The sequence below is a fragment of the Motacilla alba genome, chromosome 4A (genome assembly GCF_015832195.1).
Source record: "Motacilla alba alba isolate MOTALB_02 chromosome 4A, Motacilla_alba_V1.0_pri, whole genome shotgun sequence".
In the NCBI taxonomy this organism is placed as follows: Eukaryota; Metazoa; Chordata; class Aves; order Passeriformes; family Motacillidae; genus Motacilla; species Motacilla alba.
Window position 1 is genome coordinate 17808872 of NC_052045.1, and position 133265 is coordinate 17942136.

Below are 133265 nucleotides of genomic sequence, written 5' to 3' on the forward strand. Positions count from 1 at the left end.
TCTTCAAGAATGGCAACGTGCTCTACAGCATTAGGTAGAACCTTTCCCTCTGGTGCTGTGCCTGCATGGGGAGGCAAAGCTTTCCTCTTGCCTTCCGTGTGGCGACTTTTCCCCACCGGCTGCCCCAGCTCCAACAACTCCCTCCTTTCCTCTGCCTCCTCCAGGCTGACACTGATCCTGTCCTGCCCCATGGACCTCAAGAACTTCCCCATGGACATCCAGACGTGCACCATGCAGCTGGAGAGTTGTGAGTACCTTGGGGGGTTCAAGCTGCCCTTCATTTCCCTCTTCCCATCCCATCCCCTCTCATTCCATGCCATCCCAAAACCTGGCAGCTCACATTTTCTAAGGGACATAAGCAGGAAAAAGCAGTTGTTCAGGGGGGGTTGAATGGGGTACATGTCCCTGTCCCATGGCTCCCTCCAGTTGGCTACACCATGAACGACCTCATCTTCGAGTGGCTGGAGGAGCAGGAGGCCGTGCAGGTGGCAGAGGGCTTGACACTCCCACAGTTCATCCTCAGGGATGAGAAGGACCTGGGCTATTGCACCAAGTACTACAACACAGGTGAGCACCCCAGGGACCTGCTGCCACCGCTCCCATGGCCCAGGGGTCCCTCTCGCCCACTGGGGCCATCTTTCCCTGCAGGCAAGTTCACCTGCATCGAGGTGAAGTTCCACCTGGAGAGGCAGATGGGTTACTACCTGATCCAGATGTACATACCCAGCCTACTCATCGTCATCCTCTCCTGGGTCTCCTTCTGGATCAACATGGATGCGGCGCCAGCCCGGGTGGGCTTGGGCATCACCACAGTGCTCACCATGACCACGCAGAGCGCCGGCTCCCGCGCCTCCCTGCCCAAGGTCAGTGCTGGCTGCCTGCTGGGCTGGTCCACCGCGCCCCTTTCCCCAGGGGCAGGGGCAGCCTGTCCCTGGGAATGGCTTGGCTTTGCAGCCTCGGCAGCTGGGACACCGCACGTGCTGAGGGGGAACGCTGGCTGCTGCGGCCAGCGCGCCCAGGCTGAGGGGGCTCCCAGCTTCTTGGCGGCGGGATGAAGCTGGCTGCGGGGGGGACGAGCAAGGTGGGGGTCAGTGGGTCCCTGAGCCCCCTGTCACCCCGGCAGGTGTCCTACGTGAAGGCCATTGACATCTGGATGGCCGTGTGCCTGCTCTTCGTCTTCGCCGCCTTGCTGGAGTACGCAGCCGTCAACTTTGTCTCCCGCCAGCACAAGGAGCTGATGCGCCTGCGCCGCCGCCAGCGACGGCAGAGGATGGTGAGTCCCCCCCTCTCCTGACATCTGCTCGTCCTCAGCCCCTGAGGGGACACCCCGGGGCAGGGACAGTTTCTCAGCAGCCCCCAGGGCAGGGCTGTGTTCCATAGCTGCAGATGGCTCCTCCGACACCCCGGGGACCCACGTGCACTACAGCACAGTGCTCAGCACCCATGGGTGCTTTAGACCCTGCTTAGGGTGCTGTCCTTCTCCTGCTGGGACATCCTCAGGCTCTGCTTCCTCTAAAAATGCAGAAAAATAAACAGTGAGGATGGGGGAAACCAGCCTTTCCCCTTATGTGCATCCCCCAACCTGGGCTCTTTGGCGGTGACAGGGACGCACCGCTGCGTCAAGGAGGGACCTGGTGGCACCCAGAGACAGATCTGGGCTGCAGATGGGAGCGCAGCAGGATCCCCCACTCACGGAAATAGTACTCCCCTCTGTCAGCCCAACACAGGCATCAGGCCTGCAAGAAGCTTGGGGTCAGCATGTGGCTGCCCCACTCTCATTTTAAACAGTCTGTGAGGCACCAGATCTCCACAGAAGACATGAATACACACAAACACAAACACACAAACACAAACACAAACACACACCACACAGGCTCACAGCATCCCATGCAACCAAATCCCTTCGGCATGTGCTGAAGACAGATCCCAGTGCCAGGGCACACTGGAGGGGCTTTTTCCCCCAACACACGGAGCCCCCATCTCCCCACCATCCCCATCCTGGCACCCAGAGCCACTGCCCCGGGGCCGGGGAAGAGCCCTGGGTCACCCGCTGTCCTGTTTCTGTTTGGTGCACACTGCTGGATGCCACAAGGGCCTGAGCAGCGGCACGGCCAGCCTGGAGTCCCTGCGGCAGCTGAGCAGCCGGCACAGCAGCGAGCACACCTACGCGACGCTCTCGCAGCTCTCCAGCTCCCGGGTAAAGCACGACCCTGCGGCAGCCCCCCGTGCTTCCCCAGCCAGCCTCACCCTCCCCTCCCCAAAAGGAGCCCCCCGGAGCCAGCCCTGGGGGCTGCAAGGGCCTGCGGAAGGAGCAGGCCAGCGATTCGCACGGAATATGTGCCCGTAGGATGTGGCTGCCAATGCCTGGGCTCAGAAGTGTTGAGAGAGGGACGGGAATGGAAAAGATTTCCCTGCGGACACCCCCACTCCATGCCTTGGGTTCCCCTTTTGTAAAGCAGCACAGGCACAGTCCCCTTTGCTGGGGGTGAGTGATGCTGAGGCTGACTGATGGCTGCTCCTGGGCTACCCAGCTCCCCAGCCATGGCCACACCTCTGGCAGGGTGGGGGCTCTGCCGCCCTGCAGGCAGGTTCCTGGCACTCCCAGCAGCCTGCAGTCACTCCTGCACAGGCAGCTGCTCAGGGCACATGAGCACTTTGCAGCTTGAGGCATAGGGAGCAGTGTGGGGCAGGGCAAGCTCCCAGGATGTTGGGGAGATGCAGGGGATCAACCACAGCTCCAGGGAGGAGATCAGGCCTGGTCACCCTCACCTCCTCTACACCATCACCAGCCTTTGGATGCCAGGAGAGGCATCTTTGCACCCTGCCTTTCACAGATGACTCCTGGAGATCAACACCCACCAGCCAGGGCAGGGAGGGGAGGCTCTGTCCAGCCCAAGGACCGTGTGCTGGCTTAGAACAGACCAAAGTGCAGCTGCCCGGAGGCGGAGGCTGCAGAGCACCCCGGGGTGCTGCTCAGTCAGAGATGGGAGCAGAGCCCGCTACACACAGCTCCTGTGCCTGAGAAAGCAAAGCCGGGGTTTCACAGCCTGAGGGCAAATCCCTCCCAGAGATCGCTCAAATCCAGGCTCGGGAACAGGCTGGGCCTGCAGGCTCCCGGGCTGGGGGAGCAGCTGCTGGTCCCCAGAGCACACAGAGCACCAGGTCCCCCCGTCCAGAGGGGCTGCGGGCACTCAGCCTGAGGCAGGGAAATAAAACTGTACTGCAAATAACGACTAACCTCAGCAATCTGAGCCACGGCTGCTCTTCCCACTGTAAAATCTTGCTTAGCCTGTGGATTGCTGAGTTAAATAAAGATGCCAGGGTACAAACTCTCTGCATGAGAGCCCCCTTGCCAGCTGAGTGCCTGCAGGGGCTGACCTCAGCAAGCAGCCCCTGTCTTCTGGAGGGCCGTGCCGGCCAGAGATGGTGTTTGGGATCCCAAACAGCACCCGACACAAAGTGAGGCACTGACCTGCAGCAGGCCTTGGAAGAAAGGACCCACCACAGCCAGATACAGCATCAGCAAAGGCAGAGGGGAGCTGAGCTGAGCCACAGAGACCAAATGAGTCCAGGGGCTCAGCAAAAAGCCAGATGTGCAGCCTGTGCTTGCACATGCCCATCCCTCATCAAATCTCTGCACTCATAACCCTCGCCAAGGCTAAAACAAGGCAAGTGGCTAAGAGTGCACAGCTGTTGATGGGGAGGAGGGCAGGCACTGCTGGCCAGCCCGAGGCACCCAATCAGTGCCCTGAACAATGGCAGTGGGCTGCGGCCAGAGACTCCCAGGCAGTTTTGCAGCCTTGATCATGAACATGCAACTCCATGGGCACGTTGCCCCCTGTGCTGCCAGCAAGGGGAGAGAGAGGGTGAGCAAGGGCAGACAGACCAGCAAGGAGTCCAGCTCTGTCAGCCTCCCTCCTCTGCTGCCCCAGGCAATCTCTGCCAAGCAGCCATGGGGAGAAATGAGAGCTTGGGTTCTTGGAGGGACTGGGGTGCCCTGGTGGTAGCCAGGTTCCTACATCCCTGCTCTGCTCTGCCCCAGCAAGCTGCCTGTCCCCTCCTATCCACCATCACAGTCACACTTCCACCCCACAGCAAACACAGCACACTCACAGCAGCGCCTGCACACCTCAGCTCCCTGCACCAAGTGCACCCTGCGCCCCTATGTGCCCCCTTCCGCCTGTTCACATCCCATCCCTCTGGCTGCCAGAGTCAGGCTGGAGCTGGGAGGAAGCTGGGGGGCTGTGTCGGGCTGCCAGGGTCGGGTTGCCTTTGGATGCACCCTGCAACACGCTGGATGAGAAGGCAGGGGCTCGGCGCTCACCCCTGCCCTGTGCGCAGCCGGCACTGCCAGCCCCGCGCTCCTGCCTGCACAGCCGGGGCTCTCTGAGAGCGCCCAGCCTGGCACGGGCACTCAGCACCCAGCACCCAGCACCCAGCACCCAGCACCAAGGGCGTGCAGGACGTGCAGCCTCACCCTGCAGCACCAGGGTGCCCTGCCTGACGGCCTTTCCCTTCCCAGGAGGAAGAGCTCAGCCGCGAGAGCCGCTTCTACCTGCGAGGCTACGGGCTGGGCCAGTGCCTGCAGGCCAAGGAGGGGGCTGGGGAGGGCCCCGGCGTGTACAGCCCCCCGGCAGCCCCCGCCGCGCTGCGGGAAGGGGACAGCCTCCGCAGGCGCTACCTCGACCGCGCCAAGCGCATCGACACCGTCTCCCGAGCCGTCTTCCCCTTCACCTTCCTGGTCTTCAATATCTTCTACTGGGTGGTTTACAAAGTGCTGCGCTCAGAGGACATCCACTTGGTGCCCTGAGGCTGGAAAAGTACGACTGCCTCTTGGTGTCACCCCCGCAGTGTGCCCAGATGCCACAAGCTCAGCCAGAACTACATTTCCCTCTGTCCCGGAGCGGTGGCACAGCTGGGCTGGGCCTCAGAGCCTGGACGTGTGGCAGCCCCCGTGCCCCACTGGATTCCGTGGCACAAAGTGGGGGGATCAACAATCACAGGTCCCCATGGTCAGCTGGAGAGAGGGACCCCTCCTGCTTCCCGCATGGTGTCACCCCAGGTACCCCGGGATGCTGTGCTGTCAGGGCACAGGGAAACGGCTACTCCCCAGGAATGCTGTGCTGCTGGGGGAAGCCCTGGGTATCCAGGGACACAGGAGAGCCCTGGGTACTTTGGCACAGCCAGTGGCCAGAAAACATCACCTTCCAGAAAAACATCCTCTCCCTCTCCACACCTACCATGTTAGGCTGCTGCTTCTCCAGCCTGCATCACTGAGCTGTGGGCCCCGAGCAGCCAGGGATTAGGCTGCAGTCTTCTCCTCTGGCCTGGAGCTTGGCTGCAGGAAAGGGCAGGCAGCACCCCTGCCTGCACCTGGACTGTACAGGATGCTGGCTATGGCCCCACAGCCCCCTGCCCAGCAATGGACAGGGCCCCTGCAGCCCCAGCCAGCTCCAAAGCACAGCAAAGCAGCACGCTGGGGATGCTGCCCGCCCTGCAGAGCTCAGAACTGCCTGTGATGCCCAGGGCTGCAGGCAGGATTGTGGCAGGGACAATGGGCAGGAGGCTGTGTTTGCTCCAAGGAAAGGCCAGCCCTGAGGCAGGCAGCAGGCAAGCTCAGTCCTGCTGAAGGGCCCCAGATGGCCACTGCAGTTGCAGATAGGAGTCACTTGGCACTGAGGAGATGGCACTGCATTATCAGCAGGGTACGGCCCACAGCCCATCTTCCAAGAGAGATCTTTTGGGATGAAAGCAGTGGGGAAAGCTTGGCCAATCCTTTTGGAGGAGCAGAATGAGTGATGGCATCCCCAGACTGCTGCATTCCCACAGCACCATGGTGCCAGAAGAAAGATGGAGGTGAAAATTGTCCCATTCCTCAGCCCAGCATGCAGGTGCAGCATCCCCTGGGTAGGTTCATCCCTAATACTCCTCCACTGGAGAGGAGAGCAACTGGAACCCCAACATGACAAGCTAAGTAAGTCTTCCAGCCCTCCAGACCTGGATACCTCCATGCTTTGCAGGAAATAAAAGCAGCAGGTGATGCTTAAATCCTCCAGAGAGGAGTGTGGTGATGCTCTCCTTTCCCTCTACCCACAGTCAGCCTGGAGGAGGTTGCGGCCCAGCAGGCCCCACAGCCATGGGTGCAGAGAGGGCCCAGTCTTCAAGGCTGAGTACGATGGAAATAGGATTCACCCCTTTCCTTGAGGGCTGTGGTGGCCCCATGGCACAGTGAGTGCTCCGGTGACCCACCTGCCATGGTGGAACGGACACTGCAGGGCAGGGGGACACCGGCAGGAGGCCAGCACTGCCTTCTGAAACCAGACCCAGGCAGAAACCCCTGCCATGATCCCTGGCCTCACTCCTCAGGCACCACTCATGCCCCTCTTCCTCGCAGGACTGACAGGCAGCATCATCCTCTGAGCCCCCTGAGCCCCACAGAGCGCTCAGCCACATGCACCCATTCCACAGGTGGGGCAAGCAGAGAACTGGCCCCAGGCCACCCCATGAGGGGACTGAGGGACCCACAAGGACAGGCTGAGCCAGCTCCATCCCATTGCCAGCACTGTGCATGTCTCCCCTGCCATGGGGTTCCCCATGGGGCCCCACCGTGTGTCCAGACCACAGGAGGCCCCATTTGGAGGCACCCTGGCTCCCCCAGCACCCGAGGCAGCGCCAAACAGGGAGGTACCGGTGTCTGAGCAGCACCCACAGGCACTGGGCAGCCACGCCAACCTCCTGCAGCGGTGGGTTTTTAAACAGCATCGATCTTCCTACGCAAATAAAGCTTTCTGGGATTTTCGGTGGTGTGTGCTGGGGATTTGTCTCTGCCAAGAACACTGCAGCCAGCTCCCACTCACAGCGTGGGGAGGGGACAAGGGCACAACTGCCCTGTGGGGACAGGAGCCCTGGCCCACCATTATACCCATACAGATATCACATACAGATATCATTACCTCTCCACGGTGATTTTTCTGACACAACTGATGACTGTCACATTTAACTCCCACGTGGGAGATGCCAGGAGGGCTGGCAGGAGCCCCCTGCAAGCCCTCAGCCCCAAACCTCATCACTTTCTGTCCCCACCCAGCTCTGTGGGATGCTCCCCACAGCCACCCCAGCGCTTTTCACCCAGCCAGGCTTGGCCAGGGGACAGGACCCACGATGAGGCGGGGGTGGGCCCGGAGGGGTTCCAGCTCTGCGGTGGAGCTCAGACACCCGAGCATGTGCAGCATCCCGAGGGCAAACCTCCCTGCGTGGCCCCTCAGCCCCTTCACTCCGGCTCGCTGGGCAGGAGCCAAGCTTACAGAGCTGCCAGCTGTCCTGGGGGGCTTACGCCAGCCCTGCAGTGCCACCCGGGGCCGGGGCTTTTGTCCCCAGCTGGTGCAGGGGTGGGCAGAGCCCGCAGCTGAGGGCTGAGCGCCCGAGCAAACATCAATCTCCCTCTGTGCTCCCGGCCAAGTTTCACAGACCAGCTCTGTTGGTACCTCGCAGCCCCATCGCCCGCCCGGCCCCACCGAGGGCCTTCTGAGGCAGGGAGGAGAGAAAGCAAGCTGCACCCACGCCGGGCTGGGGCTGGGGTTGTTCTTTAGATGGGACAAATGAAGCTTCCCCAGGGTCTTGCTGCTGTCCCCACCCCAAACTGAGAGAGGACGCAGCCAAGGGGAGAGCTGTGAGGTATTTTACACCAGTACGGTGTCCCCAGTTCCTTCACTCCCTGCTCTGGAGTCAGGACATCACGTCTGGGCACTCAGTGTCTGTTTGGAGACAAACACTGCAGTCAGCCCTGAGCCATTCAGCTCCAGGAACCAGCACATTACAGAAAAAAAAAGAAAAATGTAAAAACCCAGCACATCCCTCCCGAGCCAAAGCCCCCAGGTCCCAGGCACTGCTCGCAGCAAGGCAGAGAGCTCATTTCTGGCATCACACTTGAAAAGGCATAAGGGTAGCACCGCCCCATGGCTCTGCAGGTACTTGTGGTTCAGGTGTCCCTGGGGGCAGTTTCAGAGTCGGGAGCAGCACTCGGGCCCTGCTCTTGGTGCTCCCAGCAGCCCAGTTTGAGCTGGGACTCGCTGGGACACCCTCACAGCTGCAGGGCTGCCGCTGCCCACCAGCACAAAGCTCCAATGGGTCCCTCATATCTTGGGGAGGGGGGTTCTGAGCCCCATGTCCTCTCACAGCATGGCGAGGGACCAGCCCAGGTGGCTCAGGCCCTCAGCAAAGCCCACAGTCTTTGGACAGAATCAGCTTTTTATTTCCTGTTTAGGGCTGTGCATTGGTGGGTGCATCCCAGTCACCACAGACAGCAGCTGTGGGCACAGGACCAACTGCCATGGCCAAGTTAATTGATGGTTTAAAAGGAAGTTAATGAAGTTAACACCAGGTTAATGGAACTCCCAGACAGTAAAATGAGCATCATCAGCACTGGCAGCTTCCCAGCTCCTGCTTGCAGCATGCCCACGGCCAGGAGCCCACACAGGTTGGGGACAACACGGCCCCTTGCCAGCCCCAAGGGCTCCTTGTGGAGCCCGTGTGGGGCCAAGAAAATGTGCCTTTGGCTGGGCACTGCAGTGACATGCCAGCCTGGCCCCTGTCCCACCAACCCCAGAGGGCCTGACCCTGCTGGCACTGAGCTCTGCTGCTGTCCCTGGCAGCATCAGGGTGTCAAACCTTCCCTTCTTCCCCCTCTCCCTCATCAGGGCCTCTCCCCACATCCACAGCCTGGAGCTCCTGTGGGGCAACTCCAAGTGCCAGAGGTTCAGCACAGCATCCTGTGCACACAAAGCAGTGCCTGCAGGACAGCTCGTCCCACACTGATCCCAGCCCCAAGGCCAGGGCAGTGCAATGCCACAGGAACAGGTGACAGCTCTTCTGGGGCTCCGAGCAACCTCTGCACACGGCCTGAGCAAAGAATTCTTTTAAAGCAAACAGCAAGCTCCAAAAGTCAGCCAAGCAGTCCTGAGCAGGCCAGGGCTGCCCCTTTACAAGTGGGAAAATGGACACAAGAGGAAAGCACTAGGAGCTGGACTGGCATTGTGCCCTGCTGGGATTGGCCATGCCACGGGAACAGGGCCCTAACAGGACCTCCATGGGGACAGGAGCCTGCTGGCACAGGTGCAAGGTGCTCCGGCAGCATGGCTGTGCCAGCACCCAGCCCTCAGCACAGCCCTGCAAGAGCTGTCCCCAACAGAGGAGTCCCAGGGCATCCCCTGCCACTCAAGCTGTGGCATCGCCTGTCACCTCCACCTGCTCTGAGAGGCCGCACCACGGCCCTGCCAAACCACCACAGCCACATCCACCCCCCAGCATGGCTCGGGGATCAGCCTGCCCCACTCTGGGGACACCAGCCAGTACGTGCAGCCCACACAGCTCCCCAGAGCTCCCCATCCCGAGGGGTGCGGGGGTGCCAGGTGCTCCTGGGGACAGGCAGGACACCTGGGAAGCAACAGTGAGGGAGTGCTGGAGCACAGAGACCAGCAGGGATCGGCCCTGCAGCACTCCGATGCTCTGGCAATCGGGGATAACTGCCCAGCTCTGGAGTATCGTTTACCACAAGAGAAAACAAAGCCATGAGGTTTTGCAGCCTCCAGAGTGTCTTGTTTTGCCCAGCTTTGAGAGATCTCTGCGCTCCAGCTCCCCAAGGGACAGGGGGAGGACCCCAGCACTGAAACAAGGAGTGATTATCAGCCCCCGGGCTCTGAGGAGCTTTTGTTCCCCGGCTGTGCCAGAGCAGGGATGGGAGGACACCTAGCGAGATGCCTCGATGGCACCCAGAGCCCTGGGCCGTGATGGCCACGGCCCTGCTGTGCTTCCATCCTGCCCTCCTCCTGCCGTGGTGGGGCCCACAACCAGAGCTCCAGGGGGGCTGTAGGGCTGCTCCAGCCCTGGGGAGAGGCGCAGGGGAGAACTGGCTCCTCACATCCCATTTCCCACTGCTGCCGGGGCGGCAGGAGCATCCGCGTCTCCTTGACAGGCCACACGTGCTGCCAAGGCTGCTCACGGCTGTGTTACTCCTGCAAAAACAGGCATTAAAGCCAGGGCTCAGCTCAGAGATGCTGGCTGGCACACAGGCCCTTTACAGCTCTCCAGGTCCTGCTGACACCAGCACTGCTCCTTTCCAGAGGTTCTCATCTCAACTGCCAGTCAGATGTAACTGGTGCAAATGGGGTGGTGCCCAGTGACCATGACTTATTCTTGTGGCTGAACTTGTGGAAGAGAGACCAAAATCCTTGAGTGCAGAGATCTGGATGGGCCCAAGCATCCCAAGCAGAGACAGCCTGGATCCAACACCACAGAGTCCACACAAGCAGGCAGAGATGCAGCAAACAGCCTGGCCATAATCCACACTCTGGATCAGGCTGGATCTGATCAAAGAGCACAGGGAGAGGCGCTCGAGAGGAGGGCTCATGCAGGAGCTTCTCACAGAGTTTTTGAGGCAGAGCTGAAAGCCCAGGCCAAAACCGAGTCCTGAGGCCATGGGGTGCAATCCTCTCTTCCCCAGGATCCTGTGCTGACACAGGAAACACACAGACAGACCCACACTCTGAATTCATAGCAGCCCCAGCCCCTCGAGCAGCCCCAGCACTGCTGAGCATGACAGAATAATTGAGGTCGGAAAAGATCTCTGAGACTGAGTCTAACCCATGACCAATCACCACCGTGCCAACCAGACATGGCACTGATTGTCATGTCCAGTCCTTGAACACCTCCAGGGACCCTGACTCCACTTTGCTGGGCAGCCCATTCACCCTTTCTGTGAAGAAATTACTCCTGATGTGCGACCTGAACCTCCCCTGGCACAGCCTGAGGTCCTGTCCCTGTCCCCGGGAGCAGAGCCTGACCCCACCCGGCTCCAGCCTCTGCCAGGGAGAGCGATAAGGACACTCCTGAGCCTCCTTGTCTCCAGGCTGAGCCCCCACACCCCCCTCAGCCTCTCCTCATGGGATCTGTGCTCCAGACCCTTCCCCAGCTTTATTCCTTCAGCAGCTCCTGTCCTTCCTGAGCGGAGGGGCCAGAGCTGGACACGGGTGTGGCCTCAGCAGTGCCCAGCACAGGGGGACAGTGCCCCGGTTCTGCTGGCCACTCTGTACTCCTGTACTCTGTACTCCTGCTGTACTGGCCAGGTGCCACCGGTCTCTCGGGCAGCTGGGCACGCTGCACACGGACGGTGCCGCCCCGGGCGCGGCTCCCCCGGCAGCTCCCGGCAGCGCCGGCACGGCCCGGCCGCCATGGGCCCGCCGTCTCGGTCACGTGACACCGCCCACGTGACCCGCCCCAGGGGGCGGGCCGATGCGCGCCTCGCCGCTCGGGATTGGCGGGGGGGCGGACGATGCCGCGCGGCGATTGGTTCCACGGTCAGCCCTGCCCGCCGTCTCCCCGAGGATTGGGCACGCGGGGTGTCAATCGGCGGCAGTCCCGCGGCGCGGCGCGGCGATGGCGGCCGCACGGTGGGTGCTGCGCTGGGTCGCGGCGGCGGCGGCCGCGGTGGCGGCGGCGCTGGCGCTGGACAACGGCCTGGCGCGGACACCGCCCATGGGCTGGCTGCACTGGGAGCGCTTCCTCTGCGGCACCGACTGCGCCGCCGAGCCGCGCCGCTGCGTCAGGTACCGCCGCGGGGCACGGGGAGCCCGGGGCAGCGCGGTCGCGGACAGCCGGCCCGCTGCTCCGGCCCCCGCTGCTCCTTCCCCGCGTGCCCCCTGCCCGCGCAGCCCCGCGGCTGTGCCGGTGCGAGACAGCAGACGTTCTCCGCTTTCTTTCCCGGTCGTGCGCCCTGGCCGTGCCCAGCGAGCAGCTGTTCGTGGAGATGGCTGACAGGATGGCTGCCGAGGGCTGGAGGGACGCCGGCTACGAGTTCATCTGCATCGACGACTGCTGGATGGCCCCGACGCGGGACGAGCGGGGCAGGCTGCAGGCGGACCCCAAACGGTTCCCCGGTGGGATCCGCAAGCTGGCCGATTACGTGAGTGCCACCGCGGCACGGTGGTGACCCAGCCTGGGAGCGGGGAGCTGGGTGGGCATCACCGCTGAGATAAGGCCCTGCCGGCCACAGTGGGGTTTGGCTTCCCTTGCTGCCCCAAATCCTCTTCCTCCTGCCTTGTGGCCGCCCCATCCCAGGGTCTGTTTGTGTCTGCACGCACAGGTCCACTCCAAGGGTCTGAAGCTGGGAATCTACAGCGATGTTGGGAGCAAGACGTGTGCTGGCTTCCCTGGCAGCTACAACCACTATGACCTGGATGCCCAGACATTTGCTTCCTGGGGTGTGGACCTGCTCAAGTTCGATGGCTGCAACTCTGACTCACTGGAGCTGCTGGCAGAAGGTAAGCATGGGCTCAAGGCAGCTATTCCCATGGGTGGGAATGTTCTGCAGGCAGCAGCAATTCTAGGCCCAGCATCAAGCTCCAGGGACTCGCTTTTCCCTGAGCATACTCATTTAAGGGACTTGCTTACAAAAGCAAATCCGAGGCTCTGTTTAAAGGCCAAGGTGTTGAATGTTGCTGTGTTAAGTGTTTTTACCTGCTCAGTCTCCTGGAGCTGTCCTTCAAGCACAGCTCAGAAAAGGAGCTCTCAGCCCAGAGCCTGGATGGGGCTGAGCACAGACACATCAGCTGTGTGCTCTGGGGGTGGCTGTGCTCCCTCAGCTGTTAACTCAGCACAGGCTTTGCCCTTCTGCAGGGCCTGTACCGGAGAGCCCAGAGCATTTCACACACTTAACCCTTAATCCCTTTGGTGGGGCCTTGTCAGCATGAATCAGCCTGAAGCTAGAACAGTTTGTGCCAGCCATGAAAGGAGCAGTTAGGAGGGCTTTTAACAGATGAAAATGAACGGAATTATGGCATAAAAATCCTACTGGGGTTTTCCTCTTAAAGCACACCAGTGTAAATACCACTTCAGAAGTGATTTGCACAAAGGCTGGCGAGCCAGCAGCTGAAAGCTCAGCAGCTCCCAGTGCTGAGGGGACTTGGCTACAGCCTCTTTTGAAGCACAGGCAACTCCCAGTGCCACAGAGTAGATTTATGGGAAGAACACTTTAACTTAGAGAGCTTTTTTCTCTTGACTGGGCTCTCTGGCTGCTGGCACAGTCAGCACCACCACGTTTGGCAGCAGGAGTCCTGCAGAAAGTCCTGTCTCTGCTTGGCAGGGAGAACCTGCCCAAGTGACAATGCCATCGAAGCCAGATGGTGGGGCATATGCCAACTGCCACAGACAGGAGCACAGCTCAGCACCCTGAGTGACAGCTGAGCTGAGAGCTCCTGCTGGATCATATGTGTAACCCAGATACAATCCAGCTGTACTGAAGCAGTTCCAGAGGAGAGAGCAGACTTTTCATTCCCTCTCTGCCAATTGGAAGGGACTTAACTGGGCTGTTTGGGGACAAGGACAGGAAAAACTAGAGCTTTTGCATTCCTGCCCAGTCCATATGGCGCAAGTGCCTCATTAGAACCTACTCCTACATCACCCAGCAAAGCTGCACTGCCTGATAGATACTGACTTGTGTTTCCTGGGTATTTAGAGGAAAAATGCCATACAGGAAAGCTTTTAATCTCTTCCCCTGGCTGTATGTTCAAAGGGATCAGCAGTCTTGGAGCGACAGCCTGCCCAAGCAAAGCTCTTGTCCTTGGGAGCAGGTGACCAGCTGCAGACTTTAAATTCCCCTGTTCTCCCTGTGGTGTCTCAACCACAAAAATGTGTTCAATCTTAATTTTGCAAGAGTTGAACTGAAACCTGAACCTGTGACATTGGCTTAGTTCTGCTGTGTGACCGAGGAGGTTGTGTAGCCTCTGTCTGTGCTCTTCCTTTAGGATACAAGCGCATGTCTCTGGCCCTGAACAAGACTGGAAGGAGCATTGTGTACTCCTGTGAGTGGCCTTTCTACTTGAGGCCTGTGCAGCAGGTAAGAAGTGCCTCCCAAGGTTTATCCGGGGGCTCAAGTGGGAAGAAGAGAAAAACATGTAAGATTGCTAAACAGCATCCTGAGAAACTTGCTGCTCTCTGTTCCTGCAGAGAACAAGGCTGTAAAATGGAAGAAAAAACCTTTTCTTCCAGAGCCCTGAAGCATTCCTAAACCATTGCTCTGCTGAAATAGATTCAGTAGGATTCTGCAGCATGAAGGCACAGCCCAGATGGAGCGTGCCAAGGAAACCACAGCATCCATCTGCTTCCTCTCTCCAAGGAGCCAAGCAACAAACCATTGGCAATGCAGACACACAGCCCAGCAGATAGCTCAGTGTAATTCCTCCTGGACACAGAGTGCTGCAGGCTCAGCCTTACAGACAGCTCTGGGCACCACGAGAGAGGCTTTGTGACATCCTCCACATTGTTCAGTGACAGATTTCTGCCAGCCAGGGTCTGTGACTGACACGTTGCCCTCCACCCACAGCTGGAATTAAATGCATTACTCACTAAAGGGTGTAAACCCAAGAAATAGCAATAATTACTGGGATATTACAGTTTAATCCCACTGGCCTTGTCAGACCTTCAGTAAAATTGTGAAAGAATTTTTTACCAGAGCTGGTGGTCACAACTGTTCTCCCAAGGGGAGCAATAGTGTTGTCTAGAACATGTCAGAGTGGAGTTACTGGCACAAAGCATTCAAGGGAATCAACATGCACTACATCATCCACATCGCTGGTGATGGAAGGGGTTACCCTGGCTCTCCCCCAAGCTACATTTGGTCCAGTCTAGCCTTGTTGACACTCCTGTTGTACAGCCATGTGCTCTGTCTAATCACACTCATTGTTCTGGCAGCCCAATTACACAGAGATCAAACAGTACTGCAATCACTGGAGGAACTTCTATGATGTCTATGACTCCTGGAGCAGCATCAGGAGTATCTTAGACTGGACAGCACTTCACCAGGACACCATTGTGAAGATAGCTGGGCCAGGGGGCTGGAATGATCCTGACATGGCAAGTACAGCAACACCCACCCCACTTGAAGCATCAGCAAAAAAACACCTTTCCTCAGCTGCGGGCTGAGAATGAGAAGGGAGAGAACTGGGAGAGAAACACTGGGGGGAAGGGCTCCGATGGGACCCTAGGATCAGGATCTTGGTGAGAAGGTCTGGGGTATAAAGGGAAAGAGAACTGCAGCTATGGATAGTACCAAGGAAGCACCATCTTTGTGTCATGCAGCCTCCGCAAGCAGTACCAGCTCAGAACACAGGTGTGGCATTGGGGGACAGTCTCCAAAGTGCTGATGTCCCACCAGAGTGAAAACCCCTGGGTGCCAGCACTGCACGAATCTGAATCCAAAAGCATTCTTAAACACTAGCTAGCCACTTAAGCTTTTTTCACTTCCACCAGGGACTCATCCTAAACTGCCACACAATCATGCCTTGCATTTCCCAACTGGCTGGTCCTGCTCCTGGCCCTCAGCCTATCTAGCCAGGCTCCAAAGAGAGGTCCCACCCTGTGATTTCCTGCTACTGGTGGCCCAGTTTGTCCTCAGCAGTTAGTGTTACCAGGCACTTTTTGTTTGTTTGTCATAGCTGGTGATTGGAAACTTTGGGCTGAGCTGGGACCAGTCGGTGACTCAGATGGCCATGTGGGCCATCATGGCCGCTCCCCTGTTCATGTCCAACGACCTGCGGCACATCAGTCCCGAGGCCAAGTGGCTGCTCCAGAACAGAGAGGTGATCGCCATCAACCAGGACCCACTGGGCAAGCAGGGATACCAGCTTTCCAAGGTACAGCAGGAGAGGGGGATTCAGAGTGGGGCACGGGAGGGATGGAGGGGTGCTCAGGGTTTGGGAGCAGGAGCCCATTTGTTCCTGAAGCCTGCTGAACAGACAGGCATGAAGAGCGCCACTTCAGCCTCCCGCAGCCTAAGCCCTGGGTCTGTTTTCTCCTTGGCAGGACAAGAACTTTCAGCTGTGGGAGCGGCCCCTGTCCGGCCGAGCCTACGCTGTAGCTGTGCTGAACCAGCAGGAGATTGGAGGACCCCAGAAGTTCACCTTCCCCCTCACCTTCCTGGGCAATGGGCTGGCCTGCAACCCAGCCTGCTCCATCCGACAGGTGCTGCCAGCCAGCAGGGACTGTGGTGTGTACAGCTGGATGTCCTCCCTGAGCGTGGAGGTGAACCCCACAGGCACTGTGCTGCTCAAAGTGCTGCCGCTATAGGCAGCACAAAGACCATCTTCTCCTAAGCCTTAGGCTCTGTCTGAACTTGTGGCAGGAAATTAATCTCCTTCTCCCAAGCAGGTGCCTTTCCTCTCAGGCATTCATTATCTGAACCTTCAGCGGAATGTGACAAATTGCCATCTCTCCATCATCAAGAGGTGACAGAGAAAGGGTGAACAGCAGAGCAGAGACCCTTTCCCTGGCATCTCACCCAGCTCCTCCTCCAAGGGGATGGAAGGCCTACAGCAGGGCAGCAGCTCCTGTTTACACCCACTGCCACTACCAAGCAAGGAAAGGCAAGGGATGCACAGGCAGCATCTTACAGCTGTCCTTGAGCATTTTAGGGACAATAAGGAAACATACCTTGGCCACCTTGCTCTCTTTTCCAGACGAGGGCGCACAGTCCAAGAAAAGCTGCTCCCACCCCCACTAATGAAACCAAACACTTCACTCAGAGCATGGACATGCACTTCCATCTTCTGACAACTCAGGGACTGACATGAACCGTTGCACTTCTTAGCAACTTTCTTGACAGCTGCTATCAGGCCTTAGGACTCAAGTTTTTGAGGGTTTCCCCTCATTCCAGGAATCTCTCACCAGTGGCCGTCACTTCCCTTTAGATGACAACTCCCTCTCCACCCTTCATACGGCCACTGGAGTGCCCTTTCTCCATGAATCCTGCCTCCCAGAAATCCCTGAGTGCTCGCTTCCCACTGCTGGCAGCAGCCTATAGGTGAATAACATGGGCTCTCCAAGACAGGAGATGGATAAGCACTTGAGCAACCACCATGTGCAAGTATATTGTCTTCTGACTACAATACAATCAGGACTTCTTGATTTGTTCTTCTGTGATTAAGCACTTTGATTAAAATCCCTTTAAAAGGCTATGCTTTTTCTTACTTGCAGTGTACAAGAGTACAGCATGGTATCTGAAATTAAGTCATGGTTTAGAAAACAGGCCAGTTTGTTCCAGTCATGTAAGTTTTTGTGAAATTTGTCACCAGAAACAGCACTCAGTGAAACTGATGTAATACAATCATACAGTCCACCCCACAGGCCAAAGCCACCACTGCCTACACAAATCTGAAAAGGCCATCACATCAGCCAATATTTAAGAAGCAAAAACACAGATTCCCTTACAGTTCAGTAACTGAGTGCTCTCAATCATGATGAAGATGTGAAGAGGGCATCTCTCCATCCTCCAGCTCCATTTCCACTACAGAAGTTGCCCGTAAGCATGAACTCTGCATTGCATTGCCAGCACCTGTTAACAGCAGACTTCCTACTCCGCAAATGTTCCTCTCTAGGGGGAAGCTGTCCTGGAGGCTGTCCCCACAATCTACCACACTCTTCACTGCTGTGCTTGGCCTTCCTCCTTCCAGGAAAATGCTGAGAGGAGCTAACAGCAGCTGGCCCAGGGGAAGGCAGCTGAGGCCTTCCATGTGCCAGGAGCAACCACCAGGGCATGGAGCTGTCCCTCACTCTCTGAGCTGCCACACCTAATGGCACCTGCCTAATTACCTAATTAGGGACCTGCCTAATGGGGCAGCTATCAAACCCACTGGCTGCTCCAAGGCCTTTGCTCCTCAGGGCAGTACAGCTGTTTGTAAAAAGGGGCCTACAGCCAGGTGCAGGGGCTGTTCAGGGGAGTGCACAAACAGAAGTCACTGGCACCCATTACCTCTTGGCAACAATAAAGAGATCCCAGCTACTGGCAGGGTTTTTACAAAAGCCAGGTCAAAAACTGGTCTGTTAAATGGTCCTGCAAGCAACACATCCCTGCTGAGCTGATGTACTCACAGCTCCCACCCCAAGAGAAAACACTTTAGGAAAAGCAAGGGATTGATCTAATTACTTTAATATGGTCCGTAGCGATGAGGACGATGCTCAGAACTGGATCACCTGGCCCTGTAAGAAGCAAGAGACAAGAGTGAGTTTATTCACCACTGAGTATTGCCCCCCCTTCTCAGCCACTCACAGAATACAAACTCACCTTTCTCTTCTTGTCTCCTCCCAGCTCAAAGTGCTTGCACCTCTTAATTGCCAGCATCCTCTTGGACCTGCAGTTGGGCTCCACACACTCCAGCCTCAGCACAATCTTCTTGGTGGTCTTGGCCTGGGAGGAGGAGGAGGGCGTTTCAATGAACCACACATCCCCAAGCAGACACACTCTCAGGGAGAACTTGCTCCCTGCACTCCCAACATTCAGTTTGTTCCCAAAGCACTGAGAGAGACTACAAACACAGTTAGGCTCCCTCTACTGAAAAGAAGGCAGTACTTTAAGGATCAGTATGGGAGCGAAGTGGATTGCTATCTTCACATAAAGGGCACTGGCAAAAGCATTCACTGAGGCAGGGCTGGTTCCTGCAGGGATCAGCCATGCTGGAGAAATCTGTTCCACTGAACAGCAAGAAACTCACACTTTTACAGTGTGGGAGCAGAGACCACCAGTGCTCAGGAGAAATCCAGAAGAAAAATGGGCAAAAGAAACACCTGGAAGCAACACCGCTGGAAAATTCTCCCTGGAAGGAGCAGTGACACAACAGGCTCAGTGCAGACCTGCAGCTACTCAGAAGTTGGATGGAACCTGAAAGACTGTAGAGGGAAGAATCCAAAGCTGGGAGGCTGCTGTAGCAGCTGGACAGGGCTGTAACCACCAGCTAAAAACCTCAGCGAAGCATCCATACAATGCTGACTGGGAAAAAACAGAAATGAGAACTGCAATGTACAGGTAGAGAGTGCCAGCAATGCAGCTGCTTGGTGTACCCTGCTTGCAGAAGCATTTTCTGTGAGGTCTCCCCACTTCCTGGCACAAAGTCAACTTGAAAACCTGCTGCCTCATTTTTCCTTCTTGCTGGAAGACTTCCTGTACACCTCCAGCAGGACACCAGTGCTTCCCAGCAACAAGCCAAGCAGCTCCATGGGCATAACTAAGTAATTCAGACAGTAACAAATCCACCCACTGGGGTTTGCTTCCCTGCTGTAAATACCACACCAAGCAAGCAGACAGCTCCTTTCCCCTTGCCAAGCCTTTCCCCTTGGGCAAGCAGTGAAGGAAACGTTCTCTTCACTGTAAATATCCCTCCCAGAAAGACCCCACTCCCCTGCAGCACCAAAGCTGCTCTGCAAACACAGCCCAAGTCACCCTACAAAAGAGGAGCACCTCCATGAGACAGCACAGCAAGGAGATGAGGCACGTACTTGATGGGAGCTTGCAAGGGAGACGGAGAAGAACTTTTTACAAGAGCCCAGAGTGACAGGGCGGTGGGCAACGGCTTCACACTGACAGAGATTTAGACCAGAGAGCAGGAAGAAATTCTTCCCTGTGAGGTGGGGTGGCCCTGGCACAGGTTTCCCAGAGAAACTGTGGCTGCCCCATCCCTGGCAGTGTCCCAGGCCAGGCTGGATGGGCCTTGGAACAGCCTGGGATAGTGGAAGGTGTCCCTGCCCATGGCAGGGGGCTGGAGCAAGACAGTCCTTTCCAACCCAAGGCATTCTGTGATGAGGAGGGGACACCTGCACTGCCAGCACAGCACTGCCCTAACACAGCCAGAGCAGAGCACTGAGGAACCCTCCCTCAGCTGGGCATGGGCTGCCAAGGAAGTTCCTGTTCCTGAGGAGCAAACCCACTCACCTTTTTACGGAAGATGGGCTTTGTCTGGCCCCCGTATCCGCTCTGCTTCCGATCGTAGCGCCTTTTTCCTGCGGGAAGAACGGCTCTGGTCAGGCAACAACCGAGGAGTTGCTCCAAGCACAACTGGCACAGCCTAAATCCCAGCACAGCTCAGCCTGGCCCTGCACAGCCCAGCAGAACCAGTGCCACGGCTCTTGTGCTGTCCCCAAAAGGGGAATCTTCCCCTCACTGGGCACCCAACAGACACAAGGTCAAGGCTCTTGATTTATTCGGAGTTCTGTGCAAAGGGTGATTCATGATAAATCCTCAAAGCCAGCACACAAAGGGCCAAAAACTTTTATGCAGTCCTGTTCAGGTGGTATTTGCATAATTAATCCACATCACTACTGGCAGAGCTACCACTGGATTCACCTTCTTTCACCTGGACTTGAAGGCCCAGCACATTTTAAACCCACAGCAGGGCTCTCCCTCGGGCTGGCCAGCCTGGGCTCCAGTTGTGCTTTCACAGCCAGCCAGATTCACCCAGAGCACATTCCCTAATTACCTAAACACTTCTACACGACAACCATCCGAAACTGCTTTGGGCTAACACGTCCTTAGTCTCTCTCCCTTTGTGATATTTTTTCTAGTTCCCTTTACTCTACAGCACATCCTTTTAGGCCAAGCTGTCCTCCCCAGCCGTACAAATGTTCCCAATCTACACCACCCGTGCAGGGCACACGACACCCGTACCGCACGCAGCTGCCCTGGGCCGCGGCCCGGAGCGAGCCCGTGCTCACCCTGCGCGTAGAGCGAGTCCTTCCCCTTCTTGTACTGCGTGACCTTGTGCGGCTGGTGCTTCCCGCACTTCTTGCAGTAGGTCCGGCGGGTTTTCGGCACGTTCACCTGGAGGAGAAGGAGAGGAGCCGGTCACGGCCGCTGCGCATACGCCACATCCCGCTTCGAAGGCCCCGCTCCCGCCCTTCCCTCGGGCCCTGCGCTGCCATCCGGGGATGGGGAAGCCCCGCGCCAGCCTGGCCTCCCAGCACGCACCCATGGCAGCGGAGGGAGCCCGGGCGCGGCGCAGCCGCGGGGCGGATGCCGGCGGATGGAGCCCGGCCCAGCCCCAGCACTCACCATGTTGGCGGCGGCGGCCCGGAGAGGAGGCGCTGACCGGAAGCGGAAGGGAATGTGAGCCGGCGGCCATAGAGAGGAGCGCGCAGGGGCGCGCAGGGCACGGCGCCCCTGGCGGCGGGAGGACAGCAGCCGTGGCAGGGAGGGTGGGTCCGGGACCGGGGGGTGAGGGGTGCGCGCCTGGGGTCTGCAGGTGACATCCCGGTGTTTGGAAGACAAACTAAGTGTCAATAGAATTCATTGTTAAGGTGTAGGGCGTGACATGTTTCAGCGATCTCAGACCGGGGTGGAAGTTAACGAGGCTTGGGAAGAAGGATTTACCACTGATAGCGGGCACAGAGAATGCAGAATTTAGGAGCACAAGAACGACTGGCAGAACTCTCAAGACAAGGATGTAAGTGGCAAAGCTAACTCAACAGCTGTGCTGAATCAGCTCTGAGTGGATAAGAGAGATTCCATATCACAACACCAACTCACGGGCCACCGAGCCAAGAAACCCACTGACCTGAACGAAGGAGAAGACTGAACATATGGCCTAATTAACAAAGGAATTGAGGAAATAATTTAAAACTACAAGATAGAGTACTAATGAATGATGTAATATGTAGCCAATGAAGATTAATGTTTTCATTTTCTAAAATGTATAAACAGGGAAAAATTTTGATAGTCGCTCTGCTGGCTTTGTGAATTTGCCACCAAAACGTCTTTCCACACAGAACTCTAAATAAAAATACCTCGGTTCTGTGTGGGGATCAGCCCCATGGGGTGAAAAAACCATTCTGGGACAACATAGGGGTGGTCAGCCAGCTCATTCATGGGTGGTCATCTGGCACCGCCCGGAGCCCGGGCAGGCTCCGGCCCCGGCCGCTGGCCTGGCGACCCCACGGCAATGGCCCCGCTGTCTGCAGGAGGAAACACAAATGCTGCCTTTGAGTCACAAAACGAAAAAAGGGGAACCGAAAGGGTGGGGTTGGCCGGCCCCGTCCTTCCTCCCTGCGCACCCTGCCGTCTCTCCTCGTCCCTGCCGCCACAGCCAGCCCAAGCGCCGGGGTGGGCGCGGCGGGGCCCGGCTGGCCGGAGCGGCGGCGGGACGGTCGGTGAGTGAGGAGCCCCGGGAGCCACGGCCGGGGCAGCGCTGCCTCGGGGCTCCTGGGCACCGATGGGGCCCTGCTGATGTGGCTGTGGGACAGCCGGGTGGCGGGAGGCTCCATGTGGCCCGTGCTGGCGGCCTCACACCTCTGCCGGGCTCCGTGAGGGCGGGAGAGCCGCGCTGGGCGCAGGACACACGGTGGGTGAGCCGAGCCGGGAGGGCTCTGCCGGGGCCCACAGGCTGAGCAGTTCCAAGCAGGTGGCGTGTGACCCTGTCACCTGGCCGTGGGGCTGCGGGGTGCAGTGGACAGGGAGGCGGAGGGGGTGCCAGGGGCTGCAGGCTGTGCCGGAGCAGGGAATCACGGCGGTGCGAGGGTGCCAGGGCTGCCAAGAGCAGGGTTGGGGTTCTGCCAGTGTCTTTGGCCATTCCTCCCCTGTGCTCTTCGCAGTGGGCGCTGCTGGGGTGCAGCTCTGGGTTTGCTCAGGAGTCTCTGCCGTGCAGGAGGTTTCCCCTCTGTCCCTCCCATCATTTTTGACACCCTCGGGGCTCAACCTGAAACATGAGAGCTGTGAAGTTTGTCACTCTGTCACCCTTCCCTCTTGTCCCAGGCATGCCAGGTCCCTGCCAGCCCCACATCAGAGCTTGTCTGTGGAGGAGGGGTGGCCCCGGGATCTGGTGGGACACAGTGTGCAGTGGCATGAGGCCAGCAGCGTGTGCCAGGCCTGGTGGTGATCTCAGAGCACGCTGGGCAGAGGTGCGAGCATGGCAGGAAGTCACACTGGCTGGAGGGGGGGACACAGGACATGCTTCCACACACCCACTCGTCACTGCTGTCACAGCACAGCAGTGGTGGCTGTGGGGCTGAGCCCTGTGGGGTACCCACCACGCCAAGACAGGCAGTGCTGGACACAGGGAGGCTGTGCCATGATGGAGCATAACAGCCTTCTGAGACACTCGTCGTCCTTTCCCCTCTGGCAATTCCCTCCAGAGGACACAGTGAGGACGTGTCCCACCTGCCTGGCACTGCTGGCCATGACCCCGCTGCTGTGTCTCCAGGTAAAGCTGGAGGGAGCTGGCACTGCAGTTGGGATGGGCTGGAGCCCAGGGCCCCTCTGCTCAGCCCTGTGTCTGTGCCAGGGAGGGCAGTGGGAGCTGTCCTGCTCTTGGGACACAGGATCAGCAGCCACACTTGATAAGTAGGGAAAATGAGGCACAGGGCTACAGGGTGGTTCTGGGGTCACTCTGGGCTCATCCACCACCCTGCCAACAGTCTGGGGGTCAAGGGGGGCACACCAGACACCTGCAGGGACCCCAGATCCCTCCTCCGGAGGCCTCAGTCAGCACACTACTGTTTTTTCTGAAAGACTCTGATGACTAATTTTTTTTTAAGTTGGGCTTTTTTTGACCACCCAAACAAGCTGGAAAGGTCTGAGCCATAAGAGCCACAAGGAGGGAAGAGGGAAGCCTGGGAGAGGGAATCCTGCTTGTCCCCAGCCTCTCTGGGGACTGTGGGGCAGGGTCAGTGCTGCAGCAGCAGGAGCTGTGTTGGGAGGGTCTGGGCATCTGCTCCTTGTCCCCAAGCTGGGGCTTGCCCTGGAGAGAGGTACAGTGTGTGGGACTGGGTGCTGGCATCTTTGTTCCCCACCTGACCATGCTGTAAGTGAGCCAATGCCCATCTCCTGTGTGTGGAGAATGGATGGAATAATCAGCTGGGGAATTGGGGGCTGAACCCCTGTTTCTGGTCCACCTCTGAGCCTCCCCGAGGAGATGAGCTGTGGGGAGCAGGGGAGAAAAACAGCTTCTCCCAGGTTACTTTCCAAAGCTGTGCTTATAGGAGGAAAAAAGGGAACAAGGTGAGGGTGAAGGGGAAGCAGGGACTGTAGGTGGTCAGGCAGGAGACAGGAGCTGGGCTCCAGAGGATCACAGCTCAGCAGGGGCTCCACACAGCTCACTCATCAGCTCCCCAGACTGCAGTCAGGTGCTGGTCACAGCCCACAGCTCCAGCCACGTGGCTCTCAGGGGTGCTGGGCCCACCTGGGGGTCACAGTTCCTGGGTACAGCATGGAGGGATGGGGTGAGATGCACGGGCTGCTCCAAGAGATGCGCCAGGGCAATTTCCAGTCCCTAAAGGCTGGGCAGCAGTGGGCTCTCCTGAGCCCTTTCATGCACTGCCCTTCCCAGAGAGGCTCAGGGGAGCTTTGCTGATGGCTGGGGGAGGATTTAACCCCTCTGCCTGCTGGCTGGAGGCAGCCCTTCAAGCCTGACCACTGATAAGTTCTGCTCAGAGGGGAGGAAGGGGAGTGAGCTCCATCCCTGCACTCCTGCAGGCTCCATGGACACACAGGGGAAGGATGACTTTGGGGCTACTCCGTGCTCTTGGCAGCACTGTGACTTTTCAGGGCCAGGCCCTACACGCAGCTTTTTAGGGACTGGTCTCCCGTGACCAACCCTTACCCGCTGCCAAGTCAGCACGTCCCCAGCACGAAGAGGCTGCGGTGGGGCAGGAGGAAACAGCCCACACAGGCTCACATGCACAGAGCGGAGGGGAGGAGCGCCTGCGGGGTGTCACGGCTGCTCCGCGCTCCTCCCCGGGGCTCCAAGCTTCCCCCGTTCCTCTCTTTCTCCAGCTCTCTGTCCATCTTGCATATCCCGGGGGCCTCTTCAGCAGGACAACGAGCCATCGGGGTGGTGGCTTGGTCTGCAGGCTGGTGTGGGAGAGGGGCCAGGAGAGGTCACATCACAAACAACCCACACTGACCTGCCCACACCCTTGTGCAGCTGCTTCCCCCTGCTGTGGGGGTCCCAGCACCCCCTGTCTGCCCTTGGGGCAAGGCGAGAGTGCGCTGAGTGAGGTCCAGCAGGTTTTGGGCTGAGCGAGCGCCGTGTCAGCATTGTCTTGCCCACAGCAAGCTGGTGAGCGCAGCACGGGGGAGACCAGGGGTTGACATGGCCAGTGTCATCCTGGAGAGCATCTTCTTGAAACGCTCGCAGCAGAAGAAGAAAACATCTCCCCTCAACTTCAAGAAGCGCCTGTTCCTGCTGACGGAGAGCAAGCTGTCCTACTACGAGTATGACTTTGAGCGGGGGGTGAGTCTGCAGCCACAGGGGCTGTGCCATGCCAGTGCCCAGGGGTCACCAGCTGTCCCTTGCCAGCACGTAGCCCAGGGAGTTGGACAGGGAGAGGGGCTGGTTTGAGTCTCTCCAGGTCTCCACTTGGTGACCATTTGAACCAAGACTGTCTCTTGCAGCGCCGGGGCAGTAAAAAGGGCTCCGTGGACATTGAGAAGATCACCTGTGTGGAGACAGTGGCACCTGAAAACAACCCTCCCCCTGAGCGACAGGTCCCGGTGAGGAGAGTCCCTGGGGTGGTGGCACTGGGGGACAACCCTGCTTGGCGTGGGGGGGCTCTGTCCACACCATACCAGGGGTCTAGCTTGACGCAGAGCAAGGGGTTTCCAAAAGCTGTGGGCCTGCTTCAGAGGAGATGGAGCTGCTCAGAGCAGCTGAGCAACAGGATGCCAGCATCCATCTCTGCCTCTCTCTTCCAGAGGAAGGGGGAGGACTACAACAACATGGAGCAGATCTCAATCATCGAACGGTTCCCCTACCCCTTCCAGGTGAGTTTTCACTGTACCCTCTTGGCTGGTTCATTCTGCCTGGTGGCAGGTCCTGAGGGGAGGACCCCACAGGGGCCTGGGGTCAGACATGGCATCACTGCCCTAGTGCCAGGTGTCACTCAGCTGCTTGGAGACACTCTGCTGCTGTCCACACAGCATGGGACAGCCAGGTGAGCTTCTTTGAGCCCCAAGCCAGCTCAGCTCCATTTAAGATGGAAACCTTCTGAGCTCTGTCCTGCCCCTTTCAGTCCCCTGGCTGATGCTGGAGGGATGCTGGCTGCACGCTCAGCCCCCAGCCCAGCTGCCTGCCCTGCTGGCACCCAGTGCACCCCCGGCACACCGAAAGTCAAAGAAGGAAGTGGAAAGTCTCGGGGGAGGGGGCTTATTTTTAACCTCTTTGTCACGGTCCCGCGAGCACCGTGCGGGGCCAGCAGACACCGGCGGGGCTGGCTCGGGGTGGCCACAAGGCTCGGCTCTGCCCGTGCCTGCCGTGAGAGCCCTGCCCGCGGTACTGAGCTGAATGTTCCTGCAGGTGGTCTATGACGAGGGCCCCCTGTACATCTTCTCCCCGACGGAGGAGCTGCGCAAGCGCTGGATCCATCAGCTGAAGAGCGGTGAGTGCGGGCGCTCTGCGGCTCCCTTGGGCAGCCAGCACGGGCACAGCTGTGCCTGTGCCTGGCCCACAGTGCAGGCTCCCAGGGCTCACTGGCTCATGGTTACCTGGCCCATGTCTGAGGAATAGCAAGCTGCTCCTGCCTGGGCAGGTGGACGCTGTCCCCCTCTGCAGCACCACAGCTACCTCGGCTGACGCTCCTTGCCTTCTCACAAACCTGCTCCAAAGCAGCTCAAGCAGGCTCAGAAATCGTTGAGGGCAAGAGGAAATAGCAGATGTGGCCATACAGCTGTGCTGCCTTGGCATGTGAGAGTTGGGTGCCCAGTGCTTTAGGAAACATGGACCACAAGCCTCCTGGGAGCCAGGGAGTATCTTCCCCAAACCACCTCAAACCGCCTTGCTCAGTGCTAATGCTCAGAGCTGGGTGGGTGCTCCCTCCTCGAGCTGGGAGTGTGTTGCAGCAGCACTGAGCAAGGCTTGAGGTGGTTTGGGGAAGATACTCCCTGCCAAGGGGCTCCGACCACCCAAAATCTGCTGGAGCTGCCTGTATGTGCCTCCTGGCACATGTGTGTGTGTCTTTCTGTGGCTTTGTGCTGGCAGGGTGGGATTAGCTGCTTGAGTTGACACGGGGAAGTTGGCTCGAGCGAGGCGGAAGAGGGGCAGGCTGATAACGGGGAAGTCAGTTATCTCACAAGAGCCCCAGCAGAGCAGCCAGTCCTCTCCCCACTTCCCTGCTGAGGGAGGAGGGTTGCTCTGACAGCTCAAGCTAGTGTAGAATCCAGAGGGAGAGAAAATGCTGCCTTTTTGCTGACAGGATGTCCTCCTTTTATTCTACCAGAGAACGGGCTCTCTGCACCCTGTGCAGCTGCTGGGCCAGCCCCAGGCTGTCAGCAGTGTTTAGGCACATCCAATTGTCCCTCTAACTTGGGAAGAAGTATGAGGAAGTTGGTCAGCCTGCCTGGCAAGGGAATATTCTCCCTGCCAGGGAAGTCTCTGAACTGGCACAGGGTGGTGGCAGTGCCCTCCTCTTCCCATGGAAAAGCCAGGCACAGCACTGGCCTCCCACCCCACTTCTGGGACAAAAAGGGCTCAAAAGAGCTGTGAACCATGGGCCAGAGCAGCCTGGGGGTTATTGGATAGTTTGGCTGGCAGAAAAGCCAGGTCCTTCTGTGACTGGCTCCAAGCATGCTCATGCCCCTTTGCAGAGCCGCTCAAAAGCTTAAATCAGATGTGAGAGCCAAGCCTGGCCCTTCCCTGTGGCACAGGAATTGCCTAGCCACGGCACTGAAACAAGAGTGGTAAGCTGAGGGAAACCTGAACATCAGGGGACTGCAGCACAGCTGAGAGGAAATGATTTAATGCAGCTGACCACTTGCACTCAGGGAGCAGAGAGCTCTTGCAGCAGGCTGGGGACAGAGCCCTGGGTCACACACGTCTTCCCTCCTCTGCCACAGTGATTCGGTACAACAGCGACCTGGTCCAGAAGTACCACCCCTGCTTCTGGATCGACGGCCAGTACCTGTGCTGCTCCCAGACAGCCAAGAATGCCATGGGCTGCCGGATTCTGGAGAGCAGGAATGGCAGTAAGGCACCAGGCACCCTCCCGCTGCCTTGTCCCCCTGCCCTGGGGACCACTGTAGCACAGAGCCAGGGATCTTTTCTCACCTTAGCCCCTCCTCTGTTCTGAAGGTTTAAAAGTCGGGCGGTCGCATCGCAAGACAAAGAAGCCCCTTCCCCCAACTCCTGAGGAGGACCAGGTAAAGGCCAATGTCAGGGTTAGCTCCAAAGTGTTGGAGAAAAGATCTACCCGGAAAAAGGCAACATGTTCAATGACTGCTCAGAGATGCACAGGCCAGGACTCTGCTCTGGGGAGGGAGGTCAAGATAGTGACCTAAGGGAGAAGGAGCTTGAAGCAGGGGATAGAGCCCAAAGGCCTATAGGGAAGTCAAATGATCTCAATCCTGAGGTTTCTCAGGGCACCTGAGAGATTAAAGCCCCAATGTAGGCTGGAGAAGTCACAGGTTAAGCCAAAAGGTAAAGAGAAAACACTTACCTTTTTGTGGAGATGGGGAAAAATATTTTGATAAAAAGTCCAGGGAGAGAAAATGGATGTTCATGTGGGAGCTGAGACAAATACTGCACTGACCTTGCCTGAGATCACTGCCCTCCAGGCCTGGGAAGGGTCTCACATGATGTGTGTGCCAGCCTGACTGTGTCCCACGCTCTCCCTCTCCCTGTGGGAAGATGGTGATGAAGCCTCTGCCTCCTGAGCCAGCCCCCAGCACAGCAGGGGAGATGAAGAAGGTGGTGGCCCTCTACAACTACGAGCCCATGAACGCGCAGGACCTGCAGCTGCACAAGGGTGAGGAGTACTTCATCCTGGAGGAGAGCCACCTGCCCTGGTGGAAAGCCCTGGACAAGAATGGGTGAGAGCTCCCACTGCCCGTGGCCGTGGCTCTGCAGTGCTGCCCTGCCCTGGTGCTCAGGCACTGGTGGGCAAACACACCCCTTGGGCACCCCATGGGTGAGGACAGGCTGCCTGCCCACCCGTGGGCTGCCCTGGGGAGGAGGGGAAGGAGGCTGAAACCTCCTCTGTGGTGTCAGCCCTCCCCAGATGGGTTTGTACCGAAGTTTTTGAGCCCATTTCTACTCAGCCTTCTGAGACAGAAATATCCTTTCCCCTTGGCCTCTTCCATCAGAGTGTGACCAGCCCTTTTCTCTGCAGGAGGGAAGGATACATCCCCAGCAACTACGTCACTGAAACCAGAAATTCCCTGGAGATCTTTGAGTAAGAGAGGGCACAGGCACCTGGCGAGTTGCACTTGGTTGGAGACATTTTCCATTTGGTTGTTACCCTACATAGCCCGTGAGCCCAGCCTGGCTGGGTCGTTTTCCCTCTTCCACATCCTCTGACAGCCTCCAGCCCCTGACAGCCATTCCTACCCTGCTCTCTGCACTGCCTGTCCTGGCTGGGCCAGGGTCAGCCTGGGCTGGGGACAGAGGTGGCTGTGGAGATCTCCCTGATGGCTGTGTTCCTGTTCCAGGTGGTACTCAAAGAATATCACTCGGAGCCAAGCGGAGCAACTGCTGAAACAGGAGGTAAGGGTTGCCTCCTGAGGCTGGGTCTGTTCTACACCAGCCCTCCATGGGCTGTTCTCACATTGTGTCCAGCATGGGACCAACCCTGGCTTTTCTGGGAGACGAGTGTTGCCCCAACAGCCTCAGGAACCTTCCCTATCCCAGTGTGAGCTCCTCCAGGCAGCCACTTCAGGAGATTGCCTCCCAGGCAGGGACTGGAAGTAGGATTCCTCTGACTCACTGCATCCTTTTCAGCCATGCTGTGATCTTCACTCTCTTCAAGTTTTGCCTGTTACAGTCACACACAGTCCCCACAAACACCCAGTGCCCTTTCCCCTTTCTGTTTTAGGGTAAAGAAGGGGGCTTCATTGTCCGAGATTCCACCAGCAAGACAGGGAAATACACTGTCTCCGTCTATGCCAAGTCCTCTGCGTAAGTGGCTCTAAGAACAGCTTGTTCCTCCCTCAGAGGGCCCCTCCAGGCACCCCTCACCCTCTGCCTCTCCTCCCCATGGCACTGACCTCATGGTCTCCCTCTCCAGAGACCCCCAAGGCATGATCCGCCACTATGTTGTCTGCTGCACCCCCCAGAATCAGTATTACCTGGCAGAAAAACACCTCTTCAACAGCATCCCAGAGCTCATCACCTACCACCAGCACAACTCTGCAGGTCAGTGTTCTGGAGTCAGAGTGAAGCCAGCAGTGTTTGCTCTGGCACCATGGCATCCCCACCTTCCTGCTCCAAAGGCAGGAGTTGTGTTCTCTGCTGGAATGTGGCAATCTCTGCTGCTGTGTTTCAGGGCTCATATCCCGACTGAAGTACCCCGTGTCTCAGCACAAGAAAAGTGCTCCTTCCACAGCTGGCCTTGGCTATGGTAAGCCAGCCTGGGCTACCTCGCAGTTCCCTGGTTAAAGGGTTTGTTTCTGCTGGCAGCAACCTTCCCAGGCTGGGATCCTGGCTGTCCCATGGCTCGTAGCCTTCCCAGGAGCCACTTCCCAGCTGCCCTCTGGTGACAGTATTGACCTAAAGACCCCACAAGCTGCCTTGCTCCCATCGCCTGGAGTTACAGGTCTCAGATTTTGTGGATGATTTTTCAGGCAGCAAATGCTTGTGAGCTTTTCTTTGGCTTGCTAGATCGGATGACTGGGAGCACCGTGCAGGGAGATCACCTGTACCCACATTACACTCACACTCTTGTCCTAGGGTCGTGGGAGATTGACCCCAAGGATCTGACCTTCCTGAAGGAACTCGGGACAGGGCAGTTTGGCGTGGTGAAGTACGGGAAATGGAGAGGCCAGTACAACGTTGCCATCAAGATGATCAGGGAGGGCTCCATGTCAGAGGACGAGTTTATTGACGAAGCCAAAGTCATGATGTAAGTGGTGAGCACCATGCACGGCAGTGCTGGATGCTCCTTGCCAGAATGGTTGCACTCCTGGGAGGTGTGGAGGGACAGTCTTGGGCAGTCCCATACTCTGCAAAATGCATCCAAGATCCCACTCATTTTGTGCTGATTCCTTTGTGAGGTTTTTCCACTGTCAGCTGGGCCAGAAGCACCTTCCCTTCCCAAACTCCTCCTTCTTCACTTCCTTTGCTCCCTGGCTTTGTAGATGCTCAGAATTGGCTTTGTCCCCAACACAGGAACCTGTCTCACGAGAAGCTGGTGCAGCTCTATGGGGTCTGCACTAAGCAGCGTCCCATCTTCATCATCACCGAGTACATGGCCAACGGCTGTCTCCTGAACTTCCTGAGGGAAACACGGCAGCGCTTCCAGCCTGCCGAGCTGCTGGAGATGTGCAAGGATGTCTGTGAAGCTATGGAGTACCTGGAATCCATGCAGTTCCTGCACAGAGACCTGGTAGGGCTCTGGCTGCTTTGTTCAGGCAAAATCCCACCGGGGAAGTCACCCCTACATAGATAAATAGGATGCTTGGAGGCCTCGGTTGCTCTCTGCTGAGGGCTTTCTAGCTTGCTCCAGTCCAGGTGAACTTGCAGGACAAAGTGAGGGGCAGTGTTCGGTGGGTGGGGATGAGATGAAGTTCACCTGCTACAGGGGGATGGGAGAGACAAGAGCAGGTGGAAGTAACTGCCTCTACCTCTCCATTCACAGGCTGCCCGAAACTGTTTGGTGAATGACCAAGGAATTGTGAAAGTGTCAGATTTTGGTCTTTCCAGGTCTGGTAGATGTGTCTGTGTTGCTTTCCTGTCTCAGTTCCCCATCTCCTCCTTCCATCAATTCTACATTTTAGTCTTTGTCCCCACCACCCTCCAGCTCTGCTTTACCATTGTCTTCTACCCATTTCATCTGCTTGGCTCAACCTTCTGCCTCTCCACTTTCCACCATCCCTTTCTTACTTTCCCTGGCCCTTTCCTCCCCCCCTGTATCTTCTTTCCCACCCCCAGGTCTCCTGGCTGCAGCTTTCTCTCCACATCCCCTTTTTGCTGTGCTTCCATGTCAGCAAATCTCTTCTGCAATCCTGGCTAACACGCACTTACTGCTGAAACGCATGCAGAGCTGCAGCCTCTGCTCATTCTGAGCTGCCCATTCCCTTCGGGCTTGGTCAGTTGTGTGGAGGAGGGAAATGTGAAATCCAAGTGAGGCACCCCGATCCATTTTCCTGCTGCAGGTACGTGCTAGATGACGAGTACACAAGCTCCATGGGGTCCAAGTTTCCAGTGCGGTGGTCTCCTCCTGAAGTGCTGCTGTACAGCAAGTTCAGCAGCAAGTCTGACGTCTGGTCCTTTGGTAAGGGCACAGCATTGGTGATTTGGAGGTTGGGAACTCCTTTGCAAACCAGGTGCAGGCACAGGTGCTCCAGTGCCATGAGCTCTCCCTGCTGTTCCCCCCAACAGGCGTCCTGATGTGGGAAGTTTTCTCCCTGGGAAAGATGCCTTACGAGAGGTTTAACAACAGCGAGACAACCGAGCACGTCATCCAAGGCCTGCGCCTGTACCGGCCGCAGGCGGCTTCGGAGCGGGTCTATGCCATCATGTACAGCTGCTGGCACGAGGTGAGTGGCTGTCACCCCTGGTGACACCTCCGGCCACCCTGGCGGGCTGATGGGGCTCCCCGGGCATGGCTGGGGCAGACACGGGCTCCAGCCAGGGTCCCCTCTCGCCCCACAGAAGCCTGAGGAGCGCCCCACCTTCACCGTGCTGCTGAGCAGCATCCTGGACATCGCTGATGAGGAGTGCTGACCGCGGGCACTGCCCGCTGACCCTGCCCAGCGCTGCCGCTGCCCAGCGGGACACACCCGCACACGGCTGGCACAGTTGTCATGGACACGGCACGGGCGTGCAGGAGCCTGGGGGACCCCCATGGCTGCGCCCACAGCTCCATCACATGCTCAGAGCTTCATCACATCCCTGGAGCTCCATCACCACCTCAGAACTTCATCACATCCCCAGAACTCCATCAGCGCCTTGGAGCTCCATCACATGCTCAGAGCTCTGTCACACCCTGGAGCTCCATCGCATCCCTGGAGCCCCATCACCGCCCTGGAGCTCCATCGCATCCCTGGAGCCCCATCACACCCCTGGAGCTCCATCACACCCCTGGAGCCCCATCACCGCCCTGGAGCCCCATCACCGCCCTGGAGCCCCATCGCACCCCTGGAGCCCCATCGCACCCCTGGAGCCCCATCGCCGCCGCGGGACGCTGCCGCTCCGGTCCCGGACAATAAATCGGTTCCCTGGCCTCCCCGGCTGCGGCCGCTCCGCCCCGCCGGCAGGGGGCGCGCGGCGGGCGGGCGCGCACGCGCGGCGCGGGCGGAAGGGGCGGGCGCGGCACCGGCGGCACGTGAAGGTCGCGGCGCGGCGGCACCGGGAGGGAGCGGGGGGACGCCGGCAGCGCCATGGACCCGCCGTCCGCCGCCGGGCTGGGCGGGGCCGACCCCCAGCTCCAGCGCTTCATCGAGGTGGAGACGCAGAAGCAGCGCTTCCAGCAGCTGGTGCACCAGATGACCGAGCTCTGCTGGGTACGGGCGGCGGGCAGGGCCGCCGGCTCCGGTCCGGCGATGGTGGGGCAAGGCGGGCTGGGAGGCCGCGCAGACCTTTGTCCCCGGGGGGAGGAGGCTGATGGGGACAAAATGGAGCCGCCGTGGGAGCAGCCCCAGCTCCGGTGAGCACAGAGCGGGAGGGGGCGGCTCTCCGGAGCGGCGGGGCGGGCAGAGCCACGCGTGGGCAGGGGTCGGGTGCGCCGGGGTGGGGTGAGGGTCCCGGGAGGGCGGGAGGTGCCCAGAGGCACGGCCCCGGTGCGGGGTGGGGAGGGTCGGGCTGCGGTGCCGCCGGGACCAACGGGAGCCCGCTGTGTGCAGGAGAAGTGCATGGACAAGCCGGGCCCCAAGCTGGACAGCCGGGCTGAGACGTGCTTCGTGAACTGCGTGGAGCGCTTCATCGACACCAGCCAGTTCATCCTGAACCGGCTGGAGCAGACGCAGAAGTCCAAGTCGGCCTTCTCGGAGAGCCTGTCCGACTGAGCCGGACCCAGCCCCCCCCAGGCCAGGCCCTCGCCCATGCCCACTCCTGGTCACTCCGCTGCCCCAAGGAGCCAGGATCAGCTCGGGGGGTTAGGATTTGATTAAATGCCAGTCTCGGGGAAGTCGCAGCCAGATGAGAGCCCGCAACAGACACAAGGACGCTCCACGTCGGGGTGATGTGCTGCTCCCGGCCCTGCGAGCCAGCGGCCGCCTTTGTGCCGGGCCTCCGGTGCCATGCAGGGAGCATTTGGAACGTGCCCCCTCGGCTGAGCAGAGGGGTGCTGCTGCTCGTTTCACAGATGCTCCCAGCGCTGATGGGAAGCTCGGCTCTGGGTGAGGCCAGCCCGCCTTAAACAGTGCTGCACAAACCAGTCCTCCTGGGCACATCCTCACCCGCCCCGGCACCATCGCTGCTCCGAGCAGACTGGGACAGGCACCCTGAGCAAGAAGAGCGTGTTGGGAACAGTGATCATCCCAGGCAGTGCCACTGCTGGAATATACTTCCAGGCTTCCATAGGTAGATCATTCATATGGCCAAGTGACCAATTTTCACACTGCAGCACAACTCTGTCGATGCTGACTTGCTCCATTAACTGCTTTCCCTGGGTAAATGTAATAAATATTAACTGGGTCAATTTTTAATATGAGATTCTTCTTTTTTCAGGTAGATGACTACCAAGAATAGAAAATCTGGCCTTCCCCCTCCTTCCCAGTTATCCTACTTATGGCAAAATTAGTAGGAAGGAGACATAACTGTCTTCTGGCTAGAAGGCCTTCTCTGAATTCTGATTTGTTGCTCAATTAATTTGGTCTCATGAATCAGACTTGTTTCTGGGAGAGGCTGTGGCCTTTCCTCTTCTTCCCCAAAAGATTAACAGCTCCTGCTGTCCTGGAGAGTAGTTTCTTTACAGACACTAAATGCAGGGAATAACTAACCAGCTGCTTTATAACCTCGTGCACCTTCACCTGTGGAGGTCACTGGCAGGAGGCCTGTGGGTGTGTCTTCTGGACCTCTGCCCCCAGGACACAAAGAGGAGCTTCAAACTGGAAAACAACCAACTACTGATCAGCTCTCTGGGAAGGCAGCAGCATTTCAGCAGTGCTCATATGCTGCAGGGCTCTGGGAAGCCTGGAGTGACCCTGACAGTGGTCTGGAGCTCTACACGGGAGCCTGGTAAAGCAGTTCTGCACACAACCCACTTCAGGGGCTGCTGGAGAGAGCCTGTGAGCTCCCGTTGTGGGTGGCTTGTCGCCAGCAGCCTTCCTGGGAACAAACTCAGGATGTGTTCAGCAGCTATGCAGATGTAAACCCATGTCAGTGAGGACACAGCTGTCAAGTTATCTGTCAGAAACTTACCTCAGTAGCTAAGGACTAGGTTCCCAGAGTAGGTGATTCCCTCTCCTGTCCTAACTTGAGTTTCTGTGCAGCACTCACAGAGTTCTTTCTATCCCTGTGATCCTCCATGCCTTCCAGTGTTCGCCCAGCTCTTGGTATAAATGTATCACTCACCACTTGGTAACTGAACAGATCAGTTTTTAATAGAATACAGGAAGCTTCATCAACCTGCACAGCAGACGTTGCACAAAGAGGTTGTTCCCTCTGTAAGAGCCACAGCAGCATGTGGCAGCACCACTGAAGTTTCCCAGTTTGGGCTGTATGCTGTTTTTGGATGTGAATCTGTAAATAAATTCTAGCAGAGTGAGCAAAACCAAGTACTTGACAGAGGAATTTTTGCATTAATATTCTCTGAATGTCACCTTTAAAGCCAGACATCCATCTGTGCATCTCTGCAGCCTTAGCACCATGTTAGATCATTCTGTATCTGTTAATTCTGGGTTTAAAAAACAGTGTGAGCCTCCCCAGATGTGTGATCTGCCATGGAGTCAGGGTTAGCACTGTGTTAGTGCTGCAGGCCTCTCTCTGCACAGCCGAGCTCTGAGTCCTGACGAGGGCAGATCAATTCTTCACATAAAAGAACAGTGAAGAAGCACAGGATGCCAGGAACGGGGCAGTTCCCAGGGCTCCTGTCTGTAGCCACAGGAGGCTGCTGCTGTGTCAGCCTCCTGTCAGCGTGTGGTGCCTGGGGCAGGCAGAGGGTATCTCACGGCTCCTGCTCCTGCAGCAGCACGTTCAGCCTTCGCAGCAGGAGCAGGAAGCCAGCAGTTCAGATGCTTCCTCACCTGCTTTCACTTCTCCTCCTCTTCCTCCTCCTCTGCGCTCTGAGAGCCCTTGTCCTCCGAGGGCAGCAGAGGCTGGTGCTGGCAGGACTGATGTCTGTCTGCACTGCTCCAGGGCGGGTGTGGGTCTGCCCCGGCTGGCTGCAGGAAGAGGGGCAGGAGGCTGGGGGTGAAGGGCATGTCCCTGAAGGCGTGCAGGAGGAAGATGCCGGACACGATGGTGAGGAAGCCGCTGATGGAGCCGATGATGTTGTCCAGCACCATGTGCTGCCACTCCTTGAAGAGGATGGCAGAGCATGTCATGACTGCTGTGGTGAACAGCACGTAGTAAATGGGTGTGACCACTGAGGTGTTGAAAATGTCCAGGGCTTTGTTCAGATAGTTGATTTGGATGCTGATGCAAATCACCAGGCACACCAGGAGCACCCAGCCCAGCGGTTCCTTCAGGACTGGCTTCCCAGAGAACAATTCTTTCAGGGCAATCCCCAGGCCTTTGACGCAGGATACTGACAGCGAGCCAATGGCAGAGCAGACCAAAACATAAACCAGGACGTTGCTCTGTCCATAACGGGGTCCAGCCACAAAGATGAGCAGAAGGGAGCTCACCAGGACACACACAGCAAATACAATGAATCCTTGGGGAAAGAAGAATTCAAGAACTCCCATCAGAACCCAGCAGCACCAGTGACAGATATGACTGAACAGCAAGTAGAGATGGAGGACAGGCAAGTAACTGCCCCATCAGCCTTTCGGGCCTCCATCTGAAGGGAACAGGGTTGGAAAGCTTGAGCAAAGCTGCAGGGACAACAACAGCTCATTACAGTGTGATGACAAGTCAGGCTGTTGGAGATATGGTCTGCTGGGAGTGGCAGGGGCACAGCCAGGCTCCACAGCACTAACAGAGCTGGGGGCTTTTGACCAGTCCAGCAGGAGGCCCAGGAAGAGGAAGGTGGCAGAAGGCTTGGGAAGCCGTGGCTGAACTCTGCAGACTGGTGGGATAAAAAGGAAAGTGCCACATCACAGGAATGCCATGCCAGTGCTTCCCCTAATGAACAGCAACATCTACCTGTCTCTCTGCTTTGCTCCTCTCCTTATGCTGCCTTCCTCCATCTCTTCTGGCTTATTCTGCCATTTGTGCTATTGCCTACATCATATCCTTGCAACTTGATTCATCCTCTAACATAAATACCAGGACTACCTGATCTTGGGCACAACTCCTTGAATTCTTTTGCCTTGAGTTCTTCTGCCTGAATTTCCTCCTCTGTCTTCTCTCAGCCATACCACTACCACCCTTATGTACAGGAATTCCCTTTGCAATTCCTGGCACTGCCACAGGCCAGTCCCTTTTGCTGACAGCTGCACTTCATTCCTCTGCTCCTCACTTTTTGCATCTATACATGACAGGCAGTAAAAAAAACAGCCCACTTGGTAACCATTAATGATTCCAGTGGGGTGTGCAGGACAAGAAACAGCTCAATTACCATTTAGTTCAGTCTTTTCCAAGCTCTCCAAGTTGTATCCCACCTTCTACTGTCATTAGCCTGAAGTCAATAGGAATCCTTTTATTTTAGTACCTGGATCTTTCAGCTTCTCTGCCATTGACTCCAGGCTGGAAACCTCTTCTTCCTGTGGAGCATGGATCACCATCACAGTGGAGCCCAGGATACTCAGGATGCAGCCAATCTTCCCGTGAACATTCAGCTGCTCATTCAGGAAGATGGAAGACAGAACTGCACTGAGAAAAAAAAAATTAAAAAAATAAATCCATAACCAATTAGGAGAAGAAAGGGATACCTGAAGGAAGAGAGCAGAGCAACTGCTCTCATCACTAAGGGCTGGTAGGTGAAGTGAGGCTGTTTCTGAGGCTGCTTACCTAACAAGAACACTCAGAGCACCCAGTGGAGTTACCAGTGTTGCAGGGGCAAAGGCATAGGCGGCGAAATTTGCAGCTTCTCCAACTCCCACTGTAAGAGAAACTCCTGTGAGCATCAAAGTGGGAGCAATTCACTATAATACAAGTTTGAGTGCAGTCAGAAAAGCTCAGCTTCCTCCTGAGCATACTGTTTCTCTGAGGTATGTTGAGCAAGCAGGGAAGAACAGCACCAGCAAGAACAGGCAGAAGGCCCACACAGGTTCTCTTGGGAAGAGAAGGCTCAGTGTTATGCACAGTGATCCTTAGTCACATGTGCCTCTAGAGTGAGCAGCAACCACAGGAAAGGATTTCCATAATTTCCACAAAGCTGAAAGGCATCTGTCCTTTTCCTAGAACAGCTTTTACAGCTTTTCAAAGGGTAAATCGGTTACAGTAGGTTCTTTACATTGAAAAGTGGAAAGTAAAGCTGCTGAAATTGCTGTACACTTTCTGGATGTGCCATTATCACTACATCCTCAGGGCAGGCCACTTCAGAAGCACTTAACCCAACCCAGCTAAACCAGATCCTCAGCTTCTGCTTAGCACAGAAACTTGGTAATGCATGAGACTTTAGAATAGTTTAATTACAATGAGATCAACATCATCATCAGAAACTTGGATAAACCTCAAGCAGTCAAACAGAAATGGTAGTAACAAAATATGAAAGTGACTGGAAACAACCACAACCACACTCTTAAAAGGAAAGGCTCTGGAGTGACCTAATTGTGGCCTTCCAGTGTGCGAAGGGAGCCTACAAGAAAGAGAGAGACTTTTTACAAGGACGTGTAGTGACAGGATAAGGGGGAATGGGTTGAAACTGAACAAGAATTGGTTTAGATAAGATACTAAGGAATTGTTCCCTGTGAAAAGTGGTGAGGCTGTGGCAGAGGGTGCCCAGAGAAGCTGTGGCTGCCCCATCCCAGGAAGTGTCCAAGGCCAGGTTGGACAGGGCTTGGAGCAGCCTGAGATAGTGGGTGTTCCTACGGGAGGGGGTTGGAACGAGATGATCTTTAAGGTCTCCACCAACCCAAACCATTCCGTGATCCCGTAAGTGTGCTAACACAGCCTGAGCGCGGTACTTACTGCACAGCAGCCCTGCCCACCAAAGCCACTCTCGCAGGTACGCGTGCCCTCCTTGCCCTGAGTGCGGAGGAAACAAACGAGAAACCTCAGATGAAGCCAAACAAAATTCTGGTTACCACCCTCGGGGGATCCAGCGGAGCAGCGCCCCGGGAGCGGCCGTACCTGCCCGGGCGGGGCCGCACAGCCGGAGCAGCCCCTTCTTCTTCAGGACGAAGCTGCCACCGATGAAGGCGCTGGAGGCCAGGGCCAGCCCCAGCCCCGCGCCGAACCCGGCCCCCATTGCCACCGGCACCTCCCGGCGGAGCGGGGCCGGAGCGGGGAGGGAGCGGAAGGGGCGGCGCCGGGCTCGGCTTCCGCGGGGCGGCGCGGGCCGGGAGCGGCGCTGGGGCGGCTCTGGGGCGGCTCTGGCCGCCGGCCCGCGCTGCGCTCTCCGCGCAGCAGCCTTCCCCGGAGAGCGGGCCGCGCGTGTGTGGCGGAGCTGGAGGAGGCGGGATGAGCAAGGGCAAGGACGACGCTCCGCACGAGCTCGAGAGCCAGTTCGTGCTGCGGCTGCCCCCGGTAAGAGCCCGGCCCGTCCGTGCCCCCGCCGGCTACTCCGAGCTCAGCCCGGCTGGCCGGCCGGCACCGGCTGCCGGAGGCCTTCACAAGGCAGCGGGGAAGCTGCGGCTCTGGCATGTGGAGGCGGGCTGGGTGCTTTGGGGCTGGGTAGCCCCTTCCCACCCTTTCGAACGGGTTTTCCACGGCCTTCCCTAGAGAGGTGCTCCTGCCGCTCAGAGCAGGAGGCTCAGAGACCACCTAGAGGGTTTGGGAGGACCATTCTGTAAAGGTTTTGGCTCTTTACTTGCAGTGGCTATAAGTGCCCTTGTTGCTGTTCGTTATGTGTTTAAAGCTGAGACTCTTTTTCTGGTGCCCAGCAGCTGAATGATAAACTAAAGCACAAGTTCCACCTCACCATGAGGAAGAACTTTCCAGTGAGAGTGGCAGGGCACTGAAACAGCTGGGCAGGGAGGCTGTGGAATCTCCCTCTCTGCAGACATCCCAAACCTGCCTGGATGTGTCTGTGTATCACCTGCTTCCGGTGACCCTGCCTTGGCAGGGGGGTTGGACTGCATGATCTCTTCTCCCACCCCAGTTATTCTGGGATTCTGTGAGACTGTGCCCTGCTGGGACCGCGAGGGCTTGGTGAGGGGAGCTCTAACTGCCCCCAGCGCTGTGGAGCTCTGGCAGGTGTCTCTGTCAGGGACCTCACACCCCTGTCACAGCCAGGGGCATGGAGAGCGCTGGGAACAGCAGAGCCACGTTAACATGGTGTTGGGAGGAGGGTGCAGTTCACTGCAGGCCCTGCAGCAGCTGTCCAGCATGTGGGTGGCAAGTGTTTAAAGCTGGGTGGGTTGGGCAGAAGCCTTTGGTAACTCTTGGAGGAAGCACACCAGCTCCTGGAGAATTCCCTTCTCAGGAATATGCCTCGACTGTGCGGCGGGCAGTCCAGTCTGGGAATGTCAACCTGAAGGACAGGCTTACCATTGAGCTGCACGGTGAGTGAGCAGCACCAGGGCATCTGCTCCAGCCCTGTCCACAGCTGAAGCTGTGCCACCTGCACGTGTTGTCCCGTGAAGTTCCTGCTGCCCAGGGCTGTATTTGCCAGGGCAGCTGTTGAGGCACAGCACTGAGCTGCCCCCTGGTTCTCCCCAGCGGACGGCCGCCATGGGATTGTCCGTGTGGACCGGGTGCCACTGGCAGCCAAGCTGGTGGATCTGCCCTGCATCATCGAGAGCTTAAAAACCATTGACAAGAAAACCTTCTACAAGACAGCAGATATTTGCCAGGTATGAGCTGTCCTTCTTGCCTGCACCAACAGTTTAAGTCATTGCTCCCCCTCCAGGAAAACCCCTGTACACTTTGGCAACTGGACACCCATTACAACGTGCCCAATTCCCAATGTCACAGTATTAGCAGTTTAAAATTCCCCATTCCACTTGGTGTTTAGAAACCTTCACATTTTCTGAAGTGTGAAATGTCATTGTCCTTGTGACAGCTCAACTGCTGCTGTATCCAGCTGAGCTGGGCGTGCAGCTGTGTTTCCCACACCCTGTGCTCCTGAATCCCTTTGGCTGACAATGTGCAGTGGGCAGTCACTGTTCCTTCACTCCTTGTGCTCATGGGGGGATTCCAGATGCTTGTTTGCACTGTGGATGGTGATCTGTACCCGCCTTTGGAAGAGCAAACAGTGGCCACTGACCCCAAGGCAAACAAGAAGAAGGACAAGGACAGAGAGAAGAAATTCATATGGAACCATGGCAGTGAGTAGAGGCTGTGCCAAGCCCCTCCACCCCAGTACCCCACATCTGAGCCGGGTGCTCACAGCTGCCGGGCACTGGTGGTGCTGCTGCTCCTTTCCATCGCTCTCTCTGTTGCAGAAGGGATCTTCTCCCTTCTGACGCGTGCTTCTCTCACTGGGCCATCTGCCTGACACATGAAATCTGTTTCCTCTGTCACAGTCACTCTTCCCCTGAAAAACGTACGGAAGCGGCGATTCCGGAAGACAGCTAAGAAGAAGGTGAGTTGCTTCTCACCCAGATGCAGATGAAATACCCAAAGGCTAGGAGGGCAGAGACATTAGAGCTGTAACTGTGATTGGTCCAGAAGTCATGTCTTTTCTAACATTTGTTCACTTTTCCTTGCCTGAGATGAGGTGAGGGTAGGATAGTAGATTTAAACACTTCTTTGGGTGCTTCCTCTGTATTTTCCAAGATGCTCCTGGTTCAGAGTACTGCTGGACCTCATTCCCATGGCTGCCTTGCCAAACCACATCTCTTCCTGCACATAGAGAAGAAAGGAAGAAAGACTCACATGGAAATGAGGCTTCACTCATTCCTGCATTCCCAGCTTAAATCTTCTCTTTATGCACGGCCCATTTCCTTCCCCAAATAGTACCACTGTCACTTCAGCTGGGAGAGTGACAACAGATGGAGCTCAGAGACTGTCTCTGTGCATAGGCACAAGCCAGGCAAGGTGTTGGGGAGATGCAGCACCCTGAGGCTGGGAAGACTTGTTCTTCTCTCCTTTGCAGTTTCTGAGAACAGGGTTGAGTGTGATTTTGCATGACATTTGGGAAGCAAATTACTTGAGACATTCTTGTAGCCCACAGGAGAGATTTGATATCACTGCAGTAAAATTCCTGACTATTTTAAAAGTGAAAAATGAAGCCTTCTTTTGAGTGGGATGGGAAGGATTTGAGTTCAGTTGGGTTCAGTTGAGTTGACCGCCAACATCTCAAGGACTTTCTGCATAGACACAGAAAGTCTTATGAAATATGTAGTATAAACAGAAAAGTGAGAGCACTCAACCTACCAAGGTACAAAAAAGATGGATTGTTTTTTGAGGGGTGCATAAATTACTTCACAGTTAAATATAAACAAACTGAGTAGAAAGATAAGAAAGCCTTGAAACAGTGCTCTATCCAGGGTTGGAGCCTTGTAGTTGGCCAGCACCAGCAGCATGCACAAGGCATTTAGCAGTGTCTCTGTTCTCTTTCCCCTCTCTGACGCAGTATATCGAATCTCCTGATGTGGAAAAAGAGGTGAAGCGTCTCCTGAGCACCGATGCTGAGGCTGTCAGTGTTCGTATCCTTTTAGGGGGGAAAAAAGCTCAGGAGCAGGACAAGGACAATTGTGTGACCTGGGGCTTCGGGAAAGAGCAAGTTGAGCTTTGCGTGGGTGTGGGACATAAAAACACAAGAGGCACTGAATTTTGGAGCTTCATCTTTGCCTTGTTCAAAGTTTATTGTTTCCTCAAGGTGACCTTTCTTGTGGACTGTGCTGCTGTAGTGAGAAGGAACTGAAATAGTAGAGGAGAAGTCATTAGAAAAGAGGTCTGGGATGTTTCATCCTGGGGATCCATGAGTACAAGGCCAGACTGGTTGGAGTGGCAGTGATCTGCCATTTTTAGCCTCTTCCATCACAACTGCATCTTCCAAGTTCCTCTTTTTCCCTTGACTCACCTGTTCCTGCTGTTAGGCTGGGAAGTCATTGCTGAAGATGAAACAAAAGAAGCGGACAACCATGGTTCCCTCACCAGCCTGGACATCTCCTCCCCAGGGATGTCGGGACATAAGCAAGGCCATGGCTCCTCAGGTGCAGTGGGGAAGGCTGTTTTATTTCTGGGTGTGGTCCCTGGCAGGCAAAGGGCACTGGCAGGTCATAAGCTGTGTTTTGACTCTTTTGCCCCCATTTAGAACACGATGAACTGCGGGAGATATTTAATGATATCAGCAGCAGCAGCGAGGATGAAGATGAGAGGGATCATCACGACGATGAAGACCTGAACATCATGGACACTGAGGAAGACTTGGAGAGACAGCTGCAGGACAAGCTGAATGAGTCTGATGGGCAGCAGCAGGAGAATGAGGGGTCCAACCAGATTGGTGAGTGGCCAGCTGAGCATGGCAGAATTGTTGGGATGCCAGGCAGGCTGTGCTTCCCAGCTCTGCTGCTGCTGCTCTGGGTCTGAGCTCACTCTCCCTTCCAGCCATGGGCATTCAGAAACAGATTGACAACCTGAAAAGTAAACTCCAAGAAACTCAAGACAGGAGGAAGCGCCAGGAAGATCTCATCATGAAAGTGGAGAACCTTGCCCTCAAGGTGAGAGCTCTGCTGGGGTCTCTTCAAACCCGCTTAACACTGGCTCACCATTAGATCTATCAGGCTGATTTGGAGAAGCCAGGAGCCTTTGCCTGCTGGGTTAAAAATTGCTGTGGTGTGGCTGTACATATTCCAGCATTTCTCTGTGGAGGCAAAGTAATCTGTGAAACTAGAGGAGACAAGGGGGTGGTTGTCACTGCACCATTTGACATGTGGTAGCAGCACCCGTTCTGCTGAGAGCACACTGGTAGCTGTGGTCTCCATGTTTGTGTCTGCAGACCCGTCTCCAGGCCGTGCTGGATGAGTTCAAGCAGCAAGAAGAGCGAGAGAAGCAGCAGGTGAGGAAACTGCCACAGTGGAGGGGGAGGTACTGGGGCACAACCCTGCTCTGGGCTTGGTGTGACAGAGTTCCCTGAGTCTTCAAGCACAGCAGCTGCTGTGAACTCCAGCTTACAGGTCAGGTGGGGTTGTACCTCATCTGCAGTTGCACGGAGCTTCCCAAGGCAGGAGATACAAGGAGTAGGGTTCACTGCAGCCTTCCCTCTGGAGCAGCCAGACCATGCCCAGTCAGCAGTCCAGAGCTCTCAGGTTTGCTGCCTGGGGTGAAACACAACACACAAACGTGTTAGCACCCCTGTACGAGGAAGGCAGTGGCTGTAGGGTTGTGGCAGATTTCCTGCCAGGGCAGCTGTGTTCCAGCCTGGTACCAAGGCAGGAGGTTCTCACTCTCAGATATCTGTAGGCAGTGCCAGTCCTGTCCCCAGGCACAGCTCCAGGCAACACACACGGAGAGCAGCCGCTGGTGTGGGTAGAAGATGTGCAAGAACACAAAAATGCTGGGGGTGCCTGAGGTCCCAGATGTGCCTTGCTGTAACATCTCACTCTCTCTTCCCAGATGGCGTCCCTGCAGGAGCAGCTGGAGTCCCTCATGGAGAAGTGAGCAGTGGGCCTGGGTCTTTGTGACCAGAGCTGGAAGTGGAGGTCACCTGCCACGCTGAAGTCCTTACTTTAGTCACACACTTCTGTTGCCACGTGTGCTGCTGGGCAGTGGTACAGGGTCCATGTCCAGAGCTGATTTCACATCCACTGTGCTGGGTTTGGCTGGTGGAGCTAAAGAATTGGACTATGCCTGTGAGAGCAGCCAAAACAACAGATTTACTGTCCAAAGTCAGCACTGGCCTCCTAGGACAGCACGGTGCTGGTTTCTGCATCTTACTGAATCTTGGATTTGATGGGCTGTGGCCTGGTATGAGTTTGTTCTTGTGTTTGAAGTCTGCTTATATTTGCAAACCAAACTCAATAAAGTTTCCTTTTCAGCCCTGGTCTGCTCCTTTGTGGTCTCTCAACCACGCAGCCCCTGACAGGGAGCCGTGCCTGGGCACCTTTGGTGAGGCACTGCTGGGCTCCTTCCCCAAAGTGCTCTTCGTAGAGCTGGGTCAAAAGTGCCAGCACTCGGTGGGAGGAACGAGGCCCTCCTGATCAGGGAGTTCCTGTAATTCCTCACAGACTATGCAGGCAAATCCCAGATTAACCTGACAGGGTGGGAAGAGGATTAGAAGGGCGGTTACAGAAAGCAACAGAGGACACCGAGGGCTTCAGCAAGTGTGTGCTAGGAGGGGACACCCCTCTCACAACCCAAGGGCAAGGGAAGAAGGCTCTGCCCCCAGCACAGAAAGGAAAAGGTCAGCAGGAGCCCTGGAGGACAATGTGTATGTCCGGATAATCAAGAAAGAGACACCTAAGGAAGACGTGGAGCTCTAGAAAGGCCAGAGTGTGCTGGGGTGCGTGTGATCTGTGAGCAGCCATGGAAGAAACCTACCTGCTGAATGTGGAAGGGGTCAAAAAGAAGATTCTGCATGGAGGCCAAGGGGAGCTGCCCAAGTTGCAGGATGGGAGCAAGGTAAGTGGTCTGGGTTGTTCCTCCAGAGCCCTGGGAGAGGGAGTGGGTCTGACATCCCTGCCCATTATGGCTCACAAGCCCAGCTCCAGGTCTGGGAAGAGTGAGAGCCCTCACAAGAGGGATGCAGGAGGGGCGGGTTTGGGTGCAGGCAGGCAAATTTCTCACAGTGAGAACTGGCAGTGCCCACGGCCTCACCTTGCACTGGGCCTGTGACACCTCCTCCCCTGGCACCGTCAGAGCTCAGCAGCCCAGGTGGGTTGCTGAAATCTGCCTTTCCTGCCATGTGCCAAGCAGGAGTGAGATGTGCCAATGAGCTTTTCCTGGGGCATTGCCCAGCCTCTGATCACTGTGGGTTCCACCAGGTCCTGGAGCACACGGTGAGAGCTCTCTCTGCGCGGGGTTATAAGGGGGGATCCAAAGGGAGAAGTGAGCTACAGCATGGATGGATGTTAGGACATTTGACCATCTGCTTGCTGTCTCAAGTGGGCAAGAGGCACAATCTCCTGCTGTGGAGGGAGAGCTGCCAGTCAGATCAGCACAATGCTGGGAGCAGGCTTGGCCCCACAGCTGAGGTCATGGTGGCTGCCAAGGGGGGTCTCACCACTGGGCTCTCTCTGGGCCAGTTCACCTTCCACTTCCAGACGCTGAAGGATGACTTTGAGCGGACGGTGATCGATGACAGCCGGGAGGCTGGCATGCCCATGGAGATCATCGTGGGCAAGATGTTCAAGCTGGAGATCTGGGAGACGCTGCTGAGCTCCATGAGGATTGGGGAGGTGGCAGAGTTCTGGTGCGACGCCATTGTGAGTGAGGGGCCCAGAGGTGCCCATCTCCCTCCTTCCTGCAGAGCCAGGACACAGGACCACGCATCCCAGAGATGCTCCGGCCTGGTCTGGTGCAAACACAGTGTGTCACTTGGCGTCAGCACCGTGGGGCTGCCCCAGACAAGGGGGTGCAGCCCCCCCAGGGCTGAGCAGGGCGCTCCCTTCTTGCAGCACACAGGCATGTATGCCCTGGTCTCCAGGGGCATGCGGAGGATCGCAGAGGGACGGGACCCCCTGGAAGGCCAGAAGCACCGCTGTGGCATGGGCAACATGTTTGACTACCACAGCACGGGCTACGAGGACCTGGACGAGCTGCAGCGGACGCCACAGCCTCTCATCTTCATCATGGAGCTGTTCCGGGTAAGGGGATGGTGGGGATGGCTGCCAGAGCGGGAAAGCTGGGACCGCCGCTCAGCTCCTCCTGCTTGGGCAGGTGGAGGACCCCTCAGCGTACAAACGTGACACCTGGGCCATGAGCAAGGAGGAGAAGCTGGCAGCAGTGCCCGTGCTGCACAGCGAGGGCAACCGCCTGGTCCTGCGCAGGGAGTTCGCACAGGCGGCCGCCAAGTACCAGGAGGCTGTCATCTGCCTCAGGAACCTCCAGGCCAAGGTGAGCAGCACCAACACCTCCCCATCCCTGCCTGGGTCACACCTCAAAGCGCTTCCCTGTGTGCCTCGGGTGCCTGGGAGGGGATGGACACGGCCGTGAGCTGCGCTGGGTTGCTCGGGGGGCAGGAGAAGCCGTGGGAGGATGGCTGGCTGAAGCTGGAGAGCCTGGTCACGCCGCTGGTGCTCAACTACTGCCAGTGCCAGCTGGAGCTCGGCGAGTACTACGAGGTGCTGGAGCACACCACGGAGCTTCTCCAGAAGCACAATGGTACCTGTGCCCTGCATCCCACCCCTGCCGTGCCCATGGCTCCCAGGGACTCCATGCTCTGAATCCCCCACCCGAGAGAATGCTCATCATGCGCCCCTGTGCCTGTGATAGGGGTCCAGATGACACAGGCACTATGTCCCAGTCTGCCCCCACCCACCACCATCCTTCCCCTTCCCATGATGGTCCCTGCACTCCCTGTGCATAGCCCAGGTCTCCCTGCCCTCCCTGCAGCTGTGTCCACCCCACACCCCACACCCCACACGTGCTGATGTCCCCTGGTCCCCAGGCTCTCCAGCTCCCGTGGCTGGTGGCCCTGAGCTGCAGGCCGCCCACTGAGGGCTCCTCTCCTGGCAGACAATGCCAAGGCCTATTTCAAGCGGGCAAAGGCCCACGCTGCTGTCTGGAACGAGAGGGAGGCACGGGAGGACTTCCAGCGCGTGGCTCACCTCGACCCCTCCATGGCGGCTGCGGTGAAGAAGGAGCTGAAGCAGCTGGGGGAGAGGATGAGGAAGAAGCACGTGGAGGATCGGAAGCGCTACCAGGGCCTCTTCCAGTCCTCCCAGGGTCTGAAGGCCCGTGAGGGGCGGGAGAGCAGGGAGGTGGGTGATGGGGCTCCTCAGGGTGAGGCTGGGGTCCGGGAGAGCCCTGGGCAGGGGGAGCAGGGCGCTGAGACCGGAGCAACAGAACGGCCCAGGGCTCCCCAGGCAGAACAAGAGACCCCCAGGGCTGGGGGGGAAGGGGCAGCACCAGGAGGAGGAGAGGCCCGGGGAGAGCCTGTGGGAGAAGAGGGGGAAGGCAGGGAGCGCACAGCAGCGGGGAAAGATGAAAACCTGGGCACCTGTGGGGCAAAGCCAGAGAGCCTGGGAACAGAGGAGGAAGAAGAGAAAGAGAAGGAGAGGGAAGAGGAAGAAGAGGAGGGGGAAGAGAAGAAAGAGGAAGAAAAAGAGGAGAGCAAAGAGGTAAAGGCAGAGAGGGAGGGAGAGGAAGAAGATGGAAAAGTGGAGGAGGAGAAGGAGGAGGTAGACAAGGAAGAAAAGGAAGACAAAGTGGAGGGGGAAGAGAAGGTGGAGAGGAGAGCAGAGAAAGAAGATAAGAAATTAAAAGAGGGTGAAGAAGTAGAGAAGGAAGAAGAAAACAAAGAGAGAGAGGAGGAGGCAGTAGTGAAAGGGAAAGAGGAGGACAAAGAGAAAGAGCGTCTACCAGCAAAAATGAAACAACCTGAAACAGGACAATGTGGGACAACAGGGGAGACAGAGGCAGCTGGGCTACTGCAGGGGTTGGAGCAAGGAGCCAGCAGAGCAGAGGGAGCTGGCACAGGGAGTGAGGCCCAGGCTCAGCCAAAGAGAGCCCCACATCTGGGGCCTCCCAGCGAGGGTCTGGGTCCAGCTGAGGGGCCCCCAGGGCTGGAGGATAAAACATCTGGGGAGGCTCTGGAAGAGGTGAGCTGCAGTGAGCAGACAGCAGGCAGTGGACAAGAAAATGGTGGGGAAGGCAACATCCCCCCAGAGAGCTTCACCCCTGGGGAAGGTGAGGAGCTGGGTGGAGGGGCAGAAATAGCCCCGTGCCCCATAGCAGCTGGAGAAGGGGCTGCTGCATCCCTGGAGAAGTGCAGCAAAGAGCAGGGCAGTGACCAGCCCTGAGCAGGGTCAGTTCCCCTGCTCGGGGGAACGGCTGCCAGGCCACTGACAAAGAGGCACAGCACAGGCAGCAGGGCTGCTGGACCCGGAGAGGGAGTCCCGGGGCTGGGGACTGGCCCAGCAGTGACACGGGAACAATGCTGTCCTCACCCTGCCACCGCCGGGCACGCCCCTGCCCCGACTCACCGGCTCCAGCGCCTTTCAGCTGGGTGCCACCGAGCTCTGCTGGCTGAGAAATAAAAGCTCTTCCCTGACACCGTGGGCTGGATTTGTTCCTGAGCGTGACCAGCTTCCCTGAGCACATCCCACAGCTCCTGCCTTGCCCTGAGCTCGTGGCACAGGGATGGGGCAGTTTGGGGCTGCTCTCCAGAGGGGTGGTCAAGGAGGCTGCATTTCATCCCCTTAAGCTCCTGAATCTCTCCTGCATGAGTGTCCCCACACTTCCCTGCAGTGGCACCGTGCCAGGCCTTTCCCAGCACTGCCAGCCCTGCCAGGCAGGGTGAGAGCAGGTCCAGCCCAAAAACTGTCTGTCCTGGGCAGGCTTCACCATCAGCCAAGGCTGGGCAGGGGAGAGAGCCCGAGAGCCCCTGGCCTCACCCTGAACTATTCTTCTTTGAATCCCTTACTGTGCCACAAAGGCACAGCAAACATGGGCAGCACTTGGGACTGGGGCACCCAGACACCTCTGGGCACTGAAAACTTCATGGTGCTCCAGACAGAAAGGAGGGAGAGGACTGCCTTGCCCACCCAGCATCCCACTGCTGCCTGCCTCCTGTGGGGGCTGAAGGGTTTCCTCCAGCCAAAGTTCCTGGGGGAAAGAGGGACTGTCCCCACACAGCCCCTGTCCACCCCTCAGCAGCCACATGGCCTGGACAGACCTTGTTGGAAGAGGATGAAGATGGTGGCTGGGTGACACGCCTGTGTCTGGGGATCCTGGGGCTCTGCCCGCAGCTTCTGCTCTGCCTCAAGTGGTGTGGGCAGCCAGGGTGACAGTGCAGGCTGTGTCCCAGCAGCCCTGCAGGAGCAGTGCCAGCATGGCACAGCCACGGGGGCTGCTCAGCCGAGACGCACGGAGAGAAGAGGCCAGAGCACTGATCCAGGAATCAGTATAAATACAAATTTATTCTCTCTCCAGAGCAGAGATGCCACAAAGCAGTGAGGACAGCAGCACCACAGTACATGGTTACCAGAGCATTAGCCAGCCTGCGCCCCCTCCCTGACACATCCTGGCTCCCAAACACAGCCCAAGAACCCAACCTGGCCACCTCTGCTCCCCACACCTGGCACTGGGGCCAGCAGCTCTGGTCCCAGAGAATCCTGCCCTTTTTCTTCCTCCAGTGCCCCCCAAGGCTGGATACTCCTCACCACACCCTCAGGCCAAGCCTCACTCTGCTGCTCCCCACGCTGCTCCCATCCTGTCCCTGGGACAACAGAGGGGTCCAGCTGGGTCTCACAGGCTGGCCCGGGGTCCCTCTCACCCACAGCCTGACACAGCATGCCCAAAGCCACCCTAATGCCACCACAGTGCCCTCCTGCCACTCACCTGGCCGGCACAGGGGACAGCAAGGACAGCCACCCACACTGCTGCCAGCAGACGCCGGAGCACTCCATGCTGAATAGCCCTGGCTGTAAAGCTCACACTGCCTTGTCCCTGGGGTGGGCACTGCTCCTCACCTGTGCCAGCAGCCCAGAGCCAAGCCCACAGACCTGCTCACAACCTCCCCGGACAGTTCAGCACCGTGTCCTGCCCCAGCCAGCAACAACAGCCCTGGCTGTCCTTGCAAGCCCTGTTAAATGGGATGTTTCACCCCAGTGTGCAGCCCTGCCCTGCCCCGAGGGCTCAAACCTCTCCTCTCTCCACACCCTGCGGCCCCAGAGCACCAGAGCCATGTCAGCCCCTGCTCTGGGTCACCCTGCAGCACCTGACTCTGCCTCCTTCTCGACATAACACAGCACAAGACAGCCAGCCCGAGGGACCCCTGGGGACCAGGAGCCACCACCCCCAAGCTGCCCTGCCAGCTGGCACAGCAGCCTCCCTGCACTGCCCCACTCCAAATGAGGGCCCCAGCCCCTCTGAGCCCCCCAGCCCAACTCCAAGCCAGGGACAGCAGCAGGGCAGCTGCTCCCTGGGGACAGCCAGGAGGTGCCCTGCCCGTCCTGCTGCCCACCCACACTTGCACCACACCAAGGTGGCCTCAGGGCTGGAGAAACCCTCCCTGCAGGAACTGAGGCTCCCCATGGAGCTGGGTCTGTGCAGCACTCTGCCATGGCAAAGGCACAGATCCCCAGGGTGAAGTACCTGCTGTGGGTCCAGCCCTCACTGGGCCCCCTCACTGCAGCCCTGCAAGGCAGCACCAGCAACAGGGAAGGAGCTGCTGCCCCTGGGAGCAGGAGATGGGCTGGTCTGAAAGAGAAGGGCAGCTACACTTAAGGTATTAGAGTTTAACAGAGTGAGTCCATGAGAGTATTTAAGTACAGTATATATATATATATAATATATAGAAATATATGCAAATTAAACAATAAGGCTCTGTTATAAAGACCCTCTCAATATAAGGCTACTAGCTGGGCTGAAGCTCTAACATGGACTCAATCCCCACTCCATAACCCTCACAGACTCTCTCCTGGTGCTATGTGCCTGGCTGGCTGCAGAGCTTGGGTGGCAGAGTTCAAACCATAAGGCTGGATGCTGGTCACTGTTATAATAAAGAGTTATTTTAAAAATTGTGTGGCTCCAGGAGTGTTTTGGTGCACATAGATCTGGAGGCTCCTGGGCATGAATAAAGAGTGGGATGCTGAGCTCTGCATCCCCCGAGGGCTACAGGCAAAGGCAGCAGCCCGTGGGTGCCAGGGGAGACTGGCAGTTTTCATGGCTTCAGTTCTTTCTTCTGAACCATCCCACCCAGGCTTGGACACTGTGGCCAGTGACCAAACCAGCCTCCTGGGGAGCCCACAGTCCCACTCCTGCATGACCTATGTTCCCCTGAGATCTTCTGGAGCTGGCAAGCATCCTGCACCACCAGCTCGGAGGGAGTCTGTGTGAGGTCTGCTGCAGCACAGGGAGCATGGCAGAGGGAGAGGGGGGGAGGAAAGCAGCCAGGTAGCTGGTTAGGAAAAGCCTCTGGCTCACAGGAGGTGTTAGATAAGGGAGGTCATACCTGAAAGAGAAATAGACAGGTCAGGAAAACAGAACCCAGAGCCACCTGGTTAGAAGGAGGCTGCTGCAGAGCCAGGAGGATCCTGCTCAGGGATGGCAGAAAGTGGGCAAGAGTCCGCATGGGCAGACCACCGCCTCATGTTAGTGCTGGCACCAAGCAATGTCTCCCTCTGGCAGCCTCGGCAAGAGACCAAGTGCGGCCCCTGCACTGGAGCACAGAGGGAAAGAGCAGAACGACCGACACCAAACCCACTGAGTGAGTGGAGTGCCATCCACACACACATCCCCCAGTCTCCATCCCTGCTGGGAAGAGCTGTCCACAAGCAGCCAGGAGAGCCTGCACCATTGCTTCCATCTCACCAGGCTACTGGGGCCTCGACCTCTCCTGCAGAGGGGGCTGAACAGGGATGAAGGCAGGAGGGGGCTCAAAGCTGTCGCTGCAGGTGGTGCTGGCAGGTCTGTCCATCCTCACGGTGGGAGCCCCATGGGGGGCAGGTCCTGAGCAGGGCAGGAGGCTGCCTTGCAGCTCATCACAGGGGTCTGTTTGGTTTGTGCTCTTGGCAGCTCTCATGGCCTCCTCTTGCAGGTGTGAAGCCTCCTCCTCCTCAGTTCCCAGGCCACGCACCTGTCCCAGCAGCACTGCAGCAGCAAAGCTCTTGGCTGAAGCACTGCAGGTCATCAGCTGATGCAGCGAAGCTGGGATTGGGGCAGGGCTCTGTGGGAAAACCTCACCTGAGGGAGCAGTAAGAAGTGAGACAGGAGGATTTCACTCAAGTACCTCGGGAGCTGGGGAAGGCGCTCCGCAGCTTCTCCATTATGTCTTCCAGGCACATGCTGACTTCCTGGGTTTTGGCTTCCACCTCATCTGCAGTGGCAAGGAGAGCAGGGGGGTAGGAAAAGGCTCTCTGGACATCCACCTGGCTGCCAGCATCTCTGCAGGATGGCAGGGTGCGGGCAGCTTCCTGCAGGTGGGAACAAGGGAGCAGGGCCAGGAGCTCAGCCCAAGCCCAAAGCTCACCTGCAGTTTCAGTGTCAGGGGTGTTGTGCTCTTTCTCCTTTGCCTGGCTGCCTTCTGACTGATGTGGAGATGAAGCCAAGGAGGAGGCTGCTGAACCATTGCCTTCTGACTCTGCTGGAGGCTGGAGTGAGAAGAGTTGTTGTAAGAAGGTTGTCGTGACCCTCTGTCCTTGGCTTCCCCTTCCCTGCCCATCCCCTTTGTGTCCCTGTCGCAGCTCTGCTGTGGCAAAGCCCACCCCATCCTTGCTCTGAGCATACCTGCAGCAGCAGCTCCCTCAGCCTGTGCAGCTGTGACTCCAGCTGCTTGTTGTGGTCCTCCAGGATCTGCATCCGTGTCTCCAGGCGGCTCTTGTGCTGCCGGAGGATCCGTGCTTCTGCCAGCAGCTCCTCGTTGCGTGGGTCTTGCACTGATTCAGGAGAGCCTGTGGCCAAGGATGGAGACTCCACTGCCTCATCATGCTGCCATTTCAAACGTCTCAGCTCTCCCTGGAGGATCCTGCAGGACAACCCAGGTCAGCATCCCCTCAATCCTGCCCAGAGACTGCTGGAAACCCCCAGGAGCTGCACACTCAGACAAAGCTTTGCCATTTGTAAAGCTTAAGGGCCAAGATGCTGCACTGCAGAGTGGCCTGTGTGTGGTTCTGCACCACACAGGGCGTTCACAGATATGCAACCACTTCCCAAGAGGCTGAAAACAAGGGTAGGGAAAGCATCACCTCCTCCTGAGCTGGTGTGCCCTGCCTAGAGCCTCACCCTGGTCCACAGCAGCGATACCACTGTTCATGAGGGGCTCAGGGACAAGAAAGACAGAGTGCCCCAGGCTCACTTCAACCTGTTTGGGGTTCAGGAGGGAACAAGCTCTGTGGATGTAGGAAGGAATGTTTTGGGGAACAGAGTCATCGCCCTTCCTGGGAGAGCACACCCTCTCTGAGTTTTAGTGCTCAGCTGAGCCACTCTCCAAAACTGCCCCTCTCAGCATCTGCAATCCCCACCTCCAGACCCAGCAGCATCCTCTGGCTCCACTCTGAGCTCTATGGCTTCTCCAGCCCCTTCCCCCCTCAGGCCATAACCCCCACTTTCAGAGCTGCCCATGTCTCTACCTGTTTTCATCCTCCAAGTGGGCCAGGACTCTCTCCAGCTCTCCCTTGTCATCCATGTTGAGGCCTCCTGGAACCTGCTGGCTGCCCCCAGGCTCTCTGTCCGTGATGGGGCTGGAATGGCGCAGCAGGTACTGGTCCTCATCCCTGTTCCAGCAGGTGGAGAAACACCTTCATTAGGAAAATCATGGGATTTGTGTGCCCTTGGGGAAGGACAGCACAGAGGGAGGCAGTTTCACAGGGGAGCTCCTGGCTGCTCCAGGCCTAGAGCTCAGATGGGGCTCAGCATCCCTGATGTTTGTTGTTTGGGGTGCCCAAGAGCCTCTCACTCAATGGGACTGGGAAGGAAAGCATTTCTGCACCCTGGCTAGGCATGGATAGAGCCACGGAGCCCTCACTCATCAGGAGGTGGGGAGAAGGAAAAGGAGAACTCACAGGCTGTCATCAGGGGACAGACTATCACTGAAGAAGGAACAGTTCTGGCTTTCCATCTCTGCAAGCCTGGAGAGAAGAGAAAAAGGTTGAGATATGGTCAGAGACACCCTAAATGTCTGCTCAGATACTTGCAGAAGGCCCTGCAAGACCCCTCTCTGCAGGGTCTCCCACCTGGCATGCACCAATCTGTCCTTCTGCACAGGCTCTAGAGTTTTGCCTTTTCGAAAACCAAAATACACTGCTGCTCTGGGTGTAAGTCTCTAGGATAAAGAGCTGCTGCTGTGCAGTTGGCTCAGCCTCCTCTCTCACAAGCAAAGGAAAGGGATGCAAGAATTCCAGCTCCAGCCTAGGACCTGAGCCACAAGCACAGGCTCCCTGTACCCCCTGGGTCCCCACAGCGAGGGCAGAGGCACCACAAACCACAAGGCAGCAGCAGTGGGAAGCTGGCAAGCAGCTCTGGTGAGGACACAGAGCAGAACAAGACACCGAGGGATGTGCCTGCTCAGAACATATCCAGCAGCTCATCCTGGTGCTGGGGCAGGTGGAGGGGTCTGTGACCATCTGTCTGCCCCAAAGCCCCCCCACACCCCTCAGGGCCATGCTCCGTGCCCCAGCAGGACAGCAGAGCCCAGGGGGTACCTGCTGGCAAAGTGCTCGATCCTGGAGTGCGTGTCGGCGTGTGGTAACATCGGGGAGGAGGCTGGGCTGCAAGAGATGCACACTGGTCAGCAGGGCTTGGCACAGACTGATCCCACCCGGCTGACAAGAGCCAGGGACAGGCTGCACAGAGAGACTGAAATCTCTGTTCCTTCAAGAACGAGGTGGCATATCACCCCCAGAGCAAGTGCTCCTCCAGCCCTCTCCCAGGAGCCCTGTACGAGCTGAGATGCTCTTTCCATCCACAGAAGCCATGCCTCATTCTGGGCCAAAACACACAGCCCAGGGCCCAGGCAACTCACGTCTCAGAGAAGTCAGCCTCGAGCACAGACTGCACGGGCAGGTAACCTCTCTGGGGGTGCTTGCTGAAGTACTGCTTGGACCGAAACTTGTTCTTCAGTGTCGTGGCAAAGTCTCTCATGTTCTCACTGGATGTGGTCTGCAGAGACACAAATGTGACACAGGTGCCTGTTTAACGAAAAGTGGGGGACCAGACCTCAGCACTCACAATAAGATATCCCCTCAGGCTGGGCATGAGCTCCATGGGGGAAGAGGCAAATAAAACTGAGGAAGCAAGGAGGGCACACAGCAGCTCTGTGAGCCTGTTGTGGAGCCTGGCCCAGGCCAAGCTGGGCACTGGGAGCCATGCATCCTGCTCACCATGAGCCCCAGAGCAGCAGGGACACAGGCAGCCTCCAGCATGCACAGGGTACAAAACTACACAAGGGATCCACCTGTGGGGCTGCACCAGCCTAAACATCACAAGGCTGCTGCCATCGTGGGCCCTGCTCTGTGCCAGGGCCCTCCCAGCCCAGCCCAGCTCCATACCGGGGTGTAGTACTCCATGATGGGGTAGTGCAGCTTGTTGCCCTTGCTGGCTCGCCCCGTGAGGAAGCAGGTCTGGCAGATATCCACATTGAACTGCTTCAGGCTCCGATACCTGGAGAGGTCAAGAGGCCATAGGGAAGCGCTGGAAGTCTTCAAAACACGTGTTTAAAGCCCAAGAAGAGGTCAGTGGGAGGGGACAGAGGTGGCCTGTGTCGCTCTAACATCCCAGTGAACCCACAGTGCTGATGGCTGAAATCCCCAGGAAAGCATTCTGCTCCTTCCCCTTAGCTGGCACCTGCTCTGCCCTGCCAGGAACACTGCTGGCTGCAGAGCTCCAGCTCCCCCGAGAGCACAGAGCAACTCAGCTCTGTCCTGCAGGACAGCACACCCTCTCCTTGGGGCCAGGGTCCCGTATGACAGCCCTTACCTGAATCCCTTGATGGGGCACTGCCGGCAGACAGAGCACTTGGTCTGGTGCTTCACCTGCTCGGCCATGGTGACCCGGTGCAGCACCGCCAGCCACACCATGGACTGTGGCTCCAGGTTGGCCCACTCCAGGAACTGGGACACCTCAATAGCAGACTTCCCATTACTCTGGGGAGGGAGAGGAAGGGTCTGCTCAGAGCTGGGACCTGGCTGCCATGGGGTGCAGGTCCCCTGCCACCTCGGGAGCCTGTCCCCAGCACAGATGGGGTGAGGGCCGTGGCCCCACACTCACGAAGCGGAAGCAGCTGCGGATGCTGGGCTCCACGTTGCTGCCCCCGAACGCTGCCACCTCCCCCAGCTGGCGAGGCACCTGGATGGCCTCATGGAGCAGGACACCCAGGTGCCGCTGGTCACACAGGCCCCCGGCGTTGGCCACTTGGCTGAAGAGATCTGTGGGCACGCAGACACAGCAGACACAGCTGACAGCCCAGCAGCAGGCAGGCACAGGGAGCAGGGTGTGGGGCACACCAGGGACCCCACTGACCACCCCCAGCACAGAGCTCAAACGCGAGGAGAAACCTGAGCTATGATCAAATAACTTTTACCAGTGTCCTTCCAGCTCCTAATAGCCAGTTCAGTGTCTTCTTCAGACAGGGGTTACGTACATCATCTATTAAACAGCCCCAGATAGCCTGTCCTCCATGAATCAGCCTAATCCCTTCATTTAACCCCTTGGTGCTCTCTATGTTACACAAGATTCCCCTCCACAATATTCCACGGTTAAAATGCAGTGAGGAAAGCCATTTGCCTAAACCTACTTCCCACAGCCATGCACCCCCTGGTATCTTCCTTCTGGAAAGCATTGGATAATGTTCCTGTGTGCCTTCTCTGCACTGCTCCTTACATTGCCATGCAAGCAAGATCACTGCAGCACCAGTCAGTCTACAAAAACACCTCCTAATTTCAGTGGCGTAGGCCTAGGGAGGGAGGGAGAGGTGATGATGCAAGCAGCTTAGTCACTGCAGGAAAGCTGTTTCTTTGCTCTTCCTGGGCAAAGAAGGTCTAGGCCAGGAAACAAAAGCACTCCTGTCTTCCTGAGGTGAATTCACACCAGGTTCTAGGGGAGGCAGACAAGGGACTCACACTGGAACTTCTCCTTGACCTCTGTCCCGCACAGACACGCGATGCCCGTCTTGAAGGAGAGAGCCCTCATCTTCCCGCTGCGGCCACTGCAGGACGAGATATTGCACACGTCTGCAAATGCTCCAGAGTGGGGCTTTTTGGCAGGGGGGTCATCAAGGCAAGCACACACCAGGCAGCCTCCCTCCCTGGCAGCCAGAACCTTTGTGCAGCTGGAAGAGCAGCACGGGGGTATTGTAATTTGCAGGGACTCCCATGGCAGGCAGGAATGATGCATCTGACTCCATGTTCTCAGAAGGCTAATTTATTACTGTATGATACTATATTATATTAAAGAATACTGTACTCTTCTAAAGAATACAGCAAGGGTACTTACAAAATGCTAAAAGATAATAATGAAAACTCCTGACTCTCTCCAGAGTCTGACACAGCTTGGCCCTGACTGGCCAAAGAGTGAAACAACTCACAGCAGAACCCAATGAAACAATCCCCAAACACATTCCAGAGGAGCACAACACAGGAGAAGCAAATGAGATCAGAATTGTTTTCTTTTTTCTCTGAGGCTTCTCAGCTTCCCAGGAGAAAAATCTTGAGCAAAGGGATTTTTCAGAGAATGTAAATGCCATATGGGGGTTTCCTCCCAGGCCTGGCAGCCCCACAGCTCGGGGGACATGGAGGGAGAGGTACCTGTCAAAGACGTTCAGCAGCCAGTTGAGGCTCATGTCCACGCAGAGGGGCACGTTGACCAGGATGCCCCGCTCCTCCTCCAGCCGCTCGTAGAGGGCGGTCAGGCAGTGGATCACCTCCACCACGTCCATGGCCCGGTCGCTGGGCTGCAGGTCGTGCTCATTGAAGATTTCCAAAGCCGTGCCCAAGGTGACCATGTCCACTGCACAGAAAGCACAGGCAGAGGGAAAGAGGAGAAATGAGAGAGGTGAGAGCCAAGAGGAGAGAGATGCTGTCCTGCCCTAAGCTGGGGCAGTGGTAGTCTCACTGTGTTGGGGAAGATGCTGGAAAGGATGGGGGCAGCTCCCAGAATTTCTCTCCTGCTGGTAAGCTTCTCCCAAAATACCAGATCTCCATCTTGAGCCACCCTCCTCTGTAACCTCCCCTCCTTATTTCCGTGTCCAGCCATGGCCATGAAAATGCCCCCCATGGAAGGCTCCGTGCAGAGCCCAGTGCTGGCCTCTCTGCACAGGCATGGTCCCTGTGGGGCTAGTGTGGGGAGATGAGCGGGCACAGACCCTACAAGCAACTGCCCAGAGATGGATCAGTCCTGTCTCCAGCTCCGACAGGGTGAGGGAGTTAAGGCACAAGCCCAAAACAGGGCTAGGACAGTGTGAGCTGCCCTGGTGCTCTGCTTCCAGATCTCTATGGCTGCAGGCTGTACATGCTACTGTGGTAGCAACCAGCAATATTTCCTTCCTGAAAGCCTTTCCATCTTTGAGACCTTTAATATTCACAGTACCCAGGGGACTGTGTGCCTTTTCCACACTGTAACTTCACTCAGTGGAAAAATCCTCCCTTCTCCTGTCAAAGCTGCTACACTTGCACTGGGAAGCCCCAGTTTCCATGCCAGGGAGTATCACTCCTGCCCACCCTCGTGTCCACACTGCCCACGACTGCATATGGCTCTGATCTATCCCTCACTGCCTCTTCCCCACACAGCCACTCCACCAAACTTCTCATGATGGGAAGGCTGCCTTGGCAATCTCCTTGCCCTTTTCTCAAGTATATCTTGAAAAAAGAGCACTTATCCAAGTCATGTCTGGAGTGGAAAGAAGGAGACAGTGCAGCATGTGAGATGCAAGAGATGCACAACCAAAGATGCACAAGCAGCACAGAGGAGAGCTCTCCTTTGCTCTTCGCCCTTGTTTCCTCCCCACACCTTGCCTGCTGCTGCATGGACACCTTAACAGGGTGGCAAAAGCTTTCTTCCATTTGCATTACATCCTCCCTGAATGTCCCTGGGTACAGGACTTGGGTACAGGACAGCCTGATCACCACAGTGTTATGAAAATAGTCCACAGACAGGGTTTGACTCCCTTGAGAACCCAAACTCCTCTTCCCCTGACTCATTGCCCCCTTCCAGCCCTTTCACAGGATGCCAAGGAGCACAGGTCTGCCTGGGCCCCACTGCTGCCTGGCTGTACCTCCTCCTCTTCACGAACAATTAATTCAGGAGGAGGATTTCCCCCAGCCTGCTGCTGCTTAATTTTGACAGAGCCTTAGATGAGAGGCTTCGTCAAAAGCTCTGAGCAGCCAAGGACGCTGCATCTATCAGATTCCCACCTGCCTGATTGCCAGTTCCACCAGAAACTCCTCAGCAGTTTCCAGGGAGCAGCTACCTCTTGGAGAGGTGTTTGAACTACTGTTGCATCATATTCACCTGGCTATGAATCCTTCAGTTTTCACCAGGAGTGCAGAAGTCAGGTTTATTGCCTCCCTTCCTCCTCTTTCAGCAGTGCAGCCCTCTCTGTCCCTGCCAGTGAGTCTGGTTTCATGTCTCAGTTACATCCACGCCCTCTCCATGCCCCTTTGGAGCTGCTTGGTGAGCTTCTGCCTGATCCCACAGCTTTGTTCTCACATCCCTTTGGACCACACCTGCCCTTGAGTCATCTCCACCCAAGCCTGTACAGAAAGGCTCTGACACAGACTGGTGCATCTGCTCAGCTCCCCAGGCTGATCTTCCAGGTTTCTCGCCTCAGCTACCTATCCCCTGGTGCCTCCTGCCTTTGATGTGCTGATAAAAGCTTGTGTTAGTTTAAGCCTTCACCGAGGGAGAGCCGGCAGGAGGGAAGCCCTTCCCACACTCACGTCGCAGGGCTTTTTGCACCCGCCGCAGTTTCATGGCCGTCCGATACGCCGAGAACTTGATGTTGTTCAAATCCGCTGCAGTGACACAGGAAAACAAGAATAAAACCACAGCACAGCATCCTTATCTCCAGGGCAGGAAGCAGCAGTTGCAGCTCTCAGACCCCAGCAGAGCACGTGCAGGACAGCGAGGAGCAGAGCCTGGCAGGGGTCACACCCCACTGCTTTGGGGGACCCTGTGGCACAGAGGGCAGCAGGTGGCCTGGGGGAATCTCACATGCACCCCATGCTCCAAAAAGGCAAGTACAGCTCAAATGGCTCTGTGACAGCCTCCTTACCCAGCGTCTGGTACAACTCTGTCATCTTTGGGTGGTCCCAGCATGTTGTCTGGGCCTGGTGGCTGGAAGCAAAATAGATGGAGACCAAGAGTCAATCTGGTAACCAAAAGATGCTGTGAGATATTAAAAAAAGGACCTGGCCAGCACTGGGAGCAAGTGTTTCAGTGTCTGCAGACACTGCTGCATCCCCCTGAGCACACTGCCAGCCACAGCAGCATGAAGGATGCCTGCAGCAGGATATCCCCATTTGCTGCCAGCTCCCTCTCCTTCCATCTGGGGTTTCCTCTCATCTTGGGCATCCCAGCAGGCAGGCAAAGCCAGGATCTGCCAGGCTGAGGAAGCCCTGCTTCACTGGAGGTGGGTTCTCGCTCCAGTCTGCCCCCCTCTCCTAATTGCCCAATTCCTGATCCCTCCAGGCCAGAGAAGACCTCGGGCTGTGTCTGGGAGCACACTCACTTGATGTAGTATGGCACTTTGTTGGGGGAAATGGCTCGCTCCCAGGGGACCTGGACAGAGGCTGTAAGGAGAGAAACACGTGTCAGATCACCACCAAATGCTCCCCTAAGCTGCTGCTGTTTCAGATGCCAGCCCTGGCACAGCAGGACTGTGGCAGCAGGTGCGTGCCTCTGAAAAGGCTGCATCTTCCCAAATCACCAGCTGGAGGTGTTGGTGCAGGCAAAGGGATGCTGCCTATAAAAAAGGCTTGACTGCTGTTCTTGTTAGAGCCATCTTGCCTCTCGAGCCAGGGGCTTTGTATCTGGCCAAGCTCAGAACTCAGGAAGAGACATTTCCTGATGTTTTTGATGATGCCCAAGGCAACTTTATGCTGACCAGTGGGCAGGACTCATAGCAGATGGGATTTGGGCACACAGACACAGCACTGCCTGTTATGACCAGGCTCAGACACCCAAAGCATCTGTTGCTCCTGTTGTTCCTGCTCCGTGTGCCAGCTGCAGTATCTTGGGAAGATCAGGATTCATCCCATACCAGCTGCCTGCCACCCTATGTTATATAGAGGATGGAAGCCATGGCATGACCCTCGGTTATTTTCCTTTTTCACAGGTGGTGTATCAATTCCAGCAGCTGGAAAAGTCATTCTTCCTTTCAGGTAGGAGTATGCAGTCTACAGAGAAGACAGGCCCACGAATCCCACTGACATCCAGAGACTCTGCAGGGCTCAGCACTTCCAAGGACAGAGCCCAGGCTCTGGAGCACAGCCTGTTGCCTAGCCTTTGCAGGCCTGAGAGCTATCAGCCAACAGCTCTGATCTGTAAGAACAGCATCCCTCTGCCTCGCCACATGAATGAAAACCTCCTGAAAAGGCACATTTTTAGCCTCCAAATAAGTAACTCAGGATATAAGGGACTGCCTTTTCCTGCCATCTGTTGTCTTGCTCTGAGGCTGACAGTCCCAGTGTCCCCTGGGAGCTGCTGCTGCTGCTGCGAGTGTCACAGCTCTGTGCTCTGAAGGGAAACCACACGCACGTCCCACCCGAGGTCCCACAAGGTGAGGCAGCACAATGCCAGCTTTGGAGATGCCTCCTGCTTTGGCTCCCGTGCACCGGGCACCAGCCCAGGCACTTTTCCAGCCTCGTGCATTGCTCTGGGCTCAGCAGCAGAACTTTGCACCCTGTTTTCCCGTGCCACAGCCCAGGCTGCTCTGCAGAGGCAGCCTCATGGCAGAAGCCAGGGGGACCACTCACGTACAGGAGAGGAAGTGCTGGGAGCCTGGTCCGAAGTCCCGGTGGGCATCTTGGAGCTGCTTCAGGCGTTCATTTATGGAGGCCTGGAGAATTGAAAAATAACTCACTGCCAGCCCAACAGGCATTTTAGATTGATGACCCATTCAGGAAGGCTTGGGAGTGGACTCAGACATGCCCCAGCGCACAGATGCTCTTCCTTCCTTGCCTATCTTGCTGTTTGTGCCCTCCTCCAGCCTGCTAAATCCTCTACACCTCCTCCCACAGGCTGAGGCAGGACAGCCACATCTCCAGCTCACCTGCATCCTTACTCTCACAGATATCAAAGCAGTAACAGCTGGTACTGACCACGTCTAACGCATCCTGATTCTCCCTTTGTTCCTCACACTGCTTTTTCCAGACCAAGATCTCTGCAGATTCACCAGACTCCTTCCTCACACTGAAGTGATTATCTTCTCTTCCAGGAACACCAACTATAACATCCTGCTGTGCCAAACCTTACTCATCATCCTTGAAGGTCAGCAGTGACAGCCCTTCCCAGCATCCTCCTGCCCATGGTTTATTTGCAGTGCTTGCTCCTGACTCCCTCCCACCTGCAGCTGTTTCCAGCGGGTGTTGATCTGCTCCAGGGTACGGGAATTCTCCATGCACAGGTGGACATCTGAGATGGCGAGCTGGTGTGCAAGATCATTGACCACTTTCACCCCATCCTTCATGGGGGAGAGCTCCTCTTTGAATAGCTGGAGTGCAGTGGGGATGGGTACACAGGCACAGAGTAGGGAGGGGAAGAAGGAAAAGAAGCAGGTGAGTAGCCAGGACTTGGATCTGATTATTTTGCTACAAGCTGGGGTGGGCTAGTGACTGCCGAGCCACTGCTGACTAATCCTCCCACAGGGTACATTAGCAGGGGAAAAAAATACCCAACCAAACTAACCAGGCTGCAGATTACTCCTGATAAATGAAATGGGGGCTGCAGATTACTCCTGATAAATGAAACGGGGACAATGACTCAACTGTGCTGAGCCACCGTACCTGTGTAAGGTCTGTGCCATGACAAGGTGCTCAGCATGGCCAGTCGCTCAGGGCACTGCTGGCCAAAACCCCCCTCACAAAGCAGGGGGGCTGTGGGAAGGAGGCCTTGGCCCTGAGATCCCAGGTAATGAGGCTGCCTTGGACTGAGCAGTCCATGGGAGCAGCTTTGTCCTCCTGGGAGGCAGCATTTCATCACCTCCATGGTGATGGCCAAGGCTGGAGCCTCCTCAGAGCCAGCAGTACCTTGGTGGACTGGATGTGCTCCGGCAAGGAGTCAATGAAGAGGTCCCCGATGGGTTCCCAGGTCTCCCGCACGCTTTCAGCCTGGTCCAGGGTGGTGCTGAGCTCTTCCATGGCCCCTTTAATCTCCAGCAGCTGCTCCAGGGTGCGCTCAATGTGGCGGTGCTGGTCCACACAGCGCGCCGTGAGCTTCTCCCACAGCTCGCTGGCCACGTTGGCCTGCTTCCAGACAAAGCGGCTGATGTTCTGGATCCGGTGCCGGGGAGACACATCTGGGAAGGCAAAGCAGGACAGGAACAGGGAGCAAAAATGAGAGCCCAACCCACAGGAGAGTGGGACAAGGGGCAGAGGGAGGACAGGGAAATTAGACATAAAATAATCTAGGGAAAACTGGGAAAAGGGAAGGAAAAACAAGTAATAACAGTATCCATCTTTGCACCAGCTTCTCTAGGTATCCAGCTTCTCTAGCCTCACAGGATCTGTGCTGCCTTTTAAAAAGCTACCCCAGAGCACATCTGGTGCTTCCTCATGAGGTGCCCCCATCACGGACTGCACCAGGAGCCTCTGCCTTTTCCTGGGACAGCGACACGGCTCTGTGCCAGTCTGACCTTTGGCCTGAGGACCGGGCACAGCCTGGGCACCGTGGCGTGAGGCAGAGCACTGGTGTGCTGTTTTGTGCCACAGCAGCCACCTGCACTCCACCCTCTGCGGGCCAGCCCAGGAGGAGCTGTGAAACCAGAGAATAGAAAGAGGGCAGCTCCACAGACCTTTGCTTTCCAAAGCTGGTTCTTCTAATTCCTCAAATGGGTGCTGGGAAAGGAAAGCCTGTGCTGACTCCAGGACAGAGTAAATGTATGGCCCCCGAGACTTCACTTCTTCCATGAAAGCCTGGAGAGTAGAGCACAGCGATGAGACAGCAGGCTGAGCCAGAAAGTTGTGCCCTGGCTGCCCCCTTGCCAAATGCTGCAGTGATTTATTCACCCCAAGGCCCAAGCCTCCCTGGAGGCACTGAGAGAAGTCAGTGTTAAGAGAAATATTTTTGCAGTTCAGGGAAGGAATGACCACCTGGCAGAAGGTAGCTCCTGCAGAGGTTTGGCCTGCAGCTTTGCTGGAGTGGAGAGGCAGAACAGCAAGCCCTGAATGGTGCGTTGAGCCGGGGCTGCAGAAGAGGAGCTGTTTTATTTATGGTGCTTTCAGAGGCACTGCTTGGAGACGCTCTTCACTCGTGCAGCGAGAGCATGGCCACGCTAACAATCCTTCCAGCAGCTGCTCAGCAACAGGTCCTGCTGCTGCAGGAGCAAGGAGAGGAACAGCAGGATGCCCCAAAGCAGCACATCTGCCAGGGAAGACTTCAGAGGCATGCTGGTCTAGAATGTCCTCTCCTTCCCTCCACTGCAGCTTCCACACCAGGGCTGTCTGCTGGATGGGCTGTTTGTGCACCAGGGAGGCTCCAGTAAGGATGAGGGATAGCAGCAGTAAACACCTTAATTTTGTTTCCAAGGTAAAAACAACTAAAGCCCAACAGCCACTGGCAGTGAGAAGAAAATGTTGTGAACCTGGGAGCAGGAGACTCTGATCTGCCTGGGTGTGCCCCAGTTTCAGGTATGATGATAACATGTTCCTGCAGGCATCACTCATGTCCCAGCCACAGGACTGCCCCTAGAGCAGCCTCCTCAGGCTCCAGGATCCCAAAAGCAGAGGCCAGTGAGAGGTAGGACATAGGGAAGCCACTACAAAGGACAGGGTTCATCACCAGCTGCAGGTGACTCGAGGCTGTAGTGTGGGTTTGTTGTCTAAAACCAGACGGGCTCTGCCTTTTCTCAGAGCACAGATGGAGACACTCAGGGGCTGGCTGTGGCATGGGCAGTGACACGAGGCAGGGCTGCCCACGCAGAGCCCTCGGAGCAGGGAACAGGGGAGGCAGCAGGAACGCACCGCGTGTGTCTCCTTCTCCTGCTGCACCAGGAGAACATCGCCCCGCAGGGGCAGCTGGGCCGACAGCTCCTCATCCTTCTGCCCCAGCCAGTCAATGATCTCCTGGAGAGGCACCTGCAGCTTCCCACTGTGGTCAGAGAAGGCCTCCAGCCGAGCCCTGGCAGGAGAGCAAGGACAGTGAGATGACAGACAGACAGACAGGAGAGGAGCAGGTTCCCTGAGGAGGGGAAGCACAGCACCATGGCTAGGTGCTGACCCCCAGGACCTCCTCAGGGACTGGCAGCACACCTTAGCATGGGCTGTGCATCACCCCCAGCCAGCAGAGAGCCTACACTGCCAGGTGGAGTGAGGCACGGAGGCATTGGGGACAAGGAACTGGAGCCATCCCTGGAGCCCAGAGTAGAGGACAGTCATTCTGTGTTTGCCTGTGGGTCAGAACCGCTCTGGCTAGCAAGGGGGGCTTGGAATGGCATTTACATGTCTGGGCAGCTTCCAGGAGCCTTGGATTAAGGCGGAAGACAATTAGCACGCCCCAGTTAAGCTCTCTGTCATGCTGGCTGTGGAGCTGCAAACTCTGACAGTCTGGAAGGCATGCTCCCCTCATGCAGTGGAGAGGGCTCCCAGCACAGGGATGGGCACAGAGGAGGTGCAGGCAAAGCCATGGGGCGAAAAGAGACAGCTGCAGAGGTGGCAGAGGATAGAGAGAGCAGCAGAAAGCAAGCAGGAGGGAAGGAGGGGAGGGAGGAGAGCTTGGGATGGGTAGAAATGGAGGAGATGCTTTCCAGCAAAAGGAGATTCAAAAGCCTGTGGACCAGAGGGGGAGCTGAGCCAAGGTCACTGTGAATTCATGTGGCTCATCAAGCAAAAAAGTTCAAAAACCTCCTGACAATCACAAGCAGCAGGCAAGGCTGGAAGGCCAGGCCAGCCTGGAGCTTGCTCCAGGCAGGACTCTTACCGAAGGCTGTGGGATTTTTTTTTGATCTCGTTCCAGCAGAGATTCATCTCCAGAGGGGCCTGGGGCCCGGCAGCACTGCTTGGAGCCCGGGGGGTTACACACGAAGGTCCTGCACCATCCTGTGAGGCTTCAACCTGGGCAGAAACAGAACCACACTGCATCCAGAGATTGCTGCCTGGTGCTTTGGGAACTTGCCCGGAGACACCCACCCAACTCTGCCCCAAATCTGACTGGTTTTTCAATTCTCAAGGGGGCTGCCCTGTTCCTTAGGTGGTCTCTTAGCAGCTCCCAGGAAACTCCTGCCTGCAAAAAGGATGCAGTGCCAGCCCCAGCAGCACTCAGAGCAAAGGCTGAAGGGAGGGTTTACTGCACATCTCCTTTCTCCTCAGTTATCCAGCAATGAGCTTATCTTGCTGAGAGCTGTTAAGCCAGAGCTGGTCCTTATGTGTCACAGTGCCTGCAGGGCTAATGATGATTTTTCCCATGTTATACAGAGCTGCTTCGAGAGGAGGCTGATCCTGCTGTTCCTAGGGACCAAGGGGATCTGCCAACATCCTTTATGCCATCCCCAATGCTGGCACATGCCACCTGCTCCCCTACAGAGGCTCCAGGATACTCCCTGCCTGCATGGCAAATCTGAGAAGCCACTTCTCCTGCACAGATGCTGCTTCTCCTCCGCAGCTCTCCAGAATGAGCAGCCGTGGGAAGGCTGCTGCAAAAGGCCATGGAGAGAAGACAGCAAATCCTAACCCAGCCAGGCAAGGGAAGCACATCCACCTGGAAAAACTGATTTCTGATCCCTGGACAACAAATCCTTGTTGGAATCCTCTCCTGAGCCTTTAGCACTATATCATGCCCCTACTCACAACACACTCTGCTGCATGTGCTGGTGGCAGCAACACACAGCATCAAAAGCCCCTCACACAGGACTCAGTGAGTCAGAGGGGATTTTCTCTCCCAAAAACACAGTTTGTTGAGCAAAACACATGGACACTTTCCCATAAGAGAGACATCAATGAGCTGTGTTGGAGAAATGGCAGCATTTCGATCGAGTGCCGCTTTGATATTAGAGCTCGCTTGAGATAATTATCCCCAGGTGCTTAATCAACCATAATTAAATGTGTTAGTACTTTCTAAACAGCATACAACAGGCCAGATAAGGGCAGCTGCCTTGGGGGAAAGGCAGCAGCTCTTGCAAGGGGAATATATACATACTTGTCACTTGTGCTGTCCAAGGGCTCACGGAGGTGTCTGGAGAAGGGATGCAGCCAAGCCGAGGGAAATAACAGGCAGGAGAAAACCAGACAAGGAATTTGGCTGCACAGCTAAAAATACCCCCTCCACACCAGTTCTCAGAGAAAAATCAAACGATCGCCAAGACTGGTGCTAAGTTTGATTCATCTAAAAACATCCAACAGGCTGTTCCCTGCCTCCCCATCCTGCCACTCCAGAAACACCAAGAAAACAGAGAAAACCATCACCCACAGAGTTCACAGGATTCTTGGGGCCACAGATAATGATCCACTGAAGCTAAAACTGCTGCTTGCACATAGAAAAAAACAATATCTGCATGTGCAGGTGCTCATGGCGCTGAAGTAGGTCAGTCCCAGGGCACTGCCAGGGAACGCTCCAGCCCTCCCCTCTATCCCAGGGGATACCAAAGGAAGGGATCAGCTCTACCTGGGTGCACCTGCACACAGCTCTGCAGACAACCCAGTCCTCCCAGCCTTATTTCATAAGTTAAAAGCCCACCACGCCTGCAGCTCCCAAGCCGTGTAGATCATCATGCAGCAGTGACCGAGCAGAGAGCAGGTGCTGAACACCTGCTTCCCGAGGACAAAACCCCGCAAGCAAGCAGAAGGAGAAGTAAGTGCTTTCCCTCTGAGCACCCCGTCAGCATCCCTTCCCCAGGGCCCGGCAGCGGCAGCCTGGACCCTCACTCCTCCCCCCGGAGCAGGTTTCTTTCCGGACTCACGCGGGCTGTGCAAGCGCATCTCGCCGCGCTCAGAGCGGGCACCGCTCCCGCCCGCCCGCGGCCAGGGCAGCGCCCGGCAGGGAACGGCCAGGCTCCGGGGGCCCGGCAGAGCTGGGCACTGACCCCCCAGGAATGTGCAGGGGGCGGCAGCGATCGCAGCCGGCCTCAATCCCAGCTTTGTCCAGCGGCATTCCAGCGGCCTCCAACCTGCCGTAACCCCGCGGCTGCCCTCCAAGCACAAGGAGGGCAGAGATGCGCCCGGGCAGGGCAGCCCCAGCTGGGACAGCAGGTGCGCGCAGGGTCCCTGCCAGGGCAGGACAAACGGGGTGCGCTGGGGTGGCCGGCACAGACCTTCACTCCCACGCTGGAGCACACACAGAGCACACAGGGGTGTTTGCCAGGGAAGGGATTTATCCAGGAAATCATCCCATCGAGCCTCAGCGACCCAGAAGGTAAATAGGTTCTTGAGATCTAATCCCAAAAAAGTTAAAGATGCCCTTGTTGTCCCCCACGTGCCCCAGCAGAGTGTTGGGTACCAGCAGATGTTCATGCCAGCCTGGACCAAGTGCAAATAGTTTCTTTTTGCCAAAAAGCTCTGGCCTGGCTACTTGTGTCCCCCACAGTCCTGACGCCCAGAATTTTTATCATGCTCTCTTCCACCTACAGGGAGGGAAAAGAAAAGATCCCAGTATCTCTGCTTCTCTTCCCTGACGGGTGCTGACCCTCCCTCTGGGAGCAGCACAGCCAGCTCCTCTCCTCAGCACCCCTCAGGCTCCACAGGTGGGGGGCAGCTCCCAGACTGGAGGAGGGGGCTTCAGTGAGGCCAAGGCACAGCTAAGGGTGGGCTGTCTGCAGCCTGCCCAGAGCTTTCAGGACCAGCAAGGACAGGAGAGGGAAGCTGTTTCCTAGGCAGCAACAGCAGCCCCTTCAAAAGGGGAGCTGTCATTAACACTGCTCCTGCTCCCACTCCTCTCCTCTCTCCCAGCAAATCCCACAGGGCTCTGATCCCCTCGCAGAGGCTTGGACTGCTCGGGCAGGTCAGGAAGGCTTTTCCCTGCTCATCCTGTTCTATCCCTCTCCCCCCTCACTTCACTTGCCGCGCTGTTTATCAACCACCCGTGCACTGGCCCACAGCAGCCTTCAAGCAGCCACCCTGGGGCCAAGAAACCCTGACTCAGCCTCCAAGAGCCTGCTCCCTGCCTCATTCTTGCATGCTGGAGCCTCTCCAGAGACAGCTCTGCCTTCCTCCTGCAGATCCCAGCTCCCTGAGGCAAACAGGTCCAGGCTGATGGTCAGCCGTGGTAAGGAGAAACCTCAGGCTCAGCCCTTGCTTCTCAGGCTTGAAACATGACAAAAAAGGAAGAAGCAGAAGTGGGACCTCGTTTGTGCTGGGAAGAACACTGCCAGTGCCCAAGGGAACCTTTGGCACTGTCCAGACAGGTGAGAGGTACCCTGGAACAGCAGCTACAGGCCAAGAGGGATCCACAGCCTGGCAGAGCCCAGGCAGCATCTCCCCACACCAGAGGTGCTAAACCACCTCATGACAGCTCAGTGCAGAGCGCAGGCAGCTTTGCAGACAGTTGCCAGCACACCTTTCTGTTCCTCAATCTGCTCTGCCATTTACCCAGGAGTCCCCAGAGACTTTCCTGCCCCGATGGTGAGGAGCCTGGCCTGGGGCTCCGAGATCCTGAGGGAAGGAGGAGGGACCAAGATCTGTCCCTCAATATAATTACATTAGTAAGAGGCCAGTTTTCTCCTCTGCCTTACAGCATCCACCAGGGCTTTAATTCCAATCTCTTCTCTGCAACCAGGAAGATTAGAAAACCTACATTTTTACCAAAAGCTGACATTCTTCCAAGTTTCCAGGAAAAAAAAAAAAAAAAACCAACCAAATACATAAGAGCTGTTGACAGAAACCTCTCACTCTTTATTGTGGAAGAGGCTCCAAGTCCAGCTCTGCAGGTCTTCTCTCTTGCCCTCCTTGGGGAACACTGTGCAGCAGGAGTGCTGGAGCAGAGCACACACTCTCCTTAAGTGATGGGGGCTGGAGCTGACAGCCTTGCCCCAGCAGGAACAGAGCGCCTGGTTTGCCCCACAGAGACCTGCAAGCTCTGCACCAAGCTGCCAGAGAAGGGCTCCCCGGGGCAGCTCTTACCTGAGAGAGCGAGCGGGCAGGGCTGCTGTGCTGCTGGGCCGGGAGGTGCCACTCAGGACATGGCGGGAGGACGCGGAGCCATTCCTGCATCACCAGGGGCTGCATCAGAGCTGATGGTCATGGGGATGGAGCACCTGAAAAGCAGAGGTAGAGTCCCTGGGTCAGCTCGTGCCTCCTCACAGAGCTGACCCCCTTCCCAGCTGCCTGCAGCGCCGCCTCCATGGCAGCTGGAGATTAAAGGAAGCACTTTTTAATTTTATGTTCTACTAGAGTTACAATCTAGTTTCATCTAAGCATCCAACTCTTTTCTTCCACCTGATCATGCAATTTGGTGTATTGATACACTGCTAGTGAGTCCCACAGACAATGCTTTTAGAAAGCGTTGGGTTCCTTTAATTGTATGAGATGCTCATGCTTTAAAAAAACGGAGAGAGGATCTCACTGTCATGGCCATTGTTCTAGTTTTGGTTGAGATAACATTCACTTTCTTCCTAGCAGGTGGTACAGTATGGTTTTTAATCCAGAACAACTTATGTTTAGACAGAATAGACATTTCCCTATAACAGACAACATTTTCAAACATATTTTTTCCTTTTATATTCAGAAAGCAAATTGCCTAGAGCCCCAGCTTCATGTATCTCATACTGTGAACTAGCTTTTTATGAGTTTTTGCTCATTATGAGCTATAAAATTCCCTTCATTATCCTCATTTTTGAACTGCATGACCTGTAAAGCCAGTTAGCAGTGGCCCCTTGACTATTCCACGGATCAGAAATGCGACCTCTGGTCACAGTGCTGCTGGGTTTTGTTGTTTGGACTCTAAATGAGCTAAAACAGGGATTCATTTCATTGCCAGCACCATCTCAGCTTTATGGAAAGCCATGAGAAATAAAGCACAGAGAAAACTTGGTGACTGCTTTCCTGCTTTGAGAAGGTAAAAATCACCTGCTCCAGCAGACAGAGCTCACGTCTGCATGGAGGTGAGGCTGCTTCCAGGGCAATGAGTGATGCTGATGGGAGAAGGCTGCTGGCTCCTTCACACCCAGCTCAGCTGGACAGCTGGGGCCCGCTCCTGCTTGGCCCTGGCAGGGCAGGAGCAGGCAGCACATCCTGCACTGACAGCAGCCACACTGCACAGACGGTGAGGAGAAATCCCCCCGGCCCCGTGCACGCTGCCCATCTCTGGCACCTTCACAGCCCTCACCCCCCTGCCCGAGCCTTTGCTGCCTCTCTGCCCTCAATTACACACATTAAGAGATTATCCTATGATTTTTTTTAATCTCTCAGTGATTTTTACAGCTATAATGCTCTCCCTTTTCAGCAGAACAGCCTGTGCTGAGCTCTCCAGCAGGCTGACAGTCCAAGGTCTTGTCCTCTCCCTCTCCTGCCCATGAGCACCAACGAACACTGCAGGGTGTGTATCCTGCTCCTCTCCCCATGCAGGCAGGGGATTATGAGGGGATTATGAGACCCACATTAACAATTATAAATTCCAGGGTCTTCAAAGCCCTCCAGGCTCTTGGTGCAAATTCACCACACCCAACCCCAAGGGTACAGAAGATTTCTGACAGAAGGTAACACCACCTCCTTTCCCTCCAGTGCCTGTGCCACTTGGGCTCTGTTCCTCTAAATGACCTCTGGATGAGACTCAGTGAAGCCAAGATACAATTCTCAGGGTGTGGAAAGCTATTTTTCCTCAAAGCCTCTGACAGAGGAATGCCACTGAGCTCTTCCCCAGGACGGGGAAACGCACGGCTTTTGCAGTGAGGTTCTGTGGTGCCTCACTGCAGCTGCCATCCTGAGGCCTGGGTTTTTCTGTGGCACAGTGCAGTGAAACTGCAGTGATGTGTGCTGGCCAGAGGAGTTCAGCCAGCCCTCCAACAGCACACGCACCTGGGCTCTCTGCTTTTAGTCCTCCCAGCACAGCCTGGCCTCTGACAGTTGCTGCCACCAGCCCAGAGAACAGGAGCAGTACTGGGCAGGTCAGGAGCTCTGCTCTGACTGCATTTTGCTGAGCGACAGATGTGCATGCATGGGGCAGGTGCAGCTCTGAGACAGGGTGGGTAACCCTGGTCCTGCAGGTATCCACGTGTAGGACTTGGAGCGTGTCCACACTCCCTGCCAGCATCGTGGAAATAAGAGCAGCCATTGCTGCACCTCCTGAGGGCTGGATCCTTGAACTCCTCCAGGGATGGCAAAGCCCATCAGGACACAGATGGCACAGGGAACTAAAGCCTGTCCAAGGCAGCAGTCACAGAACAAGCCGAGTGCCAAGCAAAGGGCACTACCCAGCCGTGTCCTGTGCAACACCTTGCTGCCACGAACACTGGAGCAGGTTGGAGGGCAGTGGCTCAGCTGCCCTTTGGCACTCTGCAACAGCAAAGACAAAGCCCAGAGGAAGAGAAGCCAGATAATGTGGAACTGACTGAGCTGCACAGCAGCCAGCAGAAAGGAGCACACTCAGGGGAGAGAGAGACAACCAGACGGAGAGGCACGTCTGCAGGCAAGCCAACAGCTCCATGTGACCCCTTGCCAAATTCCCTGCTATTACTGGAACCAAGCAAGGAGAAATGCTCTTGGATCTGCTCTGCTTCTCTGCTGAGGCACATAAAACAGCTCCAGTTCTGGCACTCCTACTTCAGTGCTTCTGTACAGCTCTGGGGCTGGGCACTGCAGCATGTGGAGCAGAGATTTTGTGGATGCTTCCTGGCTAAATTCCTACTGCCTGATGCCTACGCCTGTCAAGAGCCAAACCTGTGATCCACTTTGCCTCTCCCACACCACCATTCACCCCCTGCACTCTGCTTTAGGTTGGTGCTGGAGACCCAGCACACGACAGCCAAGGTTCAACATCATACAAACCAGATTGAAGTGCAGACAACAAAAGCTATCATCCCCACAGCCTACTCCAAGCCTCTAATTGAAAAGGAGTTGTGAGATTCTCCTTTGGAGGACTCAGGGAACAATGTGGTCAGGCTGTTCAAACTGATATAAAGTGAGCTTGGTCCCCCGGGCACATTTCTGTGCAAGCAGAACAAACATCAAGGCTCAGGCGAGCAGAAGCAGGTGAGCATTTCCACAGGTGGACACTGCAAGAAGCAGCTGTAGAGTCACCATGGAGCAGGGGCTGGGGCACTGCACTCACACAGTGGAGACAGCAAGGAGGGAAACCCTTTCCACTGGTGTCTCTCACCTATCTATGCTGGAGGTCCCACTCCAGGCACAAAGGAGGTCAGAGCAGTCCTGAGAAGCACCAGGTACAACCTCCTTACCTGGTGCTGCTTTGCATCCTCCCCCATGAAAAGCACCCAGCACTTGCCTCTGCTCTCAGAACACCCTAAGAGATGAAGCAGTACATGTTCCACAGTGCTGTGTTAGAGCTTCCAAACACTTCAGTACCCAAAGCACTACCAAGATGAGACCTTGATGATCCTCTAGTTGAAAAACAAGAAAGCCAAAAATCTGGGTTTTACTTTTCAACAGTTGAATGCTTGGGCATTAAAGGTATTAAAACCAAAATAATTGCCTTTTTTCTCTTCCTACGTGAGCTGTACCTGTTACAAATTCAGCACTGAAGAGCCTGTCCCACTCCCTTCTTTCCAGGCAGTCTGACAAAGGCAGCTGGAATAGCCTTTGCTCAACCAGCTCTGCTTCAGCTCTGTCACACAACTCACTGCACCACTCAGGGATCTCTGGGCTCCCTCTGCTTTCCAGACCTGCTGCAGCAGCATCCCTGGCTGGCTGGAGAGCTGTCCCAGCTCCTGCAGCACCTCTTCTCCATCCCAGCCAAAAGGGAGGTGACAGCTTCCCACCAGTGCACATGGTACACAGAATTCTCCAATTCTGCTGCATTGGTTTAAAATCCTCCTGATAGGAACTCATGTCCAAACTCTCTCAAACATTGAGAGAATTCACACTGCAGCTGACCCTCCGTGGCTAAAGCCACCCCCCAGGATCAGAAACCTGTCCCAGGCAATAGGGTGTCACGTCAGATGCTGAATTTCCAGCTCTCTACCACACATAACAGCAGCAAACACAGCAGACAGGTCAAGAGGTCTCTCAATCACACGGTTTATGCTTTGAATTCCTAATTTGCTTGTAGACATTCTTCCCTGACACTTTCCACTTCAGATCTTGGCCTATAAGGAAAAAAATATGGGAACATCTTGAGACAAGGCAGCTCAGCTCAGCCTTTATCCCATGAAGGGAGTGGAAATACAAACATGTTCCCTGCTGCTGGAAATGTTAATGACTTTGTTGTTGTTTGACTAACTGTACAGAGAAGTAATAACATTTTAGCTCAGCATGTTCAGTGTCCTTTCAGGGGAAAGGTGGGAGGCTTGTGGGTATTTCAGAGTCCAGCTCCCATGTAGATGCTAACAAAGGCAGCATTCCCAGGCTGACAGACAGCAGGACTCCCTCGACAGCTTAACAACACATCCTGTTTCACCAAAAAATTATTTTCTGCGCTTGTAAGTAAATAATTTAAGCCTGAGATCGCAGGCCAGACGATCTACTTCCCAAGACCCCACTGGTCAAGGTTTGGTGAGAGAAAAGCAACCTTCGTCCCAGTGGGATCAACATAAAAACAACACAGTTCCCTCTCAGAGCACGGGCCCTTCATCTCCATCTCTTTACAAACCCAGAATAGATACCCAAACACACTCCCACAAAAATCATCCCAACATTCTCCAGGCTGTTACGTGCTCCCATGTACCCTGAAAGGGGACTGTCAACAATATTCCACATGTGGGAGCATTTCCAACCCCATCATCTGACAGTTAAAAATCTCAGAGGCCAAAGCTGGGCTTCACACTGCACTTCCACCAAAGAGCCAGGTCCCCTTTATTAATTAAAATGAAGGGTGATTCAATTAAGCACCTGTCCATGAGAAGTAACATACAGCCAAGGTTTTATCTGGTAGTGAGCAAGCAGCACAGAAGATGTGTTAGTCACTGAGGGTGGGTCAAGTGGGGACTCTTATATCTAATGAGCTCCTTTCTTAAATGGCCACTTGGACCTGGAGCTCAAAACCAAAATGTTATTTTAATTCAATGGATAAACAGGTGCCATACATCTTAATAAGGCAGCAGCATCCTTTCCCCTGGCTCACTCGCTCTCCATTTTCCTAAGCAACAGAATATACACACTCACACAATCTCAAACTGAAAAATTTCACCAGTTGGCTTTGCACTGGGAAACTGTGGTGATGATGATGTCCTCACCTCACCAGGTGAGTGTGGGTGTATGCCCACAACATGGTCATGCAAAACTGACTACCCCTCTCTAGGCTCAAAAATAACTTAGGGAATTTTTTTAAGGAAGATTGAAAAACCTGAATTTCTTTTGCATGTTGTTTCAGACTCCCAGCTGGGTTTTAAGTTGCTCCCTCTAAAGCTCACTTTTCCCAGGAACTCTTCCCATCTCTTAGCAGCTTAAAGTACTGAAATAATGACTCAAGCAGGCAGGGGACCCAGCTGCGAGCCCACAGCCCTGCTGTGCTGGACACAGAGAAGCTGCTGCCTGCTAGACTTGACAGACAGAAGGAGCAGGAGAAGAGCAAGCAGCAACCTCCCAAGAGGGACAGCAGAACAGGGGGAAATCACTTGCTTAATGACTGAAAGAAGGTTGCATCAAATAAAAGAAAAAGCATAAAAATTGAACATTCCTTCAGAAACGTGGCTCCTGTAGCCCTGAAACCTGCCAATTTAAACCAGTAAAAACCTCAAGCCTTGCCTTTGCCTTTCTCCTCTAAGCACCTGAACCTTCCCTTCCCTGCTGCTGGAAGCAGCAAACAAGTTTTGCTGCATTGTGAAAAGCACATCACCCATTTGCCACGCTGTGTAACTGATCAACAACAGTGGGAAGAGCACACCCACACTCAGTTCTGATGGCCAAGGCAATGCTGCTGACTCCGGGCTGCCTTGGCACTTTGCTTCTCATTCTCACTGTAAAGCTGGCACCTGCTTCTCTAAACTGAATACTCTACCTTGCCCCCAAGGTCGTCTTTATAATAAACTCCCTGCCAAAGCACAAGGCTCTCTGGCCTTCTGAGGCCATGAATTTTATGGCCAGGCTGTGTGCCCCATGGAGCCACATTTCCTGTCCCTACTTGAGATGTGTCAGAGTGACCTTATTCTTATGCAAATGGAAACAGCAAAGGAAAATGGGATGGAGCAATTTTGGCTCAATTCTGAAAAGACTGGTTTCATCTTCGTACACTTATGAAAATGAGAGTTTTTGGAAGACTGAGTTCTTTCTGGCCAGTATGTCTTATTTCACAAGAGTTATAATTCCTCTGTTATGCTTTTATCATAGACATCCAGGCTAAAGTGGAAGCCTTGAATTTGTATTTCTCAAAACATGACTATATCCGGAAATTCACCATACGTCTCCAGAAGTCAGGAGTTTTGTTTGAACCCATTCATTTAATCCTTTCCCTGTCTCACTTTGTTTGGTTTTGCAAAGAGCCACTCCAACCTGAGCAGCCCCAGTGACAGTTACAGCCCTGGCCAGTTTTAGAGAGCAGCATTGATCCTTCTCAGGCATTATTCCAGAGACATGATCCTCATCCCATCTCAGCTCCTTCAGCTGACAGAGAGGACCTGAACACAGCATCACATCACAGCAACACTCCAACGCTTCCCCTCCCAGCACTCCAGGCACCCACGTTCCTGGACACTGCTGCAAAATGGGACTGTGGTCCAATTCCTTTCCAGAGTGCCACCACATGCCTGCTGTCTCCAGAAGCCTGCCTGGACAGCTCCCACAGCAGCAGAGAAAGAGCTTTCAGCACAGGGAGCTGGCAGGGGAGGGTGTGAGATGGCACCAGAGCCATGGTGGGCACACAAGCACACGTGAGTGCCTGGAGAATGGAAACCCCCCCCAGGACAGCTGAACCTGGTGGCTGGGACCTCACACAGCTTCCTCAACAGCCCTCAAGGGCACTATGGTCAGGCAGGAAAGGCCGTCAATGAGAATAACCAAACAAGAACTCTCACAGGTCCAAGATAAAGAGGTGAGCAGCAGCAGGACTGGTGTGAGGGACCTTGGATTAGGGCACAAGGAAAACAAACTAACCAAAAACTGACTAGACCTTTTTTTTTTCATCACTAAAACTCAAAATACAAACAAACATTGGTTTCTCCCAGGGAAAGCGTGGCATTTAAGGGAGTGGGAGTAATTGCTCCACACCCCTGTCACTGCACATGGGCAATCTCAGCATTGAAACCCCACACATACCACGCTGCCACTTCCACCAGAGGACCTCCACAGCTGTGATGCTGTACTGGAGGGAAAGCTGAAGGAAACAGGCTGGACTGGGCACCAGTAATAATCTGTGGCACTAAATCTTGAGAAACCACAGCCCAGGCTGTCCTGTCTGCCAGGGACAGGGAGGCAGAGTGCAGAGCCCCGGGGAGCAGGAAAGGTCCTGTGCTTCCTGCAGGCAATCCTGCAGTCGGTCAGGGCTGCCTGCATCCAGGGGAAGGTCAGTGGTGGCAATACAAGCCCTTGAGAAGGGAGGAGGAGGAAGGACGAGTGAAAGGAGCTGGGGAGAAGCTGGGGGAGGGGAGGGCGGCCACATAAAGGAGCGAGGCTGGACCGTGTAAGGTAGTGAATGGAAAGGGCAGAGCTGGGACTGTGGGCTGATCCTTGCTCACTACCTGAGCAATATTCGGGTGCCTGCCTCGCCCTGCTGCCCGATCCTCCCAGGAAGATGCTAGAAGGCCACCACGCACCCTGCCCGGAGCAGCCCTTCAGAAACACTGCCAGGGTGAATAAACCTTCGCTGTGCAGAGCACCACGGCCGGGCACACCGGGCTGCAGGAGACTGCTGTCCGCCTCGGGAATCCGCATCCCTAACCGGTCCCTAGCCTCTCCCTCGTGGAAATGGTCTTGGCCACCTCTCTTGCTCTCGCCCCGACACCCCTCTTTTCTTCTCCGCAAGTTTCCTCACCCGCACATGCACGGGCAGCCAAGGGACACGCACACCCCCAAAGAGCGCATTTCCCAGTTCAAACCACCCGTCCGAATTCTCCCCTCTTCCAGCGCAGGCAGGACGTGAGCGGGCAGCAAACGCTGCCGTGGCCTACCTTGGAGCGCGCCGGGCCCGGGCCGCGGGGGCAGCGGGGCTGGGGTGAATCAGCACAGGAGCCCCTGGGGCAGGGCTGCATGCTGAGGCTCAGCACCGCCGCCTCTCCTCCGCCGCCGCCCCGGCTGCCGTGTTGCTATGCGATCGCATCACCGCCACGGCACCTCGCCGGCTCCACAGACGTACCCTTGACTCGGCAGAAGGCGGCGGGGAGCGGGGACGAGCCCAGCGAGCGGCCGGCCCGGCCGGCGACCGACGGCGAGCAGGGGAGGGGGAAGAGCGGGGATGCAAAGACAGGCACGCACGGGAGGAGGAGACAAAATACACATGGAAAGGGGGAAAGAAAAGGGAGGAGGGGAGATGTACAAACGCACTGGAAGCGCCTGGTCTGACCTCTGGAGACCTGACACGGGCTGCTGGGCTCAGCCACGCTTCCCTCTGCTCGCCGACATCTCCCACCGCCTCGCGGCTCTCATTTTGGGTTAAATATGGCCACGCGTGTGCTGCAAAATGCCAGACACATTCGCCTCCTTCCTTAAGCACAATTTGGGTATCTGACACAAGATTTTTATAATTTAAGAATAGTCCATTTTAAAATTAAAGTTAAGGAGCAAAAATAGGATTATCACTTAATTTCGGGTATGCTCCCTGTTCTTCTTAGAAAAGAAAAATAAATAAAGGAAGGAGGCAATTCTCCAGGTTGGGGAGATCTTTTAAATGTCAGGGTATCTCAGCTCAGCTCACAAGAAACAGGAGGATTTGAGCTGCTAGCTTGGATGAGGACACAAACAGATACAGAGTTGGGATTTTGGTCCATAGATAACAGTTTACAGTTCTTCAGATCATTCCACCCAAGGATTTCAAACTGCTCAAGCCACCAAGTGATGTTATTTTCATATAACACAAAAAGAAACAGAATTAAATTACTTGGTGAGAAAGAGGATTCAAATGTAATCCCAGCTCCCTGTTTTAAGCACTAGACTGTCTCAGCCTCTCCATGGGAAAATTAAAAGTCAGAAAATACAATCTTCCTGGTCCTTGTCAGAACAGTCTTTAATGAGTCTTAGCCCTTTTTTTTCCCCAGAGTTGACAGACTAAAGATGTTATGTTTCTGCTTACACAGTTATGCTATCCAGAAATATCAGTGCTGTTTGTAAACATTTTCCATTTCTGCACATTTATTCCCCATCTCAGGTGTATTCTAAAATGCAGGTTCACTCAGAACCAGCACTGTAACAGCTTCACAACTCCACTATATTCCTGAAAAATCACTCCTGGTCAAGCCAGCGATGGAAATAACAACTGGCAAACTCTCTGCAGCACCACAGGGCTTCCGGTGGGTTTAAGGACAATGGGGCTGCACAGAGGGACAGTGCCCAGCCCACCCCAGGGCTGTGCCCGACAGGGTGGGGAGCCCATGGCCACCTTTCAGCCAGCTTGGGCACCTTTCAGAGCAAAACTTTAATCCCACACCATGGGGAGGCAAACGGATCAAAAGCTTTTCTAGGTCACCAATATAAACATGGAGAAGTTTAAAACTCAAAATATAGCTGATCTTGTGTAAAATATGTTTGAGAGAGTCCACAAGAAACCAGTGAGCTCCTTGTGATGGCACCAGCTAGAACCTGCAGCAGGTGGGTGGCCAACCCTAAGGAAGTTCTCCTTTCATCCCAGATGGGTGCACCAGGAGTCAGGAGCAGAGCACAGTGAGGCACAGAGAACTCCTGCAACTACACTGAAAGGAGATTTTAAAATAGCAACCTCCTTATCATTGGTTCCAAAAGGAGCAACACTGAATACTTGGAGTACCAACCCCAGAACACTTATTCACTCCACACCTTCTGCTCTTAAAAGCGTCTTCAATAGCTCCTGCTTCCACAACAGCTGTACTGATGCAATAAAATCCCTCCTGGAAAGCTCTATTTAGACCAAAAAAAAAAAAAAAAAAAAAAACCCAGATATGGATCAGAAGACAAAAATGAGCAGAGACTCTGCTGGGCTATTTTTGTGCACACACACAAATAGGAAATCTTGGGTTAAATAAGGAGAGTGAGGGGGAAATCACAGCAGAGTGTGGAAGGAATGTCCAGGCAACTCCAAAGACACCATTCTCCAGAGAGACATGGCCAAATCCAATGGCAGCATGTGTCTGTCACCACCAGCAGCTGTAAGGGACATGACAACATGGATAAACATATGAAGCCAATTTACACATGCACACAACACAGACAGCACAGAGATATGAACAGACAGCATGAACCACAAAAACAAGGTGCTTTCCTGTACAAGCATCCTAAATTATTGATTGTTTAAATGCAGTAGAGAAAAAAAAAATCTCTTGTGTCAGTTTAGTTTAAATTATGAGGCAAACCAGAGTCTCTGCTGGGAGAGTTGCTTCCAGGGCTGGGAACATCTTCCCAAGTCCTCCAATATTTTCTGTTTTAAGGATAAAATTAGGGCAAGGAGAGGAGGAATTGAGAACTCAAGGGGAACGAGGGAGACCAGCTCGGATGTGTCATAATCGCAGTTTTCACATAAGCACTACAACTTTTTTAAGTGTATGGGAAGGTTTCTGAGATGAGAGGCTAAATTTGGTGTACTTTGAGTTCTGAAGAGAACTTAAGCCAAAAAAAAAAAAAATCTCCCAAGGAACTCCAAGAGCTCAGCTTCCAGAAGATACAGTGGGACTTACTTTATGTATTCCCCTAATGAAACATTTCAGACATTTTCTGTTCATGAAACAGCAAACAGAAATACCTTGTTAGGAAAACTAACAATGTCCTCCCTCCCAACAAGGATATCTCAATATGCACAGTTCTAAATACAGTGTACAATCATACAATAGGTAAAATTTGGGACGGGTTTCATAAGGCTTGAACATAAAACTGACATATAGAGAGACACACACACACACAGACCGTATTTTTAGTTTGAAAGTTTTAAAAGCTGGAAATAAGGGCTGTATTTGCTTTCAGCCTAAATTCTGTATTACATTCTCCATATACAAAGCCAGTATTATCAATCACTTGTAAGCTGGACTATCCATAACTTTGGGTAACATATCCAAATCCATATCCATAATATCCAATAATTACTCTTGCATTACCAACCAAACAATAAACATTACCTAAAGTTCACATTTTCAGTATAAAACTTCAGGGTCCAATATAAGTAAAGGCTATTACTTTTACATTTTTCTTCCCATAAATTCCCACCAATTAACTTTATCTTCTAAAATAGTTCTTGTCATGGGGAATTGGTTCCCAAATTGTGCTTCTTTGCAACACCACATCCCCTGAAAGAGAAAGTACATCTCTCTGGTACAGAAGAGAAAGTATTGTTACCATCCTTTGGAAACTTTGGTACATTCTTTCCCTTTCAGAGTAAAGCTCAAGTTTATCCATTTATCCCAATTAAAGTGGTTTAGAGATAGATGCTTTAGCCAGGAACAGAATGTAGACTTATCCTTGTTAAAAGGAGAATACAGGCAGACACCAAGAAGAGCACTTTCCCTAGAGCCATACACCCACAGTCCTTGTGGATCCATCTGCTGAAGAAGAGTTTAGTGCGAGGCTTGTGAGCCAGGACAAGGTCCCTTATGGCTTGAAAAAATCCAATTTCTCCCCAAGAGCCTACAAATCCCCGTTTTCCTCAGACACAGGGCTCCCTCACCTGAGTCTCCTCCTAATTAAAGCATCAGACAGCACTGTGTTCTCTCACAGCTGCCCACATCCAAACGGCTGTAGCTCTGTTTGGGTTCAGGATCACTGATCTCAGCGGTTGTGCTGTTCCTACCTGGGAAGGGGAAGCCAGAGGAACAAGTCTTGCACAAAGGGACAGACCTGCCCATCAATTCCAGTACATTAGACAGCCCAGCAGGTTGGGAGCAGAGCACAAAGAGCCTCCCTTCAACAAGAAGGAACAAAACTAGAATTAGGGCCCTGAGAAAATAATTTAGTTGACTGGATATTGTAACATCCTGGGGGCTTTTTTTCTTGTTTTGTTTAAATAACTGATATAAATACTTTTGCTAGCATGAATAAGCACAAAAACCTTCCCAGAGCAGATTCTACCCTGCTGAAAGCATTTAGAAAAACAGCAGGGTACTTTCTAAACACATGGTACCTGGGGTGAGAGAGAAGAATGGGCAGAGAACTGATGCAAGCCATGCACTCAGAAACAGAATTAATCCCCCTTTTCATTTGTTCCCCCACAGGCCTTGAAACAATCCCCCCAAATGAGAAATAGAGACTATAAGGGAGGAAGGAAATCTTTTCAGAGCAGCAAGTGCCAAAAGAAAGAGGAGAGGGTGTCAAAAGAGTGTAAAAGAATTTGGGGGAAGAGATGGAGAAAGAAAAGAGAAAGGAGAAAATGGTAGAGAAGAAAACAAAAGCATGCAGGAGAGGAGGGTAAGGCAGACAAGGCAGATTTCAGGGGCTGTTTTGTTCTTCAAAAGCTGTCAACACGTTTACAATGTGCTTTCCATCCCCCTCCTGATTTGCTGGGCCGTGCACTCAAAGGAGCAGGAAAGCAATCACACAGGAGCTGCTGAAGATTCACTTGGACACAGAACAGAGGTGCCCTGAGAGAAAGGAAACTGCTTAGTGATCCGTGCACAAAAACCATGATGGGGATGGTACAGGCCCAGAGACTCGGGAGAGAGGGCTGGCAGGAAACCTGCAGAGAGCAGCCTCTTCCTGCAGAGATCACACTGGCAGCAGACACTGGAGCAGAGCAAGTCAGGCTGCGCAGGGATACAGCTGCACATAAAAATATATGTTCACAGCAGAAGCTTATCCCTTAATTCTTGAAAGGAAGAGCCCAAAGGATTTGGGCAGAGAGTAAAATTTTTCAAAGTATCTGTTGCAATTTGCAGCCTAAACCCAGTGCCTGAAGCTCAGGAGCTCAGCCACGTTACAGTGACTTAAATATCCCATGAGTGAGGCTGTGCTGGAACAGCCCATCCTGTGTCACGTTTCTGGCAGGTGCCACAGCTTGCCTGATGCATGTTCACTCATTCAGCTGCAGAATGGGATCACGCCTCAGCCTACAGATTTCTAAACACTGTCAAGGTTAAGATGGTATTTAGAGCCTGTGTAGGTACCTGCAGTTTTTTTTTCTTTTTTTTAAAGATAACTGTTTTGGTTTCTACATTTGTGCAAGAGCAGGCCTGGAGATTAAAGCCTTTATTTAAAAAAATCTTACCCTCTGTTGTGCAGACTTTTTACTCCTACAAGACAGGAAGCTGAGAGGCAGAGAGGCATCTTCACAAGGTACACACACATCTTGCAGGATGTTATTTGTGTACTTCAACACCTCCCTTGCCAACTATAATTACTTGGACAGGTCTAACAGCTACACACAGTTCTCTCAGGAATCCTGTGCCCAAAACCACATCACCAAATGCTAAGGACATAAAAGGCATTCTTGGTCAAAAGCAAGGTTTGGTAGCATCCTACCTTCATCAGAACATAGTTGTTGCTTCCATTTTAAAAAGCAGAGCCACAATGAAGGAAACCCATTGGTGCAACATAAGTCATCTTTCCTGGAAGAAAATACTTGAAGACTTTGGTAAAAATCTTGCTTTGGGTGATGAATATCTTAAAGAACAATCTCTGTTATTGTTCATCCAGACTAGATGCATCCTCTGACTAAAGAGCACATAAAAAGCTCTCTCACACACTCTCTCAGGAGACATGGAGCTACAAATCAGCCCAGTGTGTATTATTAATGACAAGTTATCAGAAGATCTAGGACAACAGCCAGGCAGGAGTTTCTCTGTGCTGTGATTCTATGGAGAAAATGAACCCTTTGCCAGGTCAGATCCCACAGTTTCCCTTGCTCCTGTCTCCACTGTGCACAGATTTGTGATAAGCCGTTTTGTCACAGCAGCCAGGAGGTGATTACCCTGCCCCAGAGGCCTTAAAACTGAGTTTTGCCTAAAAGACAAAGGCAACCAAGTGAGGAGACACTGGGTAGAGGCACAAAAATCCCAAACATTGCATGAAAAAAGACAAAGTGAATTTTATTTTGGTGGCAGTTCAATGTTATTAGAAGAGTTCAGGAGCACGCAGATTGGCAGTTGTTTGAGCTGCAGCACAAGCCTCACAGATTCCATTTTCTGAGTGGTTACAGCTGTGGCACCTTCTAAATCCTTGGGTCCTGATTTATTCATGGCATTAGGAATGCAAAATGCAAGCAGAGGGAAGTAGGCCAACAAAAGAATAGAAAGCAGGGATACAGAGGAACCAGTTTCTTCATTCCAGCTGAAAACAGGTTGAAATTATTAACTCTTTCAGAGCAAGCTCTCTCTGAAAGGGCAGTAGACTCTGATGCATAAAGATGCACAAACAAGACTTCCACCACAAAATTAAAATGATGAACAGAAACACAAAGCAAACACAGCTTCAGAAGAAGAATTCAGATTAACTCTAGCCCAAGGCATTTGGATTTTCAGATGCATAATGCTCACTGTGTCTGACAGGGAGGGGTTAATGGCTTTGGTTGTGTGAACTGGGGACCAGATGTTCAGCTGGTGCAACTCAACACAGATCCATTAGAAATTAGTGGAGCTGTGGCTGCTTACCCCAGACAGGGTTCTGGCCCACTACTTCAAAATCCTATTTAATACCCACTCCGAGATTTTTCCAAAGAGAGAGGTCTCACTTTTTGAAATCAGATAAAAAGCTACTAGCAATGTTACAGGATACAGTTCAACTGAAATGGCCACTGCCATGGCCTGTTTATGATATCACAAAACTCCTAAATCAAAAGCCTGCAGAAGCCTTGTGATAAATAACACCCCAGCACTGTTGTTTCTGCTACAATTCATAGTGTCCACCTACCTTACAATGTGCAGAAATAGGCATGAGAGGTAAATCACTCATTTGTCACTTACCAGGAAATGGATGGGTCTTGACTGTGTCCATTTTATTCCTCAGAGTAGCTGTGGTCAGCCAATTCTTTGAGCACATGCTTTTAACAGAAAATGGTCTGCAAAATTTGCTGTGATGATTCAAATGCAAAGAACAAGCAGTGGGAAAAAGATAAGCAAATAAGAAAGGTACAGTAGCACATTTCTCCCTAAAAGGGCCATTCTTACACTCGAGTGCAATGCTACTCAGATAGTTAGAGGGGAAAAAAGAAAAATGTCCAAATGTCAAAAAAGACAGGAGTTACCACAGCACAAAGAGGCTAAAAGTCATCTCTAGTGCCCAATAATACCAGGCATATTTTTGCTGCATGGGGTGGATTTTAAACAGGTATCTTGTAAAAACAAACAAATAAACAAACAAAAGAAACAAACAAAAAACCTCAAACAAACAAACCTAAAAAACAACCTCACATTAGAATCAAGTTATCTGTCCTGTTGCTGTAGTTCTGCACTTCTGAGTGCCCAGCCCATGTACTTGAATATCAAAACTGTGCACACTTTGCTTAAATACTTTCACAACACAGGGTATAACAAAGACCTGTGATGCTGCAAGTCTTCCATAACATGAGTCTGTGTTTCCTCAACCAAACACCAACCCCAAGGGAAAACTGGTCTCGGGACCAGTAACTGTAAAACATTCAGTATATTCTCAAGGATTCTGCTATAAGCCCCTTTAAATACATTTAAACACATCACACACACTTCTAAGAACTCTGGCATCTTTCACAAGTGAAATGAAGCCTCTGGCAGCACCCCCAGTCTGACAGGAATGCACCTTCCACAAACTCCAAACAGCACCCAGCCAACAGGAAGCCTTGTCTTCCTGGCTATTGCCTCTTTGAGATGTACACAGCCTTTCCAGTACAAGTGGAAATAACATTTCCAACATCATTTTGAAGGTAGTGTCACAGGAAAATTATAATACTCGTTATATGTTAGGGCCACATCTTGAAACATATCCACTTGGAGGAATTTATAATAGGTGGAGTTTCTCCTGTTGAAAAAATAATCAGGGTTTTGAAGATCTGTTTCTCTTGACAAAAATTAGCAAGCAGCACTTACACTACTTGGGATAAGACAGATGAAAGAGAAGGGCAATACTTTAGACATTACCCAGATGTACTTGAGCTGAGAACTCTGGTACTCAAGCAGTCTGATTTTGAGGGGATGAAGAAAGCAAACATCTTGAGTGGCTCCAGAGTCACTCTTAAGATTGATTCCTTTACTGAATCAAAGCACAGATTCACAATGCAAAATTCACTATAATCTAACCCAGCTCTAAAGTGGTTACAACCTTGTTTCACAGCAACAAAAAAAAAAAAATAAAGGAAAAATAAAGTTCATTCAGATTTTGGAAACCTCAGTTCAGCTTCTCTCAGCTTCTACTCAGACTTAAAATGAAATGACAGGAGAAGACACATTTTGTAAAAGAGTTTTTTTGAAATGACACATAGAAATATTTTACAGAACATAAATTATACATATGTACGCAAATAATATACAGCACCTACCAACCTAAAAACACAAAAAAGGAAAGTTACATTTGCACTTATCAATAGAGAAAATGGTGAGCTAGTGGCAACACTGTGTAAGTGCTCACACCAATAAATCATCAGATGAACACCAAACTTTCCAGCTGCACTAGAACATCATTATAACCAAAGTTAGCAAAAAAACTGAGCCTCAAAATGAAAATTAATTTCAGGAAGGTCAGTTTGGTCAGCCTGTTAAAAGTCATACAGAGTACAACAGGGGATTGGGAAACTCACACTGCTCCAATCCAAGACATACACAGCATCCCTGAAAGGCTGATTAAGCTGTTTCTCATTACTTGCTGCTGAGGAAGGCAAAGCAGGTCAGGGGTCAACATTATTTGTAAATGAAGCACCACTGCTCACTGCATTTTGAGATGGAAAGTGTTCGTTTCTCAATCAGAACAGATACTCCAACAGAGAGACACCAGGGTGAAAAAGGTGGATGTCACATAACACAGAGCTCACCAGCTTCAGACCAGAGAAGTTTAGCAGGGACGAGAGGGGGTTCAGTGTTAGTGAACTAAGCCAGCCTCAACATCTGTGTCTCCACTTTCATAAGAGACATGTCAGTACAAAAGTGCAGGTAAGAGTCAATGCTCTGTTTCTCTCCTCTGAGAAGGGAAGAATTAGTGACACAGTCCTTTAGAGTCTGCAAGTCTGCTCCAGATGACAGAAGAACTGCAGTGAGCCTCAGGGTCACGCTTCCACATTCCCTGCTTTTCTGCAAGAGGTCTGGGAAACCCGACTGATGCTGCTCTCAATAAACACCTTCAGCCCCTTCAAACCTTGGGTGTAGAGATATTCCAGATACCAGTCCCACTTCTTCCCCTGTAAACCAGAAAAAGGAGTCAGATGTGCAGAACAAAGCTTTACCTTTCTTAAGCCAATTTGCAAAGGTCTGCAAACTCTGCCCTCCTGTGGGACAACATCCACATGTTGGGTGACATCTGTAAATACCCACAGGGGTACAGAGTCACCTGCTGCTCCCAAATGCCCACAATTACACAGTACACATTCTTAGACTGAATCATGATCTTTCTTTAATACTGAAAATTTTTCTAAATCCCACTTCTAGAAAAAGAAAAGTCTGTTGGATCAACAGGGAATGTCAGGAACCAAATGAACATGGCTATTAAAGCCTTCCTTCCATCACTGGTGGTGATTCCTCCAGATCAGGTTTGAAGTACACTGTGGCAGAGGAAAGGAAACGAACTGCCACTGTGTTTGCTCAGTGGAGAATTCCTGTTCAAAGCTGTAACAAAGCTACATCTGTCTCCGAAGCATAATATGGAGCAGGATTTGTATTACCAATCAACTTCAGGTGCATCCAGAATGTAACTTTTTCTGGAGCCTGCAGACAGCAAAAACCAGCCCTGTCCTGACATTGCACTGACTCAAGAAGGAAATACAAAATCTCAAATCACTAGCCATAGACACGTAACTTCTCAGGTGTTGATGTCCTCTTGTTTGGCCCTGTTAAGAGCCTGAATCAAAGCCTACAGCTAGAATTTTTCCCCTTCCAAAATTTTTCTAGAGCATTTGTGAGTTTGGTGAATATTACAACCACATCCTCTTCAACACAGCTGCTGCAATTTGCCTGCTTTATTTACTAAAACAAGAAATCTTACCTTAATTAATTTGAAGTTGAAGGTGGTATCATCAGGACAAATCTTAAGGAAAGGGAATAAAACAATATCAAGTCAGATACAAAGTATGTCCAGGGTTGCTGGGTCTCTGCTAAGTCCTCTCCTAAATCAGGAAGTGCAGGCATGCAAAGAAATCCAGAGATTTTTAAATCCTGCTTCAGAGGGGGCTTCCAGCAGCATACCCTGTGCATAAGAGGCAGGGTAACAATCTGGACCCTCTTGCCCTGTGCTGCAGCATTACAGGATAGCAACAGGCAAGATTCACAGGTATCTTGACCATTGTCTCTCTACAGTGTAAAAATCTCCCTTTCTAAATACCAGAAATTCACAGCAATGAGAAAGTGTCACTTCTCTCCTCTAGCTCTGAGATCAGTGCTTGTGCTCCCCCAGTGCTGCAGAGCAGTGCCCTCTGCTGCTCGCACTGCTGAGGAAAACCTGTCCCTGCAGCTCAACGTTATTTCCTCCTGCCTCAAAACACATTTGTCATAGCTGCTGAGCAAAATTTCCCCTGGTTCTGCAGTAGAAAGAGAATGCAAGAATTCCCCACCAGAAAGTTTTTGACGTTTAAGGGATTTTGAGGTTGGGTGGTTTTTGGTTGTGTGGTTTGGTTCATAGTTTGGGGTGGTTTTTTTTTCACGTGCAAAACTTACAAAGCAAAATTAGGAACCTGTGTCAGGGAAAGTTTAGGTTGGCTATTAGGAAGAGGTTCCTCCCACCGAGGGTGACTGGGCACTGGAACAGGCTCCCCAGGGGAGTGGTGACAGCACCAAGCCAGGCAGAATGCAAGAAGTGTCTGGAAAACACTCCCAGGCACAGGGTGGGATTCTTAGGCTGTCCTCTGCAGAGGCAGGAGATGGACTTTGATTTTTTTGGATCCCTTCCACTGCAGGATATTTCGTGATTCTAGGAAGCCTCAAAACAAAAATTATGTGGACAAAAGATATGAGATATATACAACTTCTTTCCTTGGTCTAACAAAACCAAAATAGCTTCCTTGAGAAGAGACAAAAGCTGAATTTAATCAGCAGTAAGACACAAACTAGCTTGATTCAGGACACTGAGCACATAACAAAGGCAAATTTGTCAAGTGTCCCTAAGCAGAATTCTTTGCTTCAACTTCTCAGGTGCCCCTTGCTGCATTCCAGCAGTCACACCTACACTTGCCTTGAGCCTGCCAACATTTCTCACAACAAACTGGCATCTCTGTGCAGCCCTTGGACAGCCTACAAAACCCGGTTTTTTGGAGCAGCACACACACCTTGGGACAATAACAGCTCTGGCAAACTGCTCTCTCCACTCTTCAGCAGCTGCACTGAACACATGAGGGCACCCACAGTTCAAGAGAGCTCCTGGCAGAACTCACCAGACAATGCAAGACAGTTCCATGTTATCTCACCTCTGTACTTGAAGCAGCTACTTGTATTTCTGTTTTAGTAAGCCAAAAAAGCTACCACGAGAGCCAGAAAGCACTGCTAACAAATTCTAGCATGAACAGCTGCACGTAATTTAACCATGCATTTCTTGACTTTCTAGAGTCTAAATATTTAGATCACACTGCCTGTTTTGTGGGGCAGAATGTACCTTTGGTAAGCTTTTACTGAAGTGTCATTTATTTCATTAATTAGCTATTTTAGTTCTATCTCCAAATTATCATGAGTACAAATTCACATCCAAAACTGCTAGATTCCTACATTCAACTGCTCTCATACCACACAAAGCAAGACTCTTCAAATTGTGCCAATAATCTAACAAACACAAAATGCCACAGCAGTTTTTGAAAGCTCAGCTGCCTCTACCAGTCAGCCAGGACACAGAGACACTTCTCTACAGAAACAGTCAAGACAGAACATCTGGTGCCATGAAAGATCCAAATCTTGGCCTACACCATTACCTGCTGCAGGAATTGAACAGAGTATCCCATCATGGCTGGATGATAGACAATGTTAAAGCTGGTATTTAATTCCTTCACTGCAGTTTTACTCAGGAGTTCATCATCCATACGAAGACCTTGAGGATGAATATCCTTCTGGAATGCACTGGATGTCCACAAACAGCCCACCATAGCTATTATGTACTGGTTGTACTCTTGGTATGTCTGGTTACTGAACTTGAACTGCAGTATTTTCTGAGGGGGGGGAAAAAAATCAATAAATAACATCCTCAAAGCAGCTGTGTGCTCCCTCCAGTCCTTAAAAGATGGCCATTAGTACACCTCCCCTCCACTCAACCCAATTCCTTGCTTAGTCTGTTCTAGCACGTAACAGATGTGTCCACAATACCTTTTTACTCAGCTCATTTTCTTTTGCAGCCACTAAGTTGGATCGATACCTGAAAAAAAAGCCAAAGTAAAGAAAAAGTTAGGGGCATATAGATTTTTACTACATGCCTGTGTTGAAAAAAGCTACAGGAATGTATCAAGAAAACTTATTTCCACCATGAGAAAGATCATCCAATTTTATTGTTGAAAGAGAGAGACATGAAAAAGAATTCAAAGGGGCTTCATCACTTGGCAGGGTAGGGACATATCTAATAATATTAGTCTCTTAAATGATTCACACATGACCAGTTTGCCTGGGACAGTCACCTTCATAAATGCAACACACAAGAACGGACATCCAGCCTTTAAATCAGCAGAGAAATGCAGCGTGTTTTTAAGAAAGAAGACTTTCATTCACTAAGCGAAGAAACAGAAGTCACTGGAAGTAATGCAACTTGACAGTTGTTCTATATAATAAGCACTAGCTCTTCTTATTTCCTAGAGACCTTCCTGTCATGTTAATTACCCTGCAGATCCCTTAGAGAAAAAGCCACATGGAGAGCCCTGCACCAGCTGTCAGCTATTGGCCACTCTTCTCCTCAGATGCAGCCACTGGAACTAACAAGGCCAAGAAGTGCAGCCTTGGTGGTGGATCCTGCAGAGCAACAAACAGAGCTGTCTTTGGCCTTGCCAGCAGCACGAGGCAGTCCCAAATTCCTGGAGTTTGGAGGTGGAAGAAGTGCTTCCTACTCAGCACATGGTAGAATTTTTAAGGAAAAGTTCAAGTGTAATAGCCAAAGAACAGGAGTGAGAAGTTGTGTGGTTACTACCATTAATCCCAGCTGGCTGACTTTAGTTCCCTCAAAATAATAGGGGAACTTCTTCCTTCACATATCAAAGATATGGAAATAATACCAGGAAAGAGGTCAGAATCCTGCTGTCTTGGATAACAGACTGAAAAAAAACAAAAGAGTAGGAACTACAGCTGTAAAATCCTTTATCATGAAAGCTGGACACAAGTGGAATTTTTACCTTTACCTTGCATGGCAAGAAGATCCCAGGTTTTTACAACAAAGTCATTTCATTCCAAAAGACTGAAAGAGAAGACAAGGAGTCCCTGCAGCCTACACCTGTTGTAGTACCTGTACATAATGTAGCAGAGCTGATTCAAGTTGACAGAATCCATGCAGAGCAGTGCTGGGTAGAAAACCCCAGCAGGAGGCATTATCAACAAAGGAAGGTTGTACTTCAGGTAGATGTCACACACCTGCAATGAAACACATCCAGGCTGATTATTACTGCCAAAGTAATGAATACTGCAAACTCCCAAGGGAGTTATAGCAACAGAGAGCACGACACTGAATTCCAGCCAGATCCATCCAGAAGGGAAGGCCAGGGTGTCTTACACAAGTGTTGTTACCCATTAGTTTTGTGCATTGTTAATGAACAATTCAGTTACAAATAGATGCCAGAACCACAATTGTTTTTTCAGCTATTCCCAACCTGAATTGTAGGAGCTGTTGCTGTTGTCACAGCATGGCTGGAGCTCACAATAAGTACAACTACAGAGAGGACATGAGGAAGCTGGAAGAATACTTAAGGCTATTTGATGCTGTTCAGTTTGCCTAGAGCACAAGCTAGAAAAAAACCCACATGTTTAAGGAAACACTTAACGAAAACCAACCAAGACATGATGTTTGAAATTGAACTGATCACTGTTCTTTTCTTTAAGTCATCATTAAAAAAGCAGGCTATGGCCTACTGTTACTTTTCCTTCCTCAGTTCACCTCTGAATTAAGAGCAACCACTTTCTAGCGGCATATTTACTTCTACCTGTGGATGCAACAGCAGCTTTCACCTGCAGATCTACCAAGTATGTGGAATATTCTGGCACTTAATCACAAAGTTCTGTAAACTAGAAAGAGTAAGATGTTTTTATGCTCTAGCTTAAAAATGCAAACAGCCTTAGGAGTACTTGAAAAGAAAGACAAAATGACTGGGATACATACAGTCCCATAGAAATCCAGAATGAAGTAGAGCAAGAGCGTGGAATTGTTTTCCAAACGCAGTGCAACAGTAGAGATCCATCCCACATAGTGAACCAGTTCAGCCACCACGTTCACTAGCCCAGAGAGGGTGGTGTTCCTGCAGCAATGACATGGCACAGAATTACACATACCTCCTGGCAAACAGCAACATGGAAAATGGTAAAACAAAATTGAGATTTATGCCTTTGCCCCATCAAATACTCAACAACAGACACTTGTTCTTCAATACAGCCAGTAACACATTGTTACCAGCACTATTACGAACACCCAGCTGTCAGTGTTATGAGGATTTTGAATTCTGGACACTTCCACTTCCAGTGTCAGCAGAAATACTTCTAAAGAAAGGCAAAGAACAGGCCTGACAGTGTAGCTTACAATATAGCAGAATCATAACTGCATTATTAACCTTCTGGTTGGTCTTTAGGCTGGGTGTTAGGGCTAGAATATGGATCTAAATACACTGGTGAGCAGTGCACAGAACACAGCTCACATTCTTTAAAGACAAACTTACACAGAAGTAGTCTCCAAATCCATTTGAATCACATTGCAATTTAACCAGTTCTGCAACAGCTCCTTCAGGCTCTCAAGAACACTGCACTGCAATAGGCAAAAAGAAATCAGGTTGATGACAATTTATGCAAGAGAATAATTCCAAACAAAGAATGCCTTGAGAATTGGCATATCCAAGGAAAGGTATGAGGAGTTTCTCGGGAGCAGTGACATAGTTGCATGGCCCCTAGAACTGAATGTATATGTTGTATATGGCCTTTCCTGGAGAAAGTGAACTTCAAGTACTAAAAAACTGCAATAAAACAGCTTAAAGAAGTAGTTAAAACTGCAGTAAAACAAATGAACTATTGTGTTGTGTGCTATCAGTTCTTTTTATCTCCCGTGCTTAATTCCAGTCAAAAAAGGAAGATATCTTAAAACACCTATTTCCTAAAGAAGTTAAACTGTAAGTATATATTTTATCCTGTTTGGGCACAGACTTCTCAAAAAAATGTTTCCTATAGAATCCCTCAGACTGCTACACCTAACACAAGTACAGACAGCAGTATCAACTAGATGTTTAGTGAATACAAGCATTGTATTCAATGTAATTAATTAAATTACCTTAAAGTAAATAGATGATGTGAAAAAGAGCTGTGCCAGGGGATCATAGAGATATGACTTAATGTCTGAAAAAAAATGAGAAAGCGTATGATATCAGTGCACAAATTCTATGCCCTGAGATATCCCCACTGTCCGAGCTCACCCAAAGGATCTGAGGCACATACCAGAGAAACTGCTGAGGGGGATCCAACTCATGAGCCTGAGGATTTCTGAGCGGCAGCAGAAGCCATCCCAGAGAGGAAGGGTCTTATACAGGAACTCTTCACAGGCAGAAAATCCCTCCTGAACAGTAGAAGAAAAGCATTCAAAAAGTCATCTGACTGCAGCTTACCACACTCACATTCACTCTGGAGAAGGCAAGAGGCTCACACCTCCTTCCTGCCATCCTTGCCAGGACATTCAAATTATCATTCTTAGATTATTTTTCCTGCAGAAATCAAAGCAATTTCCAGAATATTGACTTGCCATAGGTAAAGGTATTTTTATCACTTGAGTCACTGTCTCAGAAATACTACAGGAACCAAGTAAGTGCCAGAAGGTCTTTAAGGGAAGACTTTGTGAAACCCTTGGCTTCCACAAAACATGCACTTACCTGCAAGAAACATTCTGCCTTGTAGATAGTTTCCAGGAAGCTCTTGAATTCTTCTTCATATGGGTTATCAACCACACACCAGGTGCATTCTGAACAGGAGAGAATACTGTACTTGAACATGAGCACAGCAAGAACAAGCACAATGAGAAACCAAATTCAGCTCTCCTCCAGTAGCTGTTTTAACACTATGGTTTATCACTGTAAATCTGAATAGCAAAGAACCATTACTAAAAAGTGAAAAGCCTCAGACATCCTTTAGCTCCCTCCCTCCCAAGATAATACTAAAGTTCCTACCTTCCTGGAGCATCTGGCCCATCCAATAGTAAAGCCTCAGGTAAATTGATTCATCTTTCACACAATTCATGTAGTGAAGCAATAAGGGGTTTGTTAGCACTGAACCCATCTGGGAAGGAAACTGCAAGAAAAAAAGAAAATAAAGAATTATTCAGTATTTACATCAATAAACTGCCAGAGAACCTTATGTCCAATCTTTTTACCAGCAACAAGACCATTCCCAGGACTCCTCCACCATCCTCAGTTAGGACTAGATGCTGTTAGAATTAGGTAGCCCACACACTACTCACATATAAATAGGGCACAGAGGAACATTCTTTTGATCTCCCAAAACATTCACCAAGACCTTCCTGAAACCCACCTCTAGACGGTGGATATTCTGTAGGAGCTGAGGGAAGGTCTGCAGCTGCTCCACTGGCAAAGACTCGTCTGTACTGTACAAATAAGAACAGTTCTTTTCTCTGCCCTCTTCTAAATGATTTGTGTTTGCACTGCTTGCAGGTATAAACAGCTGGGCATTCCATTTCTGTAGAAAGCAAACATAAATTACTCAGCTCCCAATGCAATTGGCCGCACTCATGAACAGTGTTCCCAGAAAGACCCAGTTTTACAAAAAAGGTATCCAGGCTTTCATTATAATTGATTGTTGCTTTTCTCCATCGTTACTCCCCACTTTCCAGTGCCAAAATAAAGCCAGACTCCCATTATTTGCCAATATTCATAATGAAAACCACTCCTTGGCACCTTCTAGGGTGTGCCTCAGGCCCATAACATACCCTTTTTCGTGACTGAGGTTGAGACGTGCCTAAAAACACTGCCTGAGACAGGGGAGAGGCTCCTTGGTTTCTCTGCCTTACTGCAGTGATTGCTGCTTTCCACGGGCCCTCTGAGTTCTTGAAGTAAGTCTGAAAATAGAAATCAGAAGTCCATGCAAGAAGTTCAGCTAAGACAAAGCAACAGAAATATCACTTTCTATTCTGATGAACATCACCACAGTCATGTAGAGACACTCAACTCTACTCGACAGATTTTCACAGCACACAACTCTCATCATTGCTCAGTTTCATCACCTTTGGTCTACAATTCAACAGCTGGGCTTTTATTTCCTTTGGAAACAACATCCCCCTTTTCAGGAGGGATCTCCAACACTTCTATCTTATAATCTTAACTCAAACCAACCATCAACTCATAGATTAAACCTCAAGTATACCTTAAAATTAAACATGACCAAAGTATGTTCAGTTAATAGAAAAATTTCCTGAATGCAGCATCAGTGACACCCACATAACAGAGCAATGGCATGAGTAACCAAATACTCAAATTAACGTCGATATTGCTAGAGAAAATTGGAAAAGCTAACAGCTTTCTGCACTTTTTTTTTTTGACATTTCAATGCCAATCAGTCTTTAAATCCTAATCAAGTGCCAAAACATCACAAAAGTATTCAGATTGGCTTGGACCTAAGTTAATCAAGCTTTTAGTACAAAACACAGTGTGTTCATAAAGACAGCTGAAGAAATACTTGGGATCTAGTTGCTAGTCATTTACTGCACTTCTAAAAAATGCAAATGTACATGCTAAAAAATGTAAATTCTCCAACAGATGACTGTGCAGCACAATGCAAAGTAAAAATTTAGAGAACAATATAAATGTACAAGCAGATTGAAATAAATTTTATTGAAAGTCAACTTGCCTGCATATAAAGTCTGTTCTAAAAAACCAACAAAAATCTCAAACTTTCAAGTCTATCCCACTGAAATAAAATTTTGTTGCACAATTTAGGTCTCACCAGATATTGTATTCTCTTAGATATCTGATTCTGCTACATGTTTCTACTTGGTCAAAGGGCTCAGCACACAGCCCTCTCTAAAAGGGGAATTATTTTTTGCTGTTCCTTGCAGCTCTGACAAATCAGTGTCCTACTTTTTTTACCTGCTTTTTTCTCTTTCCTATGACACAGACTTTCCGAGTGCAGAGCTACTTACTGACTTCCACTGTCATTTGTACTTGAGCATGGCAGCAATTAGAACAATGCCTTGACAAATTAGACAGTTTGTTTCCTTCAGAACTTAATATTGTGTGAAACAAGTCAAACCCAGCAGGAACACCAAAAGAAGGATTAAAGAAATCCTCATAAAATAAAGGTAGATGTCATCCCTCACCAAATCATCTCATTATGCTGAAGAGGAAACAAAACACAAGGCAAGGAATCCTCATCTAAACCTGATTTTACTCAGTGAAAAGAGGAAACAGAATTAATTTTCACCAGTAAATCTGCTATAGCTTAAATAGAAAGCTCCATACAAATACTGTAGTAAATCCTGGTTTTGAATTGACTAAATCTAATTCCTTACCTTCATTTTCCCAGGAAGGGTTATGGTCACCTGTTCTGGGCAGAAAAGTTTGTAAAGTGATAGCAGAGCTTGCAGATGAGACTGCATTCCCTGTCAAATAACAGAACAAGAAGGAAAATGTGAGGTATGTTTCTAATATAGAAACTGAATGCTGTATTTTAGAAGCAAAAAACCTCAGTGATCAGTAAAAGCTAAATTCCTAGAGCTACACACGATCAACAACTGAAACTAACAGAAACAACAGAAATTGGGTCAATTAAATAACAACAGCCAGAAGACTGAAGACCTTCCTGTAGTCATAACTAGGAATTTAAAGGAATAATAATAATAATAACTAGGATACAAAGGAATTTAAAGTGATAAAAAATCCTCGTCTGCTGTCTAAAAAACCTGTTGTTATAGCAATGTTTTTTTCTTTTAAAAAAAAAGGAGCAAGTCCTCTACAAACTTACATTTTTCAGACATTTTTGGTACCACTTTAAAAAGGAAGATGAATAGAAAGTTAAAGACTGTAACAGATAAATGAAGCTGCCCCTTGCCTCAGAGATTTCACCATACCTGGTCACAAAACATTGAGCTTTGCATATATCACTGTATGTGCTCACAAAACACACGTGAAAATTAGGGATGCACATGCAAGAGTGAAACTTTGATGCTACAAAGACTAAAACCTACAATTCCAAGTCCAGCCATTCCTCTCCACTGCGTAAGAATATTAGTCTTAGAAAGTGCATTATTAAGCACTGTCCAAACTCTACAAGATCTGAAATAAACTCACCATTTTTGCTTGGAGGTCAAGCAGCATCCTAATTCGAAAAGGCTTGACTGGAAATACAATTAAGAATATAAATAATTTTAAAAATACCACATTAGACATCTAAGCAAAAGTTATATTAGTAACATTTTTATTATAAAATCATGACAAAGCAAGTAGAACTAATAATTCTTATTTCTAGGGTACTAGAGATGTTTCCAATTCAGCAAGTGCTACACAAAGTTTTGCCTGAACTACCACTCATTCTTCTTTGCATTAAAAGCACAATATTGGCTAATCATTGTATCGGCTGCATTGGAAGAAAAGGCAGCACCAAGACCAGAATCAGAAATAAAATGGTATTTCAGCTCACACAGATGAGACTCACCATTTTCCTTCCTGGTCAGCAGGTAGAGCAGGTGGCAGACGTAGGGGCACTGCAAAGCAAGGGCAGCCATGAGCTCTCCTGCTGCTGCAGACACACAGCCAGGATACACAAAGAGCAGCACAAGAGACAGCCCCACACAGCAACTTCATTTAAAACCTCAGCTACACTGGGAGCAGTCCTGACAGTAACCAAGCTCTTTAATTAACTTGGATCATTTATTTTGGAGAATGATCTAGAAATTACAAGAGTCAGCAGTGAAAGTGCAATTACATTTTCAAAAGGAAAGGCACCTTTGAACCAATATACTTTTTTAGAGCTTTTAACTGCAGTTGAGGCTGTAAAGAGTCTTAAATTAGTTTCAAACCAACTCTGATGCACTTTCCAACTGACCCATCATGACTGAAGAAGCTATTTCAAACACTAAGAACTTAAATCCAGTTTTATGAAAAGATTATAAATTAAGTTAACCTAAACCATTAAAAACATTACAAGAAATACAACTCAGAACTTTGGGAACTTGTTTTAACCAGAAAATATCCTAAAGTGAAAGAATACTAACAATTTCATACCTAACGACTGCCAAGATCATCTTATTATGCACTGAATGCAAACACTTCAAAATTCCTGGATTTTACAGTTGCCATATGGCAGAAATTGCCTGAATGCTTGTTCTCTTTTAAGCTATGTTTGAAATTAATTAAGTAGAACAGCAATTGGTTTCTCACCTTAAATAAACACTGCTCTAATTTTTTTCTCTTTTTTTTTCTTTTTGCTCAAGGTATACAAGTCAGTTTCTGCCCAGGAGCAGGAGACTTTACCTGCAGATGTCTGACAATCCTAGAGACCACTGTTACTCTTTGGAATTTAGACAGAAAAATGGTCACACTCTTGTGATACAGCATAGCAATTCTTGCAAACATGTTAAACAGACAGACCACGGCAATGTTACAGTGCTTGCCTGTTTATGGATCTAAATTACCCAGGAATCTTCTAATGCAAAGAGAAAATAAAAAAAAGAAATCCTGCCATCAGAAAATGGTCTCTAACCAACACCTACTCCAGACCAATTCTAGCATTAATATGTATACTACTAATGAACATTTAGGTTTATTTTATCAGTTCCATATGTTCTTCAGCTCTCCTTACCATCTTCTCATCTTGCAGGAAGGAGAAGAAGAAACCATAGAGGGCATGAAGCTGCTCCTTGTGATCAATGAAGTCAAACACTGCTATCAGCCACTTTAAAAAAAGCACCTGCAGACAGGAAAAAAAACCCACATTACATTAAGTGATGGGCAAAAGGCAGGGGAATCAGAAGCCAGCTCCAGAGACACGACCAGTAAGGATACACACCGTTCTCAAGGATAACCAGGGAGCTACAGACAAACAGTTCAGGATATTCAGATGCAGCAAGTCCACCAAGGGATTCACCAGGTAAAAACAGCTGGCCCCATCACTGCTAGTGGCAACTGGGTTTTGGTTTCGGTTTCTAGAACCACTATTTGTGCATCAGTAGTGATTGGGAGAGAGGGAATCCAATAAACAGGGCACACATGGGCTCAGCCTGGAGAAAAGGAGGCTCAGGGGGGACCTTCTCCCTCTTTACAACTCCCTGAAAAGAGGCTGAAGTTAGGCAGGGGCCAGTCTCTTTTCCCAAGTACAAAAGTGATGGGTCAAGGAGAAACAAGCAGCAAGTTCTGCCAAGGAGGTTGAGATTGGATAATAGGTGAAATTTCATCACAAAAGGGTTGTCAAGCACTGGAATCCTCTGCCAGGGAAGTGGCTGAATCACCATCCCTAGAGGGATTTACAAGATGTGCAGCTGTGGCTCTTGGGACACGGTTGGCTTTGCAGCATTAGATTAATGGTTGGATTCTGTGGTCTTAATCTTTGCCCATCTAAATGATTCTACCGCATAAACCTTTGAGCAGACCATGTGAACACAACAAAGACTTAACGTTAAGTCATGTTGCCACAGCCAGAATGTACACAACCTAAGGGACACCTCACTGAAATTAAAGGATGCCTCACACAGCAGAAGTATTTCACAGAAATGGTGGAGACACCATTCCTGAGGAGTTCAAAGATACAAGACAAGCAGGAACCAAATCTCCACAGGCAGTTTCAATGTGTTTCTTGGTTCCCATTGCCACTCTAGCAATGGGCATCTCTGCCAGTCTTGGTAAATGACAGTATCCTGTGTGAGACCTTGTACAATAAAACCTCAGGATTTTTGATTCCTCAAAATAACCTGTTCTTATGGTTCCTGTGCAGAAGCAATAACTACTGTAAACACTTACTAAGTTACCTGGATGTTGCCTGAGCATTTGCCGACGCAGAGCCAAGACACAGCTGTAACCACAGAATTTTCTGGTATCACTGAGGCAGGAATCAGGCTCTTCAATAAACGAGTATTCACTGTATCAGCTGGGAAAAAAAACAATTTCAAGTAACAAAGTAAACTATTTCAAGGTGCTCATGTATCAGGTTCTTCATTATTTTTTTGCAGCTTAAGTCAAAATTCCCTCTGGACTAAATTATTTAGAGCTTCCTTGCTCAAAGTAATGGGGTATATGAATTTACTAAGGACTTACCTATACCTCAAAATGATGACAAATGATTCATTTAAGCTAAACAAAAGAAAATGGAAACTACACCAAATCATGCCAGAAAAATTGATTTTATGCTACAGTACCATAAACACATTATCTCAGCAGGTTTGATTAGAGGGGAAAGGCACATTCACCAGGAGCATAGAAAAGCTGTACCAAATCTGCCACTGAGCGCCACGTTCAGCAGGATCTCAAACCCTTCAGGGGGCAGCCCTTGCTTCAGGGCAGTGCTTTCCACAGCATCCAAGTGTTTCTGCACAACACTCTTCTTTTTCAGTGCAGCACAGTCTTGAACTAGGAAAAACAAACAGGACAAACACAGGATGAAACAACTTCTGAACAGAAATTAACTAAAAGCTTCTCTGAACTGTCCCTGCACATACTTCTTTTTCTTGACATAGTAACAAAGCAGAAAAACTTTTAAGACATTAAAGAAACATTACACAGCTCAGGGGTTAAAGAAGGAAAAGAAGTAAAATTATTCTGAAATTATCAATATTATAATAAGAAATATGTAGAGACTTCTTACAAGAGCATGTAGTGACAGGACGAAGGGAGTGGCTTCAAACTGAAGGAGGTTTAGATGGGATATTGGGATAAAATCCTTTTCTGTGAGGGTGGCGAGGCTCTGGCTTAGGTTGCCAAGAGAAGCTGTGGCTGCCCCATCCCTGAAAGTGTTCATGGTCAGGCTGGATGCAGCCCTGAGCAAGTTGATCTACTGGAGGGTGTCCCTGCCCATGGCAGGGGCGTTGAATCCTTCCAATCCAAACCATTCTATGCTATTCCTTTTTTTTTTTACATAGTAGTACCACAAAACTTCTAAGACGTTAAAGAAATAATACATAGCTCAGGCATTAAAGAAGAAAAACAGATATAATTTTTTTTAAAATTAAGAATGGAGCCATCATCTTCTCAATCCTAGATAGCCACCCAAAAAATTCCCTCACCTTTCTCAAAGTAGCTCAAAGCTTGCTCTAGAGACTCTTCCTGGCTATCATATTTCTGATCATTAGCAGATTGATTATTCTGCAAACTTTTTTCAGAGTCAATTTTCCCTCCTTTTCGCCAAGCAGAGAGATCAGTTTGGCTTTTATGGTGAACCTGCAGAGGCTGCTTTGGTGTCTTGGAACACCTCCTTCGCTGCATCTTTTCAGACTCCCAGCTGAGACTGGAGAATTTTACTCATTTGTCATGAGTGAGAGCCATTCCTTCCTTAGGTAAGAAAAGAGATCAGCTGAGGAATGTCAGCGAGCTGGTTCCCTGCAAGGAAAAGAAACATTTATTTTCCTGAAAAGCAAATTTCAGAGGCATTCTGCATAATGTCAGGGTAAATTCAGAAGAAATAGCTGACTGCTCCCTAAAAGATCAGACAAGATCCTCGAAGATGCAAAGACAACAGTGCATCAAAACTCTCATCTTACTTTAAGGAAAATAAATCCAAAGCAAAAATTAACTCAAACTCCTTTCAAGTTAAACATAATCTGATACAATTTTATATAGCATTTTAATAGAAAAATCAACATAACCAGTAAGTTAACATAACACAACCAAGTTTTCTTCTAAGTTAATTTTGTACATCATTATTTTCCTTACTTCTATTGCATATGCCAATACAACCAGCCAACAAGTCATGATTCTCTGCAAGGTTATGTACAGATGTCAGAGGATCATAACAACACTTTTCTTCCCATTTCACAAAAATTAGATTCTTCTGCAACCTTCCTACTAATTAGCTTGGATTAGAAAAACTAAGAAATTTTGGTAAACTTCCAAATGAGGCACAAGAGCTACCAACAGCGCCAAACTGCACAGCTGTGGGTGAAATACAGCCACAAAAGTGGCATTTTCTCCTCAATATGCTGCAGAGATCGATCTTTCACCCACAAAATAGGAAATTCTGCTACAGTTTCCTGAACTTGGTAGAGTGTGCACCCCTGTCCCCGGATTGCTGGAACCTATCTTTCCTGACACAATAAAACAGAATGACTTTCACTTCATACTCCCTCTCTACGTCTCACTTCCTTACGAGGTTACAATCATCATTATTTCCCTACAGGTGTGTCTGTCACTTTCCTGTGCAGCAAAGCTCGGTGTGGCACACTCTGGAGTGTGGCACCACCCTTCTCTCAGCTCCCTCAGCACCTTCTCGACATGTGCTTTGCTCTCTTTTGCCCTGCAGGAGGTTTACCACAAAGGTTTGGTGAAGGAGAGAGCAGCTGCAAGGGCAGTTCTGGCTGACAGCGAGCCCCTCGGTGCCGACACGAGGAGTGTGGCACCAGCACCCCTCACCCTCCTTCCCCGCACCCCCTTCCCCTGCGGTCCCACCGCGACTCACGCAGGGCCGCCCGGAGCATCCCGAGGGGACGCGGGTGGCGAGGCCTTCCCGGCCCAGGCCGGCGGCCCCGGGGCGCTCAGAGCGGCCGCGGGGGCCCCCGGCCCTGGGGAAGCCACTGACCACCCCCTCCCAGGGCCACTGGCCCTCCCGCTGCCCTGGCCACTGACCACTGCGGGGCAATGACCCTCCCGCTGCCACGGCCACCGACCCACCCGGCGCGCTGGCCACTCACCATCCCTCGACCGCTAACCGTCCCTCTCTCGGGGCAGCACTGACCACTCCCTCCTGCGGGCACTGACCGTTCCAGGGCAGTCAGCCCTCCTGCCGCCCTAGGCACGGGCCACCCTTCCCTCAGCCGCTGCCGGGCCGCCTCCCACCGGCTCCAACCGTCCCCGCATTCAAACCCCGCCGCCGCCGCCCCGCACATGCGCACTGCCCGCCGTGCTCCCTCCCTCCCACCACGCCCAGCCGCGCATGCGCGGTGCCGCCGCCGCGCGCGGTGGGCGGGAATGACGGCGGCGCTTCCTCTCCTCCTGCGCCGGGAGCCTCTGCGCGTGCGCGGCGCGCGGCGGCGGGAACGCCCCGTGAGGGGAAGGAGTCCCTCCCCTCAGGTGTGTCCGCGTCCGTCGGGCTGGGAACGGCGGCCGAGGGTTGCGTTTTAAAATAGAGAGGCGGGGAAAAAAGGCACATACAAAGCGAGGCCGTGACCCCGAGGCCGACCAAGGAAATGAGGGGCGTGGAGATAAGAGAGAAAAGCGCCAGAGGGAAGAAACGGAAATAAAGAATTAAAGGGAAAAAAAAAAAAGGAAGAATAAATTAGCATCGAGGTCTTAGAGAAGGAGTGGATCTGTTGTTGTCACTTCCAGCGAGCACAGATGGCTGGAAGCGTCCAAAAATAGCTGTTTAATGCTGAGGGGCAGTGACAGAGGTCAGCCGCTAAGATAAATACTGGCTTCTTGTTCCTGGGCTCCAGGATGAGTTGTCTCGCTCTGTAACAAAGAGCATGCAGCCACTGCTGCAGGTCAGTTGTTCATATCCATGCAAATGTGAAAAAAGGGGTTTTTTTAGTAGTCACTGAACAGTCTGAAGCTTTTACAGAGATAGGCTTTGCTCCATGGCATGCTTTATTATTATCATCTCTACAAGCTTCAGTGAGGAACGTTACCAAAGATAAACACAACAATTGTTCCCAAAGGTTTCCTGGGCTGGCTGCCCAGGTGAAAGGAAGGGCTGCAGCAGTTCAGTGGTGTGGGAATGCACAGCATGGTGTGGTATTTTTACTTGGTTTTGAATTAAAACACAATTAATAACCCCAGTTGGGAGATGGTAGTTAAAGCATCTTTTGGGAAGTAAAGGAAATTCTGTGTATATATGTTGGATGACCTTGAGATAGTCTGTGAAGATGAGATTGTCTAACAGAGGTGGCCTGCTGCTTCCTTTGCTCAGGGTGCACATCTGATAAGAGAGATTTAGTCCATCTGGAGCTGTGGAAGGAGGCTTTTTCAGCATATATATGTATATTTTGCTGCTAAAACAGATGCAGCCATATGTATATACACACACACATATAGGGCTGCATCTGTTTTAGCAGCAAAATTCAGGAGAAAACAGTATGAACATCCATCATGAATTTTTGTAGAGATACAATGCTGACAGATTACTGGAGTTACCTTTTCTCACTGCTGCATTGAACTGTAGCAGAACTTTATTTGAGACTGTTTCAGTAAAATACCCAAATGTCTCTTTGAAATATCTGTGGTTATTAATATAAAACCAAGTAGAGTTTATCTGACTTCCACTCTGCATCACCTTGTCTCTCAAATTGCATGACATGATTCTGCCCACTTTAGGTAGAATGTTTGACCAGAGGAAAATGTTTTCAGACACATCTGTCAAATAAGAAATTTGTTTCTGTAAAGACATTTTTCTCCAAATTTCAAAAAGTTTATTTTTGTGACTAATTAAAAAAAAAAAAAAAAAAAGAAAAAAGGAAAAACTGAGAACAGACAAACATTACGAAAACCGGACAAATTTCAGAGGTAACACATGCTCCTTGTGACACTCTAAGATTTCAGATACAACACGGGGATTCAGGCTCTGGTAACAGGACTTATCCCAGCTCACTGAGGCTATATGTGGGATGAGCAGTGAGGTACCTGCAACTGTTCAGACCCTCATCTTCCAGAAATAAACAGCAATTCTATAAAGTCACAGTAGCTGGGGGGTGAAAGGAACTTGCAGAGAACTGGGAAGCACAATGCTACTTGCCAACATCAGAGAGATACTTTGGAGTTCTTTGGGCAGTTCCTCTCCCCATCCCCTCTCCAGGCACCCTTACTCTCTGCCAAGAAGGGTAAAGAGATGCCACTGCCTGGTGTGAAGCAGGCAAAAAACAACTGTTATCAGGCCATTGTCCCAGTTTTGGAGCCTCTGCATGGAAATCAAAGAAGATGTAAACAGAGCATCCCATGTTTTCTCTGGATAACCATTCCATAGAAAGGACTGGGCACAGAGGCAGCAAAGCCCAAGAAATCCCTCTTTCCAACACAACAAACAGCACTGTTTTGGTAACAGGGTCGCTTCTACCCCTTGACCATGGAAAGGGAAACGCAGATGTGTGTGTGGGGCAGCACAGGGGCACTGGCCGTGGCCTGCCCAGCCTCTGTTCCGGGCAGCAGCAGCACCCCGGCCAGCTCTGCTGCTGTGGGGCTAAGGGCTGCTGCTCAGGACCGATCTCCCCACTGCAGCAGTGCCAGGGTGGCCTGAGTGCCTGCCCAGGGTCTCAGGCTGCTTTTGCAGCTCCTGCTGAGGCCAGCACTGCTCCAGCCAGGTTGCTGACTGCCTCCAAGCTGTCCCTGTGGAAGCTAGCTTGTGTTTTCTACATTACAGGGCAGCAGCAAAAGCAAGACTACAGTGTAGACATACCTTGTATCTCTCAGACCCCAAGCGCAACTTTATTTAGACAGACAAAAAAAAAAAAAAAAAAAAGCAAGTAGGTAAATGAAAACCAAATTTTCTGGGTGATTTTGGAGAGAGCTGCCTCGAGGGTCCGTGTTTCCTCGCATGCACTTAACTAGGATACCTTCACTTTGCCTTTCTCAGGAGCTGCTTCATGGATGAGTGGCTGCTCATCCCCGTTCACCGACAGCATCCTCTTCTCGGGCGGCAGCTCCTCGGGCTGGCGGGCGATCAGCAGGCGGCAGGTGAGCAGGATCCCAAAGACCAGCGCGTGGGCGTAACGCTTGAGGGGGTCCCCCACGAGCTGGTGGAAGAAGAGCACAGCCAGCACGAGGAGGAGGAGCAGGAAGTTGGCCACGTCCTTGGGGCGACCAGGCACCAGTGTCATGACAATGCCGCACGCCACTTCCAGGGCGCCGATGCTCTTGCGGAGGAGGATGGAGCTGACTCCCATCTTCTTGAGCATGGGCAGGGCCCGCACGTAGCTTTTGTATGCTCGCTTCTGGAACCGAGCAGCCAAGGACATCGTGTGAGAAAGTGAAGGCAAAGGTGACTTCCATTGAAACAGACTGATGTGCAATATGACCTAAAAATTATTTCAATTATCACAGGCCCCTCTGGCACAATACCCCAGTCTGTAAAGCTTCTTTTTGGGGGTATTTTAAACCATCAATCTTCAATTCCCCCTTTCTGTGCTGTTGTCTCCTCTGGAAAACTGGAAAAACAGTTCTGCAACCTCTCATCCATCTTTGGAACTACAACCAGGCCAGGTGTACCTTACCCCGAAATCTGAGGTTCTGATTGCTGGAATTAGCAGTGCAGAACCATGTTATTAAAACAAACTAACCTCTTTCTAGGGTGCCTTGTGCTTTAAAATTGACTCATACACCAAATCCCTGCAAAGCCAAGGCACAGCAAGTAAATACAAGTCTCTTTCTATTCCAAAGCAACTTACAATATTCCAAAGCAATTTACTGTAGTTATGGGCAGTGCAGGCTTAGGGTGGGACTAAAATCAAAGTGAGATTCACCAGTCCTATCCTGTGCTTACATAGTACTTACATACCTTTATGATCCTTTCTTTCCTCAGGTGAAAGCAAGCTGACTTTGGACATTATTTGCTCCCTGGTTTATGCTGGATTTAGAAGCAGTGTAAACTGCAAGTCTCAGCCTGCTTACACAGCTGCCTTATTCTTTTGGGGGAAAAAAATAACCTTTGTCCTTACACATATCCAGGTTCTTGCATTTGAATATTAGGTGCTGGTGACCTTACTGTTTCACTTGGTTTTGTTGGTTTTTCTTTTTCTCTTTTTGTTTTGCAATTAAGTATTTCCTATATGTGTATTAATAAGGCTCCTATATTCAGTGTGAGACAGTGAAATTATTATACTTATACTTGAATATTAATATCCCTGAAGACATTCTTGCCATTGTATTCTCTGTTTCCTAATCAGCATGAGGGAAATGGAAACCAAATCTCAGTTACAGGATTGTTCAGCTCTCACAGGCACTGATCAGACTCTGGATTTAATTCCCTACAATTTTGGAAACCTACATTACAGGCATACAGAACTTTCCCACGTCTCCATAGATTTTGTTGCTTCCTTCTGAGAGGAACTGATGCTTCACAGGTGGTTAAAAAATATCCAGCACTGTCATTTTTGCTACAAAATAACTGAAGATCTCATGACACATTTACTCCAAGTGTTTGCATTGTAAGGATGTATTTTAAACCATCAGTGACTAAAACCTTAGAGCAGAGTATTTTTAAACAGTTGTGAAAAATACAGCATTTTTAAGAAATGTACTATAAGCATGGCCTAGAGTACTCTGGTATTTTAGGTATTTTAATAGGCAAGCTAATGTGTTTTTTGCCAAATGAAAAACTACAAGTTTGATGTTTTAGGTAGACAACAGAGGTTCTCTGTTTGCTAGGGGCAAAAAGCCATTCTTATGGATTAGCAAGGTCAGGTTTTTCCTAACTGTCTGTATGACCTGACAGACCACCACAGGATATAGCCCAGCAAAGGCAGGAGAGCCTAATGAGCCATGAATATGTTACATGAATATGGACTATGAAGAATAATGGTGCTGTGTAATACCTGCTTTATAAAATCAGAGATCATTCCTAACTGTATCTGTAGGCCTGACTAAGCAGAAGAGAACACAGAAGTGAAATATTTTACAGAGCATTTTGCAATGCTCCTAAAGTCTCTGTGGTTTTTTGTTTTTTTTGTTGTTGTTGTTTTGGTTTTTTGTTTGTTTTTTGTTTGGTTGGGGTTTTTTGGGTGGTTTTTTTTGTTTGTTTGGGTTTTTTTTTTTTTTTTTTTTTTTTTTTTTTTTTTTTTTTTTTTTTGTTTTGTTTTGTTTTTTGTTGGTTGGTTGGTTGGTTGGGGTTTTTTTGTTTTGTTTTGGGGCTTTTTTTTTCCTGCAGCAGAAGCTTAAGAGCTTGTTTTCTAGAGGTTTTACCTCATGTGTCTCTTGCCCATGAGTTACTTCTTGGGGATTTTCCTCTGTGAGATCCCTGTGCTGGGCTGCAGACTAGGCACTGCAATTCAGACGTTATTTGAGAGCTAAGGAAAAGCAGCTGGGCAGGTGGAGCAAAGGGAGAGAACAGAATGTGCTGGAAACTTCCAGCACTATTATTTTAAGGGCACAAAAATTATAGCAAAATTTTCAACCACCACAATAAATAACTAGGGAAAGTGGGGGGAGGGAGCAGGAGAATAAATAAACACAGATGAGGAAACAAAATGTGGCAGCCAGTCCCTCACCTGCCTGCAGCTCATGGAGCTCTGCAGCAGGGCTGGCCCTGAGCAGAGAGGAGCATAAATCAGTTCACCAAGTGAGAAATGCACACAGTGACTGCTCCGTCCTCTCCTCACCCCTTTCCTCTTAGGCAAGAGGGGGAGAGGCTCATTTCCCTGGCGAAAGGTAATAAGAAGACCATTAATAATACCTTCCTCTGCCAGCTAAGAATCTCAAAGCATTTCACAATCATTAATTAATCCCTGCACAAGTCTGGTGAGGTAAAGGGACAGTCAGTGTCATTATCCTTCCTTTAAAGCATGGAATTTTGAGGATGAACATCTGCCAGAGCAGGCATCTGCTTTTCCCACCCCCATCCAGTGGATAGGTTTCCCCTCGGGGATCAGCTGTCCCTGCCTGCTGCACGTCTGGCACTCCTGCAGGCCTTGCTTTTACAGACCCTTGTGTCCCCATCTCCTGCAGGCCGTGTGTGCTGCGCCACCCCATCCTCCAGGCCTCCCCTCCCCATCCTTATCCACCAGAGGTTTCTCCGTGCATCGGCTCAGCCGGAGCCAGGCGAGGGCTGCCAGGATATCCTGGGCACCGCGTTTTACTGGCTTCTCTCCATGTCCATCAAGTAATGAGTCAGATCAGCTTCTCCCCCCTCCTGGCCCTCGCTCGGGGTCCCAGGGCAGTCACCCCCTGCGTACCCCGCTGCTCCTGCTGCAAGGCGGGAGAGCCCTAGAGCACCTCCCTGCGTGCCGCCCGACTCACCATCTCATTGTAGGCATCCCTGCTGAGCCGGGGCGTCAGTTTGATCGTCCCCATAAAGACGAAGAAGAGCCCCAGGGCCACCGAGAGGGCGACAATGGTGATGGTCCTGGGAGATGCCATAGAGCCGCAGGGATCCGGTCCTAGCGAGGCCTTGTGGCTCTGGCTGGCAGCCCGGGTGGGAGGGAGTCCGTCACCATTGAAGGCTGTAGGAATAAAGCTGCAGAGGCAGGAGGATGACAGCGGGAGGGGATTCAGCCTCCTCCACTCAGCAGCCCCTGGGTCCTAAAGCCCTGCAGCCAGAGCCAGGCAGCTCCAGCACTGGAGCGCAAGAGGAACTCATCGTCTTGTTTCCTTGCAGGCTCCATAAGTCGCCCACAGAAAGCCGAAACGGAGTCAATTCTAGGGATGTGGGATGGCAGCCAAAGGCAGAGCACAGTCATTCATTAGCAGGAAAACAAGGACATGTTAACAGAGAGCACAGGAGTAAACGTGCTGTAGAGAAGTGGGCAGGAGTTTCTTGTACATAGAGAACTTTCAGTTTCAGATATTGAGATGCTCACACATAGCAAACAACATATTGCTTCATTTATTTGCACCAGGAAAGAAAAAGAAATATTTTATTCCCGTGGCTCTCCTGGAACCTGATGCTCAAAAGGGAAGGTGAGACTACTTGTGTCACCTGCTCCCACTGCTGATAAAACCTATCCAGTATGTTCAGCTATCCAGAGGCTAGTGGAAAGGTTTTATGATCCTCTGGTGCTTTCTGATTTAAAGTCATTGTCTGCCCTGCAGTCAATGCAACAAATTTCCTTTTGACCAAAACCTAGTAGAAATCTATTCAGATCTCACAGTGAGATGCCAAGGTATAATTACACAGAACAGAATTGCTGGAATATTGCATCCTTTGGTATAAAATTAAAACAAGAGGCTGCAACAGTGTGTAAAAACCTACACTCATGGGATAGTGCAAGAGTGACACTTCCTATGCCTGTCAGGAATCTCATCATAACTCTCTTTATGGTGTAGTAATTCTTAAGTCCTAACACATGTATTTTGAGCCCCCATGGCTTGAGAACTGGCTGCTGTTATTATTCAAAGCTGAGGTCTGGAATTAAAAGTCTAAAAAATACAGGCAACTCTCCCAGTTTCCTTGGGAGTTTATCAGCCATGATTCAAAACATTCTGGGACTCACACAACAGAAGGGAACTCTGCTCACTCAGACTCCCCTCCACATTACAGCAGCTCCATCTCTGGAAGAGCTGGAGAAATATAACAACACTGTTAGCAGGACAGGACATATACAAAACAGAAGAAAAATTTTATTTAGCTGTTGTAGAACATCCTGAAGAGGAAAAATATTGCAGCTGACATTTTCACAGGGCACTTAATATTTAGGCATCAGGAATCCTTAGTGGAGAAGGGTGAGGCAGAGTGAGGTGAGGCAGAGGGTGAAAAAAGAGACACTGAAATCTGTTCTCTTTATTTCATATAACAGAAAAATCTCATTGTCGAAGCTGGTACCTCCTCTGGGCAGGGACCCCAACAAAGGGGGCAGGGACCCGAACGAAGGAATCCCTGGGCTTTCATGATCTTCCAACCTAAATCTCCCACCACAGCTCTGACCAGTGGAAAATTAGAGTCTGGTGTCTTCTCATTGTTCATTGGTTTGTGCAGAGCCTGTGGGTGAGAAGGCAGGGCTAGAAGTCCCATGTCCTTTGTTAGGCACAAGGTCAGCACCATTCATGGCTCCTTGCCTGGGTCTCCAGCGATTTCCCACCATCCAGGGCACAAATTGCAGCTCGAACACTGAGCTACATATTCCTCAACACAGGGAGAGAGTCATTTCCAGGCTGCTTTAACCAGCAGCCCGAGGTTTGCAGGGGAAGGAAGGGTGATGAAATGCTACAGAGAACCTTTTCACCCCAGAAATCCAAGTAGTTCTTTACAGAACAGTGTTGCTAGGCAACCCAAAGTAAGAGAAAAACCAAAATTATTTATTTTTATACAACTTCACAGAAAATAAGTTAAAATCCTAACTACATTGGCTCTTCAGGACAGAAGGAGGTTCCTTCCCAAGCTCTCAGAGCTCATTCCAGCCTCCTTGTCAGCGAGTGAACAGCAGCACCAGCTCACAATGAACAGTGTGAGGAAACAAGTCAAAAGGAATAGCCATCACAGGGGCAAATGGCTCCCCTGCCAGCTTCTTCCGTGGGTCAGGTGGGCAGCACAGCCTGTGGAAAGCAAAGAGCATCCTTTAGACCAGTAGCAGAAGCCTTCCTACCACTGGTATCACAATCCAAGGGGGACCCACAAAGGAGGTATCATGTATTTGACTAACATTCCTCAGAATCTGCAGCTGACACTGGCTGAGGTGTGGAACCATCAATACTGAATCCCCAACCAGCTCTGAAAACCTCAGGGACAAGCTGAACAGTCAGTGGCAAGTTCAAAGCTCCTTTTCTCACAAACCATCCCAGCTGACAGACACTCAATTTTCAGTTTTAGGCAGCCCTTGTGGCTGCCTGCAGACAGATTTATCACCTGGGTCTACCCCAGCTGAAGGCTGACCAGATAAAGCTACATGATTAACCCCTAAGCAGGTGACAAATCCCCTTGGCTTCACCTTCTTGGGAAGGGCCAACCTTCCTGCAGTGAACCCCATGGACTCTGCCTCTCACATCCAGATGTGCGGGTTTTTTTTCAGAGGGATGCACAGTGTGCCAGGTTTGAATTATTTTCTATTCCTCACTGATGCTTTGTCTGGACTTAACAGGGTCTGTCACTGAGATCAAGAGAAAGGAGGAGAGTGCTCACTCGAGGAAGTTCCTCATGGCTTCACCCTCTGGCTTGCAGGAGATGTAGAGCAGCCTGCGGATGGCCCTGCAGTTCCGGATGGCTCGAACGACCCTGTAGTCTGCAAAAACAAACAGCCTGCTTTCCCTCCACCACCCTGAGCTCTCCAGAAGGAATGACTGCACAGCACCACAGAACTGCCAAAAATACAGATGCATATTCTGCCACGTTCTGTCTCAGATGAAGTCTCTCAGGAGGCCACAGGTGTGACCCACACTGCTGACAGCTTAGCCAGTTTGGCAGGCAGGGCAGAGCAATGGGAGAAGTCCCTATGGTTCCCAGGGGGATGGAGGATGAGAGAAAAAATGTTAATTAAGCAAAGGCATATAAAACCTTCCACACACACTTGTAAGAGTGCATCTGGGTACCAGGGCCAGTGTGTGACTTCCCAGTACACACTCCAGGGGAGACCACTGAGACAGTTTGAGGGCTGGGTTATTCAGCCTGGGGAAAAGAAGGTAAGCACAGATCCATTTACTATCTTCAGGAACCTCATGGGGCATTACAGATAAGTGAGAGTCTTCTCAGAGGGACATGAGAAGCAATAGATGTATGGCAGCAAGGGAAAATCCTGATTAAATATATTAGGGAAAACATTTTCAGGAGAGGGGATAGACCCTTGGACACATTCAAACCTCAGCGAGGCTTTATATCCCTATGCAACTTCATACAACTCTGAAGTTGGCCTTGCTATAGTTGGGAGATTGCACCAGAGACCTCCAGTGGTCCCTTCTCTCTTAAATAATTGTGTGAGCCTGTGAAAGATGGAAAAAAAGATTAGAGCCAAAGAGAAAGCATGATGAAAGCACTGAAAACAGCAAACTTTATGGGATTTTAGCTGCTGTCAGTAACAAGAAACAAAGAGACTAAGCAAGGGAAGGGGTTGGAGCCAGTATAACAGGTCTCACAGAACTTGTTCAAAACTCTCTGTTTACAAGATGAAAATAAATAGCATTTTCTCTCACGTAGGCCAGCCCGAGAAGGGTTCACCACAGCAACAAGCGGTCGGGCATCCTCCCACGATGCCAGGAGCTGTGGTAACACAGCCTCTGCCTTTCCACTGTGGAACTCACAGTTTGAGATCCCTGTGAAACAAAAAAGCAACCACATGAACTGAGTCTCACCAAGAGTTAGGTATAACACGAACCACCCTTTGCTGTGAGAAGGTAACTGGTTAGGGTCCCTCTGCTCACTTCTACTCTGATTTTTTAGCATTTAGTTTGAAACTTTTTGCTCCAGCGAGTCTGAACTCACCATTGAATGCTGCATTCCACTCAGCATCCTCTATTGCCTTCTCCACCACCTCGACACCAATAACCTTGGACACTTGGTGAGCCAGAGAGAGACCAATTGTGCCTGGAAACATGGGAAACAAAAATACTCCATACATTCATGCTGAAGAAACAGGCGAGGATCAGCTGTGGAATGCAAAGCTCTGGGAGCCCAGGACCCCACCTGTTCCACAGCAGACGTCAAGGAGAACAGTATCCCCCGCAGCCCCGCAGAGCTCCCCAACTGCCTGGTACAGAACTTCTGCTCCAGCCGTGTTGACTTGGAAGAAGGCGTCTGGAGAGATGCGGAACTTGAGGCCGAGCAGTTCTTCAAAGATGTGCGCTGCTCCGTGGAGGAGCTGGTAGGGGGACTGCTCGTGGGAGCAGCGTGTCATGGTGCTGGCAGAGCACACAAAAACAGCTGTGAGAAGGCAGAGAGGAGCTGGTTTCCATTCCCAGAGTGCTCATGGGCAGCACAGGATGGTTCATCCCCCCAGCAACTTACATTTCATGCTTGCCTTTCAACAAGATTAAAACATTTTGATTCTTTGTAAGGGATCTGTGACTTGCACAGTCTAAATTTCATTAAAAGGATCAAAATTACTTAGCAGAAGGCAGCATTCCTCAGGTCTATTCCCCAGTTTTGCTGCTAATGTGATTTACTGTTTTGGGATAATCACTGGAAGTTTTTTCTTTAAGTTTCCCAGACTCATAATTCCCAGAGGTACAGCCATAGTGTGTTCAAGTAAGTCTGGAAAAATAAAAGATGGAGCCATCTTAAAGCCACATCTTCAAGAGGGATCTAAACATCTGTCATTCTCTTCCAGCACTCCCTGAACTGGTGGAATTTGAATTTGGCCAGAAAGGGTAAAAGAAGGAGGTGGCTTTGCTTCCGCTCATTCCCCCTGTAGAGGCATTTACCTCTCTTGGAAATAAAGTGAAGTCAAGGCACAGACTGCTCCGGGCCCACATGTGAAGAACTCCTTCAGCAATGCTTTCTGAGTAGCCAGTGCCTCCTGTCCAGAGAGAGAAAGGAAAAGCTGCCTCTTTGGGTACCCTGTTTAGACCCCTCTCCCCAGCAACACAGCCAGCAGGCTCAGCTCAGCCAGATGTGCCTCTTGCCCTGTCCTCCAGGTGCTCACCTGGCCCAGCTGCTGGGGGTGGAAGGTGATGATAGCCATGGTGTGGCCACAGCGGGTGGTACGAACCACGAGCTCTCGCCAGTGCCCACCTTCATGGAAGAGGATGCAGGAGTCCAGGGGCGAGTGACAGATGAACTCCTCATAGCACTGAGGGGAGGGGAAATGGCACCTTTAGTACCATGAAGACAAATGCCCTGCTCTTAGCCCCCCAGACAAGCAGCCCTTCCACCACTGTGGTCTGCTTCTTCTGTTTGATTTCAATACACTGGCTGAACACTCCTTCCAGGCTATTGAAAGACAACACATTTTAATATTTTCAATTTGCAATTCTTATGTATTTTAATAGATTGGCAGGAATTAATTGTCACTTGATTAACTTCATTACTCAGGACACTTTAAGGGCTGCAATATTGACCTGTGAGTTTTTATTAAAGTATTTATCCACCAACTAGAATCAGGCATAAAAATTTTCAGAACATGAAAATGGACTTGAAAACACAGCATGATTAAAATTACAGTGTTCTCCCTAGTAAGAGTTATTGCAGTCTCCCTATTCCACAGTGAAGGGACAGACATGACTTATTTATTTACCTGAGCTACTTGTTTGTGTTTTGAGGGTATGTTCTCCACATGGTTGGCTTTCACACAGACAATATTCCTTTCTGTAGAGAGATGGACAGGAATTGAATTGCTCTGGCTCAGGGCACACAAACCATTGTAGCATCTGACATGATAAACTGTGAAGAGTCCTTTCCCCATTTCCACAGCCCTTCCAGCAGTTTTCTCTGAGCTTCTTCTCCCGCACTGACCTCTGCCAGTTCCTACATACAACCCCACAGTTTTGGGGTTCCCATCTGGTCCTCGGTTCACAGAGAAAGTCGATTTGTTTCGGTAGCCGTTGATGATGGGCTGAGGGAGAAAAGAAGGAAAAGCAAAGCCTTGGATTAAAAGAAAAAGCAATGGAGGAAGGAAAGCTAAACCCCAGCCTGGTTATTCTGTTGCCAACATGTGAAGATTTATGTAAATGGGCAAAACACAGAAACAGAGCTTGTCCACAAGAACCCCAGTACTGTCCCTTGGGGACAAGAAGTGGCTCTCTGTGGCAATGGTGACAGGTTTAAGAGGGAGGCCTTAGGCACAAAAAAAGGGTTCCTAAGCACTGGGCTTATTTCACTCTCGGGCAGTCACAAGCTGCAAAGCACAAGTTAGCGAGGACTGAACTGAGTCACACTCTCCGCAAGCAAGTGATGGCCCCCATGAGGCTCTTGATCTGTTGAGTGAGAGACTGTTCGTGGCTCAGAGGGAAGAGCATTCCCGTGGGACACTCACCGAAGGGACTACAGGCTGCAGAGGACAGCAGAGCCCACCAGGTTTCTGTGCATCGACGCCCAGCTCCTCAAGACGAGATGCCAGTGTCTGCAAAATCTTCCTCTGGCTTTCATACTTTACCTGCAGAGGAGTTCTAAGGCAGAAACACTCTCACAGGACCACATGAGGGTGGGCAGCTCTTCATCACCCCCCTCTGAGGAGTCCAACAGGAAGAAAAACTGCAAGTGAAAATATAGCCCCAGAGGAACTCTGCCCTTTTCATAACCACAGCTGCTTGGAGAAACAGGAAAAGTGAAAAATCCTGTGTCTGTGATCCCCAAATGCTGGCTTGGAACACTTTGTCTAACCTGGAGCCCCAGTGAAACAGAGCAGTCCCGCAGAGGACAGGATCACTCTGCAAATGCCCATCCTCTGTGCAAATGCCCATCCTCTGTACTACCAGGAGCCTCCCAGTCCTATCCTTCACAACAACAGGATTAGAGCAGCAGTAAATGGGGTCTGAACAGTTTGCAGCATTAAGATGTTAAGGACTACTGCTCAAGGGGATAGAAGGGACAGCTGGGGCAACACAACAGAGAAAAGTCTGTGTAAACACATCTTACCTGCAGCTGCTCTTGGTAGGGAAGTCTCCACAGTGGTGTCACTGCATTTGCTAACCTGGAAAGCACAAGGCAGTGCCCAGAGCTACTTGAGTCCTCATTCCTATGGCACAACATCCCTGTCAGCTACTTCATGGGCAGGACTGTTCTGGTGTGAGCTTTGCATCAGGCTGTGAACATCCAGACTCCCAGGGAACCACAGTGGAATGCACAGTTTGTGTGTAGCAGGAGGGAATTAAAAACTGCCCATTCTCACTGACCCGGCCACCCACACAGAAGTAGTTTAGAGATAAACCTCAGAACTTGCCACTACTCATATCCAAAGCAGAACAAGCACGAAGAAAACACATAAAAACTGGTTAAAACAACCCCAAACATATATATCCTAAAAAGACCCTCAAAACAGAGGTGATTCTGATACGATTCAAGCACCCATAACTGATTCTCTGAGTCCATGGGGAACACCACTGCACAGCTTAACAAGTTGCAGCTACTGCTTACCTACGATTTTTTGAGCTGCTTCTAAAGAACCCAGTGCCAACTACTTTGAAGTCCAGGACTGCAAGTCAAATGCACTATCAGTTTTTGCTTGCCAATATATCAACTTATCTTCTCCTTTCCTCTCAGAACTTTTCATTTGTCTTCTCCACTATGCCCTCCCCAGGCCACACTCCAGGCAAACGAGCCGAGCCCGGGCTCTTCTCTTCCTACCGCGTGGAAGTAAACCCCCCAGCCCACCACGTTCACGGCTTTAGGTGCTTGCTGCTTTGAAAGAACGCTGGGTCACGTTGAAAAGCCGTACCTCTCCTCCCAGGAGGGCTCTGGCAGGCTGCAGCTCCCCCTGGCCTCTTCCCTCGGTTCCCCCGCCGCCGCTGTGGTTGTCACCAGGCTGCGGCGCGGCGCGGGCAGGCGGAGCAGGGCGAGCGGCGGCGGGCGGAGGCGGCAGCGCGGCGGCCTCGGAACGCAGCACAGAGCCATGGCGGGGGCGAGCGGCTGCCGGGGAGCGACAGGGACCCGCTCCGGGCAGCGACAGGGACCCGCTCCGGCAGCGGCACCGGCGGAAGGGGCGCGGCGAGAGCCCAGGGCCCCGGCGGTGCGGCGCTGGGAGGGAGGGCTGAGCCTGCCCCCCGGGCTGGTCGGACGCGGGTAGCAAAGGGTCACGGCAGCTGCGTGGCCATTGTGAAAGACATCAATCACTTGTTTTTAGCATTTTAGAAGTTTAATAGCAATAAAATGGTTATAAAAATGGTAATATAATTAGAGTAATAAAAATGTGAACAATTTGGATTAGGACAATACGAGACAATAAAAACAAAGAGTTACGGACGGTCCGGGTACCTCTTTCTGGGCAAAATAAGCCCGAAAAAGGACACAGGTTAACAGAGGATTAACCCTTAAAAGCAACAGCCTGTTGCATATTCATACACCTCATACATGATGCATAAATTCCATTCAAACAAAGGATTCTGTCTGGTCAGTGTCAGCTTCTTCCTCTGAATCCTGAGGCGTCTTCAGGGCTGAGCGAGGCGGGAAGAAGTTTCTTCTGCTAAGAGAGCAATAGATTCTTTTTCTCTGAAAGATTGAGGAGTCCTGTGGCTGCTATCTCGGTGCGAGTACCTCATTCCTCTCTTTAAAAAAAGTACCTTACATAGCATAGTTTCTATTTTAACATTATGTTATAACCGAAAACTATATTTAACACACTACTTAAGAAAATTAATACAGCATAACTTTCTAACATAACACATATAACAATAATTTTAAAATTTGCGAAAAGTCAGTCATAAAATAGGCATTTTTCACAGCCACGCTGAGCTGGCCTGGGACAGACCGAAGGCTCAGTGCCAGCCGCCACCGAGCCTGTCGGATGGGATACTCAGGATGGCGGCGTGGCTGCCGTGTCGCCTCGGCTCGCGCGGTGGGTGCAGTTGGGTGCACGTGGCTCACACGGACAGGAGTGCGAGAACAGCCTCTCTCAGCCAGCCCCGGCCGTGCCTCCAGCAGCTGCTCAGGGAGCAGCGGGGAGCCCGCAAGCACACGTGGTCCCATGCCCACTTAATCTCTCCATCATGAAATATTTTCAGTGCTGGAGATTTTCCGAGTCAGGCGTGGCTTATTTGTTCAGGGACCCCACGAGTTCTCTTGTTCAAGTGTTAACCTGTCACCCTTTGATGTCACCTACAATTCCTGCCGGCACACATCCTGTGGTCAAGGGGCTCACCCACCCACTTGCTACCATTTGGGTGAATTGTTCTTCTGTGAACCTGGCTGCTCGGTTTCCCCCAAGAGCTGCAGAGCCTGGTCCTCTCTCCGCCCGCTCTCACTCCCGCTCCTCGTCCCGTCCCGTCCCGTCCCGTCCCGTCCCGCTGGGCGTGGAGCAGTACCGCGGGTCCTCCTCTCCGCAAGGGGGAGCCACACGCTTAAGGCCCGCTGCAAGCCTAGGGCGGCGCTCGCCGCGCTTGATCGCGCCCCGTGGGCGTGGCCTGTGCCACATAGCCACGCCCATCGTGGTCTGTGACCGCTGGGACGCGCTGTCTGCAGTAGCCGCGCCTTCGCCACGCCCCACTGTCCACGAGCCGCCGGCGCGGGCGCTGATTGGCCGGCGGCGCGGGGCGGAGCGGGCGCTGATTGGCCGGCGGCGCGCGGCGGAGCGCGGCCCGGCGCGTCGCGTCAGTTCCGCGCTGGGCCCGCGATGCTGTCGGCGGGCGGCGGCTCCGGCCCCGGCGGGGCGGGCGGCTCCGGGCCGGGGCTCGGCGGCGACGGCGATTTCCTGTCGCGGTACCGCCTGGTGTCGGCCAAGCTGCGGCGGCGGTTCCTGCGGAAACCGAACGTGGCGGAGGCGGCGGAGCAGTTCGCGGCGCTGGCGCGGGAGCTGCGCGCCCAGGAGAGCCTGCCCTACGCCGCCTGGTGCCAGCTGGCCGTGGCGCGCTGCGCCCAGAGCCTGTTCCACGGCCCCGCCGAGGCGGCCGCGCTGGCCGAGGCCGCGCGGCTCTTCCTGCGCCAGGAGCGGGACCTGCGGCAGCGCCTGGTGCTGCGCGGCGGCTTCGGCGAGCACGTGGCGGCGGCGCAGAGCTGCGGGGCCTTCGCCGCCCGCCTGCACCTGGAGCGGGGGCAGCCCGCGCTGGCGGCCGGGCCGTGCCTGGAGCTGGCGGCGGCGCTCCGCGACACGGGACAGCCCGCCCGCGCCGCCGCGCCCCTGCAGCGGGCGGCGGAGCTGCTGACGGCGGCGCGGCTGCCGCTGCAGGCTCTGCGCTGCCTGGCCGAGCGCGCCTCCTGCCTGCTGCTGGCCCGCGACTACGCCGGGGCGCTGGCCACGCTGACGCGGGCGCAGGCGCTGGCCGGGGCCGGGCTGGGCGGTGCGGCCGGGGCCGCGCCCGGCGGCGCCTTCGTGGACGTGCTGGCGCGCTGCGAGGTGTCGCGGGTGCTGCTGCTGCTCCTGCTGCAGCCGCCGCCCGCCAAGCTGCTGCCCGAGCACGCCCGCACGCTGGAGCAGTACTGCTGGGAGGCGCCCGACGGCGGACCGGGCACCGGGAGCGGCTCCGGGACGGGCGGGGGCCTGCCGCCGGCCGCCAGCTACCTGCCGGCCGAGCTGTTCCTGCTGCTGCAGTCGGCAGTGCTGGCGTGCCAGGAGAAGGACGCGGAGGCGCTGAAGGCGCTGCAGGCCGAGCTGTGGCCGCTGCTGAGCGCCGAGCAGAACCATCTGCTGCACCTGGTGCTGCAGGAGATGCTGAGCCCCGCCGGACAGGGGCTCTGAGCGCCGCCGCCCGCAGGGACAGGTCGGACTGGTTGCTTCAGCCGGTGCCAGCACAGAGTCTATTCCGTTATTTATTTTTAATACGAGTTGAAGTAACGGTTGATGAGAGAACGCATTCATCTACACGTTTGCCTTGTGTCATAGTAAACTGCTCATTCTATGTACTGAAAGTTGTCGTGCTTGGAAAAACTGTAACCCTAAAGCAGAAAGGCCATTTCAGGGCAGAAGGAAGCTGTTTATTAAAAGACTGGCTGCAATTTGCATGTGTTGAAGGATTTGGGTATCTATGAACCAAATGTTGTTAGAGTTGCTTTTTCTAAAAAATCAAACAAACAAACAAAAAACCTCCATACGGTTTTCATTTTTCCCACCTCCTGAAAACAACTGCCACTGCAGCCAGCACAAGGCCTTGAGTTTTGTGGTGGGTGAAAGCAGTTGGTCACTGACCTGCAAGTGGTTCCTCGGGTGACGGTGGCCTGACTCCAGTCTCTGTAGCAGCTGTTAACCCAGAGAACTGAGCCTGCAGGGTGGCAAATCCACTTCATCTGAGGGAATTTGGGAAGGGAATTCATGGTGGAGGTGGTGAAGTTACAGGAGTTCTTGGAATGTGGGCTATTTGTTTAATTCTTTTCAGCTGTAATCCGTCTGCTCTCGGGCATTTCTGTCTCTTGCTTTCTGCTTCTTGGGACCTGTAGGTGAAGGCAGCTGGTCTTTAGAGAAAAGACCCTGCTGTCTTTGGTGCACTCAGCTGTTGGGTATAGGCCTTGCTAAATTCCACCAGTGCTAATGTACAACCTCAGGCAGGGCAGGCTTTATCCTAGAGGCTGGAGATGCCCCGGGGCTGTGTGTGTTGGGTGGATAAAGAGCAGCTCCTGGCGAGTGAAACAAATGCTCTCAGCCAGCGCTTCCAGAGACCCTGCAGAGGCTGAGGCTTTCAGAAAGACAATCCCGTTTGTACACCTGGGAGAAAAGCCAGAGGTTAGCGGTAATTGTGTTAAACAATGGTATTACATCTGATTTTAGTATTTGGGTCTGGAGACAGCAGTTTTTTCAAACGCTTTTCCAGTGTTTGCTTTTCAAGTGTTTTTCATCTTCCCCACTTAAATAATGAAGAATTTGCCGTTTTCTCCTCTGAAACGCAAACAGAGACGCTGCTAATTTTAAGAAGCCTTAATTACCACAACCCTCTTTTGACAAGGTAAAATAGTAGTTGAGAAAGGCTCGGACCCGAACCGGATGATATTTTATGGCTAAGTTAGCCGTGGATGCGCCGGGCCGAGAGGCAAAACTAAAAACCCATGCGGCGAAATTCCTTAGGTCCGCATCCTTTCTGAATTCCAACAGACGAAAGTGTTCCTGGAGCCGTGAGTCCGCGCTAGCGGCGGGGCGGGGCGGTGCGCGGGCGGCTCCCGGGCGGCGGAAGGGGCGCGGCGCGGGCGGGCGGTGCCGGTGACGCGGCGGCGCGGGCGGGCGGTGCCGGTGACGCGGCGGCGCGGGGCCCGGCGGGACGGGGCGGGCGCTGCGCTGCGAGCGGCGGGGACGGCACGCGGCGCGGCCATGGCGGACGGGGACGGTGCGCAGCGGCGGGGACCGGCGGCGGGGACGGGCACGGCAAGGGCTCGGGAGCGGCGCGGCGCCGCTCGGGGAAGGGTCTGCGGGCGGCTTTGCCCCCCGGGCCTTTGCCCCTCTGCCCTCCCGGCCCTGCCGCGCTCCCGCCGCTCACCCCCGGCCTGTCGCTCCCGCAGGTTCCAGCGGGAAGAAGCGGCGGAAGAAGGAGAAGCGGGCGCTCGCCGATGATGATGTAGCGGTAAGCGCGGGGAGGGGGGGTTGATCGGGGTGCCGGGGGGCTCCCCAGCCCCGTCCGCGGGGACGCGTTCCGGGTACCGTGCCTAGGGCTGGGGCGGGCTCTCCGCGCTCCGTCCCGGCGGGAGCAGCGCGGGGGCAGCGGCGCCTCCCGGGCCACGTGGAGAGCGCGGCCCGCCGGCTTCCCCCTCTCTGATCCCGCTTCACTTCACCCGCAGGACATCCAGCACACCGAGGACTTTCTCATCAAGCCCGAGTCCCGGGTGGCCCAGCTGGACACGTCGCAGTGGCCCTTGCTGCTGAAGGTAGGGCGGGCTGTGCTCGGCCTCGTGGCCGTCCGTGTTCCCGCTGCTTTTGTGCTCTGCCCCTGGCGGTGTGGCCCCGCCGCGTGGAGCGGCGCACGTGGTGCTCGGCCGGCAGAAAGCGTGTTACAATGTCTCCCCGGCGGTATCGTTAAGTATTGTGGGTTTTCCGTGCCTTGGAAAGATCCCGCCCTATTTCTTGAGTTTTCCATTTGGGTCTGGTCATGGCCTGTGGTGTGGGTAGGTTTCCAGGTTGCTTCTGCTGAGTTTCTGGCGAATGTTCCGTTTATCCTGCATCGTCAATGCATATATTGTGCAGCTTTTCCATCTGCTTCAGTCCAAGATTTCTGGGTTTTTTCCGATTTTTGTTATAATATCGTGATTTCATTGTTGGGTCATTTTCATTTTGGAGGTGGCTCTATCACTTAAATGTACAAATCAAATCAGACTCGATGTATGTGGGGAGATGTACTGCAGGACAGCAGCACTGAAATCAAGTTTAAAAAGACTTGTAACTTCTGCTTGGATTTTGTAGAACTTTGACAAGTTGAATGTGAGGACAGCACACTACACGCCTCTTCCTTCCGGTGCTAATCCCCTGAAGAGAGAGATTTCTGACTATGTTAGGTGAGTGCAATACAGGCTAGAGTGATTTATTTTTCTTGCACAGTTAATACCTTCAAAATATTTTCTGTCTGGATTCCCTTTATACCTTTCTTCTTCACTTAGTGCCTTGCCAGAATCATTAAACTTTTAAATAAGACCCACTGATCTCTCCCTGTAAAGTTTTCTTTATCCTGGGATTGTAGGAGGCCTGTGGATGAACATGCAAACTACCTAAGGAATTCTCTGGGGTCTTCAGAGAAGTCCCTTGGCCTGCTGGGCTTTGAGACTGCTTGGAGTTCATAGAATTTGGGGATTTTTAAAAGTGCAGGGAAGAATTCCTTGCCCGTGAATTATATCACTGTTGTGCACGGAGCAGGTCAATGGGAGCTTACTGAGAGCTGCTGGGAGGCTCCCTGCTTACCTGGCTGTGTAAAAATGCATTTCTCTGCAGCCAGGACAGTATTTCAGAGTTGCTGCACTGTTGCCATGTCTGCCCTGATGCTTAGCTCCCATTCCCTGCCATTTTGCACCACAGGTCTGGCTTTATTAACCTCGACAAACCCTCCAACCCATCCTCTCACGAGGTGGTGGCGTGGATCCGGCGCATCCTGCGAGTGGAGAAGACGGGGCACAGTGGCACCCTGGACCCCAAGGTGACCGGGTGCCTCATTGTGTGCATCGAGAGGGCCACACGCCTGGTCAAGTCTCAGCAGAGTGCAGGTTTGTTTGATGCTCAGGGCTATTTGCAGTGACTAGGGATGTGTGAAGTGCTTTTGGAGACAAAATGTAGGTTTCTAAAACTTCAAAAGGCCAATCTTAGTCTTCAGTGCCTTGACATTAAGGGTTATTCCAAGCCACTGAACACATATCCATGTTGTCTCGGGTGGTTTTTTCATTGTTTCTCTGGTGCTTGGGCTATTACAAGTCAGTGAAAACACCTCTGACATGGTTTGATATACCAGTTGAACTTAGGGCTTCAGCCTCTACTAGTCCAGAGAAGAAATAAATGTAGCTTAGATTTATTTCCCTGGAAGAAAAACCAACTCTGTAATAAACCATGCCCATTTCCTAGAAGAGGTGGTAGGATTCAGGGTTCTGGGGATGTGTGGCTATTAAGCAGGGTGGACCTTGAGGTCAACATCAAATGCCAGTGGCCGTTCCTGACTGCTCTTGTCATTCTTTCAGGCAAAGAGTATGTGGGAATTGTTCGGCTGCACAATGCCATTGAAAGTGAGGCTCAGCTGGCCAGGGTAAGTCTCACGTGCTCTTAGCCACGCTGGCATCTGGCATGCAGAGTGCTGGGCACTGGTGGGAGATGAGAGGCCAGGAATGGAGCTCAGGTGTGCTGTGTGTGAGGTGATGACACAGTTTATCCATTCTCTGAGTGCAGCAGAGCTGCCCTCCTGCAGCAGCCCAGCTCCTGTTCTAGGCCCTGGGTGCTGTGCAGCCTCCAGACATCCTGCAGTGTCCCAGTGTCCTGCCGGGGGCTGCTGTGATGTGTGGCTGGCTGCCTGCAGGAGGGGAGCAGTGCTGGCAGGGTTGGAGCCCCTCTCTGGGGGCTCCAGCCTCACTGGGACGAGGGATGGTGTCTGATCACATGCTGCCATATAATGGAAAAATCCTGGCAGATCACTGGCATCTTGACCACATCACTGGCTTGGAATTGCTGTATTAAATACGGCATCACCTAATTAGGATAAACCTTGTGGTTTCTCACTCTTGGAAGTGGACACAGTTGCTGCAGACTCCAAGGTGCTCCTGCATTAGGGCACAGATGTAAACTCATGCTTCTCCTTCCTCCCTCAGGCCATAGAAACCCTGACAGGTGCCCTGTTCCAGCGGCCACCCCTCATTGCTGCTGTCAAACGACAGCTGAGGGTCAGAACCATCTACGAGAGCAAGCTGGTGGAGTATGATCCTGAGAGAAGATTAGGTAAAACGGGTCTTTCCTGCCTTTTCCCTATAAAACTGACAGCTCATAAAGTTTTCTGTGAAATGGGCTGCTTTTGGCAGATGTCTTAAGGCCTCCCATGGTCCAGCAGTAACTGCTTCATGCATTGTTTGGTGTGCTGGGACGCAAATCCCATCTCTTTTTGTACTGCTGCACCCCTCACAGAAGAGCCAAATGATGTCAATTAGATGGCATTAGCTCTCAGGGCAAAGATGACCTTCATCTATCACCCCATGCTGATGGCTCTGGGAAGGGCTGGGCGTACAGCTTCTCTTGACGGATGTGGTCTATTTTCTGCTTAAAAACCCTTCGCCCTGTCATGCTTTCAGGTATCTTCTGGGTGAGCTGTGAAGCAGGCACATACATCCGAACCCTCTGCGTCCACCTGGGGTTGCTGCTGGGCGTGGGGGGCCAGATGCAAGAGCTGCGCAGAGTCCGCTCCGGCATCCTGGGAGAGACGGTACAGTGGCACCTCAAACTATAGCCAGCCCCTTTGAAATTGTCACAGTTGCGGGAGCTCCTTGGGACTGTGTGAGTTTTACACTGTCAGGAGGAGGTTTGTGACTAGCCCCCCAACAGTGAGAGCTCTTGCTGTGGATGGTCTGTAACCAAAGTGTTGAGTTCAGTTCAGGATGTCGCTCCTGTTCTGGTAATTAAACTTTGGGACAGTGAGTGACTGGGAAGTGCGCTGTGGTGGCTGAAGCTTTGTTTTATGTCACCTGTGTTTCTCAGCCTACAGACCCCAGTGTCGCATGAGTTCCGGAGTGTGAAGTGACTGCTTGCAGTCAGCACAGCTCAGGGAATGGGGTTCATTGGAGTGAGCCTGGGAGGTGCAGTCTTGTGAGATCTTGGACACTTGTACAGTCTTTTCACTCTGGTCATAGATCCAGCTGCTGTCCAAACTCCAGAACTCATTTCTTTCTTTGCAAAGCAGCAGTATCAGAGTGCAAGTTCTTCCCCACCCATATGTGCTCTTAGCTTAGCTGTAATCACTGGGTCATTTATGAATTCCAGGTGTTGGGTGCTCACAGTTTCCTCAGAATTTATTCTATGTCACAGATTAAAGAGCTGGTTAATTTAGACTTCTCCTCAGTAACCTTTGTCTAGGAGCCACGGGGATTTAAGTTAGGTCATATGTAAGAGTTTCATATGGGCAGACCTTAGACCATAGATCCAAATACTGTCTGAGATTAGGAAGGTCCAAGTCTGGTAGCTCAAGCCAGGCTGACCTCAAGCTGCTGATGGAAAGTATTCTTTCCTCTTTTAAGTTGTGTTTTCATGCTTGTGGTGGGCATCTGGTTTTGCTCCCTGTTTGCTGTTGGACTTCAGCTATTCTCTTGGGCATGTTTCAGTGGTGGCTGGTGGGAGAGTTTAGAAGGGTTTTGCCTTTGCAGGACAACATGGTGACCATGCATGACGTGCTGGACGCCCAGTGGCAGTACGACAACAACAAGGATGACAGCTACCTGCGAAGGGTCATCCTGCCCCTGGAGAAGCTGCTGACTTCACACAAGAGGCTCGTCATGAAAGACAGTGCAGTGAGTTCCTGAGGCAGTGCCAGGGGACAGACAGACAGACACTGCAAAGTGTCCCCCTGACTAGTAGAACACACAGGGGATCGGCAGCCATGTGATGTCTGGCGCTGTCCTGATGGTGACTTGTGTAGATCCTCATGTGGGCTGCTGCCAGAGCAGCACTAGGGTCCAGGAGCTATGAATTAAGTGAGAGAGGATCTGCTCTCCTCACTTGAGGAGGATGCTGATGGTTTTGAGAGATCTGCCTCACCTGTTGTTTGCTGTGATAGGTGCTTTGCTTTCTCCTTCCAAAGCTCCCAAGTTTTATGTAGTGGACAAAATCCCTAGTTACTTAGGGATGATATTGCTGGGATGGTAATGGCAGTGAGAAGCTAAAAATTAGAGACACTTCATACTTTGATTCTCATAATAACTTCCAAGCCCTACATTTTCAGGTTAATGCCATTTGCTATGGAGCCAAGATCATGCTGCCTGGTGTTCTGCGGTATGAGGATGGGATTGAGCTTAATCAGGAGATTGTTGTCATCACCACAAAAGGAGAAGCCATCTGCCTAGGTATGAAATGCCTCCTTCTCCTTGTGTCCAGCTAACTGCAGAAATAACAGACTGTGTGACCGTAAAGGCACCACACATTAGTTCCCATGTGCAGAAGGTTTAATTAGTGCTTCCTGATAAGGAATGTGGGCCCAAGGCAGCTGCTTTTTGTAGCCACATTTCTCCTCGCGGAGAAAAGCAAGGCACAATTTTCCCCAAGAATATTTCTGGGATTCACATTCTCTAAACCTCAGAGAAAGAAAACACAATTCTTATCACTTGCTGTGCCTGTGTTTGTGCCAGAGTAGAATGCAATATGGAGATGGTTTAGCCACAGTGAGGATGTTTTGTTCCCTTGGCCTATCAGGGCCAAGAGTGTGTGTGTGTGGGGACTGTCAGGGGACAGTCAGGAGACAGTCAGATGATGAGTGCAGTGTGAGCCGTTGTGAGCAAGAGTGAGTGCATGGCAGATTCAGTTTTAGATGTATAGAATAATATAGTGTAATAAAGTACTTAATTGGCCTTCTGATAAGCTGGAGTCAGATGCATCATTCTCTCCCCTTGTCAGAGATGCCCTTGTTTGCATCAGTAGCTTTTGGGCAGGATGTTAAGCAGCAGTGGCTGCATCAGTCCTGGGCCAGGTGTGAGGGGTTCAGCAGCTGTGCGATGCTCAGGTGTGCTGTGTGTGAGGTGATGACACAGTTTATCCATTCTCTGAGTGCAGTAGAGCTGCCCTCCTGCAGCAGCCCAGCTCCTGTTCTAGGCCCTGGGTGCTGTGCAGCCTCCAGACATCCTGCAGTGTCCCAGTGTCCTGCTGGGGGCTGCTGTGATGTGTGGCTGGCTGCCTGCAGGAGGGGAGCAGTGCTGGCAGGGTTGGAGCCCCTCTCTGGGGGCTCCAGCCTCACTGGGACGAGGGATGGTGTCTGATCACACGCTGCCACCAGGCACATCACACCTCCTGGTAGATCAGTGCAAAGGGACTCCAGCAACTGCCACCTTGACTTGAAAGGGTGCCCGGTTGTAAGCAGGGTCTTCAGAGAAGCTGTGTGACAGTCAGTGAGTCCTTGGGGTGACACTGGTGGGGGGTGTTGGTCATCTTTGTGCTGACAGAGGCAGAACAGGCTGTCACAGTTCTGCTTTTCAAGAGTTACTGACCTCCATGCCTGCTTCTGCAGCCATTGCCTTGATGACCACAGCAGTCATTTCTACGTGTGACCATGGCGTCGTGGCAAAGATCAAGAGAGTGATCATGGAGAGAGACACGTACCCCCGGAAATGGGGGCTGGGTCCCAAGGTGAGTGCTGCTGGCTGTGGGCCTGGGGTCAGCCCCAGGGCACTGCTGGGAGCCCAGCCATTGGGATGTGGGGCTCTGGGACCCTTGGGCACAGCAGTGCCTGGGTCTTCTTCAGGGCCTTGCTGTAATTCTGCTGTGGTCTCCTGGAGCTGTGATGGTGGCAGTTTGCAGTGCCAGGGCTGTGGCAGCCCAGTGCTGCAGGGACTGAGGCTTTCCCTCCCAAAAGAGCCTGGGAGCCACTGCTGGTGTTCAGGCATGGGCTCCTCAGATCTGTACAGCACCAGCTCTGGTAAAGAGCCAAATGATGTGAAGTGGATGGCATTAGCACTCTGTGCAAAGATGACCTTCATCCATCACCCCTTTGCTGATGGCTCTGGAGGGGCTGGGCAGGAGCTTCTTTTCCTTCTGGTGTGACACTGCTTAAATGCACACTGTCTGTGAGATACTAAACTGTGCCTGAAGGAGAGGAGCAGTGGGAACACCCAGTGTTGGGTTCCTCTCCCACCTCAGGCATGTGGCAGTAGCTCAACTGCAGCCAGGCTGGCCTGATGCAGGTTGGACTCGGAGCTCTGTGTCAAGTTGCTCATCCCATTCCTGTCGTTCAGGTGAAAGCTTTGGGGCTGCTGACACATCTGTCTCATGGCAAAGGTGGGGTAACACAGGACAGTTCAAGCATTTTGAAGTCTTTTGCAAAATCTCACAAACAAGTGGTCCAGCTCAAACGCTGCAGGTCATTGAGCTGGAAAAACCCAGTCAAAGATCCAGACTCCATGATGTGCAGTTGTGTTACTTTGCAGTTGAGTTTTACTTTGCAGTTGAGTTGCTTTGACTCCCCCATCAAATTAGCCATTACTTACTGATAAAGATGCCTCTTGTCTGAGATTTAGGCTTCTGTGCAGGTGATGTTTTGTCTCATTTGTTGTTTTAAGGTCCTTGGACCAGTGGTTAGTAGATAATGCTGTAGTTGTTGGCTTGTAGCTGGATTCCCTCCTCCTAGCTTGATGGAGGATTTTTCCTACCTGGAGCTGCAGTTTGACTTGTTGCCCTTTGCTTTCAGGCCAGTCAGAAGAAGATGATGATCCAGAAGGGTCTCCTGGACAAGCATGGAAAGCCCAATGAGAGCACACCGGAGTCCTGGAAGATGGAGTATGTGGATTACAGGTGGGTATTGGGCGTGTGGCCCCCACAGGGTTGTTCAGAGGGGAGCAGGGGCTGGGCTGGGTGCTGCTATTTGTGCATGGATCATGTTAGGCTTGGCCTGTGGGGATTGCAGTTGCATTTCATGGAGTGGGTTGCCTTGGGCAGCGTTGGAAGGAAAGGCCCTGAGCAGACAGTTATCCCTTTTTAGCCTGCTGTGGTTTTAGAGGGAGTCAGTCTGCTAAATTAAATGGGGGAGGCTGTGCTGTTGCCCAGCCCAGCTGGTCCTGGTGCAGGCTGCAGGTCTCCCCTACACCAGCTTCTCCCCCAGCTCCTGGCGTGGGTTGCAGAGCCCTTTTAGGGCACAGGGATTTGTACCAGTCCAGAGCAGCATGAGGCAGTCACTGTCCTCTGCAACATTGGGAATGTTTTCTTTCAGGGATACTTCCAGGAAAGAAGCAGCTGCTGATCACCAAGCTGTTTCAAAGGTGGACAATGCTGCAAAAGTGAGTATTGCCAGTGCTCTCTGGCTCTTACTTCATGCCCCTGTTAGTCCCATTATCTGCACATACCTTGCACCTGCATTTTGGTCCAGTGATGATTTTTAGTCTAGGGTCTTCCATGCCCTTCGTTAGGCACAAGGTCAGTGCCCATTCACAGTTCCTTGCTGGGGCTCCAGCAATTTCCCACCACCCAGGGCATGATTTGCAGCTCAGACACCAAGCTGCAGGCCCTGGGCATATTCTTCAACACAGCAAAAGAAAATACATTGTATGGAGCCACAGCAGAGATTTGTTGTGCCATAGAACGTTTTTGCAGACTACAAAGAGCTACAGAAATGTCCATGCAAGAGTTGCACCTAAAATTCCCTAACTCAGGGCTTTTGCATGCCCTTGGAAAGGTGCAGCAGTGTTTTAAACTAATATTTGGGATACAGGAAACGCTGAAAAATACAGGGGGCTGTTCTGGCAGAAGCAAATCCTAGACAGTGTGTGCTGTTGTTAAATGAAGTTATATTGAATTGGGCAATCACTTTTCCCCTCACCTGAGCTCTGTTGGAAGGTGTTGGTATGTCTGACAATGTGTTCCCCCAACAGAGAAAGAGAGACTCAGAGAGTGAAAACGAGGAAGCTGTGACCCCACCGTCCCCTGCCACCCCACCACCAGAGGAGCTGAGCAGAAAGGAAAAGAAAAAGAGGAAGAAAGAGAAGAAAGCCCAAGAGGCAGCTGAGAGTGGGGGAGAACAAATTGAGAGGGTAGGTAATTGGGTACTGTCATGGTCCCAGCATGGTAGAGATTGCTGTCTGTCCCTAATCACCTCCAGGATTAATGCATCAGCAGCCTGCAGTGTGTGTCCACTGAGTGCCAGGCTTTCCACAGCAGAGAAGGATGTTTTAGAGGTGCATTTTAAACTGAACTGGTGGTTGGAGATAGGGCAGGTGGCCCAGGACAGTTGTTGGGTTGGGTTCCTGCCAGGACTCCTCTGTGCCCTGGTGCCCTGTGGTGGGTCCCCGTGGGAGGATGGTGCTGGAGTGTGCCTGGGGAGCCTGCACTGCTTTGCTGTTCTTCCTGAAATGGGCAGTGGGGGATTCCTTTCCCTTTTTGATGGCTTCCTGACCTTTCCAACTTCTCAACAGACCAGTGAGAGCAGCAGCAAGAAGAAGAAGAAGAAGAAGAAACAGAAGGAGGTAGAAGAGAGCTCGGACTAAGCAGCCGGGTCTGTCCAAAGCAGGCAACCTCATCAGTAAGGAGGGAGGAGTTTTAGGCCTTGAGAAGAGGAGGACTGGCTGCATGGCACAGGAGCCAGCAAGTTCAAGTTCTTTTCTGCTGTTTATATGAGTGAGTGGGTGTTTGCCCTGCTCAGGTGCACCTCTTCATCCTGTTTTAAGGGTTGCCAGAGGAGCAGGGTGCCTCACTGTCCCTGCACTGGATTGATCTCTAAAGCTGAGCACCATGATCCCAACAGAAGTGGTATCTCCAGGGAAGCTGTAGCTTCTGGCTCTTCCTTGGTCTCTGTTTCCACCTAGTGACGGTGGAATAATCTTTCTCCCGCCCTCATGTACTGCCTCTTTCTTCCTTTTCTCCCAAGGCTGAGGCTGTAACCTGACAGTTAAAGAATGTGTTGCTTCCTGGAGGAGTGGCTTTATCACAGCCCATGTGAAGGGGTTTCCATGGGGACAGTCAGATCAGTTATTTCTGAAGGACTATGTTTTGTTTTAACCTGGCCACATGCTTGGCTTCACCTTCAGTTTAAAGAGGACAAATAGTCCACTCAGATTGTTTTTCACTCCTTTTTTGACCTTTATCATGAAAGGATTAGAGAATTTAATTCCTCATTTTGCTTATAGCACATGGCCGTGCTTGTTCATGGTGTGCTGATTCCCAAGCCCAGCAGCCTCAGTGACCTGGGCAGTGTGTCCCTTTGCTGGCTCTTTGCTCTTCTCTACCCCTTTGTTGGACTGCAAAGCTCTTGGTTGCCTTGCCTGGTTCAGGTGCCCAGTGGGTGGGAATGTGGCTGGAGGGCAGGAGGTGACCAGGAGGTGACCAACATGCTCTTCATGCTGCTGGGACTGGAGTCCTCCTGAGGAAAAGCTTGGTCAGAGGCAGCTCTGCCAAGGGCCATTGGGTGTGGGCTTGAACGGTTTCAGATAAATCTGTTGCTAACCTATCTGGAATGACTTGCTGGGTCAGAAGGTCTCTCCTCTGTCACGGGGGTAGTGCTGAGCCATAATTGAGTTCCTTTGAATGAGGAAGGACCCCAGGCTGTTTTGTTCTGAGTTTCATCCCTGCTGAAATTCTGTTAACTGTTGGTTTAACCTCGTGCATTGCTTTAGTCTTAATGGTCTATCCTCCCCTCCGGGCAGTGGGGACAGCAACTGGTGGGTGTTACAACCTGAGCACAAAAAAAAAAAAAAAAAAAAGGTCCATTTTTATTTACTCTTTTTTTACAAAAAATAAATAAAACTTCTGGTTTTGAACAGGTGATTTTCTTACTCCTTTGGCTCCTCCCAGAATGTCAGTGGCATTCATG

The 133265-nt window shown here is 52.4% G+C and overlaps 14 protein-coding genes and 5 non-coding genes across 33 annotated transcripts in view; 13 read left to right on the forward strand and 6 right to left on the reverse strand.

Moving 5' to 3' along the window:
• Positions 1 to 6799, forward strand: part of LOC119695075 (glycine receptor subunit alpha-4-like) — a 10863-nt gene extending 4064 nt beyond the window's left edge. Inside the window, exons 4-10 of one of the 2 annotated variants that reach the window (XM_038122916.1) lie at positions 1 to 34; positions 165 to 247; positions 427 to 567; positions 649 to 863; positions 1124 to 1273; positions 2093 to 2197; positions 4523 to 6799. The exon at positions 1 to 34 is cut by the window's left edge and continues 190 nt beyond it. In XM_038122916.1, the coding sequence (XP_037978844.1) occupies positions 1 to 34; positions 165 to 247; positions 427 to 567; positions 649 to 863; positions 1124 to 1273; positions 2093 to 2197; positions 4523 to 4810 (1016 nt within the window). In that variant the 3' untranslated portion in view covers positions 4811 to 6799. The remainder of the gene's footprint in view (positions 35 to 164; positions 248 to 426; positions 568 to 648; positions 864 to 1123; positions 1274 to 2092; positions 2198 to 4522) is intronic. The other variant, XM_038122917.1, reaches the window with a different exon arrangement.
• A 4596-nt stretch (positions 6800 to 11395) lies between these two features.
• GLA (galactosidase alpha) lies at positions 11396 to 17001 on the forward strand. Its single transcript, XM_038164836.1, has 7 exons — positions 11396 to 11600; positions 11782 to 11956; positions 12137 to 12314; positions 13797 to 13888; positions 14743 to 14904; positions 15486 to 15683; positions 15853 to 17001. Exons 1-7 carry the CDS (start codon positions 11431 to 11433, stop codon positions 16114 to 16116), a joined length of 1239 nt encoding a protein of 412 aa, XP_038020764.1. The 5' UTR covers positions 11396 to 11430; the 3' UTR covers positions 16117 to 17001.
• Positions 17002 to 17957: 956 nt separating this feature from the next.
• Positions 17958 to 20942, reverse strand: RPL36A (ribosomal protein L36a). The gene is made up of 5 exons (XM_038164839.1): positions 20867 to 20942; positions 20530 to 20635; positions 19751 to 19818; positions 18110 to 18232; positions 17958 to 18024 (listed from the first exon to the last, which is right to left on the reverse strand). The coding sequence occupies exons 1-5, from the start codon at positions 20867 to 20869 to the stop codon at positions 18004 to 18006; spliced, it is 321 nt and encodes a 106-aa protein (XP_038020767.1). The 5' UTR covers positions 20870 to 20942; the 3' UTR covers positions 17958 to 18003.
• Positions 20943 to 21638: 696 nt separating this feature from the next.
• Positions 21639 to 32525, forward strand: BTK (Bruton tyrosine kinase). Of its 6 annotated transcripts, none has more exons than XM_038164830.1 (19): positions 21639 to 22151; positions 24860 to 25040; positions 25202 to 25300; positions 25502 to 25570; positions 26103 to 26184; positions 27638 to 27763; positions 27873 to 27940; positions 28428 to 28609; positions 28909 to 28971; positions 29228 to 29282; positions 29611 to 29693; positions 29803 to 29930; positions 30061 to 30135; positions 30465 to 30636; positions 30903 to 31119; positions 31372 to 31436; positions 31889 to 32007; positions 32115 to 32272; positions 32388 to 32525. In XM_038164830.1, exons 1-19 carry the CDS (start codon positions 21784 to 21786, stop codon positions 32457 to 32459), a joined length of 2382 nt encoding a protein of 793 aa, XP_038020758.1. In that variant the 5' UTR covers positions 21639 to 21783; the 3' UTR covers positions 32460 to 32525. The 6 variants fall into 6 exon arrangements, with proteins under 6 accessions (XP_038020758.1, XP_038020757.1, XP_038020759.1 ...); XM_038164829.1 differs by having other exon boundaries at positions 21640 to 22151; positions 27638 to 27766; XM_038164831.1 differs by having other exon boundaries at positions 21852 to 21960; positions 27638 to 27766.
• A 449-nt stretch (positions 32526 to 32974) lies between these two features.
• On the forward strand, positions 32975 to 34381 carry TIMM8A (translocase of inner mitochondrial membrane 8A). The gene is made up of 2 exons (XM_038164840.1): positions 32975 to 33238; positions 33578 to 34381. The coding sequence occupies exons 1-2, from the start codon at positions 33116 to 33118 to the stop codon at positions 33737 to 33739; spliced, it is 285 nt and encodes a 94-aa protein (XP_038020768.1). The 5' UTR covers positions 32975 to 33115; the 3' UTR covers positions 33740 to 34381.
• Positions 34382 to 35256: 875 nt separating this feature from the next.
• Positions 35257 to 39279, reverse strand: LOC119712937 (magnesium transporter NIPA2-like). Its single transcript, XM_038164838.1, has 5 exons — positions 39075 to 39279; positions 38913 to 38969; positions 37791 to 37881; positions 37492 to 37652; positions 35257 to 36552 (listed from the first exon to the last, which is right to left on the reverse strand). Exons 1-5 carry the CDS (start codon positions 39190 to 39192, stop codon positions 35927 to 35929), a joined length of 1053 nt encoding a protein of 350 aa, XP_038020766.1. The 5' UTR covers positions 39193 to 39279; the 3' UTR covers positions 35257 to 35926.
• Positions 39268 to 44877, forward strand: TAF7L (TATA-box binding protein associated factor 7 like). Its single transcript, XM_038164837.1, has 11 exons — positions 39268 to 39470; positions 40369 to 40447; positions 40605 to 40738; positions 41086 to 41212; positions 41411 to 41469; positions 42463 to 42535; positions 42929 to 43045; positions 43147 to 43335; positions 43440 to 43552; positions 43831 to 43890; positions 44448 to 44877. Exons 1-11 carry the CDS (start codon positions 39405 to 39407, stop codon positions 44490 to 44492), a joined length of 1062 nt encoding a protein of 353 aa, XP_038020765.1. The 5' UTR covers positions 39268 to 39404; the 3' UTR covers positions 44493 to 44877.
• Positions 44878 to 45111: 234 nt separating this feature from the next.
• On the forward strand, positions 45112 to 48136 carry LOC119695144 (aryl-hydrocarbon-interacting protein-like 1; the record flags this gene model as incomplete). Its single annotated transcript, XM_038123049.1, has 6 exons — positions 45112 to 45452; positions 46076 to 46255; positions 46448 to 46636; positions 46710 to 46886; positions 47012 to 47153; positions 47508 to 48136. Coding segments are annotated over exons 1-6 (1413 nt in total), but the record flags the coding sequence as incomplete, so codon positions are not given.
• Positions 48137 to 49892: 1756 nt separating this feature from the next.
• Positions 49893 to 79259, reverse strand: DRP2 (dystrophin related protein 2). Of its 5 annotated transcripts, none has more exons than XM_038123006.1 (24): positions 79176 to 79259; positions 70691 to 70824; positions 66561 to 66694; positions 65606 to 65762; positions 64438 to 64558; positions 63674 to 63942; positions 62992 to 63138; positions 62406 to 62484; positions 61156 to 61216; positions 60700 to 60761; positions 60365 to 60439; positions 58235 to 58436; positions 57551 to 57636; positions 56700 to 56857; positions 56409 to 56575; positions 55982 to 56093; positions 55456 to 55592; positions 55136 to 55201; positions 54497 to 54562; positions 54065 to 54208; positions 53223 to 53460; positions 52966 to 53086; positions 52726 to 52812; positions 49893 to 51948 (listed from the first exon to the last, which is right to left on the reverse strand). In XM_038123006.1, the coding sequence occupies exons 2-24, from the start codon at positions 70793 to 70795 to the stop codon at positions 51929 to 51931; spliced, it is 2814 nt and encodes a 937-aa protein (XP_037978934.1). In that variant the 5' UTR covers positions 70796 to 70824; positions 79176 to 79259; the 3' UTR covers positions 49893 to 51928. The 5 variants fall into 5 exon arrangements, with proteins under 5 accessions (XP_037978934.1, XP_037978933.1, XP_037978935.1 ...); XM_038123005.1 differs by lacking the exon at positions 79176 to 79259 and adding an exon at positions 78784 to 79096; XM_038123007.1 differs by lacking the exons at positions 70691 to 70824; positions 79176 to 79259 and adding exons at positions 67776 to 67811; positions 68536 to 68824.
• Positions 79260 to 87128: 7869 nt separating this feature from the next.
• On the reverse strand, positions 87129 to 104083 carry CENPI (centromere protein I). Of its 5 annotated transcripts, none has more exons than XM_038123177.1 (21): positions 103877 to 104083; positions 102257 to 102569; positions 101466 to 101603; positions 101006 to 101124; positions 99844 to 99951; positions 98698 to 98746; positions 98334 to 98380; positions 97556 to 97645; positions 95978 to 96106; positions 95563 to 95727; positions 95202 to 95322; positions 94908 to 94996; positions 94480 to 94597; positions 94316 to 94380; positions 93714 to 93799; positions 93164 to 93299; positions 92297 to 92421; positions 91177 to 91225; positions 90789 to 91022; positions 88880 to 88921; positions 87129 to 88079 (listed from the first exon to the last, which is right to left on the reverse strand). In XM_038123177.1, exons 2-21 carry the CDS (start codon positions 102453 to 102455, stop codon positions 87948 to 87950), a joined length of 2241 nt encoding a protein of 746 aa, XP_037979105.1. In that variant the 5' UTR covers positions 102456 to 102569; positions 103877 to 104083; the 3' UTR covers positions 87129 to 87947. The 5 variants fall into 5 exon arrangements, with proteins under 5 accessions (XP_037979105.1, XP_037979106.1, XP_037979107.1 ...); XM_038123178.1 differs by having other exon boundaries at positions 103944 to 104052; XM_038123179.1 differs by lacking the exons at positions 102257 to 102569; positions 103877 to 104083 and having other exon boundaries at positions 100998 to 101124; positions 101466 to 101602.
• A 1486-nt stretch (positions 104084 to 105569) lies between these two features.
• On the reverse strand, positions 105570 to 110438 carry TMEM35A (transmembrane protein 35A). Its single transcript, XM_038123146.1, has 2 exons — positions 110124 to 110438; positions 105570 to 107104 (listed from the first exon to the last, which is right to left on the reverse strand). The coding sequence occupies exons 1-2, from the start codon at positions 110241 to 110243 to the stop codon at positions 106718 to 106720; spliced, it is 507 nt and encodes a 168-aa protein (XP_037979074.1). The 5' UTR covers positions 110244 to 110438; the 3' UTR covers positions 105570 to 106717.
• A 1658-nt stretch (positions 110439 to 112096) lies between these two features.
• TRMT2B (tRNA methyltransferase 2 homolog B) lies at positions 112097 to 118598 on the reverse strand. Its single transcript, XM_038123157.1, has 12 exons — positions 118121 to 118598; positions 117322 to 117376; positions 116720 to 116839; positions 116200 to 116299; positions 115982 to 116052; positions 115391 to 115537; positions 115170 to 115264; positions 114433 to 114647; positions 114232 to 114333; positions 113943 to 114062; positions 112939 to 113038; positions 112097 to 112355 (listed from the first exon to the last, which is right to left on the reverse strand). The coding sequence occupies exons 1-12, from the start codon at positions 118294 to 118296 to the stop codon at positions 112229 to 112231; spliced, it is 1428 nt and encodes a 475-aa protein (XP_037979085.1). The 5' UTR covers positions 118297 to 118598; the 3' UTR covers positions 112097 to 112228.
• Positions 118599 to 119932: 1334 nt separating this feature from the next.
• Positions 119933 to 121335, forward strand: LOC119695185 (40-kDa huntingtin-associated protein-like). The gene has a single exon (XM_038123162.1). The coding sequence runs from the start codon at positions 120011 to 120013 to the stop codon at positions 121070 to 121072; it is 1062 nt and encodes a 353-aa protein (XP_037979090.1). The 5' UTR covers positions 119933 to 120010; the 3' UTR covers positions 121073 to 121335.
• Positions 121336 to 122589: 1254 nt separating this feature from the next.
• Positions 122590 to 133155, forward strand: DKC1 (dyskerin pseudouridine synthase 1). Its single transcript, XM_038122748.1, has 15 exons — positions 122590 to 122645; positions 122818 to 122879; positions 123094 to 123180; positions 123713 to 123804; positions 124319 to 124503; positions 124969 to 125033; positions 125590 to 125716; positions 126064 to 126194; positions 127129 to 127272; positions 127704 to 127824; positions 128979 to 129097; positions 130155 to 130258; positions 130674 to 130740; positions 131332 to 131490; positions 131872 to 133155. The coding sequence occupies exons 1-15, from the start codon at positions 122630 to 122632 to the stop codon at positions 131941 to 131943; spliced, it is 1551 nt and encodes a 516-aa protein (XP_037978676.1). The 5' UTR covers positions 122590 to 122629; the 3' UTR covers positions 131944 to 133155.
• On the forward strand, positions 125135 to 125380 carry LOC119695219. The gene has a single exon (XR_005255098.1). It is a non-coding gene; the product is annotated as a small nucleolar RNA SNORD17 (small nucleolar RNA).
• On the forward strand, positions 125904 to 125979 carry LOC119695217. Its single transcript, XR_005255096.1, has one exon. It is a non-coding gene; the product is annotated as a small nucleolar RNA SNORD83 (small nucleolar RNA).
• Positions 126341 to 126475, forward strand: LOC119695224. The gene has a single exon (XR_005255103.1). It is a non-coding gene; the product is annotated as a small nucleolar RNA SNORA36 family (small nucleolar RNA).
• Positions 128489 to 128734, forward strand: LOC119695218. Its single transcript, XR_005255097.1, has one exon. It is a non-coding gene; the product is annotated as a small nucleolar RNA SNORD17 (small nucleolar RNA).
• On the forward strand, positions 129394 to 129470 carry LOC119695221. Its single transcript, XR_005255100.1, has one exon. It is a non-coding gene; the product is annotated as a small nucleolar RNA SNORD83 (small nucleolar RNA).
• Positions 133156 to 133265: the final 110 nt, after the last annotated feature.

What these genes read in the sequence shown, in the direction of transcription:
- GLA (XM_038164836.1), top strand. Translation starts at nt 11,431, where the DNA reads ATGGCGGCCGCACGGTGGGTGCTGCGCTGGGTCGCGGCGGCGGCGGCC. An exon ending in ACTGGAGCTGCTGGCAGAAG is followed by an intron (nt 12,315 to 13,796) that starts GTAAGCATGGGC and finishes CTCTTCCTTTAG; the next exon opens with GATACAAGCGCATGTCTCTG. An exon ending in AGGGATACCAGCTTTCCAAG is followed by an intron (nt 15,684 to 15,852) that starts GTACAGCAGGAG and finishes TCTCCTTGGCAG; the next exon opens with GACAAGAACTTTCAGCTGTG.
- RPL36A (XM_038164839.1), bottom strand. An exon ending in GGACTCGCTCTACGCGCAGG is followed by an intron (nt 19,819 to 20,529) that starts GTGAGCACGGGC and finishes TTCTTCCCGCAG; the next exon opens with GAAAAAGGCGCTACGATCGG. An exon ending in AGCCCATCTTCCGTAAAAAG is followed by an intron (nt 18,233 to 19,750) that starts GTGAGTGGGTTT and finishes TCCTCCTCCCAG; the next exon opens with GCCAAGACCACCAAGAAGAT.
- BTK (XM_038164829.1), top strand. Translation starts at nt 21,784, where the DNA reads ATGCTGCCTTTGAGTCACAAAACGAAAAAAGGGGAACCGAAAGGGTGG. An exon ending in TCAGATTTTGGTCTTTCCAG is followed by an intron (nt 31,437 to 31,888) that starts GTCTGGTAGATG and finishes TTCCTGCTGCAG; the next exon opens with GTACGTGCTAGATGACGAGT. An exon ending in GTCTGACGTCTGGTCCTTTG is followed by an intron (nt 32,008 to 32,114) that starts GTAAGGGCACAG and finishes TCCCCCCAACAG; the next exon opens with GCGTCCTGATGTGGGAAGTT.
- TIMM8A (XM_038164840.1), top strand. Translation starts at nt 33,116, where the DNA reads ATGGACCCGCCGTCCGCCGCCGGGCTGGGCGGGGCCGACCCCCAGCTC. An exon ending in AGATGACCGAGCTCTGCTGG is followed by an intron (nt 33,239 to 33,577) that starts GTACGGGCGGCG and finishes CGCTGTGTGCAG; the next exon opens with GAGAAGTGCATGGACAAGCC.
- LOC119712937 (XM_038164838.1), bottom strand. Translation starts at nt 39,192, where the DNA reads ATGGGGGCCGGGTTCGGCGCGGGGCTGGGGCTGGCCCTGGCCTCCAGC. An exon ending in GTGCGGCCCCGCCCGGGCAG is followed by an intron (nt 38,970 to 39,074) that starts GTACGGCCGCTC and finishes CTCCGCACTCAG; the next exon opens with GGCAAGGAGGGCACGCGTAC. An exon ending in AGAGAAGCTGAAAGATCCAG is followed by an intron (nt 36,553 to 37,491) that starts GTACTAAAATAA and finishes TCTTTCCCCAAG; the next exon opens with GATTCATTGTATTTGCTGTG.
- TAF7L (XM_038164837.1), top strand. Translation starts at nt 39,405, where the DNA reads ATGAGCAAGGGCAAGGACGACGCTCCGCACGAGCTCGAGAGCCAGTTC. An exon ending in GCAAGGCCATGGCTCCTCAG is followed by an intron (nt 43,046 to 43,146) that starts GTGCAGTGGGGA and finishes GCCCCCATTTAG; the next exon opens with AACACGATGAACTGCGGGAG. An exon ending in AAGAGCGAGAGAAGCAGCAG is followed by an intron (nt 43,891 to 44,447) that starts GTGAGGAAACTG and finishes CTCTCTTCCCAG; the next exon opens with ATGGCGTCCCTGCAGGAGCA.
- DRP2 (XM_038123006.1), bottom strand. Translation starts at nt 70,795, where the DNA reads ATGCAGCCCCTGGTGATGCAGGAATGGCTCCGCGTCCTCCCGCCATGT. An exon ending in CTCCCAGCACTTCCTCTCCT is followed by an intron (nt 61,217 to 62,405) that starts GTACGTGAGTGG and finishes CTCTCCTTACAG; the next exon opens with CCTCTGTCCAGGTCCCCTGG. An exon ending in CGCCTTCCCCAGCTCCCGAG is followed by an intron (nt 51,949 to 52,725) that starts GTACTTGAGTGA and finishes TTTCTCTTTCAG; the next exon opens with GTATGACCTCCCTTATCTAA.
- CENPI (XM_038123177.1), bottom strand. Translation starts at nt 102,455, where the DNA reads ATGCAGCGAAGGAGGTGTTCCAAGACACCAAAGCAGCCTCTGCAGGTT. An exon ending in GCTGACCAGGAAGGAAAATG is followed by an intron (nt 98,381 to 98,697) that starts GTGAGTCTCATC and finishes TTGTATTTCCAG; the next exon opens with TCAAGCCTTTTCGAATTAGG. An exon ending in AGGCAGAATGTTTCTTGCAG is followed by an intron (nt 94,598 to 94,907) that starts GTAAGTGCATGT and finishes TCTACTGTTCAG; the next exon opens with GAGGGATTTTCTGCCTGTGA.
- TMEM35A (XM_038123146.1), bottom strand. Translation starts at nt 110,243, where the DNA reads ATGGCATCTCCCAGGACCATCACCATTGTCGCCCTCTCGGTGGCCCTG. An exon ending in GGGATGCCTACAATGAGATG is followed by an intron (nt 107,105 to 110,123) that starts GTGAGTCGGGCG and finishes GCTCGGTTCCAG; the next exon opens with AAGCGAGCATACAAAAGCTA.
- TRMT2B (XM_038123157.1), bottom strand. Translation starts at nt 118,296, where the DNA reads ATGGCTCTGTGCTGCGTTCCGAGGCCGCCGCGCTGCCGCCTCCGCCCG. An exon ending in AACACAAACAAGTAGCTCAG is followed by an intron (nt 115,538 to 115,981) that starts GTAAATAAATAA and finishes CCCTCCCCTCAG; the next exon opens with TGCTATGAGGAGTTCATCTG. An exon ending in ACCCCCAGCAGCTGGGCCAG is followed by an intron (nt 115,265 to 115,390) that starts GTGAGCACCTGG and finishes CTCTCTGGACAG; the next exon opens with GAGGCACTGGCTACTCAGAA.
- LOC119695185 (XM_038123162.1), top strand. Translation starts at nt 120,011, where the DNA reads ATGCTGTCGGCGGGCGGCGGCTCCGGCCCCGGCGGGGCGGGCGGCTCC.
- DKC1 (XM_038122748.1), top strand. An exon ending in TCGCCGATGATGATGTAGCG is followed by an intron (nt 122,880 to 123,093) that starts GTAAGCGCGGGG and finishes CTTCACCCGCAG; the next exon opens with GACATCCAGCACACCGAGGA. An exon ending in GGGGAGAACAAATTGAGAGG is followed by an intron (nt 131,491 to 131,871) that starts GTAGGTAATTGG and finishes ACTTCTCAACAG; the next exon opens with ACCAGTGAGAGCAGCAGCAA.